Source organism: Podarcis filfolensis (assembly GCF_964270895.1).
Source record: "Podarcis filfolensis genome assembly, chromosome: 3".
Lineage (NCBI taxonomy): Eukaryota > Metazoa > Chordata > Lepidosauria > Squamata > Lacertidae > Podarcis > Podarcis filfolensis.
The window spans coordinates 119,039,857-119,161,752 of NC_139606.1; the positions used below are offsets into that span (position 1 = coordinate 119,039,857).

Genomic DNA, 121,896 nt, shown 5'->3' on the forward strand with positions numbered 1-121,896 from the left:
TTATATTTAGGATTTAGAGCCGGTTCTTTTTCCAAAAGCTCTGGAGGGAGGGGAGTGGCGAATAAGAGCACCCCCCGTTTCTGACATTCTCACGACGACCCTGAAAAGTGGGTCACTAGGACACAGCGAACAGCGAGCCACTTAGCCCCGGAAAAGAAAGGAAAATCTCTATTATGCACCATGGTAACCCAAATCTCGCTCCAAGGAGAGCTGAACTTGGGGACCCCCGGCGAGTTATGCAAATTGCAGTTGCATAGCTTTGATTTGCGGCAATCAGAAATAATAAAGCATCCATTCTTTCTTTATTTAATTAATCAATTCAGCGCCCTCTTCCAGAAGCTGGCCCTCGGGGAGCTGTGCAAAACAATGAAATGTTTGCAGAGTTTCTGCATCCACAGGGGAGGGAAGCAGACTCTGGAAACAGTCTCCCTGGAAGAAAATCAAGGTGGTGAGATGGGGTGGGGGGGACCAGCCTGGCCCCCTCCATCAGCCAGAGGAAAAGAAACCACTTCAGGGACCCTGTGGCACTCACTGCCTCTCAAGCTGGCCTACCACACAGGGCTGTTTTGGGGATTCAGAGAGAACCATCTCTGAATTCCTCGGAGGAAAAGAGGGCAGATATCAATCAATCAATCAATCAATCAATCAATCAATCTTTATTACAGTCCAGAGACCCAACAAATCGTTACAAAGCAGTGCTCAATTCAGACAGCCTACCTCCAGGTTAAACAAGCATTTTGTTCAGACTTAAAGATAGGGATCATTGGTTCTTGCAACCACCGATAAAAACTTCGCTACTGCTAATGTTCTAGCGTTTCTCCGGTCTTCCAATAGGAACCTGACATAGTGAGCCTCTGATTTCCCTGGGAAAGGTACCAGCAAGGGTAATATCAGTTCAACCCTGGCTTGCTCATATTCCGCACAGTGCAGCAAAATATGTTTTAAGCACTCGAGCAAAGTCTGTCCTGGTAGGCAACTCCTCTCAACCTGCCATCCAACACTGCAGAAGGAAGGACGTTTAGTCTGGCTTTGGAGAATAACCTTCCATAATTTGGTACTGTCAGGTTTTTAATGTAAGGTGTTAACTTAAAGACAGGGCAGATAGCAATGCAATAAACAAACAAATAAATAATGCACCGGTGACATGTTGCAGAATATATCTGCACATCCAGGCTGGAGAGGCCTTTTGTGTATGTAAGATTTATATATGCAACCCAAGGTGAACTTTTCCATCCATTTGCCATTTGCAAAGCACCCCGTTTGACGGTGCCACAGAGTGTCACCTCCCAGAGTCACGCTTGTGCCTTTGTTCCCAGAAGCGCTTTTCATGATTCTGCACTCGGGGCGGCCCCCGGTGCCCTTACCCAGCTAAATGGAAGAACTCACCATGTAGGGAACACTCCCACCCCCGACTCCTTTCTTGTCTTCCCCTGGCAAGGGCACAGCTGCCACCTGCCCTCCTGGTGTTTAATGCACTCAGCATCCTGGTCCCTTGAATGGCTCCATGCAGCTGTGCTGACCCAAGGGCAAAGAAGCAGGTCCGATGCTGGCCAAAGTTGAGCAGCAAAGGAAAGTCTGCAGAAAGGGCTAAAAATGTCCGAGTTTTGTTTTCAGAATGAAAATGGTCAGCCCTGGCAATGTGGCACAAGTGTTATTGCTGTCCTGTGTGAGTGTCTGGAGGCGGTTGGAGGATGGGTGGCGGCTAACAGATTGAGGTTGAATCCTGACAAGACAGAAGTACTGTTTTGGGGGGACAGGAGGCAGGCAGGTGTGGAGGACTCCCTGATCCTGAATGGGGTAACTGTCATTCTGGACCCACAGCTGTCCATGGAGGCGCAGGTTAATTCTGTATCCAGGGCAGCTGTCTACCAACTCCACCTGGTATGCAGGCTGAGACCCTACCTGCCCGCGGACTGTCTCGCCAGAGTGGTGCATGCTCTGGTTATCTCCCGCTTGGACTACTGCAATGCGCTCTACATGGGGCTACCTTTGAAGGTGACCCGGAAACTACAACTAATCCAGAACGCGGCAGCTAGACTGGTGACTGGGAGTGGCTGCCAAGACCACATAACACTGGTCTTGAAAGACCTACATTGGCTCCCAGTATGTTTCTGAGCACAATTCAAAGTGTTGGTGCTGACCTTTAAAGCCCTAAACAGCCTCAAAGGCCCAGTATACCTGAAGGAGCATCTCCACCCCCATCATTCTGCCCAGACACTGAGGTCCAGCACCGAGGGCCTTCTGGCCCTCACTGCGAGAAGTGAGATTACACGGAACCAGGCAGAGAGCCTTCTCAGTAGTTGCACCCGCCCTGTGGAGCGCCCTCCTATCAGATGTCAAGGAGATAAAGAACTACACAACTTTTAGAAGACATCAGAAGGCAGCCCTGTATAGAGAAGTTTCTAATGTTTTATCGTATTTTTAATATTTTATTGGGAGCCACCCAAAGTGGCTGGGGAGGGTCACCTTCAAAGGTAGCTCTCGCCTGTGGCACTTAGAAGCTGCCGGCAGGCGACAGCAGCCACACCCTGGGAAATGGCTTCGACTGGCTGGCTACACCAGGTGAGGGGAGCTTACAGGTCTCAAACGCTAGATAAATTAGGGACTTCCCCTGCACAGGTAGGTTCTGGAGGATTGAGCAGACGAGACCAAGAGGGGTCCAACAGTCAAGAAGGCTATTTCTCCACAAGCTGAGAGGCAAGTGGAGCGTGTCCAACTGGGAAGGTTGGAGAAGAAAAACTCTGATCCTAAATCTTTGGGTTAAGGAGAAGACCCTGCACAAATCCGGAGTGGAGTCCCTAAGGCAGTTGGTTGGCTCCATGTTCACCTCCTTCCCGCAACTCCTGCAGTCCAGCTGGGGCCAAACCTGTTGTTCTCCTTTCCTTTGGGTCACATCAGCCAGGCTGAGGGTCTTGCCATCCAGGCAGCCCAGGACCTCCATGCACACTGGTCAGGCTTGCGCCCCGGTGAGGGCATTTTGTTTTTGTTGTTATTGTTGTTTTTCGATGCAAAATTACAGCGTAAAATACAAATAATATAAAATATTAAACAGAAAACCAATACAAAGAAAAAGAAGAAAAGAAAAACATCAACTATAACAAAACATAACCATACATACATTTTGACTCCCTTCCATCCTTTAGCAACTTCAAGTTTTAAATTTTTCTTTTACATTTTTGGGGGCCCCTGAAGGCTTTTAAATAGTTGCGGTTGTTGCATTGAAGAGGGTTGGACTAGATGGCCTTTGGGGGCCGCTTCCAACTCAAAAGCTTTACGATTCCACGTGCAATTCAGATTTTCCACGTCACTTTACGTACGTTTCTCACTGAGCTGTGTTCGTCATTCTACCGATGGCACTTCGGGGATATTTGTGTGTTTAAATGCAAAGGTTCAGAAACGCTGCGTTTAAAAATACCAGCCGCTCACTGCTCAACGAACAAAGGGGGGTTAATTCTTAGAGGGACACACAGGAAGGCGCATTCTGCCCCGGACACTGTGAGGTGAGCCGACTTCATTAAAGAGATAATTCAGTCAACACCTGTGGTCTTGAGATAAGGGCTCAGCGCACATCCTCAGCCGTTTCCCAGGGACCGATCAGTCACTTCCTCCGACAAAAAAACCGATTCCTCTCTGGGATGGAGCATCAATTTGGATGCACTGAACGTTCCCCAGTTATCTGGGCTGTTCTAAGGGATTCGTACGACCCTGATGTACATTTGTACTTTGATTAGCAGGAGCGAATTTGCATTTCCTTCCCTTCCTGCAATGGAACCATCAGCCGACAGGGAAATAGGACCAAACATCAGTTCAGCGAGGTTTAAGGCACCTGTGCAAATAAAGGTTTATAGCAGCTTCCCTGAGCTGTTTTAGACAAGAAAATGACTGAGGTTTGGTGGTGGAACATCTGCTGTGCACCAGGTTCAATTCCTGTACTGTTGTTGTTGTTTAGTCATTTAGTCGTGTCTGACTCTTCGTGACCCCCTGGACCAGAGCACGCCAGGCACTCCTGTCTTCCATTGCCTCCCGCAGTTTGGTCAAACTTATGTTCGTAGTCTCAGTTTCAGGACTCTCTGCAGAGTCCCATGGACTGCAAGAAGATCAAACCTCTCCATTCTGAAGGAAATCAGCCCTAAGTGCTCACTGGAAGGACAGATCCTGAAGCTGAGGCTCCAATCCTTTGGCCACCTCATGAGAAGAGAAGACTCCCTGGAAAAGACCCTGATGTTGGGAAAGATGGAGGGCACAAGGAGAAGGGGACGACAGAGGACGAGATGGTGGGACAGTGTTCTCGAAGCTACCAGCATGAGTTTGACCAAACTGCGGGAGGCAGTGGAAGACAGGAGTGCCTGGCGTGCTCTGCTCCATGGGGTCACGAAGAGTCGGACACGACTAAGTAACTAAACAACAACAACATTTTCTTATAACACAGCCCTATGTAGGGCGTGTTGCAGTAATTCAAGTGGAGTGCAACCAAAGCATGGGGGGCTGTGACCAAATCAGGCATCTCAAGGAACGGGCGCACATGGTGCACTGGCTTTCACTGTGCAAATGTACTCCCAGCCAGCAGAGAGACCTGGGCATTCATTTCATGCTCAGGGGCAATTCCAGGAGCATGCACAAACGGGAGAACCTGTGCCATTATATCACGAAGACGCCACAGTCTCTGCTGACCTTCGCTGCAAGGAAACGGAACCTGAGTAAGCGCCAATTTCACCACTTGGGGACAGGGGTGGTGTGGGAAGCTGCTTGGGCAGGATGGGACCATCGTTCCTGCCGACTGCAAGCAGAGGGTGGAGGTGGTTTGAGCGTCACAAATCACAACCTCAGCAAGTATCCTTGGGGAGAAGAGTCCTTCTCTTGGAGAAAAGTTCCTCGGTTATCGATTTGTTGTTGTGGGGGAAGCAGAAGGAAGGAGTGACCTTTCGAGTGACCCCCGCATCTCGGCTTAGCAGTTCCAAATGGCGCCTGATGCTTAGCTTTTAATGTACAAGTGATAAGAGGGGAATGGCAGATTGACCATGGAAGGAGATAATAATGAATTAAGAACAGAATACAGTCAAACGCCGGTTCTCAAACAGCCGGCTCTGTTTTCGAACGTTTTTCGGAACCTGAATGTCCAGCGCGGCTTCCGTTTTGAGTTTCCCTATTGAATTGAGGCTCCCGCTTTCAGTTTTCGAATGTTTCGGAAGTCGGATGGTCTTCCGGAACGGATTATGTTCGAAAACCGAGGTTTCACTGCATAACGAAATTACGAACAGAAGGCGAGCCTGCAGGATCAGGCCAGTGGCCCACCTGGCTCAACATCCCATTCCCAGCAGCCGACCAGATGCCCAGCTGGGAAACCTGCAAGCAGGACTTGAACACAAGAGCATCTCTGCGCTCCTGTTGTTTCCATCAACTGATCTTCAGAAGCATTGATGGCTTTGACCAGGGGTCCCCAAACTAAGGCCCGCGGGCCGGATGAGGCCTAAAGGACTCGTTTATCCGGCCCATGCGACCCCCGCTGCCCGCTGCCCACTCTTACCAGCGCTGTGCTGTGAGGCTGTCCACTTCCGGGTTGGAGGAGCACTGGAAACAACTTGTGCACATGCACAAGCGTTATTTGCACATGCGCAAGCGTTGTTTCTGGTGCACATCCGGGTTGGAGGAGGCCCGTGCACATGCGCACAAGCTATTTCCGGTGCTTCTCCGACCCGGAAGTGCATCGGAAATAGCGTGTGCGCAAGCGTATGGGCACGTGCTCCCCTGCCCTATGACCCGCCGCGCGATCGGCCCTGAAGACACCGGCCCGAGGTGCAGGAAGTTTGCTGACCCCTGGCTTTGACAGTAGAGGCAGAGCAGAGCCATCGTGGCTGGTAGCCTTTGATAGAGCCACTTCAGCCCCGCATGATTGGGGGGTTCCCTGCTGCGTCACTGTCCAGGCGACCAATCCAGTCGGTTTGGAGGTGTGGCCTGCCTGATTTAAGCAGGACGCAGCTAGGAGCTCTCCCCTTTCTGTGCTTCCAGCTGTTCTGGTTTTCCCACCCTCTCGCTCTTTAGGTTTTCATCTCTCTTGACCTTGCTATGGACCTTGGTTAGTCACCGTTGAGGGGCCTGGTAGGAACTTTTCCACTTGGCAACTTTGTAAGGTTTGGCGGTTAGGCATTGGAATATTGCTGGAGAAGAGAGGAGGGGAGGTAGTGTCATCACCTGCCCCACACATTGAAGGGTATTCCGTTAAAGGATTCTGGGGGGCGTGGCCCTGTCTGAAGCCTGGGGAGGTGAGGGCCTAAGGCACACCCCCTATTGGTGACCCTGGGGGAGCTCCTAGTTGATGTGCATCAGCAGGACTCCCCCTACTGGTGGTTAACCCTTCCCGGACTCCCTGCAGACAGGCAGGAGTCAGATATAGTCGGTTAGGTCCAATGCCTAAGGCTAAGCCAATACCACTCACAATCTGTAACCAGGTAGGTAGCCATGTTGGTCTGCCATAGTCGAAACAAACAAACAAAAAATTCCTTCCAGTAGCACCTTAAGGTAAAGGGACCCCTGACCATTAGGTCCAGTCGTGGCCGACTCTGGGGTTGCGGCGCTCATCTCGCTTTATTGGCAGAGGGAGCCGGCGTACAGCTTCCGGGTCATGTGGCCAGCATGACTAAGTTGCTTCTGACGAACCAGAGCAGCGCACAAAAATGCTGTTTACCTTCCCGCTGGAGCGGTACCTATTTATCTACTTGCACTTTGCCGTGCTTTCGAACTGCTAGGTTGGCAGGAGCAGGGACCGAGCAACGGGAGCTCACCCTGTCGTGGGGATTCGAACTGCCGACCTTCTGATTGGCAAGTCCTAGGCTCTGTGGTTTAACCCACAGTGCCACCCGCGTCCCATCCAGTAGCACCAGCATGCACACGAACGCTCATACCAATAATAAACTTAGTTGGTCTCTAATGTGCTACTGGAAGGAATTTTTTAAAATCTGTAACCAATGAAGTTGTGGCCTTTTTTAGCCCATTAACCTAAAATACTGGTGTCAAGTGTCTTTATTCAACTTCAGGGGGTGTGGGGTGGGGTTGGGACCTTGCCACACAACTACTTTATTTACCTAAATGCACTTCCGAATTGTCCTCGGAGTCTATGGGCTGGGGGTTCAGGGGCAAGACATTTGTGTGCAGGGCTATGATGAACTCCTGTATTTTAAAACTGACCATTACTGGGGAGAAATAACCTTACTTTCTTGTTACATCATCAATGATTTCCTCTCCCTTGTCTTTTCCGAAATAGAAAGGCCCTAAACTGCACATCTTTTCCTAACAGCACAGCTCCAACTTCTTGATTCTTGGACCTGCCTTGTTATTTCTTAAAAAGATTTCCAACTCTGCACTGCCCTTCTGAGGAAGGCATTATTAGCCCTGTGTGCAGCATCTTAAATGTGGATTTATGATTTATTGTCAATTCCCCTTCTACACCTCCCTGCAGGGGTGAAGATTTTCACTGCCCTTCTCACATAAGAGCTGCAGAACATGGTGGATGTGAGCAGGGTGCTATTTAGTGTCACGCTCTAGAGCGGACCTGGGTGGACTCTCAAGTCTGCAGGACTCACAGTTGTCTCTGAAAATTTTTATGCATCACTTGGGAAGACAGGTGAACTAACATCAGTGTACTGGAAGAAGCAAAGATCACCAGTGTCAAAGCAATGATTCTTCAACATCAGCTTCGTTGGACTGGTCATGTTGTGTGGATGCCTAATTATCATCTCCCAAAGAAACTACTCTATTCCGAACTTGAGTTTGACCAAACTGTGGGAGGCAGTGGAAGACAGGAGTGCCTGGCGTGGTCCATGGGGCCACGAGGAGTCGGACACAATTAAACGACTAAACAACAACAACAATTTTCCATATTGTGTGTGTCCTAATGGAAAAGCTCTTGCATACTCTTTGAATTATGGAATAAAGTCTAACTGGGATTTTGGCGCTTGAACCCCACCAGGGAATTCCCCCCCCACAAAGCCCCTTTGTTTTAGATCTCAGCTGCCCTGCTTGCTTTCAAAATTGCCCAGAAGGTTGGTTTGGGCAAGTGCTGGCTTGTCTGAGGCTTTTTCATTCTCAGCTCTGCGAGGCAACCCAGAGAGAAACCCGGCAGAAAACACCTCTTTCTGAAGCATTTTGTGAAACCTGGCAGGTGGCGCTTGCAATGGTCCAGACAGGCCTCCTTTTTTCTTGCTTCTGTGGGGGCCTGATGTGCGCGGACTGATCCCTGCTGCTGTTTTCAAGAGCTGGGTACCATTGGGCCAGTAGGAGCTCACGCTAATTTTCTCCTTTCTACACGTCATGGTTGCTTATAATGTGGCAGAACCGAGGCAGGTCCTGCTGTTTACTGACACCAGAACAAATGACTGGCCTGATAGGAGAAAGGAAACAGCAAGCAGGTGTGTGTGTGTGTGTGTTCATGGCAATCCCTCAGCGGCGGCACGGTCAAGAGAATTTGACAAGCATCTTGGAAGTCACCTGTTTAAAATTGTTGTGCTGGTTTGCAGGATGCTTTAAAGACCACAAGGAACGAATTCTAGACATGCAAGGAAAAACTGCCAAGTGCAAGCTGTCAAATTTGAAGGTTAGATGAGTGGTTCTCGAAGGGCGCAGCATGCCACACAGGTGGGTCAGGAGAGGATGGCAAGTGTGACGGGGAGACAAGGACAGTCGAAGAAACATCTAAACATTTCAGTGCGGTATAGTCTAGTCTAGTCTAAAGATCAGAAAAGAGAAAGGCTTCTTTGTGCTGATGAGTTGAGTTTGTCTCAAATTAGACCTAATTCAAATGAGATTGCCTGGCAAAAGCAAGCTCACACCTCTCAATGTGTTTGCATACCTGCTTAAGGTACATGTGTAAGAGGCTCGTTTCTAATGATATTTTGGGAGGGATTACGTAGCTGCATTGTTTCATGCTCTCTGGGTGCCCCATGAGCATATTATAAAGCAGTTGTGCTGTGTGTTAGAAATCAAGTGCTGCAGTGCACTGTTTTTGTTTCCCAACGTATTTCTTATCAATGAAACATTCGGTGTGGAGCGAGCAGATTCTCATTCTGAAAGTGTTGGGCAGAGGAAAAAGCCTGAGAACCACTAGATCAGATCAAGCCTTGCCTTTCCCAGAACGAGAGACCTCTTTCCCTTGGTGCGATTGAGACCTGGCAGGGACCCCAAGAGAAAAAATGGGAAGTGATTCCCCCCCCCCAAATGCTCCCAACCAACCACTTTACCACTTTTCTGGAAAGTCTGACTGCGTTTTTGGGATGAGGATGATCGCCGAAGAATGGATGCTTCTGAATTCTGGTGCTGGAGAAGACTCTTGAGAGTCCCATGGACTGCAAGAAGATCAAACTGATCCATTCTGAAGGAAATCAGCCCTGAGTGCTCACTGGAAGGACAGATCCTGAAGCTGAGGCTCCAAGACTTTGGCCACCTCATGAGAAGAGAAGACTCCCTGGAAAAGACCCTGATGTTGGGAAAGATGGAGGGCACAAGGAGAAGGGGACGACAGAGGACGAGGTGGTGGGACAGTGTTCTCGAAGGTACCAGCATGAGTTTGACTAAACTGTGGGAGGCAGTGGAAGACAGGAGTGGCTGGTGTGCTCTGGTCCAGGGGGTCACGAAGAGACGGACACGACTAAACGACTAAACAACAACAAAGCTATTAATAACCACCACACTCCCTGCAGTTGAAGGAACACTTCAGTGGAGTTGCATTCACAGAAAACCTGGGACACAACCCAAAATTAATATTTATATCATGGGTGGAGAACCTGGGGCCCACAAGTGGCCCAGCCCAGGCTCCAACGTGGCCTGAAAAGGCTATCTATGGCCACCAGCCGCAGTGGCTACACTCTGCCTCCACTGTCAGAGGCAATATGCTTCTGAAAGCCACTTGCTGGGAACCACAAGTGGAAAGAGTGGCTGTGGCCCTCAGAACCTGCTTGCAGGCTTTGCTTGGGGGCTCCTGGTTGGCCACTGATAGGAAGAGATGGTGACCTAGATGGGACAATGGCGTGATCTAGCAGGGCGCATCTCATGCTCTTTCTTTTGTGTTTGTGCTGAGGACAACTGCATTGTTTCCATGTGCTTGATTCCATCAAGGTAGAGCGAGAGGCAGAGAGAGCCACCTCTGACCCCCCCCTCAAATGAGATGTCATGCTCCATTGCCCTGGCGGCCCGAAACAGCAACCTTGACATTTTGCGTTGAAGGAAGGGGACCGTTTCCCCGCCGCTGCTTCCTCCTCCAAGTCAAACAGGTCGAGGCCTCCGCATTTGTTACTGCTCAGACAAAGCCCTTTCCTTTCTCTATGAGGCAGCTATGGGGAGTTAGGGGGGCAGAAGGAGGGGGCTCACCCCCAAAGAAAGGGGGCGGTGCAGGCAGAGGCAAAGATGCAATGCGTGACCAGGGATTAGTCTTTAAGAGAGAAGGCAATAATTGGAGGGACCCGGCGGCCACTAAAAGCATTATCTACCCCACGACCCTTTCGAGAACAGGGCTCGGTTGCGAGGCACTTTGATAAACAAGTATTGTGCGGGTTCAAGTTTGACTCGGATCAAATCAGACCTTTGAGCTGTCCGTTGTCTCCCTCCAATTGGAAAGATCTCCCCCGATGCCCCATGCACAGAGAGACAAGGCTTTCTCTAGCGTTGCCAGCTGGAACGGGAGCAGGACATTTTTCCGTGCAAGCCAGATGCTGGACATGAGAACATAAAATGACTCCACCAGGTCAGGCCAACGGTCCCTCTCGTCCAGCATGCTGTTCTCACGGTGGCTAACCAGATGCATGAGGGGAACCAGGACACAGGACCTGAGCACAAGAGCATCTCTCCTCTCCTGTGACTTCCAGCAACTTCCCCTCCTGTGGATTCCTCACTCACCTGCCCAGATGCCTTGGTTCCAACCAAGCTGTGCTGTCAGTGGAGGCAGTTCAGAGGAGGGCCTAGGACCCTGGTACCTACACAACCGCCTCTCCCGATATGCCCCGAGGAGGACCTTAAGGTCCACAAATAGCAACACCCTAGAGGTCCCGGGCCCTAAGGAAGTCAGATTAGCCTCAACCAGAGGCAGGGCCTTTTCAACACTGGCCCCAACTTGGTGGAATGCTCTGTCTCATGAGACCAGGGCCCTGCAGGATCTGATTTCTTTCCGCAGGGCCTGTAAGACAGAGTTGTTCCGCCTGGCCTTTGGCTTGGAATCAACTTGGTCCACTTCCCCTCTTTCCTTTCTCCTTCTGTGATGGAACTCCTATTTGGGGACTTCCCTGGCTTTTTTCTGGCCCACGTAGAACCAGTCTGGATAGTTAGCCTTGGTGAAGACTTGACGTTTTCATCCCCCAAAAGTTTTTGATTTGCATTTCTACTGAAATGAGGCTGCATTTTAATGTTGTATTTTAATGTTGTTTTTAAGTTGTATTTTAATCAATTGTTTTTATACCTGGTGATAGCCGCCCTGAGCCCGGTCTTGTCTGGGGAGGGCGGGTTATAAATAAAACTCCTTCTTTTTCTTCTTAGTTCATGAAGCTTTAACAGATGTTGCAAAAGGCCCTTTAACACAGAGGCACAGCATCTTGTGAAACGCCCCCCCCCCCAGCGAAAGTAGGAGAACGCACACCCGTTTTTGCCTCGTGCACAGAGACTGGTGTGAAATCCCCAACTCCCAGTTTGTAAAGACACAGCCAAACAACAAAAAACAAACGCACACCTAGGTATTTATTAGCAGGAGCGCTGCAGAGAGCAGATCTTTCACAAGCTGGCTCTCCAATCTCCATCTTTGGTGGCGTCTATGAATGCAAACCACAGAGAAGCCTTAGCGTCAACCCAAGAGGGGAGAGACCTGCTGCACTACAACTCCCACCAGCCGTAATTGATGGGAGTTTGAGCCCAACAAAATCTGGAGTGGCCCTGCCTCTGCTCTAAGTGCACGAGGACAAAGCAGTCCTGCTCTTTTGCAAGCATGAAAAAATATATAGCTTACATCATCCAGGAGAGGCTATTGCATTTGGATCTAGGATCCCCTCCTCTTTGGTGTCCCTGCCCCCTGGGGGAGGGGGGACATTTGTAAAATGATGCTGACTCTCCTCTGATGGAAGAGGCTGCAGATATTGACACCATGACGGACATTGGCACTGTTTGCATATTTTCTGCACTGTGGGATTCCGGAAGCAGTACATGTTACAATTGCTGCCTCTTTCTCTCCTTGCGGAAGAACGAGGCAAAGATGCGCCACTGACAAGCGTGTTGGAACAAAAGAAGGCAAACTGCTAAAACCGGGCAGAATCCTCGAAAAAAAAAAACCCAGAGTGGTCTTAAGCTCCCACAATGCAGAGAGGGCAGCTGAGTGAGGGTTGCTCACAACCTGGAATTGGACAAGAGGCAGGGTTGAAAGCCAATCAGATGCAAACAGCTTCAAGAGAGCAAGGTGCACGCAAGCAAAATTATCCTCTTAAGTGCTCCCTGGCAGAGGAAAAAAAAAATGGCGAATGTACGCACTCTTCAGCCCAAGGCAAGTTGATAAAAGATCTCCACCTCAAGGTCCTAGTCCTCTTGAAGGCCCCTGCTGATAATAGCAGGTGTTCATGTATGAAAACCAATACAAAGCATAGAATTGTTTTAAAAAGGGTGATTGTTCATTAGAAATAGGGGGGAAACCATCCCGTTGTAAAATGGGACACCACTGAGTGCAAAAAGGCAGGTTTCAAATTGCAGGCGGCTGTGCTCCCAGAGACTAGGCTTTTGCAGCAGGAGGTTGCCATTTCCCTTCTGCCTGGAGGCCTCAAGAGGACCGAGGTTCAAAGACACGACCTTGAATGCTCCCAGCTCCGCCCGTCTCTCTCAGTCCAGCCTTTTCACCATGTAGGGCCCTTCCAGTTCGTAGCCGATCTTCCTGTAGTAGTCCCTGGTGCCCACACCTGTAAGCAAAAGTGGGGAAATGGGTCAGTGCAAGGAGACTGTGCAAGAAAAGATGCTCCATGGAGGGTATCCGTCATGGACTGGTTGGACGCAGAGGAACGGTGGGAGGAGCTGGTTGGGGAAGCACCAAGGGAAGAAGGATCAGAGCCCGGGGAGTGGTGGTGGGACAGTGATGAGCGGTCAGAGGGAGAAGAGGGAGGAGACTGGGAAAGGAGACGTCGGAAGCAGAAGGGGTTACTGTTAGTTTCTGTTTGCCACTGTGCAGCTGCTTAAAGTCACAAGACTCTGTTTACATTCCAGAGACATTCCATACTGTTGGAAGACTCTATTGGGATTTCAGCTCCGTTCGTCCGTTCTGATAAGGCTCATCTTCCTCCGAGCCCTCCCAGCAGAGCATTAAAACAACACAACAGCGGAAGGATGAGATAGGTACGGGCTACACACCATGCTTTATTACTAAGCTATGCAGAGAGCAAAGAAATATACATCCTCTCTCTATGAGAACAGAGAGCAACTGAACAAATAAAGCAAAGGAACAAAGGAAACCAGAAACCAGTAACGTCACATCCCGTCTTCCTTTCCCGTGAGACTCCAACAGTATCTGGACTCTGGAATGTAAACACAGTCCTGTGACTGCAAGCAGCTGCACAGTGAGGAAACAGAAACTAACAGTCTCACGGGTGATGGATGTGACGTACTGGTTTCCTGTCCCTTTGTTGTTCAGTTGCTCCCTGCCTTTCACAGAGAGAGGATGTGTTTTCTGTCTGCGTAGTAAGAAATAAAGCATAGCGATGAGCCATAAATCTCATCACTTCCGCATGTTGCTTTGATTCTCTGCTGAATGGGGGATGTGCCTGGAGCCTTATCAAAGGCTCAGGTCGTTAATTATCGTCGGAGGGCAATTCCGAAGGACTCGGCCGGAGAAGGATGAGCTTTATCAGCTCGGTCGAATGAAGATTCCGACAGTAACAGGGCTTAGTGAGCTGGGAGAGTCGGTGGCAGAGAGAAGTTTGCCACGGCTAAAATGGCCGCTGTTTCTTTAATGCTTAAAAAGCTGGGCCAGCATGAGTCAGCGGCCTGCACTGGGTTGTATATATAGAGTGAGAAATGTTACGTTTGTTGTTGGGTTGGTTGGTTGGTTAGTTAGTGAAAGCTGGTAATGTTGGTGTGTACAGTTGGTCAGTCGCTTTTGCACAAAAACTTTTAAGAATAAAAGCAGAAAGTACTCTGCAAGGATATTCTTGTGGACTCTTTTATGCCAACAAGGGTCTGTGGACCAGGCTGAGGAGACAAAGGGAGGTCAGAACCCTTTCCTTTTTTTTTTTTTTTTACAAACACTGACAAAGTTCAGAATCAGAGGCAGAAGAAGAAGAAGTAGGAGAGCAGGCAGACCAAGGGGCAGAGATGAGTCAGGCGGGGAAAGAGTCACGGGGATCTCCCCCTCCTGCCGCAACAAGCTCCCTTGCACCCATCTCCCAGTGCCAGAAGAGGCATGAAAAGGGCAGAGGAGGGGTTGGCTTCATGCAGGCACAGTCTCCTCTTGCTTGGAAAAAGCCCTGGAGAGGAGGAGACTTAGACGGCTGTGGGGAGGAGGGGACATTCAGTCTCGGCAACTGACTTCAGGGAGCAAGACCCACAGGGAATGAGCTGCTGTGCTCATTAGGTCTGAACCTTAGCCGAGTCTACGGAGATGGTGTTTTTGCCAATAATCAGGTAATTCCAACTTTGAACTGTGTGGTGTACTAACAGGCATGCTCTGTGACAGTATCCCAACTTGCATATAGGGTGTCTCAAGAGATGCTCCACAGAGACCAGGCAGAGGCAAACTCGGCCCTCCAGATGTTTTGGGACTACAACTCCCATCATCCATAACTAACAAGACCAGTGGTCAGGGATGATGGGAATTGTAGTACCAAAACATCTGGAGGGCCGAGTTTCTTATGCCTGATAGAGACCATCCCAACTTACTTGAGATTATTTCCTCAAGCTGAAGATAAGTCAGTTTGGAATCAGCACGGCATCTGGCCCATCTGACCTCTTCCGTTGCTGCTCCCAATATGCAAATCCAACTTAGTAATGTCTACTGCATAGCAGGGGGTTGGATTAGATGACCCACGGGGTCCCTTGCAACGATTCTACGGTACTCCAGTCTTCCCTAGCCTGCTGCCTTCCAGCTGTTTCGGACCACAACGGTGCTGGCTGCGGCTGACGGGAGTTGTAGTGCCAAACAGCTGGAAGGCGCCAAGTGGGGGTGCATGCAGCTCTACTCTGACTGGCAAAGGCACTCCCCAGATCTGCCCTGCCCCCCAAGATCTTTTAAAACTGGGAACTGAACCTGTGGCTTTCTGTGCCTAGAAGAATGCACCCTACCACAGTTCAGGCTTCCATATGCAAAAACACCCACCCGCCTTCCGTTTGCAAGAAAAGGTGCCCTCTTTTTTAACTGCAAAACATTCGAATGCACATTCCAGGCTTCCACTGAGGCTAGGGGAAATGAAATGAACCGGGCGGTGGGAGAGGGAGAGACTTGAACCCGGATTCACCTCTCGTTTTTTGAACAAAAGCGAAGGAGTGGTAAATCTGTGGAAGGAACCCAGATCATTACGGAGGACTGAAGAGGCTCGGTCGCAGTCCCGAGCGCCGGCTGGCCTCTCCGGAGCCCGCACAGCTCATCCTTTATCTCCACTCCAGAAGCACTTCTGCGTTCGGAGGCCACAATTAATTTCCCCCCCACCCACTCCTTGCGTGGGAAGGGGATTTGCAAAACACAATTGTTTCCCACAAAGCCTCCTTCCCTCCCTCCTATTCCTCTCCTCTGCTCCTTAATCAGATCCTGCCGCGCTCAAATCTTGGCTAAGCCCCGCTTGCGAGGAACGGCGGCTCTCCGTTAGCGTCCAGCGGAGAGGCAGAACCATTACAGGATAAACAACAGCTGCACCCCCCCCTGCCGGGCTGAAAGCAGCACAGAGGCTTCCAGGACCCCTCGCGGGAAGTTTGTTCGAGAGCTTTATCCCGGTGGAGGCTGATCGGTCAGGGCAGAGAGGGCGCTGCCTCGCCAAACTCGGCCCAGCTTCAGCCAGCCCCGAACTTCCATCTTAGTTACAAACCCAAGGCGTGGCAACGAACGCTCAGCTTCCTCCCTCTTAGGCCACATTCGCAACACCCATTACAGCAAATGGCATTCCCACTAAAGAATTCTAAGAACATAAGAAGGACCAGGCCCACAGCAGGCAGGATACGACCTCATGGCCAACTCTCCCCCTCCTGTGGTTTTCATCCTGGCTAGCAGCCACCCATAGTCTCCTCCTCCTCCGTGAATCTGTCTAATCCTCTTCTAAAGTCATCCAAGTTGGTGGCCATCACTGCCTCCTCCATAGTTTACTGTATTTTTCGCTCTATAAGACGCACCCGACCGTAAGACGCACCTAGTTTTTAGAGGAGGAAAACAAGAAACAAGAAAGCAACGCAAAGCCTGTTGAGCGAAGAGGCAGGAGCACTCCCGCTGCACTCAAGAGGCTTTGCGTGGCTATCCCCAAAGCCAGAAGAGCAGCGTGGTGTAGTGGTTAAGAGCGGTAGACTCGTAATCTGGGGAACCGGGTTTGCTTCCCCGCTCCTCCACATGCAGCTGCTGGGTGACCTTGGGCCAGTCACACTTCTCTGAAGTCTCTCAGCCCCACTCACCTCACAGAGTGTTTGTCGTGGGGGAGGAAGGGAAAGGAGAATGTGAGCCGCTTTGAGACTCCCTAGGGTAGTGATAAAGCGGGATATCAAATCCAAATCCAAACTCTCGCTGTTAGGGCTTCTGGCTTAGCCGCGCAGCCTGCATTCGCCCCATAAGACGCACACACACATTTCCCCTTACTTTTTAGGAGGGAAAAAGTGCATCTTATAGAGCTAAAAATACAGTACCTACAGCTTCGACTGGCTGGCTAAACCAGGTGCACGCAGCCGATGGATCTCAAGCCCTTGGTGAGCTGAGGGCTTCCCCTGTGTGTAAAGACAGGCTCCGCCAGGTTGAGTGGATGAGACCGAGAGTGGGTCAAGAAGGTGGTTTCTGCGCCTGCACTGTACAGGGAAGCGAGGGGCAGGTTGGGCGTGTCCACCTGGAAAGGGAGCCCATCTAGGGAAAAGAAAACTCTGGGGTTAGCTTCCAGTGCCTTACGGCAGTGAGAAAGGCTTCAGGAGTAAACCCTGATGAACAACCTGTACCCACTGCCTTGAGGGATATATTTGGGCGGAGAAAAGGCTAAGGAGTAAACCCAATAAACACATGAGACGTAACCGGCTGTGTTCTTAGATAAATAAGATATACTATTCATAGTATCAAATGGTAAATTTCAACAGAAGTAACTTGTAAAGGGACCCCTGACCATTAGGTCCAGTTGTGGCTGATTCCGGGGTTGCGGCGCTCATCTCGCTTTATTGGCCGAGGGAGCCGGCATACAGCTTCCGGGTTATGTGGCCAGCATGACTAAGCCGCTTCTGGCGAACCAGAGCAGCGCACGGAAACGCCGTTTACCTTCCCGCCAGAGTGGTACCTATTTATCTACTTGCACTTTGACGTGCTTTTGACTGCTAGGTTGGCAGGAGCAGGGACCGAGCAACGGGAGCTCACCCCGTCGCAGGGATTTGAACCACCGACCTTCTGACCGGCAAGCCCAAGTGGCTCAGTGGTTTAGACCACAGCGCCACCCGCGTCCCTTAATTAAATCCATAGGTAAAGGTAAAGGGACCGCTGACCATTAGGTCCAGTTGCGAACGACTCTGGGGTTGCGGCGCTCATCTCGCTTTACTGGCCGAGGGAGCCGGCATACAGCTTCCAGGTCATGTGGCCAGCATGACTAAGCCGCTTCTGGCGAACCAGAGCAGCGCACGGAAACGGCGTTTACCTTCCCGCCAGAGTGGTACCTATTTATGTACTTGCACTTTGACGTGCTTTTGACTGCTAGGTTGGCAGGAGCAGGGACCGAGCAACGGGAGCTCACCCCGTCGCGGGGATTCGAACCGCCGACCTTCTGATCGGCAAGTCCTAGGCTCTGTGGTTTAACCCACAGCACCACCCGCGTCCCTATACTATGAATAGTGTATCTTATTTATCTAAGAACACAGCCGGTTACATCTCATGTGTTTATTGAGTATGCTTTACGTGACCATAGGTTTGTTTGTTGTTGCTAAGGAGTAAACCCTACACAAATCTGGAGTGCAGTCCTTAAGGCGGTTGGATGGCACCTTGTATGCCTCTTTCTGACAACTCCTGCTGCCAAGCTGGTGTCCAATGTATTGCTCTGCTTTCCTTTGGACCACACCAGTGCGGCTGGGGGTGTGATGGACTATATGGAACTGGCGGAAATGACTGGCAGAATCCGAGACCAGGGAGAAGAATCGGTGGAAGAAGACTGGAAAAAGTTTAAAGACTATTTACAGAAATACCGTAAAATCAATGAATGTTAGAAAAATGTTGGAATGAAGTTATATGGCTTTAGTAGAAATGTTATAAGGAACTAAGTACAAATAGATTATTAATGTATTAAAGGGAAAAAATAAGGTTAGAACATGTTAAGATAAATTATAGGACAGAAAACAGAGGAAGATGGAAAGGAATTGCTGAAACAGTTAATTGAAGTGGAACACAAAAAAGGGAGGTGTGAGGAGGTCGTTGAAACAAGTGAATGAAAGATAAGATATTGAAATTATTGGATGTGTTTTAAATTGTTTTTGTTTTGTTTTGTTAATTCAATGTTTTAGTGTTAGTGTTATGTAGTGTCTTTGTTTTTGTATTGTATTGTATTGTTTTGTTTAATTCTTTTTCTTTCTTTTGTAGTCTTTAAACTGTTAATAAATATTATTATTTTTTAAAAAAAAGAGGCTGAGGGTGAGTGGGCTGTACAGTGGTACCTCAGGTTACATACGCTTCAGGTTACAGACTCCGCTAACCCAGAAATAATGCTTCAGGTTAAGAACTTTGCTTCAGGATGAGAACAGAACCTGAGGTACCACTGTATTCTCTTCTGGGCAGCCCAGGACCTCCGCACAAAATTCCCAGGCTTCTGTGAAGTACTTCCTATTACCCATGCTGGATCTTCCAAAACTCAACTTCATCGGGGAGCTGTAGTTCATTAAGAGTTTTTAGCAGATACGCGCCCCCCCCCCACCATTCTCTTCCCAGAGCTACGATTCCTAGACATGTTGAGCAATCTATCTCTTTTCCCAGGGAGCTCTGGGCACTGTAGCTCTGGAAGAAGAATAGGCTGCAAGTTCCTCATTTGTATCATATGCCCCGAAATCCATTCCTTGGGATTTTTACGCAGGGAGGAGACCGGGCATTGCAATGTTGACCACTGGACTGCACTCCAGTCGGTCAGGCTGCCTCTGGGAAGTGCAGCCGCCAAAATTTCGGGATCCCTGCTGGGTCACGACAAACCCTCCAAGCAAACCGTCGCTCCTGGGAAGGCTCAAGCTATGCCTGCCTTGAGTTTTGTTCATGCCTTGCTCATCCAAGGTCTCAGAATCTTGCGGTTCAGCAAAATGCAGACTTAGCTGAGAGTTAGGTATATTCGCCTCTCTGAGTGACGCACATAAGAGCATCAGGCAAAAAGTGGCGGTCAATGAAAAGGGCATCCTATTACCCTTTTCTGCGTCTTTGCTGCCGCAATTCTCTCTCTCTCTCTTAAAATAATTTTTATTGGGATTTTATTTACAACATAACACAAACCCCCCCCCCAATACACAAATCCACCCTCATTAAACATGAACATAACATACAGTGAGCATAACATACAACAATACAAACAACCAAATAAAAGACTTCTTTTATTCTGTATCTGGTCTCCTTACTTACTTCTTATAAACTGTTTCCTTTATGAATAATTATTAAGCTTTTTCTAATTATAACAAAGTCTTCTGCAGACGTTAATCGAAACAAGTCCAGGTATGTATTTTAGGGCACTGTTTTGTGAAGTATTCTGTGCATTTCCCCCATGCTTTTTGAAACTCTTGTCTAGTGTGATCTCTAATTGCCTCTGTTAATCTAGCCAGTTCAATATACTCTATCTTGCCATTCCTTTTTTGTTGGCACAGTTTCTTTTTTCCAGTTTTTAGCAATTAGGATCCTTGCCACTCCTGTGGAATTCTCATTCAATATGTGGAAGAGGATGCTTTTAATAGAATCATGGAACTGTGGGGTCGAAAGAGATCCCAAGCATCATTTAAGTCTAACCTTCTGCAATGCGGGGACCTCAGCTTCTGCGAGGGGGAATCTTACCATATCCCCATCACTGCAGAGTGTTTTCTTACCCCACAGGAGAGGACAGAAAAGGGCCAAGGGCTACCACCACCGGCATATGCACACTGCAGCCACCACATTGGGAACTTATTCTCTATCACGTCAGCATACAAAGTGCTGTGCACAATGAGCAACTCATCTTACCCTAACAACCCCACTGAGGTTTAGGGTTGTTAGGCAGTGAGAAGCTCAGGGTCCACCCAGAGAACTGTGTGGAACAATCATAATCATCTGAAGATGGTTTGCCCAAGGTCTAAGCACACAGCCCCGCTGAGATTTTAAATAATATGCAGGGTTCACTACCAGAATCCAAGAGGAGAGCGCAAAATATGGTCTGAAGCTCAGCATCAAAACAACTAAGATCATGGCCACTGGGCCTCCTGGCAAAAAGAAGGGGAAGAAATGGAGGCAGTGAGAGATTTTACTTTCTTGGGCTCCATGATCACTGCAGATGGTGACAGCAGACACAAAATTAAAAGACGCCTGTTCCTTGGGAGAAAGGCGATGGCAAACCTAGACAGCATCCTAAAAAGCAGAGACATCACCTTGCCGAGAAAGGTCCGTATAGTTAAAGCTATGGTTTTCCCAGTAGTGATGTATGGAAGTGAGAGCTGGACCATAAAGAAGGCTGATCGCCGAAGAATGGATGCTTTTGAATTCTGGTCCTGGAGGAGACTCTTGAGAGTCCCATGGACTGCAAGAAGATCCAACCGATCCATTCTGAAGGAAATCAGCCCTGAGTGCTCACTGGAAGGACAGATCCTGAAACTGAGGCTCCAGTACTTTGGCCACCTCATGAGAAGAGAAGACTCCCTGCGAGGGGGAATGCTACCATATCCCCATCACTGCAGAGTGTTTTCTTACCCCACAGGAGAGGACAGAACAGGTGCAAGGGCTACCACCACCGGCACATGCACACTGCAGCCACCACACTGGGAACTTATTCTCTATCATGTCAGCATACAAAGTGCTGTGCGCACTGGGCAACTCATCTTACCATAACACCCCCGCTGAGGTTTAGGGTTGTTTGGCAGCGAGAAGCTCAGGGTCCACCCAGAGAACTGTGTGGAACAATCACAACCATCTGAAGATGGTTCGCCCAAGGTCTAAGCACGCAGCCCCACTGAGATTTTAAATAATATGCAGGGTTCACTACCAGAATCCAACAGTTTATTTATCTTCCATTACAGTGGTACCTTGGGTTAAGTACATAATTCGTTCCAGAGGTCTGTTCTTAACCTGAAACTGTTCTTAACCTGAAGCACCACTTTAACAAATGGGACCTCCTGCTGCTGCCATGCTGCCGGAGCACGATTTCTGTTCTCATCCTGAAGCAAAGTTTTTTACCTGAAGCACTATTTCTGGGTTAGCGGAGTCTGTAACCTGAAGCGTATGTAACCCGAGGTACCACTGTATGCCTCATATTTCCAAGGTTTTTCCCAGAGGTTAAAATCTATATTGTGTCCTATATCCGTATAGTTATATAGGTCCGTATAGTTAAAGCTATGGTTTTCCCAGTAGTGGTGTATGGAAGCGAGAGCTGGACCACAGAAAAGGCTGATCGCTGAAGAATTGATGCTTTTGAATTCTGGTAGTAGCCTGGGTAGTAGCCATCGATAGCCCTCTCCTCTTCCATGAATTTGCCCAATCCTCTTTTATTTTATTTTTTAAATGCTTTTTATTGACTTTTCTTCAACATAAACAAAACAAAATAAATACACTAAAGTTCTACAATCATATGTCCACTTATTTTCTCAATGTTCTATCGAGCACAGTCTTCCCTCCATTCAGCAAGCAGGCTTTCATATTAATCTTCATTTTTTGCAGGTTCTTGATAGCATCCTATTCACATCGTAAGATTTATTTTAATCCTACTACAGTCTTTAAACTTCTACAGGTATTACTTATACACTCCACAAATTTACTCCACTCTCTTCTGAACTTTGTTTCCTCTTGGTTACGGATCCTGGGGGTCAGTTTTGCTAATTCCACATATTCAACCATTTTTGCCTGCCACTCCTCTAATGTTGGCAATTCCTGAGTTTTCCATTTTTGGGCTACTAAGATTCTGGTGGCAGTCGCAGCACACATGAATAATCTCTGGTCTGCTTTCCTTATTTCATCTCCTATCAATCCCAGCAAAAAAGCTTTTTTGGGGAAAGTGTATTTGAACAGTTTTTTCAATTCATTGTAAATCATATCCCTTTTTTTTTTCATTTTCTCACATGTCCACAAATGTGAAGGTGTTTCATGGCTAAAGTAAGTGTGATTAAAAAAAAATGGTTAGAAATTATGGTATGTAAACTGCTAAATATGAGGTAAAATGAAAATCAGATAGGGGGGGACTTGGGGAAGCCCACCTAACAATGTTTAGAAAAAATAAGGATAAGATAAGAATCTGTATTGTTTGTTTTTCTGTTTGTGTTGTTTATTTGTGTTATAAAATGAATAAAAAAAATTTTTTTGGGGGGGGAAACCCAAAACCATGTCACACGCATGCGCGGATGCGGCGAATCGCAAGCCACGCATGCGCAGATGCGGGTTGAGTTCTGCTCTGGATGTGAACGGAGCTCCGGAACGGATCCCGTTTGCATCCAGAGGTACCACTGTATATGGAAAAACTTTCTGACAGTAAGGTATGTTTGACTGAGGAAGGTTTTTAATAATAATAATAATAATAATAATAATAATAATAATAATAATTTATTTTTTGTACCCCGCCATCTGGCTGGGTTTCCCCAGCCACTCTGGGCGGCTTCCACAAAGACCAAAAATACACTAAGATGTCACACATTAAAAACTTCCCTGAACAGGGCTGCCTTAAGATGTCTTCTGAATGTCAGGTAGTAGTTTTTCTCTTTGACATCTGGTGGCAGGGCGTTCCACAGGGCGGGTGCCACTACCGAGAAGGCCCTCTGCCTGGTTCCCTGTAGCTTTGCTTCTCGCAATGAGGGAACCGCCAGAAGGCCCTCGGAGCTGGTCCTCAGCGTCCGGGCAGAATGATGGGGGTGGAGACGATCCTTCTGGGCTGAGCCGTTTTAAAGCAGAGCTTGGATTGCCATCTGTCATGGATGCTTTAGCTGCAATTCCTGTGTTGCAGGGGGTGGACTGGATGACCCATGGGGTCCCTTCCAACTCTACAGTTCTATGATTCTAGCCTCCCTTATCCTCCTCTTCCTTTTTTCCCTACTGCAGCAGCAACTCCCACCCCCCAACCGATGCAGCTGGGGTGAGGCGGAGCGGCTGCGGAGTCATTAATGAAATATCGCTGTCTCTCTAGGAGACCAATGAGATGTAATCGCTCCATCTGGAGCTCTGTGGTGGCTCCGAGATTGTTTCCAATGGTACAAAAGGAAACCTAATGGATGCGTCCGGAGCGGTGCTGATGGCAGCCCCCCCACCCCCACCAAAATAAAACAAAAAGCCTAAGTGAGATGGAATTAGCCTGCAGATGGGCAGAGCGCCCAGCCTCCCCGACGCCCAAATATTAATGTCAGGATGCTGATCGTTAAGCTCCCTTTTAATGAAGTAGAAAATTCGAGCGTAAACTGTTTGCCATTTCAAAATCCATACCATACGTTTCCATCGTTAGCTCTTCCTTCTTACAGAGGGAGTTTATTTCTATTTATTTGCCTTTTATTTATTGCATTTCTAGTCCACTTCAAGGGACGCAGGTGGCGCTGTGGGTTAAAGCACAGAGCCTAGGACTTGCCAATCAGAAGGTCGACGGTTCAAATCCCCACGACGGGGTGAGCTCCCATTGCTTGGCCCTGCTCCTGCCAACCTAGCAGTTCGAAAGCACGTCAAAGTGCAAGTAGATAAATAGGTACCGCTCCGGCGGGAAGGTAAACAGTGTTTCCGTGCACTGCTCTGGTTCGCCAGAAGCGGCTTAGTCATGTTGGCCACATGACCCAGAAGCTGTACGCCGGCTCCCTCAGCTAATAAAGCGAGATGAGCGCCACAACCCCAGAGTCAGCCACGACTGGACCTAATGGACTGGACCCTTTACCTTTAGTCCACTTCAAAGAGGCTCAAGATGGCGAATATCAGGGTCTCCCAAACTTGGGTCTCCTGCTGTTTTCGGACTACAAGTCCCATCATCCCTGACCACTGGTCCTGCTAGCTAGGGATGATGGGAGTTGTAGTCCGAAAACATCAGGGGAGCCAAGTTTGGGAAAGCCTAGAGCAGCCTTTCTCAACCAGTGGGTCCCCAGATGTTGTTGAACTACAACTCCCATCACCCCTTGCTAAGCAAGGCCAGAGCTCAGGGATGATGGAAGCTGTAGTCCAACAACATCTGGGGACCCACAGGTTGAGAACTGCTGGCCTAGAGTATATGGTCCTCCCCCCGCCCCCATTTAATCCCCACACCAGTGAGGTAGGCCAGGTTAAGAGAGGCAGTGACTGGCCCAAGCTCACCCAGTGAGCCGTGCAGGGATTTGAACCCATGTCTCCCCAGGCACTAGCCTAACACTCTAACCACTACACCATACTGCAGGTCTACGAGAGGAAAAGGGGTGTGATAGCAGGACATCTGCTCCGCCTGCAGAAGACCCCAGGTTTGATCCCCCATTTTAAAACTAAATTTTTCTTATACACGACGTCTGCAGCCAAGAATCCTGGTGGCTAAGTATTGGAAAGGGAATCAGTTACCCACTAGGGGAGAATGGTTATGCAAGCTTTCAGAATATTCAGAATTAGCCAGATTGACAGATATAATAAGAAAAGCCCAAAAGCGAAGTGAAAAAGGAATGGGAGTGCCTAAATGAATACCTTAAAAGCCAAGGTTCGAGGACAGAAATCTGGCTGAGTCTGGAATAACCTTGTGAAGTCAAAGGATAAGAAAGAGGGATTTATATCTAGATGCTAGGATAGAGATGACAAGGAAAACAGGAAGACACAATGAGATGTAAAGGCGGTGCTGTGGGATTGGTGGAAGTCAATGTTTGTTTTTCTTTTTAGTGTTTATATTATTAATTTGCAAGATTTGGAATTTTTTTGTATGCTTGTTTTTGTGTTTTGTGTTTTGTTATTTTTTGTTGTTGTTGTGTGAAGAATACTAATAAAATTAATAATTTTAAAATAATAATAATAATAATAATAATAATAATAATAATAATAATAATCTGTCAAGCAGAGGAGGCCCTGGAAAGCCAGTACTGGGAAGAAGGGACAGTGAGGAGTGAGGCAACTGCAGGTGTGCTTTGTCATTCCATGGGGAGTCACAGGGACGGATTCAGCAGGAAGGAAGCCTCGCAGTTCGTCAACCCTGATAGACAGCAATGTCTCTCCAGGGTTTCAGGCAACGCTCCTTTACACAATGCATAGTTGAACTATGGAACTCCCTCCCACAGGAGCCCGTGCTGGATGGCTTTAAAAAGAGGACTGGAAGTTAAGGCTATCAATGGCTCCGAGCCACAGTGGCTATGCTCCACTTTCATGGCCATTGTCGGCGATGCTTCTGAATCCCAGTTGCTAGAAAGCACAGGAGGGGAGGGTTGCTCTTGGATTCGAATCCTGCTCACAGGTTCACCAGAGGCCTGTGGTTGGCCGCCGTGAGAACAGCATGCTGGACTAGATGGGCTCCCATTGGCCGGATCCAGCAGGGGTCTTTGCATGTTCTTATGAGGCATAAGAGACATCACCTTTGACAAAAATCCATATGGTTAAAGCTATGGTTTTCCCAGTAGTGATGTATGGAAGTGAGAGCTGGACCATAAACAAGCTGATCGCCGAAGAATTGATGCTTTTGAATTCTGGGGCTGGAGGAGACTCTTGAGAGTCCCATGGACTGCAAGAAGATCAAACCTCTCCATTCTTAAGGAAATCAGCCCTGAGTGCTCACTGGAAGGACAGATCCTGAAGCTGAGGCTCCAGTACTTTGGCCACCTCATGAGAAGAGAAGACTCCCTGGAAAAGACCCTGATGTTGGGAAAGATGGAGGGCACAAGGAGAAGGGGACGACAGAGGACGAGATAGTGGGACAGTGTTCTCGAAGCTACCAGCATGAGTTTGACCAAACTGCGGGAGGCAGTGGAAGACAGGAGGGCCTGGTGTGCTCTGGCCCAGGGGGTCACAAAGAGTCAGAAATGACTAAACAACAATATGAGGCATACAGTGGTACCTCGGGTTACATACACTTCAGGTTACATACGCTTCAGGTTACAGACTCCGCTAACCCACAAATATTACCTCGGGTTAAGAACTTTGCTTCAGGATGAGAACAGAAATTGTGCTCCAGCGGTGCGGCAGCAGTGGGAGGCCCCGTTAGCTAAAGTGGTGCTTCAGGTTAAGAACAGTTTCAGGTTAAGAACAGACCTCCGGAACGAATTAAGTACTTAACCTGAGGTACCACTGTATTTCTTCCAACAGAGAGGTTGTGTGTGTGCAGCATGGCTCTCTCTGTCCCCCGCCCCCCAAAACAAACACAGAACCATAGAATTGCCATGCTGGAAGAGGCTGCAAGGGTCATCCAGTCCAACCCCTTGCCCTGCGTGGGGCTCAAACCCACAACCCTTGAGATTAAGAGGCTCATGCTCGGCCGACCGAGCTACAGATATTCCGAGGTTCAATGGCAGGAAGGAGAGCTGAGTCCTCAGTCTTGCCGCAGCTCAATTTCCCCCTTTTGTTTCTCAAAGGAGCTGGCCAACGAAGGGACAGCCGGCTCGGACGTCATCGCTTCCCGGAGTCCTCCCCTCCTTCCCAGACCCGGCGGCTGCAGTGCCCACTCAGGCATTCAGCATTTCTGGCCTGTGTCCATGTTAATTTTCTACTTGACGGCACACAAATCGAAATCTGGTCTGGGGGAAAGCTGATCAGCCCCGCTACGTGGTAATTAATTCGCGGCACAGAAGCGCAACGCTGGCAAGGCGGGCCCCCCTCCCCCTGCCCCAACGCTGCCCCACAGGAGAGGTGGGACGTCATTGAAATGACGGCGAGCGGGGGGGGGGGGAGAAGGATATTTTTATCTCCCTTCCCCACCACCACCGGCTCACGCACAGACCCAACATAAAATAGGAAGGCATTAAACATCTTTGAAATGACTAAGGAGCATGTTGCAAACATTGCTGGACCGAAGTCTCTGATCAGAGAGTGATGGCATGCACAAAGCAATTTTTTTTCAATGGGGAAGGGGGAGAGATAGGGGGCAAAGGGCAGTCCTGGTCTGTGCCTGGCCGCTCCTTTGGGTCGTCCTTTCAGCTGGGGAGTCCTAGGGGCTGGGGAGTTGCAGAAGAAGCCTGTGGGAGTCAGGGGGCAAAGATCTAGAGCAGCATTAGGCAAGGGGGGCCAGGATTAGACAACTCCAGGGTGGAAAGGGCCATCAATGGCTATTAGCCAGAATGGGAGGGGAAGCTGGGGATCATCCACCTGGGAGAAGGAAAACTCAGGACATCTTCAGGAGAGGAAAAGGCTAAGGAGTAAACCTTACACAAATCCGGAATGGAGTCCATAAGGGGGTTGGATGGCGCCTTGTACGCTCCTTCCGGCAGCCAAGCTGGTGCCAACCTTCTTGTTCTGCTTTCCTATGGACCACATCAGCCAGGCTGAGAGGAGGGTCATTTGGGAAGCCCAGGACCTCCAGGCACACTGCCCAGGCTTGCAGGAGGTCAGTCTGCTGCTGCTAACGCAGTTGTATGACTTCACCCCTGGAGGTGCGCTCCATTGTCTATCAAGACATACAAATACCCACAACAACAACATGCAGAATGGCTGTGCTTTGGCTCCATGGCAGGAGGTAGAAGAAGAAGAAGAGGAGTTTGGATTTGATATCCCGCCATTCACTCCCTTTAAGGAGTCTCAAAGCGGCTCAAATTCTCCTTCCCCTTCCTTCCCCACAACAAACACTCTGTGAGGTGAGTGGGGCTGAGAGACTTCGGAGAAGTGTGACTGGCCCAAGGTCACCCAGCAGCTGCATGTGGAGGAGCGGAGACGCGAACCCGGTTCACCAGATTACGAGACAACCGCTCTTAACCACTACACCACACTGGCACTAGAAATGCTTCTGAATACCAGCGGCTGGAAACCACAGAAGGGGAGGCACTCGACACAGGTTGGGGGGAAACATTCGGAGCCGGCAAGTTACCCCAAAGGTTTGCCCCCGCCCTCGTTTTAGATCGAACTTCCTACTCACAGAGATTTCTCCTCTGGGTTTCCATCCAAGCATTCTCTTCCCTGCTATAAAAGCACAATTTCTATAGCCTCCTTAATCTCCTCTTTTTTGGAGAATGCCTAGGAAAGGGGAGATGGAGATGTGTTGGTGGGATAGCTTTGTCTTAGGGCAGAGGTGGGATTAGAGGGTCTCTTCAAGCGATGCTAAACGTCACAGCGCCGCCCCCCCTCCAGCCAACCGAAGCAGCTTCGGCAAAAGAATGCAGCTTTTAACAAGCACTCAAGGGGGAAAGCCAGCCCCCTTTCCAGCCCAGCACTAAGTGCTAAGTGCCCCCTCTCTCCTCCCACAAGATCCACCAATTCGGCAAATCAGAACGATCACCGGCTGAGAGAGAGAGAACTTCCATCGCCTGATGTGTGGCTAAGTTAAGAACTTAAAAGACTTCACGGGGGTCTCTATCACAAAGCCAGCCCACGCAGGTGTCACGCTGGTTCAATATGGGCTCTTAAGCTCTCAAGAGCTTCCTCTTATTTGCTTCTTTTATGGAGCAAATGAGATACAATTACGAAGGATAACCAGTTCTTCGGCATCTCTGAAAGAAGTTGAAAAGAAAAACACAAGTTTCCAAAGAAGGGCACTTAGGGAAGAAGGTCTACGAAGTCCAAATGGGAGGAAAAAAATTGGTGGGGAAAGATTTACTCCGTCGTCAGCTCTGTTCACAGACAGCTAGTCCAAATGGGCAATGGAGATCCCTCAGCTCGCATCGCATCTCATCCTTCTCCAACCCGGTGCCCTCCAGGAGTTTTGGAGACCCACCATCCTTGTCTCAGGCTCATGAGAGTGGTAGTCCAAAACATCTGGAGGTCCCCAAGTTGGGGAAGGTTGACCTATAAGCACAAAAGAAGAGCCTGCTGTTTCAGGCCAATGTCCCACCTAGTCTAGCATCCTGTTTTCACAGTGGCCAAAGAGATGCCCCTTGTGGGAAACCCAGAAGCAGGACCCAAGAACAAGAGCCTTTTCTCCCTGCCTAAGCTTTCCAGCAACTGTCATGTTCTTGTGTTCTTAACATCTGAGTCCCGATGCGTAAAATACAATGATCTGCGGTCCCTCCAACAGTCCCTGCAGATTACCACCCATCCAGCCGACAAATTATATAGCTGACAATTTGCATTGTTTGCAGCTCACGCCAAGGAATCCAACAGGCAAAGCAAACTCTCTGCAGGGGAGACCAGCGCCATGCTCCTGGCCAAGCAGATTTGGCTGTTTTTCAAAGGCAGGGTACAGATGAAGGCTCCATTCCTCTCTGTATATGCATATGTCTATGTATGAATGGAGACTTCCGCTCCTGCTGGCCGGTGAGGGAGGCCACGATAATTTCGCTGCTGCCTTGTGAATGCTCAGAAAGGCGGTTTGGAGAAAGGAAGGAAAGAAAAGAAAATGTCCCATGCAACCCACCCGCCTCCTGAAATTAACAAAGCCAGATAATCTCCGCCAGCGCAACCCTGCCTGTATTTTTATTTATGATAAAACCCCACGGAGGAAGTTGAGCGTTTTAGATTGCATTTCCCAGGTAACAGCTGGAGAGCCTCTATTCTTTGAAGGCTCTTTGACCAACTCTCTTTCCCTTTTCGTTCTTAGAGCCCAGTTCTGAATCCTGATCGCTTCGGGGAGGAAGAGACACGCAAACGTCTGGTTGGGAATATTGTGCTGGCTCAAAGAAGCAGGCAGCTAAAGAAGCCCGCTCAACGCAGAGCTCACACTGCGGCTGCATCTCCCCGCTCCCCGACTGGGGAAGAGCAACGTTCCCCTTTTAACATTTCCCCCTGATGCATGCTCAGGTTGGCGATATTAGCATTAGAACGAGACCCTTGCCATGCCTATAACCTCACAAGGAGAGAATGGTTACCCAATTTACTCCCGGTTCATTCAGATACAGTCTCAAATTGGCGTCAGCGGAGAAACGAGCCCTTTCGCTTAACAGCTCCTCTCTGCTTTCTGTCACGGTCTGCTTTTTAGCCAAACGGAGCGTTCTCATCCCCAATAGAACTCATCGAGCGCAGTGGCCGGGTTAGGAGGGAGGGAGACTCCCTGCTCATTTCATTTTCAACAAGAGTCACCCCGCAAGTCTAAAACTCATGGGAAGGATCAGAACACGCCTTTGAGGAAAGTTTCAGGCAACCTCTGGTCGGGATTCTCCGACAGGGGTCAGCAAACTTTTGCAGCAGGGGGCCGGTCCACTGTCCCTCAGACCTTGTGGGGGGCCGGACTATATTTTGAAGGGAAAACAATGAACGAATTCCTATGCCCCACAAATAACCCAGAGATGCATTTTAAATAAAAGGACACATTCTACTTCCGGGTTTGTTGTGTTCACAAGCCGAAAAGACGCAAAATGAACCTAATGCAACACGAGGTATGACTGTAAGATGTTTTCTGTTCCCTGAGAATTGTGTTTGGCAGGGAGGGTATTAAGTTCTAGGAGTCTCTTCCTATGGCCAAACTTGGCCCTCCAGCTGCTTTGGGACCACAATTCCCATCATCCCTGACCACTGGTCCTGTTAGTTAGGGATGATGGGAGTTGTAGTCCCCAAAACAGCTGGAGGGCCAAATTTGGCGATCATTGCTGTAGAGGGAAAGGGTACATATTCCAGACACAGGCTAAGTGCCTCAGAGAGAGCTAATCTGCACATGTAAAAGGTAAAGGGACCCCTGACCAGTAGGTCCAGTCGCGGACAACTCTGGGGTTGCGGCACTCATCTTGGTTTATTGGCCAAGGGAGCCGGCGTACAGCTTCCGGGTCATGTGGCCAGCATGACTAAGCCGCTTCTGGTGAACCAGAGCAGTGCACGGAAACGCCGTTTACCTTCCCGCCAGAGTGGTGCCTATTTACCTACTTGCACTTTGACGTGCTTTTGAACTGCTAGGTTGGCAGGAGCAGGGACCGAGCAACGGGAGCTCACCCCGTCACAGGGATTCAAACCGCCGACCTTCTTATCAGCAAGCCCTAGGCTCTGTGGTTTAGACCACAGCGCTGCCAGGGTAGACTTGCCTAAACAGGAATGTATATAGCAGGTGCCGGAAAGTACAGGTTAATGACTGATTTGTGCACACCCAATTGGCGTTTGACTGCGCATGTGTGCATTGCAGTGACCCGGAAGTGGCCGGAAAAGGGTTCAGAGGAGGTTATGCCTGGTATAAGCCAGGCTTCCTCAACCTCGGCCCTCCAGATGTTTTTGGCCTACAACTCCCATGATCCCTCGCTAGCAGGACCAGTGGTCAGGGATGCTGGGAATTGTAGTCTCAAAAACATCTGGAGGGCTGAGGTTGAGGAAGCCTGGTATAAGCAGTCTTGGAGAACCCAAAAGTTTACATGAGTAGGAGAAAGTCTTTGGAAAACCTGAGGGTGGGCAAGGGAACCATATGGGAGGGAGAAGGAATGGATTGTGTTGCAAGGGGGCAGCGTTGAGCCAGGGCGCGACACCTCGCACAATTTTGCTGCAGCTGCCCCCCCTGCTCTTAAAAGTGGGAGGCAAATTTGCCCGACGTACCTGAAATGACGGTGATCTTCCACGACCCGTGCTCTTCCTTCGCGATTCTCTCCGCCTCCTCCATCAGCAGCATCCCAAATCCCTAGAGAAGAGGAAGGAAGACAAGCGAGTTTGTCTTCGAGATTACAAGGAACTTGTAATTTAGGGATTAGCAGGGAGTTTGTTTAAAAAAACTCTTGCTGGTGGAATGGGGGGGCGGAGGTCACAGAAGTACTTGCGGGCGTGAAAAAAGGCAGTGTGACAGCAGAGATGAATCTTAAAAAAACACTCCAAACGTTTCTCCTTTGTTTCTCGAGTAATCTAGAGGTGGCTTTGCTGAGACACTCCAGCTTGCAGTGCAGGGAACTGATGGATGCACAAATTTGAGTTTGGATTTAAAAAATAAATATAAACAAGGGTTGGGTAAGCTTCAAAGGGCCAGGCCCCCCAGCCCCCCGAACCCTTCCCAGGCCACTCCCTTCCCTGCCCTTAAACTCCCATATTGCTCCTCGCTTGTCTGGATGGGGTACAGAGAAAGGTGTGTGCAGAAACCAGCTTGCTGCACAGACATAACATTAGCACCTGTGGCTCCGCCCACTTTTACCTCTGGCTCCACCCACCTCTGACATGTGGCCCTTGGGGGGTTGGCCAGAAGGAAATATGGCTCTCAGGTTAGAAAAACGTTCCCTGCCCAGCTTCAACCGAGGCAGCTTCGCCCGTGGTCCAAATTTTAACCCGTTTTCAGACTATTAACTTTTTGAAAGTCTTAGGTCATTATTAACAATTCTCGTTGATAATTTTATTGTATGATCCTCTTTTTTTTGTTTTGTTTTGCAAACTGCTTTGAGGTTTCTCCCCCTTTCTCCGTCAAGTCTTGCAAAATAAAAATAAAATAAATAAAATGGCACCCCGAGCCGTAAACCTTGTTCTCAGGAGTGTCTGGCGTTTGCAAACTACAGCCTGGGGTGTTTGCACAATTTGGCCAGCTTGCTTAAAATCTGGAGGCACCCGGCTCCTGTTGCCTTTGCCGCTGCACACACACACACACACCCCTACAAAAACTGGCAGTGGGAATCGGCCCAGGAAATCCTGCAAGCCGCAGAGGGGGGACGATTTGCAATGTCTGGCTTTGCTGTGCCCACAAGGCCAGTCGGAGAGGGTTTCTGAAGGGGGTGCAATCCTGCGTCAAACAAAAAAGGACCCATCTGCAAGGAACAAGAGCGTTATTCTCGCACAACAGAGATATCTCTTATGCTAAACATAACGTTCCCTAGCATACCGTTTTGGGGAAGAAGTGAGTGTGTGTTTATTTGTGTGGGGATTATTCATTTTTAGGGTACTGATGGCTGCCCCCCTATAAACATTCCTGCAGCCCACATTTGTGCGTCACGCGCCCGAGTCTCCATTTCCAATCTATTTCAATTTGTTAGCGCTGGGCTCCAGTCAATTGATTTTCCTCCCCCTTCCACCTTCCACGTGCGTCAACCATTTTTCCGCTCCCGGCTTTTGAAATTTCGCTTTCAGGAGGTAAGCATTCATTTTCTGCTCTCTCTCTCTCTCTCTCTCTCTCTCTTTTCTCCTCCATGCCACCCCCCCAACCCGCAAATTCCATTTTACCACTTCTGCCTTGTTGCCCGGGGTCATTACTATCAAACAGAAGTTGCATCCTAATGCACATGCAGCCGACGGAGAACGCTTAATTTAAAACAAAACAATTTTTTTTTTAAAAAAAAACCACACACGAAGACAATAGCGAAATTAAAACATCAGCCCTGGAGGATTCAGGTGGAAAGGAAACAAGGACCATTCTTCTACTATACCATCTAAAATTATGATTATGGTTATTGTATTTATTTATATCTTGCCTTCCCCGCCTCAGACGCAAGGCAGCTTGCATAAATTAAAACAACGCAGATAAAATGCAGAAAGCACAGAAAAGATTGCAGTCAAAAAAGCAATTGAACTCTAATGGAGTTAAAATAATATAACCCCCCCCCATTTTTTTTTATTATTATTAAAATACAGATAATAAAAACACGGCAGCACTATTAAGAGACCTTCCCTTAACAATACTGTCAGTTCCCAAAGGCCTGTTGAAATAACACCGTCTTCACCTGCCCATTTCAAGTGCAAAAAAGAGGCAGCCAGTCTAGCTTCTCTAAGAAGGGTGTTCCAAAGTTCCTTGGAAGGAGCCACCACAGAGAAGGCCCTCTCCCGCATCGCAGCCAAGCAGACCTGTAAGGGGGGTGGGGTGGGACTGGGAAAAAACAATGCTGTCCAGGGTTGTAAAGACTGCGGAGAGAATAACTGGGTGCACTCTTCCCACCTTGGATCAAATCTATGCTTCCAGGTGCCATAAGAAAGCTGCAGAGATAGCGCAGGATAGTGTGCACCCCGGAAATGATCTCTTTCAGCTTCTGCCTTCTGGAAGAAGGTCCAGGGTTATAAAGACTAGGACTAGCCTCCTGAGAAACAGTTTATATCCAAATGCAATTTTGGTTTTAAACTCAGTGTAAGGTAGTTTCTATGGGAGTATATTGTATTTAATTATGGGGTATCAGAGTTTTTAGGGGGTCAATCAGGCTGGGATAGCTAGCTTGTTGGTTTCTGAATGTCTGATGTAGATTTTCAATTTCACTGTTCTATATAGGACAATGACAATAAAGATTATTGTATTGTATTGTATCTCCATATAAGGCAGGAAGTGACACGTCTGAAACCCTGGAAGAGTCACTGCTGCCAGTCGGGGGTTGACAATACTGAGTTTGATGGACCGAAGGGCTGGCTCGGTCTAAGGCAGCTTCTGGCTGCAGCTTTTTGACCCAGATGAAGTTTCTGAGCCCTTTTAAAACCCAGTGTAAGGAGTCTGTATGGGAATATATTGTATTTAAAAATGGGGTATCAGAGTTTTTAGGAGGCTAACCAGGTTGGGATAGTTGGGATAGCAGGCTTGTTGGTTTTGAATGTCTTATGTAGAATTCCCCCCCCCCCCAATTTCATTGTTCTGTATGGGACAATGGCAATAAAGATTATTGTATCGTATCGTATTGTGTCATATCGTAAGGTTCCCCTCCCTCAAAGCCTGGGCAGGTTCATATGGAAGAATATGGATACAATCATAGAACTGTGGAGTTTGAAGGGGACCCGAGGGCCATCTAGTCCAACCCCCTGCTATGCCGGAATCACAGCCTGGCCCTAAAAGCCCAAAACCTGGCCACTGAGGGTCATATTCAAGCAGTAGCTGTGCTTTGGGATGTTAATTGTGGCATATTAACTCATCTGTGGTCCGTATCTGTGTTTTAACAATTTTTGAAATATTGTTTTCATTCTATTGGTGTTTGATTCCTTTTTAAACAATTTTATATGAATTTTACCTGGCAGTGTAAACCGCCTTGAGTCCCCACTGCGGAAAAGGCAGGATATAATGAATATAACAATGATTTTTATCGCTAACATGCTTTCCACCCTGGGCTCCTTTGGGAGGGAGGGCAGGATGTAAATGAATGAATAAATGAATATCCAACCCTCTCAGGAGCCTAGGAGATACCCGGGGCCACGTCTCAGAGGACAATCTGAGGAAAAGGCTGATTCCTTATGCGGCGCTGTGACTCCTAGCCAGCACTTCAAACTGTGCCTTGTGGGTTATGTTTATTTGTGGGGTTAATGTTCTCTGGGTCCCCCCTGCTGCCAATGAGGCAGAGATTGACCCCAGATGATGATGAAGATAAGAATAAGAATAAGAATAAGAATTTGCTATTTGTACCTCACCCATCTGGCTGGGTTTCCCAGCCACTCTGGGCGGCTTCCAACAAAGATTAAAAATACATTAAAATGTCACACATTAAAAACGTCCCTGAACAGGGCTGCCTTCAGATGTCTTCTGAATGTCAGGTAGTTGTTTATCTCTTTGACATCTGATGGGAGGACGTTCCACAGGGCAAGTGCCACCACCGAGAAGGCCCTCTGCCTGGTTCCCCGTAACTTCGCTTCTAGCAATGAGGGAACCGCCAGAAGGCCCTCGGTGCTGGACCTCAGTGTCCGGGCTGAACGATGGGGGTGGAGACGCTCCTTCAGGTATACTGGGCCAAGGCCGTTTAGAGCTTTAAAGGTCAACACTAGCACTTTGAATTGTGCCCGGAAACATACTGAGAGCCAATGTAGGTCTTTCAAGACCGGTGTTATGTGGTCTCGGGGGCCGCCCCCAGTCACCAGTCTAGCTGCCCTTGGGTGCTGTGGTGCCCCATCTCTGGAATATCCACCCAATACATTCACTTGGGTTTTTCCTGGCCTTCGCACGCGCCCAGATCTTGGCTCCAATGTAGTTTCTGCCGTTGAATTTTTTATCTGCCCTGTTTTTAAATTGCTTTATTTCTCTGTTCGCACATGTCCTTTCTTCTTTGAAAAACAGTAAGATTTTTATCGCCCGCTGCTCTCAAGGGCTGAAAATGTTGTTAAAAGGAATTTGGTGTAAAATAAATAAGTGGAAGCTAGTGAGACCTGAACCCTGAAAAAGGCCAATTAACTACATAGCTGCCGTGCCGCCATTTCTGAATATTCTTCCAAGACGTATAATGCATTGCGCAAGAACATAAGGAGAGCCTTTAGCTGGATCAGGCCTATGGCCCATCTGGCCCAGCATCCTGTTCTCACAATGGCCACCCAGCTGCACATGGGAATACTGCAAGCAGGATTCGAACACAAGAGCAGCTCTCTCCCCTCCTGTGGTTTCCAGCAATTAGCATACTGAAACACTGCTGCTTCAGGGACCTGAAGTCGAGTTTGTCAAAGCCTCTATGACACACTAGGCAACAGATATTTGTTGTTTAGTCATTTAGTTGTGTCCGCCTCTTCGTGACCCCCTGGACCAGAGCACGCCAGGCCCTCCTGTCTTCCACTGCCTCCCGCAGTTTGGTCAAACTCATGCTGGTAGCTTCGAGAACACTGTCCCACCATCTTGTCCTCTGTCGTCCCCTTCTCCTTGTGCCCTCCATCTTTCCCAACATCAGGGTCTTTTCCAGGGAGTCTTCTCTTCTCATGAGGTGGCCAAAGTCTTGGAGCCTCAGCTTCAGGATCTGTCCTTCCAGTGAGCACTCAGGGCTGATTTCCTTCAGAATGGAGAGGTTTGATCTTCTTGCAGTCCATGGGACTCTCAAGAGTCTCCTCCAGCACCAGAATTCAAAAGCATCAATTCTTCGGTGATCAGCCTTCTTTATGGTCCAGCTCTCTCTTCCATACATCACTACTGGGAAAACCATAGCTTTAACTATACGGACCTATATAACTATACAGATATAGGACACAATATAGATTTTAACCTCTGGGAAAAACCTTGGAAAAGCGATTTGAAGTTCACAGCATGTTATTCCTTGAAGGAAAACTACTTGAAAATGATTCACAGGTGGTATTTAACTCCGAGTAGGCTTGCCAAAATGTACAAGACTGAATCAGGTAAGCACTGGAGATGCAAAGAGGCGGAGGGAAAGTTCTTTCATATGTGGTGGACTTGTAAAAGGGTAAAAGAGTATTGGGAAACGATCCCTAATGAATTGAAAAAATGTTTAAAAATACTCCCCCCCCAAGCCCTTTCTGTTGGGGATAATTCAGACTGAAATTCCCAGGTGTCAAAAAAGGTTATTTAAGTATGCTACTACTGCAGCCCGTGTTCTGTTAGCCCCAAAGTGGAAAACGAGCGAGAAGAATGGCAACTTAAGCCGACAGAATATGCACAGCTTGCAGACTTAACGTAGACAAAAAAGAACATACGTTTAGAGAAGATTGGGAAACGTTTTTTGAATATACAGTGGTACCTCGGTTTACAAACTTAATCCGTTCCAGAAGTCCGTTCTTAAACCAAAACCATTTTTAAACCGAGGCGCGCTTTCCCTAATGAGGTCTCCCGCCGGCAGTGCCCTTCCACTGTTCGGATTCCGTTCTTAGACGGAGGTAAAGTTCTCAAACCAAGACACCATTTCCGGTTTTGCGGAGTTTGTAAACCAAAATTGTTCTTAAACTGGACTGTTCTTAAACCGAGGTACCACTGTATGGGAAATAACTGTGGTACACCTGAAAAGCTTGGCAGCATTAAGCTAAATTCAACAGTGTTAATATGTTTTGATGGATGCAATAAGGCACGGGTGGCCAACTCCCAAGGGACTGCGATCTACTCACAAAGTTAAAAACTGGCAGTGATTGACCCCTTTTTGGGGGGTTCGGGTCCAAGTTGTTGAGTTTTTCCAGGGAGGAGGTAAAATGTTGAGCTTTTTTAAGGGGAGCCACAGTTGTTCAGCTGCTTTGGGGGGGAGCCAGTGATCTACCAGTGATCTACAGCAGATGTCCGGTGATCTACTGGTAGATCACAATCTACCTGTTGGACTTGCCTGCAATAAGGGAATACTGAATGGTTTGTTTTTTGTAAAATATGCAGGGATTTATGATACGCAAAATGAACCATGGAAAGGGAAGAAGAGAAGTCACTGATATTTTGAGGATGTTGAAATGAGCACTGTATTTTAAATTGTAAACAGAAAATTAATAAAAATATTATATATATAGGCAGGCTTCAGGTACCTGATGCTGGAATTTCAAGGGGTCACGGCTGCTGACGGGGACCACGCTCCCGTAGACGTGGAGCTCTCGGACGATGGAGACGCCCCCCTTCAGCTCCGCCCGGAACGTCTCCTCTGAGCACTTCCGCAAGCGCAGAAGGCCGATCAGTATGTCCTGCTCAGGGTCCTCATAGGATAGGAAGGTCTCCCAGCCGCCGTTGGCCACATAGTCTCTCCGGATCAGTTCAACCTGTTCGAAAGAGAGGAAGAGGAGGAGAAAGGCCTGAGAAGCTGACTAAAAAAATTAAAAAATTGAGATGGCAACCACGGGGGTGATCATAATTGCGCAGCCCACGAAGGAGCCCAAAGTCAATTTCACGGCCATGCAGGCAATTGTCTGCGTGGGGCTTTGAGCAGAGCGTTTATGTGTGTGTGTGTGTGTGTGTGTTTGTGTGAAATCGCTTCACGTTTGTCTGCCTCGCTGCAGATGGATTTTCAGCAGCATCAGATAAGAGCTGAAGGTGAGATTATTGTATTTTCACACAAGGGAAGCTGGTGTTGGAACTTTAAATGAGAAAGCATTTGTGGAAATCACACACCCAGGCTTCCCAAAGACCCTTGGCAGGCCAGGCGTACAAGGAAGAACGTCCTGAACATTGCCAACATTAAGAGAGAGAGAGAAGAAAAAAGCAACAACAGAAGGGTCCAGACCATAAGACCCTTCATGGCCTGCCAGGATCACTTATGCTCGATCAATACTGCACAACACTGTACCCTCCAGATGTTTTGACTGATTGATCTGAATTTATTTCACCTGTTTCTATGCCACTGTCCACTCAGACGAATCCCAAAGCAGCTTACTGTATTTTAATATTTTGTTGGAAGCTGCCCAGAGTGTCTGGGGAAGCCCAGCCAGATGGGCGGGGTATAAATAATAAATTATTATTACTATTACAATCAATGATCAGCAGCAGTATAATGAGACATCCCAAGTACAGCCTAAATCATGGGTTGGCAAACTAAGGCCCGGGGGCCAGATCCGGCCCAACTGCCTTCTGGATCCGGCCTGCAGACGGTCCGGGAATCGCTGTGTGGATCGGTGTGGGGATTCTGTTCGTTTGGGCTGCGCAATTTTTTTCCTGCGCCGTTCCATCCCCCCCCCCCACTGTGGCGGCATCTCCTTCCTCTCTCCTCCCGGCAGCGGCGTAGCGTGGGTTGTCAGCACCCGGGGCAAGGCAAGTAATTTGCGCCCCCTAACCCGGGGCAAGGCAAGTAATTTGCGCCCCCTAACCCCTAACCTGCCGCCACTGCCAGCTTCTTCTTGCTGCTGCCTGGGCTGGGGTATTTACGGTAAGGTAGCCACGGCGGCGGCGGTGGGTCCGTCTCAGGTGATCTGAGGCGAGTTGCCGTTGGCGCTGGCGCCCAAAAGACGCCGCTTGCCCGGAGGAGGAGGAGGGCAGAGAGGCAAGGAAAATGCAACATGGCCCAGCAGCTGCAGCAGCATTGGCAGCGGCGGGGCTGTGAGGAGGGGCTGCCTGGCCGCCCTCCGCGGCCCTGACGCGCGGGGACCGCGGCGAGCGCTGAGAGCCACTGCCTGCCGGACGCCTTCAGCCCGGACGCGCGCACAGCTCGTCGGTTCCGCGAGACATGGGGCTCTGCTACAGCCTGCGCCCGAGGCTCTTTGGCGACTCCGGAGGCGGCGAGCGCGCCCCCCCAGATGTTGCGCCCGGTGCGGCCGGCCCCCCCTGCACCCCCCACGCTACGCCACTGCCTCCCGGCTTCTCCCCGCCCTGCCTAGAGGAGGAAGGGGGCTGGGCTTTGTTGAGCCCCTCTCCAGATGTCAAGTCCCGCAGGGCCCCGGTCTCTTGTGACAGAGCATTCCACCAGATCGGGGCCACGACCGAAAAAGCCCTGGCTCTGGTTGAGGCCAGCCTAACCTCTTATATCACTGCTCCAGGCTAAACACACCCAACTCCCTCAACTGTTCCTCACAAGGCTTGGTTTCCAGACCCTTGATCCAGTTGGTCTCCACTCTTTGCACAGTTTCCAGCTTGTCAAGGCCTTTCTTAAACTGTGGCACAGTCTGACCGCCTCCTTCGGTAACCCTCATAGAACTCTAGCCCAATGGTTGCCATTAATTTGACTCTGAATTGATTTTAGAATGAATTGATTTTAGAATGTATTTCAATTAAATGATTATGATTTTATGTAAACTGTGTTATTTTTACTGTTGTTAGCCGCTCTGAGCCCGGCTTCGGCTGGGGAGGACGGGATATAAATAAATTATTGTTATTATTATTATTATTATTATTATTAGTCATCTACTAATATCTGGAAGGGACGCGGGTAGCGCTGTGGGTTAAACCACAGAGCCTTGGGCTTGCCAATCAGAAGGTTGGTCGTTCGAATCCCCGCGATAGGGTGACCTCCCATTGCTCGGTCCCTGCTCCTGCCAACCTAGCAGTTCGAAAGCACGTCAAAGTGCAAGTAGATCAATAGGTACTGCTCTGGCGGGAGGGTAAATGGCGTTTCCGTGCGCTGCTCTGGTTCGCCAGAAGCGGCTTAGTCATGCTGGCCACATGACCCGGAAGCTGTATGCCGGCTCCCTCAGCCAATAAAGCGAGATGAGCGCCGCAACCCCAGAGTCAGCCACGACTGGACCTAATGGTCAGGGGTCCCTTTACCTTTACCTAATATTTGAAGGGCTGTCATGTGGAAGATGGCACAAACTTGATTTTTCCTGCTCCAGGGGTAGGTCCTGAACCAATGGATTGAAATGACAAGAAAGAAGAACATGACTAAACGTTTGGAAGGCCTTTCTGGTGGTAGGAGCTGTTTGGTGGTGGGGACGCACTTTCCCAGGAGGCGGGGGACTCTCCTGCATTGGCAGTTTTTAAGCAGAGGTTGGATGGTCCATCTATCAGGGAGACTTTAGCTGCGATTCCTCCATTGCAGGGGGTTGGACTAGATGACCCTTGGGGTCCCCTCCAACTCTACAATTTTATGATTCTTCCTCTCTTGGTCTCCCTGTCTCAGTGTTCACAAAAAATAATTTTGATGTGGTTTTATGAAAAATCACACATATACACACACATGGAGCGAGGCCCGCTGAGAAGGAACAAGTCTTACCTGATAAGGTCTCACTCTGTGATGAATCTCTTGAATTCCGACCTCTCTCGTCCTCACATCGCGACACTAGGTGGGGGGAAAGGAGAGAGGCAGGTGGCAATTATGCAAGGGAGAGACAGACAGGATAAGGGACACTGCCTTCCCCATAATCACCCCCAGAGTTAAAACGAAGTTGGGATAGAGTTCTTCACCCGATCATTTCAAACGGGGAGGCTTCAAAATAAAAATGCTCACCAATCCGTCCCTAATGAATCTCTGGGAAAAACAAAAGCCCAATCCATGGCGTTTTAAGATGCAAAAAAGGACACACTGATTGGCATCGGTTTCACTAAGCAAATATGCATCTCAGGAGGAAATGTGCCATTTGATGTAAAGCGCCAAGGCACAGAATGAGGTGCTAACTCTCACTGTGTTCCATGCTGGAGAGATATGGAATTGGAAGGGGGAGTAGTAATATAATGTTCTGCAGAGAAACTCTTGAGCAAGTTCCTTCAGAATGCAGGAGGAGGCTATTAATGACAATTTCTAGGCGCAGAAATCTGATGTGAGTACAGTGGTACCTCGGGTTAAGGTTACAGACTCCGCTAACCCAGAAATAGTACCTCGGGTTAAGAACTTTGCTTCAGGATGAGAACAGAAATTGTGCTCCGGCGGTGCGTCAGCAGCAGGAGGCTCCATTAGCTAAAGTGGTGCTTCAGGTTAAGAACAGTTTCAGGTTAAGTACGGACCTCCGGAACAAATTAAGTACTTAACACGAGGTACCACTGTAATAGGGAGGACATCAAAAGAGTCTCCTATCTAGAACACCTTGACCTTGACCTATCAGGCAAGGCAAACCACCTGTCCGTGGTACCTTGACCTGTGACACCTTCAAACTATTATAGATAGGCATGGACAACTCTCACCAGCCCAAACTACTGGCCATACAGCCTGGCGCTGATGGCAGTTTGTGTCCGAAAACATCTGGAAGGCCACATGCTAGCCATCCTGCCCTAAAAGATAAAGTTCACAGCTTGGGAATGCTCTTAGTTCTGGCTTTTCAGGTGATAGATCTGGGCCACAAACCACCAGCTTATCCTGGTGACACGAGCTGTGACCCTTCTGGGAGAGAGGAAGCCTGGCCACTTGTAACCTGCAGGTTTGCAGAACTTGATTCAGGTAGGCAAGAAAGAAAGATTCCACCTAAACATTAGGAAGAACTTCCTGACAGTAAGAGCTGTTCGACAGTGGAATTTGCTGCCAAGGAGTGTGGTGGAGTCTCCTTCTTTGGAGGTCTTTAAGCAGAGGCTTGACAACCATATGTCAGGAGTGCTCTGATGGTGTTTCCTGCTTGGCAGGGGGTTGGACTCGATGGCCCTTGTGGTCTCTTCCAACTCTATGATTCTAGGCAACCGTGTTGGTCTGATGCAGTCGAAATATATATATATCTATATGCAGTCGATATATATATATAGATAGATAGATATAGATATAGATATAGAAAAATTGTCCAGTAGCACGTTAAAGGTAAAGGGACCCCGACCATTAGGTCTAGTTGTGACCGACTCTGGGGTTGCGCCGCTCATCTTGCTTTATTGGCCGAGGGAGCGGGCGTACAGCTTCCAGGTCATGTGGCCAGCATGACTAAGCCGCTTCTGGTGAACCAGAGCAGTGCACGGAAACACTGTTTATCTTCCCGCCGGAGCGGTGCCTATTTATCTACTTGCACTTTGACGTGCTTTCGAACTGCTAGGTTGGCGGGAGCTGGGACCGAACAACAGGAGCTCACCCCGTCGCGGGGATTCGAACCGCCGACCTTCTGATCGGCAAGCCCTAGGCTCTGTGGTTTAACCCACAGCGCCACCCTTAGCACCTTAGAGTATCTTAGTAGCACCTTAGAGACCAATTAAGTTTGTTCTTGGTATAAGCTTTCGTGTGCATGCACACTTCTTCAGATACCTTGAATGCAGAACTTGAATAAGACCGCTGCAGTGCTCTGTATGTTGAGCTGCCCTTGAAGACTGCCTAGAAGAGTCTGGTGGTCCAGAACTTCACTGCAAGAGACTTGATTGGGACTGGTCCAAAGGGTCATAACATATCGGGCCAGTTCCTAACAACCTACGTGGGCTACCTGAAGGTCTGGAGCAGGTCAAAGGGTTGGTTTAACCCAGCATCGCCTGTCCCCACATGGCTCAGGTACTGCTGTCTCTTGGTCACCACCCATCTCACCCCACGGGAAGGATTGGCTGTTGAACTTGGAGAGCCACGCACCGGGCAAGCCTTTTATCCTTCCAGCGCCAGGCAAAAAAACCTTTTTCCTATTTATCCGAATTTGTTATCTGCTTTTTTGTTTATGGCCGCTGCCATTTTCAGCTGCGCCATTATAATCTGATGACGCTCTTGTTGTTTTGTTTCTAATTGCAAGCCATTCCGAGAGCTTGACTGTGAGCCGGTGGGCAGGATATTAATCTTCATACGTACATAAATGAATGAGGAAGCGGGAGAAAATGTCTTTGCCTCCAGAAAAGCAGATGGAGTGAAACCAGTGTGCGGACGGGAGCTGTGATCTAAGAGGGTCTTCCCCAACCGGGTGCCCTCCGGAGGTTTTGGACTACAATTCCCTTCAGCCCCAGCCACCGGAGCTGTGTCAGGGCCCCAGGGCAGACTCTGCGATTAAGATCTCCTCTGCACTCACACACCAGTTCTGCGTTCTTGATCTGGAAGCTGCAGCGAGCGCAGAATGCTGCAGCGCAATTGCTGATGGGAGCAAGGCATTGTCAGCATACAACGCCTGTGCTCAGAGGTTTGCGCCGGCTGCCGATTTGCTACTGGGCCAGGTTTGAGGTGTTACTATGAGTATGCAAAGCCCATAGCAACTTGAGACCAGATCACCTGCGAAATCCTCTTGCCCCACATGCACCCATTCAAACCCTTCATTTATCTGCAGAACTGACGCGGTTACAGGTACCACGCAAGACCCGTTCTGCGTTTGCAACAACTTGATCTTTTAGTGTGGCAGCACCTACACTTGGGAACTCCCTGCCACTTGAAACCTAGGCAGGCGCCTTCAGTGTACTCTTCTCGGTGCCTGCAAAAAACATCCTCGTCTAGACAAGCCTGCCCAAATGTTTTAGAAAGCTGGTGCGAGTTGTATTCTGCTCTTAGGTAAAGGGACCCCTGACCATTAGGTCCAGTCGTGGCCGACTCTGGGGTTGCGGCGCTCATCTCGCTTTACTGGCCGAGGGAGCCGGCGTACAGCTTCTGGGTCATGTGGCCAGCAGGACTAAGCCGCTTCTGGTGAACCAGAGCAGCGCACGGAAACGCCGTTTACCTTCCCGCCAGAGCGGTACCTATTGATCTACTTGCACTTTGACGTGGTTTCGAACTGCTAGGTTGGCGGGAGCAGGGACTGAGCAACGGAAGCTCACCCAGTTGCGGGGGTTCGAAGCACCGACCTTCTGATCGGCAAGCCCTAGGCTCTGTGGTTTAACCCACAGCGCCTCCCGTGTCCCGTATTCTGCTTTTAGTCTACTGTTATTTTAAATTCTCAAAGTATCTTTAACTGTTATTTTTCCTTAATGACAATTTTATTGTTTCATTTTTTTCTATATTGCTTTGAGGTTTTTTTGTTTTGTTTTTAATAATTGAGTTTTGTATAAATTTTAAGAAATGAACAGGCGTGCATGTCTGGATTTGGTCCGTAGAGACTTATCTTCCAATCGTAAGAGCAACGAGCCATCAGGTGCCCCGGCTGAGTTTGAGGAGGGAGGGAAAGATGGTGTAGCGCCCAAAAGACCATGCAAAATTTGGACATGTTTCCCTGCCCCCTGTCCACAAGCTCTTCTTGGGTGGGGGGCTGCGGCTTGCGGCCCTACTCTCGTGCCATTCCTGGGAACAAAGCAGACTTTACGTGGGAGTCAGTTCATCTCTGGAACCGTCAGAAAGGAGAAATCAGAGAAGCTCGATTGGAACATCACATTTTACCTCCGTCCCCAGGTCTTTCATCCTGGCCAGAGCGAGTTCCCTCAAGTTACCGTGCTCTACTCCAGAGCTGACGAGGGGCATCGGAATATCTCTGAAAGCAAGACATTAAGTAAAGGATTACAAACAGGGATATGTCCACAAATCATTGACACGTTTTCCACTGGCAATGGAAGTATGCCAATGAATAATAATAATAATAATAATAATAATAATTTATTTATATCCTGCCCTCCCAGCTGAAGCCGGGCTCAGAGCGGCTAACAACAATAAAAGTAACACAGCATTCTAAAATCAATTCATTCTAAAATCAATTCAAAATCAAATTCATGGCAACCATTGGGCTAGAGTTCTATGAGGATCACCAAAGGAGGGAGTCAGGCTGTGCCCTAGCCAAAGGCCAGGTGAAACAGCTCTGTCTTGCAGGCCCTGCGGAAAGATGTCAAGTCCCGCAGGGCCCTAGTCTCTTGGGACAGGGTGTTCCACCAAGTCAGGGCCACAGCCGAAAAAGCCCTGGCTCTGGTTGAGGCCAGCCTAACCTCCCTGTGGCCCGGGATCTCCAAGATGTTTTTGTTTGAAGACCGTAAGGTCCTCTGTAGGACATACCAGGAGAGGCGGTCCTGTAGGTACGAGGGTCCCAGGCCATATAGGGCTTTAAAGGGGCTGAGCAATACAAGTGGTTTGAGGGCATTTGGGTTACACTTGGGTCCCGCTTGCAAGCCCCCCTTTGAGCCATCTGGTTGACCACTGGGCCTGACGGACTCTAGGCTCCATCAACAGAAGTACAGTGTCAGGATCAAGGGAAATAGTCCCGCTCTATTCTGCCTTGGCCAGACCCCACCTGGAATCCCGTGTCCAGCTCTGGGCGTTGCAATTTAAGGAGGATATTAACAAGCTGCAAAGTGTTCAGAGGAGGGCGACCAAGAGGATCAAAGAATCTGGAAACCAAGCCTTATGAGGAACGGTTGAGAGAGTTGGGTGCGTTTAGCCTGGAAAAGGGGAGGCTGAGAGGGGATATGAGAGCCAGCTTCAAATATCTCAAGGGCTGGAAGAGGGAGCAAGCTTGTTTTCTTCTGCTCTGGAGGGTGGGACTCGAACCAGTGGATTCAAGTAACAAGAATGGAGATTCTAACTAAATCTTAGGACGAACTTTGTGACTGTCAGAGCTGTCTGACAGTGGAACGGAATCCCTTGGAAAGTTTCTCATCCACTGGAGGTTCGTAAACAGGTGCCATCTGTCAGGATTGCAGGGGGTGGACTGGATGACCCTCAGGGTCCCTTCCAACTCTACAATTCTGTGCTTCTATGATTTCCCCAAGTCTCCATCCTTCCACCTGAGCCACTGCACAAGTGACTCTCACAGCGGCAAATAATTGTAAAAAGATCCGGGGGAAGTCAGTTGTTAAAGGCCAACGACTTCCTAAGCTTGCCGGGGTCTCCTTCAACTTGTTGCATGCTTCGTTCCGTCCCAAGGACGAATCATCTACGGTATTTATCACTCCATAAGACACACTTCTTTCTTCCTAAAAAGTAAGGAGAAATGTCTGTGCGTCTTATGGAGCGAATGTGTGGTCCCTGGAGCCAAATTGCCCAGGGGCAAAAAGCAGATCATGCTCTTTTTTAAAAAGCGGAAAATGGGTGTTGAAACAAAGCCACTGATTGTTTGCCGATCGGGGAGAGAGATAAGGGACGCTAGAGATAAAGGAGGCTGTCTGGGAGGGGGGAGATAAAGACAGCAAACTTGCAAAGGGGGGAAACAGGAAGACTAAAGCAATAAGGAGAGAAATTAGAAGAAAGGGAGGAGCAAAAAACTGCTCCAGCTAAGGAAAAGACACTAAGGCAAACAAGAGGGAAGGGGGTGTTGAAAGGAAACAGAAAAGAGATAAGGGATGCTAGCGGTGGCTGCCTGGGAGGGGGGAGGTAATGGATCTTCAGGATTTTTGCATTGGGTCACCCCAAATTCACCATCAGATCACATGTCTGTGGCTACAGCATGAACCACAAATACACCCACTGTTTCATTCAGAATATATTCATTCAGAATATTTTAAATACGGTAATTCAGGCTTCCTCAACCTCAGCCCTCCAGATGTTTTGAGACTACAATTCCCATCATCCCTGACCACTGGTCCTGCTAGCTAGGGATCATGGGAGTTGTAGGCCAAAAACATTTGGAGGGCCGAGGTTGAGGAAGCCTGAACTAATTCCTATGTTCTCTCTCGATACAGCATTGGCTTGGGGTAAGTCGATTTTATTTCTGATTCACACCAGACTCCGTGGAAGAAAGGTACAGATCTATGGCGCTCTAGAATCAAGACGGACACAGACAAACCTCCCACTTGTTATCCAAACCTGTGGACGTTCTCTTTTCTTCCTACTTGTAAAGCTCTCTTAAGTGGATCATTGTGAAGCAAGGCGCTCCCGAGCGAGGCAAGACGTCCTGATGCATTTTAGAAACTCTTCTCCGTGACAAAAACACTGGCTGCACATTACGGTCTGGGGGACAGCGTGACAACTGGCAAACGGACCCTCTACAAAAGGACATTCAGCAGAGACTGATGGAGAAGTTGAGGGAAGCAGCCAGTCGCCGACAAATCGTTAGCTTAATCGCTTTGGGGCAGCGGTGAGTGATAATTTAGGCCTCACAAACGTCGTAAGTCTGGAAGAAGAGAACATTTGAGGCTGCCGGGGGTGGGCGGTGGGGGCGGGACTCAGCACCACTTCAGGCTGCTCACAAGGAATCAGGCCCAGCAGTCCAGAACCTCATCCAGAACCCTCTTTCCCACTCCCTGTGAAGTATCGGGTCAGGTTTAAGGTGCTGGTTTTGACCTTTAAAGCCCTTTGTGGCTTAGGGCCCTTGTATTTATGGGACCGCCTCTCCTGGTATGCCCCGGAGAGGACCTTAAGGTCCATGAACAACCATAGTTTAGAGGTCCCAGGTCGTAAAGAAGTCAGATTATCCTCCGCCAGGGCCAGGGCCTTCTCAGTGATGGCTCCTACCTGGTGGAACGCTCTGTCCCATGAGACCAGGGCCCTGCAGGATTTAATTTCCTTCTGCAGGGCCTGTAAGACAGAGCTATTCCGCCTGGCTTTCAATTTGAACTTAGTCTGATCTTTTATCCCCCTTCTTTCCTCCCCCCTCCCCTTTTTATGAAGATTACCCGCTCTGGGATCCCACAGCTAATTCTCTCCTGACTTCCTCGCTGGCCCAAATAGGACTAATTTAGCCAGCTAGCCGTGGTGATACTTTGGCCACCTCATGAGAAGAGAAGACTCCCTGGAAAAGACCCTGATGTTGGGAAAGATGGAGGGCACAAGGAGAAGGGGACGACAGAGGATGAGATGGTGGGACATATATAATCTTCTGTCACATACCCTTCTTACTCACATATTCCCCCGCCCCCCACAAAAAAACCCTATGAAGTTCCCTTAGTAACCCTGTAACCCTTCGTCTGTTGTCTTTGTCCATGGAGTTTTCTTGGTTTTCAAGGTCCGTATAGTTAAAGCTCTGGTTTTCCCTGTAGTGATGTATGGAAGTGAGAGCTGGACCATAAAGAAGGCTGATCGCCAAAGAATGGATGCTTTTGAATTATGGTGTTGGAGGAGATTCTTGAGAGTCCCATGGACTGCAAGAAGATCAAACCTATCCATTCTGAGGGAAATCAGCCCTGAGTGCTCACTGGAAGGACAGATCCTGAAGCTGAGGCTCCAATACTTTGGCCACCTCATAAGAGAAGACTCCCTGGAAAAGACCCTGATGTTGGGAAAGATGGAGGGCGCAAGGAGAAGGGTATGACAGAGGACGAGATGGTGGGACAGTGTTCTCGAAGCTACCAGCATGAGTTTGACCAAACTGCGGGAGACAGTGGAAGACAGGAGTGCCTAGGGTGCTCTGGTCCAGGGGGTCACAAAGAGTCGGACACGACTAAACGACTAAACAACAACAACCCTTTGTCACAGAAGAGAATTGATTTTTTTGTGTCACCCTTTTCTGAACCTTTTCCGACTCTGCAGCATCCTTTCCGAGGCGACTCAGGTGGAACTGTTAACAGTATTCCAAACGTGGTCACACCGTGATTTGTATAACGGCATGCCGGTATTGGCAGTTTTGTTTCCAATTCCTTTCCTAATGATCCCTGACATGCAATTCACCTTCTTTGCAGAGATGCCGCACACCGGGTCGACATCTCCATCGAGTTCTGCGCCACGGCCCCAAAGGCTCGCTCCAGGTCTTCTACCGCCGGCTCAGACCCCGTGAACGTAATATGTGAAATTAAGATTTCACTTGAAGTTGCATTTGCTGTTTTACTGCCCATTCGCTCCATACAGATGGGTGCTTTCGGAGCTCCTTGCAAGCCTTTTAATTTCAACCGTGCTGAACGATGTAATGTTGTTGGCAGGCTTGGCTACTCTCCTGCTCACCCCTGACTCCAGGCCATTTGTGGAAAAGGTAAAAAGCACAGGTCCCAATGACAACGCCAGCCTGGAGTTGCTGGCAGAGCTCCACAATTTGCGGGTCTGTCTGTTCAGGATCGCCGAAGAATTGATGCTTTTGAATTATGGTGCTGGAGGAGACTCTTGAGAGTCCCATGGACTGCAAGAAGATCAAACCTCTCCATTCTGAAGGAAATCAGCCCTGAGTGCTCACTGGAAGGACAGATCCTGAAGCTGAGGCTCCAAGACTTTGGCCACCTCATGAGAAGAGAAGGCTCCCTGGAAAAGACCCTGATGTTGGGAAAGATGGAGGGCACAAGGAGAAGGGGACGACAGAGGACGAGATGGTTGGATAGTGTTCTCGAAGCTACCAGCATGAGTTTGACCAAACTGCGGGAAGCAGTGGAAAATAGGAGTGCCTGGCGTGCTCTGGTCCAGGGGGTCACGAAGAGTCAAGACACGACTAAATGACTAAACAACAACAACACCAACACCCTGCTTTCTCCTGTATCAACTCCGCCGCCCACCCAAACCACAATAACTACCCTCTCCCTCGCTAATTTATTCAGCCCGTTTCCGAGAGTAAATACAACATCATCAAGCCGTTAACAGGTCTCCGAACAGAAGCAATTAGAGGCAATCATTGTTTCTCTGCTCAGCCTAAAATAGGAGACACCGGAGGGGAACGCGATCTCTCCGTCGTCTAGGCACGTCAGGAGCGAGGCTGTCGGAGGAGAACCCTGCTTCGTCCCAATTACCAGAGACTTCCAGAGGGTCCAGAGGCGGCTGGGTGAGTCGCAATGAGGAAGCCAGCAAGAGCTCTCTGCCTCCTTGGAAGGAATATATTGCGATATCCAGTCGGGCACATCTTGCCATTTTTGGAACAGCAACACAGGGCACTAGGGTACCCAAGGACATGGCAGTAGGATCACCTGCCCTGTGCTGACAGCACAGAGGGATGGAAATTTGGGCAGTTTTGCAGGCATGACTCAAGACAGAGGAAAACCTGTTCTCCCCACATCCAATTGAGCTAAAGGCGAATGTTTCAAGATGCTCTTTGGGAGTCCTGTCTCCCTGCAAGGTCATGTGAAGCTTAGAACGCGACAAGTTAAGATGCTGAACTGGTCATTATATATCTATTTTATTAGTTCATTGCTTGTATATCCCACCCTTTTCCTCCAAGCAGCTCAAGGGGGTGTATATGGTTCTCCTCACTTAATCCCCACAACAACCTTGTGAGGTAGTCTTAGGCCGAGGTGCAGTGCGACCGGCCAAGGAGCTTCATGGCCAAGTGGAGTGTGCTGGGCCCAGGGTTAACCTGAGCAAAGCGGTCCAGATCCGGTCCCGAATCCAAGGGTTCCGTGAGGAGTCAGTCCAACAGGGCCAAGGCAGAACACGAGGCAGGAAACCAGGCAAGGACAGGTACAGGATCTCAGGCAGGATCTAGCATACAGCAATGTTGCTCTTGCAACCTGGGGCGGGGTCCGACAGCCTTTTATCTCTGTCAGGGTAATGGCCGGTCCTGATCCCCTGGCGACTCACCTCCCTGTTTTGCCCAAAGGCGAGCACTCCTCCTGCGAGTACTCAGGTCTCTCCTTCTCTCAGACCTCAGTCTCTGAAGCTCAGTAGATATCGGTGGGTTACTAGACCCAGAGGCCACCTCAGCCTCTCCTGACCCAACTGGCAGTGGAGCAGCTGTAAGTGACGGCTCAGCTGAAGGCAACGAGGTCATCCCTGCATCTGGAGCCAGGGCAGGCTCAGGCCCCTGACTTGGCCCAGCTGGTGCTTGTTGCAGGGGAACCTGTGCAGACTGGGACTCTTCAGGATCAGGCCTCAGACTTGGTTCAGATGATGCCTGAGGCAAAGGATCTGGTGCAGATTGAGACTTCTCTGGCTCAGAGTCCGAGCCCGAGTCCCAGGCCATCACATAGAGGATACCGTGGACAGTTCTGGTTGCTGCATCTCACAGAGGGTATTGTAGAGTTGGAAAAGGTTCAGAAACAGCAACCAAACTGATCAAAGGGAGGGAGCAGCTCCCCTATGCAGAAAGCGTTTGAGACGTTTTAGTTTAGGGAGTAACAACAAGAACAACAACAACAATCAATTTATTTATACCCCGTCCATTTGGCTGGGTTTCCGCAGCCACTAAGGCGGCTTCCAACAAAAGATTAAAAATCTTAAAGATTACAAACCCAAAAGCCTCAGCTTTTTGTAGCTGGAGTCAGTCAAGGCCCGCCCTTCCAAGCCGGGCGGAAAAAATTCTACAGGGCAGGGAGTAGGAAATCTAGGACTTTTCTTCTATAAATTTCCTTCTGTTAAGAGCCAAGCCTGTTTAGGGAAGTTTTTAATATTTAATGCTGTATTGTTTTTAACACTCGATTAGGAGCCGCCCAGAGTGTCTGGGGAAACTCAGCCAGATGGGCGGGGTATAAATAATAATTATTATTATTATTATTATTATTATTATTATTATTATTATTATTATTATACATTAAAACATCAGTCATTAAAAACTTCCCTAAACAGGGCTGTCTTCTAAACGTCAGATAGCTGTTTATTTCTTTGACATCTGCTGGGAGGGTGTTCCACAGGGTGGGCGCCACCACCGAGAAGGCCCTCTGCCTGATGAGCAAGCAGTGACATGACAGATGTTTTAAAAATTATGTGTGGCATGGAAAAAGGCAGACAGAGAAAAGCTGTTCTCCCTCTCTCCTAAGACTAGAACTCGTAGACATCCAGTGAAGCTGAATGTCCGGAAAGAGAAGAGGAAGAATTTATTTGCTCAACATTCAGTCGGACTGTGGAACTCCCTCTGGCTGGAGGCGGTAACAGCCACCAACCTGGATGGCTTTAAAAGAGGATTGGACATATTCATGGAGGTTGTCGATGGCCACTAAGCCATGATGTCTATGTTCTGCCTCTAAGATGGAGACAGCATTGCTTCTGGAAACCCCAGGAAGGGAGAGTTGCTTTTGGCCTCAAATCCTGCTTGCTGGTTTCCCATAATGGGCATATGGTTGACCATTGTGAGAAGAGGATGTTGGACTAGATGGGCCATTGGTCTGATCCTGCAGGGTCTCCTTAGGCAATAATAATAATAATAATAATAATAATAATAATAATAATAATAATAATTTATTTATACCCCGCCCATATGGCTAGGCTTCCCCAGCCACTCTGGGCAGCTTCCAACAAAATATTAAAATACAGTAATGCATCAAACATTAAAAGCCTCCCTAAACAGGGCTGCCTTCAGATGTCTTCTAAAAGTTTGGTAGTTGTTGTTCTCCTTGACATCTGGTGGGAGGGCGTTCCACAGGGCGGGAGCCACCACCAAGAAGGCCCTTTGCCTGGTTCCCTGTAACTTGGCTTCTCGCAGTGAGGGAACTGCCAGAAGGCCCTCAGCGCTGGACCTCAGTGTCCGGGCAGAACGATGGGGGTGGAGACGCTCCTTCAGGTTTATGGAAGCTCTTCTCTTTATCCCCTAGCCTGGGCGTCACACTTTGTCTCAAGTGTAGAGGCCAAGCTTGGAGAATCATACCTGTTCAGACTTGCACAGTGCTGTCCTAAAAACGGTTTACTTTGATTCTGGTCACCTGATGGGCAAAGATGAATTACTTGGTAATGACATCCCTTTCTTTTGATTAACTGCCACCCTCAAGTAGGCCAGCTGTTATTAGAAACGTTTGGCTGTGACAATTACAAATTGGATATTCTTCCCTCGCTGGGTAGAAACGGGTCGGTGATAAATGCGGGGTTTAATATTGTGCAATGTTATCGGCCGGCCACTGGCGCCTTGGCTAAAGTAGGACAACGAATTGCTTTTCTGGCTAATGAAAGTTGTTATCTGTTAAAAGGTGGGTGGGATATGAGAAGATATGAGAACGCCACAGGTGCATTTGGGACATTACGCAAGAAGATAATAATAGCCTGGTGGATCGGGCCAAAGGCCTATCAAGTCCACCATCCTGTTCTCACTGTTGCCAGGCAGATGCCCTAAAGGGAAGCCCGCATGCAGGTGCTGGTTTTGACCTTTAAAGCCTTATATGGCCTAGGACCAACGTACCTACAGGACCGCCTCTCCTGGTATGTCCCACGGAGGACCTTAAGGTCCACAAATGACGACGTTTTGGAGGTCCCAAGTTGCAAGGTGGTTAGATTGGTCTCAACTAGGGCCAGGGCCTTTTTAGCACTGGCCCCGACTTGGTGGAATGCTCTGTCACAAGAGACCAGGGCCCTGCAAGACTTGGCATCTTTTCGCAGGGCCTGCAAGACAGAGCTGTTCCGTCTGGCCTTTGGTTTGGACTCAGTCTGACCCTTATGTTTCCCTCCCCTTATGGTTTTGATCTATGGGCTACTTTTAAAACGAGGCTGCATTTTAAACTGCATTTTAACCTGTATTTTAAACTGGTTTCCCTCCTCCTATTATGTTTTTATTGTAATTTTACTGGTGTTAGCCGCTCTGAGCCTGGCTCTGGCCAGGGAAAGCGGGGTATAAATAAATTATTGTTGTTGTTGTTATTATTAGACACAAGATCAACTCTCCCAAAAAAACAAATGTACTGAAACCTCAAACACTCAGTTTCATTGGATGGCCATAAGTTCAACAGTTATGAAAGAAGGGGCGGCGGCTTTGTATGCACATGTTTAGTAAAAGGTAAAGGGATGCGGGTGGCGCTGTGGGTTAAACCACAGAGCCTAGGACTTGCCGATCAGAAGGTCAGCGGTTCGAATCCCTGCGACGGGTGAGCTCCCGTTGCTCGGTCCCTGCTCCTGCCGAGTTAGCAATTCAAAAGCACATCAAAGTGCAAGTAGATAAGTAGGTACCACTCCGGAGGGAAGGTAAACGGCATTTCCGTGCGCTGCTCTGGTTCGCCAGAAGCGGCTTAGTCATGCTGGCCACATGACCCGGAAGCTGTACGCCGGCTCCCTCGGCCAATAAAGCGAGATGAGCACCGCAACCCCAGAGTCGTCCACGACTGGACCTAATGGTCAGGGGTCCCTTTACCTTTACTAAAGGACCCCTGGACGGTTAAGTCCAGTCCAGGAGTACTATGGGATTGCGGCGCTCATCTCGCTTAAGGCCAAGGGAGCTGGTGTTTGTCCACAGACAGCTTTCTGGGTCATGTGGCCAGCAGGACTAAACCGCTTCTGGAGCAACGGGACACCAATGGCAGAAACCAGAGCGCACGGAAACGCTGTTTACCTTCCCGCTGCCGCAGTACCTATTTATCTACTTGCACTGGTGTGCTTTTGAACTGCTAGGTTGGCAGGAGCTGGGACAGAGCAACGGGAGCTCACTCTGTTGCGAGGATTCGAACCGCAGACCTTCCGATCAGCAAGCCCAAGAGGCTCAGTGGTTTAGACCATGTCCCTTCCCCAAAGTGGTAAGCAACAAGCTACCCCCTCTGCCTGCCTAGAGCCCCTCCTTTTAATGACGCTGTGTGTGTGTAATTGTGAGCACATCCCCCACATCTTGTTGTAATACCTTTTCTTGGGTCCATATAATCGAAAAGGTGAATTACGGCAACACTGCCACTTTTTATCACCTCTCCCTAGTTTGGCTCCCCAGTGGGGAAGCACCTGCCCAAGAGTCAAGAGGTCACGATCTACGGTGATTCACCAAGTGGCAACGGAGTCTAGGAGCAGCACATTACTGAATCATCAAACAGCATCTGCAATTACCATGTGATTAGCCTGGCCTGTGAGCGCACCCTGAATCACATGAAATAGCTCCACGTTCCTAATGAGAATTAGAAGTGGATGAACACACAGCAGGCTGGGCTGAGCCAAGCAGGCAAACGAGGATTGTCAAGAGAATGGAAGGAAGTGAGTTGGCTGGGGGGGGGGGCAGAAGAACAGCCTGCTGGGCCAGGCCAAAAAAGGCTTATCTCATCCAGCATCCTACTCTCACAATGGCCAACCAGATGCCCCAAAGGCAGGACCCAAGTCTGTGGTTTCCAGCAACTGGGATTCAGCAACTGCTGGAGGCATCTGATGGGAGGGCGTTCCACAGGGCAGGTGCCGCTACCGAGAAGGCCCTCTGCCTGGTTCCCTGTAATCTCACTTCTCGCAGGGAGGGAACTGCCAGAAGGCCCTTGGCGCTGGACCTCAGTGTCCGGGCAGAACGATGGGAGTGGAGACGCTCCTTCAAGTATACTGGGCCGAGGCCATTTAGGGCTTTCTAGGTCAGCACCAACACTTTGAATTGTGCTCGGAAACGTACTGGGAGCCAGTGTAGGTCTTTCAAGACCGGTGTTATACGGTCTCGGCGGCCACTCCCAGTGACCAGTCTAGCTGCCGCATTCTGGATTAGTTGTAGTTTCTGGGTAACCTTTTCCAACTCTAAAATACCCTTTTTGAAGTTTGGTGACTGGAACTGTGCAGAGTATTCAAAACATGGCCATGCCATAGATTTGTATAAGGGCATTACGACTGGGGGGATGGGGACATACAGGAGCGACTCCAGTGATTCTGAACTTCAAACCTTCAGAAAGTTTTTGTTTCACAGTAAGGGGCACTAGTGATTTTAAAAAAAGCAAAAGGAGGCCGGTACTCACTATGAGGTTGTTACAGTAAGGGCCACACTTAACACTGGGGGCGGGAGGTGCCAGTACTGCATACCCTTGAGTGCCCCCCCCCCCCCGAAAGCACGGAGTAGCACAATCCGACTGCAAGCAACTTTACCTCTGCACACGGTATACTCGCGTCCACGGCGGCACGAGAGCCAGTATCCTCGCCACCAAATCCACGAGGGTGCTCGGAGGGTAGCTCTTGTATCTCCCCGTCTTCCAGAGCTCGTACAAGCCGGTGCCACGGATCACGAGGGTCGGGTAGAGCTTCATGCCATCGGGGCGAAAGGCGGGATTCTCGAAAAACTCCTGTGGGGCGGGGAAAAAGGAGAGACACGAGATCAGAATGCAAAAGGTGCACGATGGCGCTTGAGTTCAGCAGCTCTTGTTTGCACGCAGGGATATAACTGAGGCTGAAAGCTCAGGGCGGCTAACACCAGTATAATTACAATAAAAACATAATAGGGGGGAAAAACAATTTAAAATACGGGTTAAAATACAATTTAAAATGCAGCCTCATTTTAATAGTAGCCCATAAATCAAAACCGTAAGGGGAGGGAAAGTGAGACTGAGTCCAAGCCAAAGGCCAGGCGGAACAGCTCTGTCTTGCAGGCCCTGCAGAAAGATGTCAAGTCGCGCAGGGCCCTTGTCTCTTGTGACAGAATGCTCCACCAAGTCGGGGCCAGTACTGAAAAGGCCCTGGCCCTAGTTGAGACCAATCTAACCACCTTGCGACTTGGGACCTCCAAAGTGTTGTTATTTGTGGACCTTAAGGTCCTCCGCGCAGCATACCAGGAGAGGTGGTCCTGTAGGTACGAGGGTCCTAGGCTGCTGCTGGATCAGCCCAGTGGCCCACCTAGTCCAGCATCCTGTTCTCACAGTGGCTGACCAGATGCCCCAAAGGAAAAAACCCTCAATCAGGATTCGAACCCAACTCTCTCCCTTCCTGTGGTTTCCAGCAACGAGTGTTCAGAAGGGTTGCTGCCTCTGACTGTGGAGGCAGAGCAGGACATCCTGGCTAGCAGCCACCGATAGCCCTCTGCAAATTTGTCTAACCCTCTTTTAGAGCCACCACTGTGTCCTGCGGCAGGGAGTTCCACAGCTGAAATAGGCGCTTCGTGAAGAAGTACTTTCTGTTTTCCTTTTATCCACCTTCCCCAACCCTGTGTACCTTGCAGATGTCTTGGGCTGCAGCTCACCTCAGCCCCAGCCAGCCCAGCATCGGGGCGGCGAAGGCTGCTCTAGGTCAAGCATTACAGCAGCACTTGGAGAGGGGTGGCAATTGCCTTTGTTTGCCGAGACGGCAGGCCTCCAACAACAGAGCGCGACTTTCCGCCGCAGAACAAAAACCAAAGCCATCAAGGGCTGCCTGCTGCTCAAAACGCCGCAGCTCTGGCGGAGTCTGAAGTGGGGCAGGGTGCACGCCTGCTTTATTCCAGCGGGCAACCGCTGCTCTACGAATTGCAAAACAACAAAATGTCAATTAAAAACCCAGCAGCGCACGTTGTCAGTGCAGCAGTCAGCCACGCCAGCCACGACACGCATTTTATAGGAACAATAATTGATTTCGCCAGCAGAAGTGTGCCTCAGAAAAGGGAGAAGGGGGAGACATGCCTTGCTGTTATTAACACTAATGGCGCTGACAGGTTCCCATTCATTCACGCCCTTGTAAACCTGCGGGCTGGCATAAATAATCGGGAGGTGATTGGTATAAATTAGTCATTTCGGTGCCAGGAAACTGCTGCTTTTTCATCAAGGTAGAAGGGGCAGTTACTCAGCTGTGTAACAGCTGCCTCTCCTCTCCTGAAAATCAGTGGCCTGGCAAACAGGTAGATTATCTCGCCTTAGCGGGAGAAACATCCTCGGAATTGGTTATCTGTGCCAGAGGTACTGGAGAAAGGAGAGGCGCCCTATACCTATACCTGAAGGAGCGTCTCCACCCCCATCGTTCTGCCTGGACGCTGAGGTCCAGCGCCGAGGGCCTTCTGGCAGTTCTGTCATTGCAAGAAGCAAAGCTACAGGGAACCAGGCAGAGGGCCTTGTCGGTGGTGGCGCTCGCCCTGTGGAACGCCCACCCACCAGATGTCAAAGAGATAAACAACTACCTGACATTCAGAAGACATCTTAAGGCAGCCCTGTTCGGGGAAGTTTTTAATGTGTGACATCTTAGTGTATTTTTGGTCTTTGTGGAAGCCGCCCAGAGTGGCTGGGGAAACCCAGCCAGATGGGTGGGGTACAAATAAATTATTATTATTATTATTATTATTATTACTACTACTACTACTACCATGGCAGTCAAGTTGACAATGAATTCAGGAAAAAGTGACACCATCCAGAATAGTGTTTTATGGTAGAGCTCCTGCTGTCCACCCACATCATTGCGTGAGATGAGACAGGCTGGAGCAAGAGGCAGGACCTTTTTAGTGGTGGCGCCTACATTGTGGAAGAGATCTGCAAGGCTACATTTTGTTGTCATTTGGGCTGCTGAATGTTGCCAGAGGCGACAAGGGGCCTAGCAACGGGCGCAACTCTTACCTGTGCCAAGCAGGCTGCATCTGAGGCACAACGAAAGCCAGACATTTACACCAACAGATGCACACAGACCCTCTAGTTCAAGGACATGCACTCAAAGAAGGTCATGGGCATGATCCCAAAGGCCAGAGAGAGGGGAACCAGGGGCCACCTTCTCGTTGCACAGGTTACCCACAACAGACAGGAGATCAATTTTGCGTTCCTAATCCAGGGGAAAAGCGATGGCAAACCTAGACAGCATCTTAAAAAGCAGAGACATCACCTTGCCAACAAAGGTCCGTATAGTAAAAGCTATGGTTTTCCCAGTAGTGATGTATGGAAGTGAAAGCTGGACCATAAAGAAGGCTGATTGCCGAAGAATTGATGCTTTTGAATTCTGGTGCTGGAGGAGACTGTTGAGAGTCCCATGGACTGCAAGAAGATCAAAGCTATCCATTCTTAAGGAAATCAGCCCTGAGTGCTCACTGGAAGGACAGATCCTGAAGCTGAGGCTCCAAGACTTTGGCCACCTCATGAGAAGAGAAGACTCCCTGGAAAAGACCCTGATGTTGGGAAAGATGGAGGGCAGAAGGAGAAGGGGGCGACAGAGGACGAGATGGTGGGACAGTGTTCTCAAAGCTACCAGCATGAGTTTGACCAAACTGGGGGAGGCAGTGGAAGACAGGAGGGCCTGGCGGGCTCTGGTCCAGGGGGTCATGAAGAGTCGGACATGACTAAACGACTAAACAACAACAAATCCAGGAGTGCACAGAGCAGATTTAAACTCTGCAGTACTGACTTCCTTGTTCACTCCTGCATTCTTAGGAGGGTAATGAATAGCAGCAGCTAAGATTAACACTTCAAAGCCATGACTGCTTTTGCCGATTGTCTCCAAACCTGCAGGGCATAAAACAGTCCCTTGGCTGTTGACACATACAAATGCAATAATTTCTCTCGCTTTCCTATGAGGCTCCAGAATTAAAAAGTCTACAGGGGATTAGATTTTCTCTCTCCCCTCCCCATCCCACCCCCAAATCATACAAACGGTCGCTCTCTTTGTGCCGATCTGGACTGTGTGATGAACCCTGAAGATTAGCATAAGAACTGTTGGGAAAGAGGGGGACAAACATGTTTCAAGAGTGCCGTAATCATCTGCCCAGCACGTGCGAACAACACAGAGCCTATTGCCACAAAACAACTCCCAAGTCTGGGTGTGAAAGAATATAAGCTACCGGGAGCAGCAAGGATCACGGTTTCAGGAGCAAAACACCCCACACCAAAGGGATTGCTTATACTAGCACAACAAATACAAAATGTAGAAAGAGGGAGTGTGCAGAACGGCTCTCACCAACCCAGAGCCCTTCAGATGTTTTGGACAAAACTCCCACCAACTGGAGGACACCGGTTACTTAAGAGACCGCCTTGTCCCTTATCGGAGATCTGCACTGGTTGCCAATTTGCGATCAGGCTAAGTTCAAGGTGTTACTGTTAGTATATAAAGCCCTTAACAACTTGGGTTCACCTACGAGATCACCTTCGGTAAAAGGACCGCTGGATGGTTAGGTCCAGTCAAAGGAGACTATAGGGTTGCGGGTGCTCATCTCGCTTTCAGGCCGAGGGAGCCGGAGTTTGTCCACAGACAGCTTTCCAGGTCCTGTGGCCAGCAGGACTAAACTGCTTCTGGCGCAACAGGACACCGTGACAGAAGCCAGAGTGCACGGAAACACCGTGTCCCTTAATGCTACAGCGGTACCTATTTATCTACTTGTGCTGGCATGCTTTCGAACTGGTAAGTTGGCAGGAGCTGGGACAGAGCAGCGGGAGCTCACTCCGTCACAGGGATTCGAACTGCTGACCTTCCGATCGGCAAGCCCAAGAGGCTCAGTGGTTTAGACCACAGTGCCACCGGTATCCCAACTCAGGATCGCTTTACCCCACAAATGCTCACTCGACTGCTCTGATCCGTAGAACTGGCACAGCTACAGGTGCCAAGCAATTCCCATTCTGAAGTTGTAAGAACTTGTTTAGTGTGGCAGCACCCAACCTTCGGAACTCCCCGCCTATTGATCACAAGCAGGCGCCTTCACTACATTCTTTTTGGTGCCTGCTAAAAACATTAGGCAAGCCTACCCAGATGCTTAGAAAAGTTGATGTGAATTTCAGCCTGTTTCAGTATTCAGTATTCAGCCTGCTTCAGTATTCTTTTTGCATGCTGTTTTAATTTTCGTTGTAGCATTTTGTAAACTGCTTTGAGGTTTGTTGGTTTTTGTTTGTTTCTTTACAATCAAGCGGTGCATTAGTCTCTACAGCCACAGCAGGCGTTGTAATCTTCCAATAGTTCGACTTCACCCACAAAGGCACAGCCCTCCATTGTCCCCCGAGACAGACGGATGCCAAAAACAATTTAGGCATTTGTTCCCCATAAATTTCAATCCTTGGTGAGGTCTACATTGAAAGAATACATGACTGAATTTGGATTGGTTGATGTTTGGCGCATATCACATTGTAGAAAAGGTGGCTATATATATATATAAATAATCAGTTCATCACAACTGTTTGAGAATAGAATATGAATAGAATATTTTCTGGCCCCTTCTCCATTATTACAGCATGTTACAACACGTCAAATTGGTACAATTGCTATTTCAGATCATGCACTATCTTGCTAGGCAGTTATCTGATAAGGTAAAAACCTCTGGCATGTGGTGTTTAAATATCTCACTCTTGGATGATGAGAATTTTAGAGCACAGGTGGGTGCTGACCTTCAGGGATTATTCTTATTGCTAATGTGAGCTGATGTTGCTTTTCTTTTTCCTTTCGGTTATATTTGCAAAGAATACATACGCATGCACCAAGGACAACATTTTGCAATAGCAGCAAACAGAAGGGACATTCTGTGCCACCAGTTTTAGCATGCAAAAAATGAAATTGGGGGTCTAGAATAGGTTTGCCATACGTCCGGAAAATTCTGGACATGTACGGAAATCGGATGCTTAAAGTGGTGGCCAGGGGGGATTTTAAGAGATGTCCGGAATTTCCCACACGTATGGCAACCTAGGGCTTTTTTTTGGGTTTTCTGTTTTTGTGTGTTCGTCACTAGACTTTCTGTCCTGCTTTGGCCACCGTCGGCTTCCTTTTCATCCCTGTCCTCTGCCTCCTGCCACTGGCACCTCCTGCCATATTGCAGCCCACAGGCATGGGTGAGGCAAAGCTCTCGGCGGAGGGGGTCTGTGCCAGGCATGGACCACCTCCCTTCTTTGGGTACCCCCCTCTCTGGGCTCCAAGGGAGGTGGCGAGGGGGTTGTCTCCCCTCCTTGAGGGCCTCTTCGGTCCTTCTCTCCTGGAGGTCTCTGGGTCTCCCCCTCACCTTCGCACCCCTGCAGGCCTCTGGCGTCACTGCTGCGGCAGGGCCTTTGAGCTCCGTCTCTTAAATGTGGGGTGGGGGTTGCCACCTCAGGCTGAGCGCGGAGATCTGCTGAGGCTGGGGCTGTATTCTGAACATCATCTTCACCATCATCTTATTTGTACGCCGCCTTTCCACAGTTAAAACGATGCTCAAGGACGCTTGTTGTTGTTGTTTAGTCGTTTAGTCTAGTCTAGGATGGCAATGACAAACCTAGACAGCATCTTAAAAAGCAGAGACATCACCTTGCCAACAAAGGTCCGTATAGTAAAAGCTATGGTTTTCCCAGTAGTGATGTATGGAAGTGAGAGCTGGACCATAAAGAAGGCTGATTGCCGAAGAATGGATGCTTTTGAATTATGGTGCTGTAGGAGGCTCTTGAGAGTCCCATGGACTGCAAGAAGATCAAACCTCTCCATTCTGAAGGAAATCAGCCCTGAGTGCTCACTGGAAGGACAGATCGTGAAGCTGAGGCTCCAAGACTTTGGCCATTCATGAGAAGAGAAGACTCCCTGGGAAAGACCCTGATGTTGGGAAAGATGGAGGGCACAAGGAGACGGGGATGACAGAGGACGAGATGGTGGGACAGTGTTCTCGAAGCTACCAGCATGAGTTTGATCAAACTGCGGGAGGCAGTGGAAGACAGGAGGGCCTGGCGTGTTCTGGTCCAGGGGGTCACGAAGAGTCGGACACGACTAAATGACTAAACAACAACAACAACAACAAGGAAGGTTGTGGGACTAGAAGGGCATTTGGCCAGTAGAGCAGAATGTGCCTGAACGTCTCATACTGGCTCAAACTGGCCAACGAACCCCTCAGGCCTCTGGTGCTTCTGCTGCAGCAGGGATGGGGAACCTCAAGCCAGGAGCCAGATGTAGTCCTCGCTGGCCCCCAGGATCCTCCACAGGCCCCACCCCCTCAATGATCCTGCCTGGCACCATGTTCTTGCCCTGGCTGTGGGGTGTGTCTGCTGTGGTTTGCCTAGGATGGAGGAGAGGGAGTGTGCGTAGAAACTAGCCTCCTGCACAAAGGTAAGATTTACATTTGTTGCCCTGTCTACCTCTGCCTCTGGCCCTGCCCACTGCTGGCGTGTGGCCCCCAGAAAGCTGCGCAAAAGGGAATCAGGCCCTCGGGCTGAGAAATGTCACCCATCCCTGTGCTGTAGATGTGGATTTAAAAACTTGAAATAAAAGGGAAGGAAGGAAGGTGCTTTCTCTCCATCCTTGCATGAACAAGGCAACTTGATCCCGAGTCATTTTTAAACCGGCGCCGCGAAATCTCCCGTCCCTCGAAAACCCTTTTTTTGGCAGGCAGCAGCGACTGTGTGCCAAATCCGTCCTGCGACTTCCCCGCAGGCACATTATCAAGGTCAGGCCAGAAGGTGCTGAGGTGATCAGGCCTCTGAAAATGCTTTCTAGAGCTCTGTTCAACGCTCCCTAAGTGCCTGAAATAATCGCTTTCAATTGCAGACAAATTGCAGTCAGCTGAACTATGGACAACTTAATGGCTGATCTCTCTGTCTCTCTCTCTCTCACACACGCACACCTTCTCCTTTTGATAAATAAGCGTCTTGGCAGCAGGCACTAAATATTTTTAGACTGTTTTCCTAGATCTCGGTGCTCGTGTGTTGCTCACACTGTACAGCCCCAAGCACAATGTGTGTGCATGAGCTATGGACTGTGTGATGAAGGCTTATCCCCTCTCCCCAAACACCAAAACTTCCTGGCCATTCTATGAATAATTGACAAACTTCTGTTGCTGCTTGCTTCTTTCTTTCTTTCTTTCTTTCTTTCTTTCTTTCTTTCTTTCTTTCTTTGCAACTCAAAATCAACAAAACTCCCCAACCCTCACCCTTCCAGCAAGGACTGCTTATGAATCACGAATCCATAGTTCACAGGGCAACTTAGAGGTCTGAGCGATGAACATTTGCAGCCCTCGCCTCCATTCTGCCTATGGATTAATTGTTTCTGTTGCATCCCTGACATTTCAAACATGTTAAATAACTGCAAGAGGAAAAGTCAACAGTGTTCGTTTAATTGTGGCCCTCTCACCTGTGAACCCAACTGCAAATGGCCAAATTCCAATATAATGTTGATTCCCAAGCTGGAAGCCTCGTACTCTCACAGGCCATCACTCACCCAGAGCATCCTCATGCATGAGCAGTTCTTGTGTCTCTGGAGAGAGGCAACGGTGCCTGCAAATCATATTGCCCTAACCTTGCCACAATAGCTGATATTCTTTTTCTAGCTGCATCCTAGACTTTGTTGTTGTTTAGTAGTGTCTGACTCTTTGTGACCCCCTGGACCAGAGCACACCAGGCACTCCTGTCTTCCACTGCCTCCCGCAGCTTGGTCAAACTCATGCTGGTAGCTTCAAGAACACCATCCAACCATCTCATCCTCTGTCATCCCCTTCTCCTTGTGCCCTCCATCTTTCCCAGCATCAGGGTCTTTTCCAGGGAGTCCTCTCTTCTCATGAGGTGGCCAAAGTATTGGAGCCTCAGTTTAAGGATCTGTCCTTCCAGTGAGCACTCAGGGCTGATTTCCTTCAGAAAGGAGAGGTTCCTTCAGATCTTCTTGCAGTCCATGGAACTCTCAAGAGTCTCCTCCAGCACCAGAATTCAATATTAAAAAATATTGAATATTTAATGTTGAAAGCCACCCAGAGTGGCAGGGGAATCCCAGCCAGATGGGTGGGATAATGATGATAATAATAATAATAATAATAATAATAATAATAATAATAATAATAATAATAGTTTAACCGTCTGCTGTGTGAAGAAGGACTTTTTTTAATCTGTCTTCAATCCTCCAACATTCATCTTTGTTGGACATCCATCAGTTCTGGTGGTCCACCCCCTTACTTAAAGGTTTAGGTTGGCCTTTGCTAACATGGTGTCCTTCAGGTGCTGCTGGACTCCCACTCAGTCGCAGCCAGCATGGCCAATGGTTAGGGAGCGGCAGTCCAAAACAAGGGGAGGGGGCCTCGGGTTGGCAATGGCTGGCCGAGGCAATTCGCTTTGACGGGCCAGCAGGGGAGTTTATAAAACGATCAGATTAATAGCTGGCATAAATCAAGTGCTCGGCAGGATTAATGAGGTTTTTAACAGAGCCTGCACCTCAAGACCGCATCAGGCAATAAAAAGGCGCACTTGTGAGTTGTCGTCACAGATGAAAAATGAGGCGACCCAGGGGGTAGACGGATGGAGGGAGGGAGGGGGTGGGGGCGGGGATGATCCATGAATCACACTTGTTGTTCGGAACAGAACTGAGAGGAGAGATGAACGCAGGAAAAGATGTACTCGGGATTCCCCCCTTTTGCTGCATTCCGGTGTCAGGCGCCTCCCGAAGCCCTTTTCATGCAGACAGGCCTATGCAGCTGTTTACTCTTCTTCCATCATTTTAACGATCGTTCTGTTTTGTTTTTACGGGTGTCTTGCCATATGTACCCTACATTTCTGAGATCTTCATTGTTAGAGATTAGACGGATTATAAATCTTCTAATAATAGAATTGGCTGTATTATTATTACACTGCCTGGGTATTTTATGTGAGTTGGTGGCATATATATTGTTGTTGGCGTACAGCTTCCGGGTCATGTGGCCAGCATGACTAAGCCGCTTCTGGCAAACCAGAGCAGCGCACGGAAACGGCATTTACCATCCCGCCGGAGTGGTACCTATTTATCTACTTGCACTTTGACGTGCTTTCGAACTGCTAGGTTGGCAGGAGCAGGGACCAAGCAATGGGAGCTCACCCCGTCGCGGGGATTCAAACCGCCAAGCTTCTGATCGGCAAGTTTAACCCACAGCGCCACCTGCATCTCTCCTTCCATTTGTTGTTGTTGTTTAGTCATTTAGTCGTGTCCGCCTCTTCGTGAACCCCTGGACCAGAGCACACCAGGCACTCCTGTCTTCCACTGCCTCCCGCAGTTTGGTCAAACTCATGCTGGTAGCTTCGAGAACACTGTCCCACCATCTCCTCCTCTGTCGTCCCCTTCTCCTTGTGCCCTCCATCTTCCCCAACATCAGGGTCATTTCCAGGGAGTCTTCTCTTCTCATGAGGTGGCCAAAGTACTGGAGCCTCAGCTTCAGGACCTGTCCTTCCAGTGAGTACTCAGGGCTGATTTCCTTCAGAATGGAGAGGTTTGATCTTCTTGCAGTCCATGGGACTCTCAAGAGTCTCCTCCAGCACCATAATTCAAAAGCATCCATTCTTCAGCCTTCTTTATGGTCCAGCTCTCACTTCCATACATCACTACTGGGAAACCATAGCTTTAACGGCATATATATACTTTGATTGAATTTAAAAAAATAAATTCTGGGGCATGGGGAAGACTGGCTTCCAGCAACTGGCATTCAGAAGCATTGCTGCCTTCAACTGTGAAACGGTTTATGTTAACGCCTAAGAGGTCCAAGTACATCAGGCTGGAGGAATAAGCTGCCTCCAGCGCAGTGGAAAACTCCAGCTTCTAGAAAAACAACAACACACAACTTCTAACACTGTCAGGAAAGCAGCATTTCCCCTCTGCTCAGGGTAACTGTTGACGTTGCTGCATTCTCGATCTCGCATCCTTCAAGCGGTGCACAAAGAACCAAAACCCCCGGACATGGCTATTGATCTGCTTGGCAATTCCAGGGAGAGAGATTACCAAGGTGCTCCGTCTTCAGATTCTCATTATCGCAGAGATAGATGATGAACTAAATGAAGCCTCACACAAGACAGGAAGCATTCAGGCAGCCGGTGCTATTATTGGAAGATTTATAATCCGTCTAATCTATTTAACAATGAAGATCTCGGAAGCAATGGGACCTCTCCGCCGATTCTCAGCAAGGACCGTTAACTGAAAGACCACCAGTCCCTGTCATAGCATATATAGCATCACTCAGATCAGGGATGGAGAACCAGAGATGCAACAGGTGATGTTCGACTGTAACTCCTATCATCTCTGGGCATTGCTCATGAAGGCTGTGGATGATAGGAGCTGGGAGTTCAACAGCAGCTGGGCAGCCACAGATGTTCCATCTCCCCAGCTTAGATTACCTGGGGAAATATTACTTGCAGTCGTGCACCCTACGGAGCATTGCCCCTGGCATTCTGGAATGCCCTTCCCTCTGCCATATGGGAAGCATAATAATAATAAAATTTTATTTATATCCCGCCCTCCCCAGCCGAAGCCGGGCTCAGAGCGGCTAACAACAGTAAAATAACACAACATTCTAAAATCATTTCATTATTAAATCAGTTCAAATCAAATTAATGGCAACCATCGGGCTAGAGTTCTGTGAGGATTGCCAAAGGAGGGGGTCCAGCTGTTCCGCTTGGCCTTTGGTTTGGACTCAGTCTGACCCTTATGTTTCCCTCCCCTTTTGGTTTTGATCTATGGGCTACTTTTAAAATGAGGCTGCATTTTAAATTGCATTTCAACCTGTATTTTAAATTGGTTTTTCCCCCCTCCCCTATTATGTTTTTACTGTAATTTTACTGGTGTTAGCCGCCCTGAGCCCGGCTCTGGCCAGGGAGGGCGGGGTATAAATAAAATTTATTATTATTATTACAAGTTAGTCAGGTTCCCGATAGAGAAGGGAATCTGGGAGTTCATGGGGAAGAGACCTTGGTTACCCTTTCAGCCCTTCAACCTTGACTCTGAACTGTGTCTTCCCCCAACCCCGAGAAAGGACCATAACAAGAGGCCAACGGAACAGCAGCCAAAACGAGTTCAAACAGAAGCAACCTGTGCCCTTGAGCCACTCTTACCACAAACTGGTCGATGTCCCTCTCGAGTCCCATGTTGGGCAGGTCTGGCATCATGTGGGCCACCACTTTGAACCCGGCGTCTTTGGCTAGATGGAATGATTCGCACACAGCCTTCACCGTATGGCCCCTGGGGGAGGGGGAAGAGAGGAGGAAATGAGGGTTAGAAATGTGGATGCACACACAGAAGCAAGCATCTCATAAGAACATAAAAAGAGCCCGCTGGATCAGGCCAATGGCCCATCTAGTCCAGCATCCTGTTCTCACAGTGGCCATCCATTTTTATTTCATTTTTTTCTTCCATAGTGGTAATTTTTCTTCAATGACAATGTTTATTTTTTTGGCCATTAAAAAATGTCACTTGACAAAACCTTTAAAAAGCAAAACCGGACAACTAAATTTCTTAGCACAGTTAAAAAACAACAACTTTCCCCCCAAAATAGTTATTCTCTCATTTCTCCATCTTCTTCTTCCACACCCCTAATATAAAGGACATTATTGCTTATTTAACTTATATGCAAAATTCATCATGCAAAAGGCTGGGCTGGATGAATCCCAAGCCGGAATTAAGATCGCCGGAAGAAATATCAACAACCTCAGATATGCAGATGACACAACCTTGATGGCAGAAAGTGAGGAGGAATTAAAGAACCTTTTAATGAGGGTGAAAGAGGAGAGCACAAAATATGGTCTGAAGCTCAACATAAAAAAAAATAAGATCATGGCCACTGGTCCCATCACCTCCTGGCAAAAAGAAGGGGAAGAAATGGAGGTAGTGAGAGATTTTACTTTCTTAGGCTCCATGATCACTGCAGATGGTGCCAGCAGTCACGAAATTAAAAGATGCCTGATTCTTGGGAGAAATGCAGTGACAAACCTAGACAGTATCTTAAAAAACAGAGACATCACCTTGTCAACAAAGGTCCGTGTAGTTAAAGCTATGGTTTTCCCAGTAGTGATGTATGGAAGTGAGAGCTGGACCATAAAGAAGGCTGATCGCCGAAGAATGGATGCTTTTGAATTATGGTGCTGGAGGAGACTCTTGAGAGTCCCATGGACTGCAAGAAGATCAAACCTCTCCATTCTTAAGGAAATCAGCCCTGAGTGCTCACTGGAAGGACAGATCCTGAAGCTGAGGCTCCAAGACTTTGGCCACCTCATGAGAAGAGAAGACTCCCTGGAAAAGACCCTGATGTTGGGAAAGATGGAGGGCACAAGGAGAAGGGGACGACAGAGGACGAGATGGTGGGACAGTATTCTCGAAGCTACCAGCATGAGTTTGACCAAACTGCGGGAGGCAGTGGAAGACAAGAGTGCCTGGCGTGCTCTGGTCCAGGAGGGTCACAAAGAGTCGGACACGACTAAACAACAACGACACGGGTCAGGTGTCCAGATAATGCACCGTCAATATATTATTCTGCATTTGCAAGCTGCATGTTCATGTAGCCATTGACGGAGACGAGGTAGCCTTTGTATTCCACCCCCCACTTCAGCTTCACCATCACTGGCGTCCCAGTCAGCCCGCTTTGGACTGAGAGGCAGACTCACAGCAACCAGACCAACCTAAGGGTGGTTGCGGCAGCAAAAAAATTACTGGCGGGCAGCACATGTGCCCGCCAAAGCTCTAAAAAGAAAAAGCCACACAGTGGCCATTCAGATGCCTGTGGGAAACCAGTAAGCAGGAGCACATGAGCAACTCTTCCCTCCTGTAGTTTCCAACAACTGGGATACAGAAGCATCGCTTTTCTTTTTGGGGCTGATCCAGCAAAGACTCTTCTTAATCTTCTTACGCACTATAACCAAGTCTTAAGCCCTAGGCACCACATAAATGAAGCCACAGGTTCCGCTCCCGCCTCCAACAGTTTTCTCCTCTATGTATTTTTAAAGATTTGTTGGCATCTTGGGAGCAGGGACCTGGCTTCTCATTCTCCACCCCCCCCCAATTCATATCTATATAAAGCCATGAACAGAAGCAGAACACTCTAACCAAAACTGAACAGCTGGGACTTGTATTTTGCACCATTTGAAAGCAAACAAACAGATCCGAACCCTAAAGGCTTTCATTTTAAAATGCCTTGGCAGGCTTTGCAGAATGAATAGAAAGGCTGTCTCCCATTCACATTGTTACAATTCCCACCTACCCCAAATTCTGTGGGATAGCCAGCCTCATAGAACCAATGTGCTTAAGCCTAATTAACGCATGAAGGAGTGAATTACCATAGATGGGGTGAGCTCCTGTTGCTCGGTCCCTGCTCCTGCCAACCTAGCAGTTCGAAAGCACGTCAAACAAAGTGCAAGTAGATAAATAGGTACCACTCCAGCGGGAAGGTAAACGGCATTTCCATGCACTGCTCTGGTTTGCCAGAAGCGGCTTAGTCATGCTGGCCACATGACCTGGAAGCTGTACAGCAGCTCCCTCGGCCAATAAAGCGAGATGAGCGCCACAACCCCAGATTCATCCGCGACTGGACCTAATGGTCAGGGGTCCCTTACCTTTTACTAAGTTGCTCTTCTAGACTTAGCTATCTCCACTTCCCCTCACCTTGCGGGGACTGTTCTCTCTCAGTCTACCTGACAAGCTCACCATGTGAGGAGGCCTGAGGTGGCTGCTCCAGTTTAGACCGCATGGCTCTCACAAGCCACTCTTGAATTCCCATACAAACAATTTAGAAACTTTGGAACTAAACCAAGTTTTACTTCCTGTGCAATTTTTTTGAATGATGCGTGGAAAAGCACATGAATCTGACATTTGGAGAGTTCGTAAGTAAACCAATTTTAACTTACCAAATATGTGTTCTTTTTCTGTGCTAGGAGAAACTTTTAGAACGCACTTTAAAGGACATAAGATGGGGAAAGATGAAAGGCACAAGGAGAAGGGGACGACAGAGGACGAGATGGCTGGATAGTGTTCTCGAAGCTACCAGCATGAGTTTGACCAAACTGCGGGAGGCAGTGGAAGACAGGAGTGCCTGGCGTGCTCTGGTCCAGGGGGTCACGAAGAGTCGGACACGACTAAACGACTAAACAACAACAACAACAAATCCTATATTTCTGTACGCCACTTAAGAGGCCAAGCGGGGGGCGGGGGGGCTTGCTGTCAGGTGAGCCATCCACACTGCCCGGCTTGCACCCTGGGGAGGTCACTTCAGTGCTGCTAATGCAGCAAAAACAATGTGGGAGGCAGCAGTCATGAGATACAGGTCTCTGCAGCCACAGCAGGTGATGCGATTGAGGCACTCTCCATTGTCTCTTGAGCCAGACGGAGGCCAACAACAACATCTTTCCGCCTGGAGTTGTTTGCTCCCCATATTCTGAACCTTCCAGAGGGCAATGATTGTGATGCAAGAGGGTTTTTAAAAATAAAAATAGGAAACTGCCTTACGGTAGATGTTCCACCACTGAGCTATTACCCTTCCCTACTGTATTATTACAATACACAAGCAATTCATGGGACAATGCAGCGCTTGGAAATGGCTGTGCCTTCCTGAGCAAAGTTCTCTGCTCACTCGTTGGTGCCTGCAGCCTCAGGGGCGTTTAAAAAAGGAAAGGGGAAGGCGTTCAAATGGAAACACTCACAAAATGGGTAAGTGCACAACTTGTTAAGTAAACAAAGGCAGGAACAGAGGCTTTTCAAGAAACGCCTTTTTCGCAACGGCAGAGGTGCCAGAAGCCTGGCCATCAAAGGCACAGAAGTGAGACGCAAACATCTTGCTCCCTTGCCCTTCGCAGCTGCAGATCCTGCACAAGGCTTCTGTTTCTTTGGACAGACTTAGCAGCAATTTGGCGCAGGCGGGACAGTGTGAATTGGCTGCCACTGACCCCACCTGTCCTGAGAGCGACTTTCTGTGGTGGTGGTGGGAGACAAAGCTGGATACGGGGTGGGCAGCAATGAAGAAAAATCTTAGCAGTAATGACGGGTGCCAGAATAGCAGGGAAATAAAAAGGATGTGAGCTCGCTTGCTCCTTACCCTTCTGAGCTGAGGCTTCTTCTCTCTAATTATTAACACTCATTTGCTGCTGATTTGGTATAGGTGACATGTGTGAATTAGCCCAAAGGGGCAGGCCAAGAAGATTCTACCCACCCTGAGGGTGTGTTCGGGGATGCGGGGATGGGGAGAGAGAAGCCAGGCACGCTGCAGGCAGGGGGCTGCCCAGTGATGGTCAGTGGGGCGGACCACAAGGGGTAGGGGTCAGCGACTGCAGTCATATGAAAGAGGCAGATAGATAAAGGCCCGGGTACAAGATGGGGAACTGGAAATAATAATAATAATAATAATAATAATAATAATAATAATAATAAAAATTATACCCCACCCACCCATCTGGCTGGGTTTCCACAGCCACTCTGGGTGGCTTCCAACAAAGATTAAAAATACATTAAAATGTCACACATTAAAAACTTCCCTGGAAGGTGATAGACTATATGGGACTGGCCGAGATGACTGGCAGAATCCGCGACCAAGGAAAAGAGACGGTGGAAGAAGATTGGAAGAAATTTAAAGTTTATCTTAAGAATTGTTGTAAAATTAATGAGTGCTAAAATGTCATGGGTAATGTAAAACAGAATTGCAGCGATAAATAATTGGGTAAGAGAAAAAGGATTAAAGAAAGTGAATTATAAGTAATTGAAATTAGGGGTTGCTGGAAAGGTTTAAAACAGGGATGCAGAAAAGGGAGGTATGGGGAAGTCGTTGAAACAAGGTTTAAGGAAAAGAGGTTATGAAATTATACGTGTTTTTATGTTTGTTTGTTTATGTATTGTCATTTGTATTGTGTTTTAATATATGTTGGAAAATTAATAAAAATTTATATTAAAAAAAAAAAACTTCCCTGAACAGGGCTGCCTTCAGATGTCTTCTAAATGTCAGGTAGTTGTTGTTCTCTTTGACATTTGGTGGGAGGGTGTTCCACAGGGCGGGCGCCACCACCGAGAAGGCCCTCTGCCTGGTTCCCTGTAGCTTTGCTTCTCGCAATGAGGGAACTGCCAGAAGGCCCTCGGCGCTGGACCTCATGTTGCCGCCCTCCAGACGTCTTGCAGATGCAGTCACAAAGAATAATGATCACAGGATCCAGGTCAGTTCATATGGGGAGAAGCAGTCTTTGGGGTATTGCGGTACCGTTTAAGGCTTTATAGGTTAAAAAAAAAGCACTTTGAATTGGGCCTGGAAATTAAATGGCAGCTGGTGCAGTTGTGGCATCATTGTGTCGTATGCTTGAACTGTCTTGTCCTGTGAGCAACCTGGTCGTTGAATTCTGTACCAGCTGAAGTTTCCTAGCTGTCTTCAGAGGCAGCCCCACGTATAATGTGAAGCAGTAATCTAACCTTGAGGTTTTTATTATTGGAGAGAGCTAGAGCTGGACCAAAAAGAAGGCTGATCGCCGAAGAATTGATGCTTTTGAATTCTGGTGCTGGAGGAGACTCTTGAGAGCCCCATGGACTGCAAGAAGATCAAACCTCTCCATTCTGAAGGAAATCAGCCCTGAGTGCTCACTGGAAGGACAGATCCTGAAGCTGAGGCTCCAAGACTTTGGCCACCTCATGAGAAGAGAAGACTCCCTGGAAAAGACCCTGATGCTGGGAAAGATGGAGGGCACAAGGAGAAGGGGATGACAGAGGACGAGATGGTGGGACATTGTTCTCGAAGCTACCAGCATGAGTTTGACCAAACTGCGGGAGGCAGTGGAAGACAGGAGTGCCTGGCGTGCTCTGGTCCAGGGGGTCAGGAAGAGGCGGACATGACTAAACAACAACAACACGGGTCAGGAGAGACTTCTACCTGCTGTCAACAACTTGGGGGGCTTATCAAAGCTGTCCCGGTCCACCTTCCCCAAGTTCTCCCTTAAGACGTTCTCTTTAGCTCTGTATATTCTTCCCGCTTCCATTTTATGCCTTGCCATTTCTCAATATTTCCACGCTTAACTGGTTTTTCAAAGGTGCTGCATTTTATATGCCTGAATTATGACGAAGTTGTTACTCGGCAATCTTGTGTAGGCAGAAAAGGCACGGCAGCTTCATAAATAAAAATACGCTCTTCAGTGGAAATATCCAAACTAAAGCTTGTGTGATTTATCAGCTGGGAGTGTCAGGCTAGGACCTGGGAGGGAGACCAGGGTCCGAATCCCCACTCAGTCACAAAGCAACCTAGGATTAAGGTTGCTGTCCCTCAGGTCAACATACCTCACAGGATAATGTGGGAGTAAAATGGGGAGGAAGGGAACCATGTTGAGCTCTTTGGAGGAAAATGGGGCATATAAATGCAATAAATAAACAAAACAAAATCCATAAACTCACTTAAATTTACATAAAGAAAAGTTATTCTCCTTTTGAAGGGGGTTGTCCCATCAGGACAAGAAGAGTGTGAATCTAAACACCCCACTGGTTGAGGGAACCAGTGGCAGGGGGGTATCTCTTGGGCTTTCCTGGGGAGGAAGAGGAGAAACTCAGAGAGGAAGGCAGCTTGAGGGGAGAGTTAGGGGACTAACAGCACAACTGAGAGCTGGCGTGTCAGTCACTGTGTGAATAATAATAATAATAATAATAATAATAATAATAATAATAATAATTTATTTGTACCCTGCCCATCTGGCTGGGTTTCCCCAGCCACTCTGGGCGGCTTCCACAGAGACCAAAAATACACTAAAATGTCACACATTAAAAACTTCCCTGACCAGGGCTGCCTTAAGATGTCTTCTGAATGTCAGGTAGTTGTTTATCTCTTTGACATCTGATGGGAGGGCGTTCCACAGGGCGGGCGCCACCACCGAGAAGGCCCTCTGCCTGGTTCCCTGTAACTTGGCTTCTCGCAGTGAGGGAACCACCAGAAGGCCCTCGGCGCTGGACCTCAGCATCCGGGCAGAATGATGGGGGTGGAGACGCTCCTTCAGGTATTATGAAGGCCTTTCATAAGCCCCCCACCCCACCCCAGATGGACACGTGTGGGTGATGGGGCTTGTTCCATTCCGTGCTGTTGGGAATTAATTCCTTTGTCCTTCTCACTGTAATACTGCTCCATTGACAGAATCTAACTCAACTGAGTTCCCCGAAACCATAATGACTATGATCTGCCTCCACAATTAGAAGCCGCGATGCTCCAGAACACCAGTTACTGGAAGCTGCAGAAGACTCGTGGTCATAGACCAGGGGTCAGCAAAACCTTTTCAGCAGGGGGCCAGTCCACTGTCCCTCAGACCTTGTGGGGGGGCCGGACTATATTTTGAGGAAAAAGAAGAAGAATGAATTCCTATGCCTCACAAATAACTCAGAGGTGCATTTTAAATAAAAGCACACATTCAACTCATGTGAAAACACCAGGCAGGCCCCACAAATAACCCAGAGATGCATTTTAAATAAAAGGGCACATTCTACTCATGTAAAAACACGCTGATTCCCGGACCGTCCGTGGGCTGGATTTAGAAGCCCCCGGCTTCCAGGATCCAGCCCCCGGCCAGGCTTTAGTTTGCCTACCCATGGCACAGACACACCTTTCCTCCTCCAAGAATTTGCCCAATACTCTATGTTGGTGGCCATCAGTGCCACCTTTGGGAGCGAGTTCCAGAATTTACCTGTGTGCATCTTTACGCGTCCTGCATGTCCTGTCCTGGCAAATGCGTCTGAGCAGGGATGGGGGCAGGGGGCAGCCTGGGGCCGGAAAGAGATGCCTGGAGGGCCGCACCTGATCCCTGGGGCTGAGGTTCTCCACCCCTGCCTCATAGCTTGTGGCACACGATGTGGGCCAGTTCCGTCACTAGGGGTGAGCTCCTTGTTCAGTGCTCCCTTTGGCCCACTGATGGCCGCTCAATCAGCTTTTCTAGCAAGGAGTCCTTTCTTTCCCCATCAACAGGCTATTATCCAAGAGGAGGGAGTGTTTCCACTTCATCAAACACACTTTATCTCTTTCTTGGACTCTGAGAAGGTGAACAAATCCGCTTCCGTTTTTCTGAACTGCATCTTCCCGGAATACAAAGGACGCGGCGGACAAATGCCAATTCCACCCTCCGTGGCGTGGCAGAACTAATCTTGTCCGTTGCCATTCCGCGGAGAGTTTTAGCCCAGGAATTTGGTCAATGTGCAGCAAAAAAAAATCAAGCTACCTTATCGTTAATTAATTCAGTATTATTATGACTAACGCCTTCCTGTGTACGTTTTATAATCCTTACTTCCTTTACTTTTTGGAGCTCTGTGGTGGAAAAAAGCTTCAGAAAAGGGCAGCCAAAATCACCATGTGGCTGGACCAGCTCCTGTTATGAGGAAAGGTTGCAATATTTGGGTTTTTCAGGTTAGAGAGATATCTGGAAGGCTGTCACATGGAAGCTTGTATCCTGCTGTTCCAAAGGGCAGGACCCGAAGCAATGGCTTCAAGTTACAAGAAAGGAGATTCTGACTAAACTTTAAAAAGAACTTTCTATAGATGGTACCTATCACCGGTTAAATTTGCAAAAACGAAAAGAAAGAGTGTTGGAGATGTGAAACAGAAGGTACGTTTTATCATACGTGGTGGGATTGTAAAAAGGTAAAAGCCTATTGGGAAATGATATACAGTGGTGCCTCGCAAGACGAAATTAATTCGTTCCGCAAGTTTTTTCTTCTTGAGAGTTTTTCGTCTTGCGAAGCACGGTTTCCCATAGGAATGCATTGAAAATCAATTAATGCGTTCCTATGGAGACCGCTTGCCAGGCTGGCGGTGCGGAGAAGGGCTTTTCTCCCCACCGCAAGCCTTCAGGACAGGTCCGGGAACAGAGGGGAAGGCGCGCAGCGCTTCTCCTCTGTTCCCGGGGCTTGCGGTGGGAGGAGGGTTTTTCCTCCCCACCGCCAACATTCAGAACAGCATTCTGAATGTTGGCGGTGGGAAGGAAAACCCTCCTCCCACCGCAAGTCTTCAGGACAGCCATCCGAAGGCTGGCGCGGGGAGAAGGTCTCTCCGCCCCACCGCCAGCCTTCGGAGGAGGTCCGAGGACAGTGGGGATGACGCGCTGCTTCCCCGCTGTCCTGGAGATTTCCCTATGGGCTTTCGTCTTGCGAAGGAAGCCCATAGGGAAATTCGTTTTGCGAAGCGCCTCCAAAACGGAAAAACCCTTTCGTCTAGCGGGTTTTTCGTCTTGTGAGGCGTTCGTCTTGCGGGGCACCACTGTACAATGAATTGAAGAAAATGTTGAAAATAACTTTTGTAAAAAAACCCAGAAGCCTTTTTGCTAGGTATTTTAGGCCAAGACATACCAAAAGAAATGAGGACTTTATTTATGTATGCCACTACAGCAGCAATAATGTTGATTGCACAAAATTGGAAGACTGGAGAAATGCCAACTAAAGAACAATGGCAAGAGAAGTTGATGAACTATGCAGAATTGGCAAAAATGACCGACAGACAAAGAGAAAAAGACAAGAGAGACTTTGAAAAAGAATGGGAACCATTTATATTATATTTGCAGAAACAAAGAAAGTCAATAGACTTGATGGCAGGATTTAAATAAACATTCACATTACAAGTATTAGAAAATGTTTAGAAAATAGTGAAATAGGATGGTGTATTCACTTTTATTTTTATGTTTTTAGGCTTGGTGTTATGCCATTAACAACTTTTTCTGTTAGGAGATAGCAAAGTGGGTGAAAAGAGAAACAAACCAGAAGTGGAAGTTGGGAGAAGCCCTGGAGGGGAGGGAGGAATACCGTATTTTTCCCTCTATAACACGCAGATTTTTTCTCCTAAAAAGGAAGGGGAAATGTCTGTGCGTGTTATTGAGCGAATGTGTGGTCCCTGGAGCCAAATGGCAAAAAAAATCAGGCAAAAATCAAATCGCGCGTCTCGGAGAAGGGAAACCTGAAAAGAGGAAGTGGCTGCTTTCCTGCATTCTGCCTCAGGGTCTTACTGCCCACCCTCCTCTGTTTCCTTGCTGTGTTTGCTCAAACGGAACAAAGAGCAGGGAAAGCCCCTCCCCTCCAGGCAAGCAGAGGGGAAAGCAGAGTGTCGTCTCTGTGCTCCGGTGCTGCTGAAAACATGCAGGAGGGAGAGAGAGAGAGAGAGAGAGAGAGAGAGAGAGAGAGAGAGCGCGCGCGCTGGCTGGCTTGGGTGGGTAGGTGAGGGAAAACTTTTGCCTTCCTTTCCTCCCTCCCGTTATACCCCTCTCCTGCATTCTTAGCCAGCTGCTTCTCTGCACACCCCTCTCGTGCTCCTTGTCCATTCTGTATTTTTCCTTCCTTCCCCACTTAAAATGTGGTTAAAAAGCATGGATCCACATGGATCCTCAGGATCTTTGCATTGGGTCACCCCAAATTCACCATCAGATCACATAGCATGTCCATGGCTACAGCCTGCCCCCCCCCAAATCACGCACCCACTGTTGCCTGGGGCTGCAATGGTGCAAAAATGTGGTTACAAAACATGGATCCTCAGGATCTTTGCATTGGGTCACCCCAAATTCACCATCAGAGCACATAGCATGTCCATGGCTACAGCCTGCCCCCCCCAAAATCACACACCCACTGTTGCCTGGGGCTGCAATGGTGCAAAAACGTGGTTACAAAGCATGGATCCACAGGGATTCTCAGGATTTTTGCATTGGGTCACCCCAAATTCACCATCAGATCACATGTCTGTGGCCACAGCATGAAGCACAAAAATGATACATCCACTGTTTCATTCAGAATGTTTTTTCCCTTGTTTTCCTCCTCTAAAAACGATGTGCGTGTTATGGTCAGGTGCGTGTTATCGAGCGAAAAATACGGTATATAGTAAATGTTAAGAATTTGAGATGTATGTAATGAATGAAAAATAAAAATAAAGAACTTTCCGAGGGTAACAGCTGTGGACTCTCCTTCATTGGAAGTTCCCAAGCAGAGCTTGGATGGCCATCTGTCAGGGATTCTTTAGCTGTGATTCCTGCATTGATGGGGGTTGGACTGGATGACCCTTGGGACCCCTTCCAATTCTATGATTTTATGTGGGATCACTGGTGCAGCCATGTGTAGCATTTGCTGTGCCTTTGAACTGTGTTCTACCTGGGTATCACACTAATGTGAGTATTAAAAAGCTTTTGGTAGACCCTGCTACCCGATCTCAAGTTCAGCGAGAAGGAGCAAGGATGTCTCCTTTGAAAGCTCCCTCTCCTTACCTGTTGGTGTCTCTGGCCACATCCTCATAGACACTCTGCACGCCAATCTCCAGCCTTGTGCAGCCGTATGACAACATATCGCTCAAGTGCCGTTTCAGGCAGTAATCCGGCCGGGTTTCTATAGTTATGCCAATGCACTTTGTAAGGCTTCGCTCAGAGTATCTGCGGATTAGAGACAGGGGTTGGGGTTGGGAAGGGATGCAGAAGAGAGAAATATAAGTCAGGTCTCTGCTACATTATGCCTAGGAGGTTAATATTACGGTCCAAAAAACAAAGAGCCCCCAAACAGGAGACGTGTCACAACTGGCAAGGCTGGCGCTCCTTGTAGCAGTTGGGTTCGCAGCATATGGTTGGCAAATTGTGTTTACGACAATTGTGACGGATCTGCGTTCAGAACCGCCTGATTACAATACAAATCCCCCATCATCTTGGCGCCCTGTAAGCAGACAGCTTTCGCTGACGGACAGGCTGGCAGCCGATCTCACCAGCAGATGGCTGTGGCTTCGGAGAACGTTTTGAAATTCGATCTCATGGAAAGGCTGTGGAGAGGGAGGGTATCTTCTTGGGCGTTTTTCTTTTTGAAAAAGATGCCCCTACGTTTGCCGAGGCTGCTTCGTACATCCTGTTCCGCAGAAGAATTAAACGTACGCAGGTCTATTTTTTCATTTTGGACGTACAAACCAAGATACTGACAGTTAGTGCAAAGGCTTCCACCTGCACAGTGAGACTTCCCCATCCTCTCCATGCCCTGCTACCTGCCCCCCACATCCCGCAATCTGCTCCAGAGGGTTGGAGAAAGAACAGATTTTGTGGAAGAGGTTCAGCAGAAGGGGCCCTCTTGGCAGTTCCGATGTGCTCAGAAGTTCAGGGTGCCGATGGTCAGGAGAGGGCATTCTCTGTCTTTTGGGTTTCTGGGGGTTTTCCTGTTGTTATTCTGTCTCTCACAGCTACAATAAACCTACCATTAAAAGTATGGACTGGTCATTTCTTCGTCAGAGGGCAAACGGGCAAATTTAGCCGGGAACAAATACTTTCCCCCCTCACTGTACCTGACACCATCACTCTACAGCTTTTGGTGAATCCTGAAGACACAGCTCTTTACCCTGGCCTTTATCACCTGACATGTATTATGATGAGATACGATAATCTTTACTGTCATTGTCCCATGCAGAACAACGAAGTTGAAAAATCTACATCAAACATTCACAAACCAACAAGCCTCCTATCCCAGCCTGGTTAGCCCCTAAAAACTCTGATACCCCATAATTGAATACAATATACTCACACAGAGACTACCTTACACTGTGTTTAAAACCAAAATCGCATTTAGATAGAAACTGTTTCTCAGGCGGCTAGTCCTAGTCTTTATAACCCTGTACCTTCTTCCAGAAGGCAGAAGCTGAAAGAGATCATTTCCGGGGTGTGCACAATCCTGCGCTATCTCTGCAGCTTTCTTATGACACCTGGAAGCATAGATTTGATCCAAGGTGGGAAGAGCGCACCCAATTATTCTCTCCGCAGTCTTTACAACCTTGGACAGCATTGTTTTTCCCTTGATAATGTTAGAACCAACCCTGTTTTTGTGCCTGGAAGTGAAGAGGCAAACGGGGCTCATCAACCTGGGAAGGCAGCCCATCTAGGAGAAGGAAAACTCTTTCCTAAACCTCTGCTGCCTTGCGGGATATCTTTAGGGGAAGGAAAGGCTCAGGAGTGAACCCAACACGAATCCAGGGTCGAGTCCCTAAGGCGGTTGGATGGCGCCTTGTACGCCTCCTTCTGGCAACTCCTGCAGCCAAACTGGTGCCAAATGTCTTGCTCTGCTTTCCTTTGGAACGCAGCAGAGAGGCCGAGAGGGGGAAAGCCCAGGACCTCCACTTTGGTGCTGCTATTGCAACAACAAGCAGCAAGAACTGTGCATGCACACGAAAACTCATACCAATAACAAACTTGGTTGGTCACTAAGGTGCTACTGGAAGGAATTTTTTTATTTCGTTTCGACTATGGAAGACCAACACAGTTACCTACCTGTAAATAATAATAATAATAATAATAATAATAATAATAATAATAATAATAATAATTTTTATTTATACCCCACTCTCCCCAGCCAGAGCCAGGCTCAGGGCGGCTAACACCAGTAAAAATTACAGTAGAAACATAATGGCGGGGGACGGACCAAAAAACCCAATTTAAAATACAGGTTCAAATGCTATTTAAAATGCAGCCTCATTTTAAAAAGTAGCTCATAGATCACATAAAGGGAGGGAAACATAAGGGTCAGAATGAGTCCAAACCAAAGGCCAGGCGGAACAGCTCTGTCTTGCAGGCCCTGCGGAAAGAAATCAGATCCTGCAGGGCCCTGGTCTCATGAGACAGAGCGTTCCACCAGGCCGGGGCCAGTGTTGAAAAGGCCCTGGTTGAGGCTAATCTGACTTCCTTCGGGCCCGGGGCCTCTAGAGTGTTGCTATTTATGGACCTTAAGTTCTCCGCGGGGCATACCAGGAGAGGCGGTCCCGCAACCACACAGTTGTTTTAAACTGTTTTAATGCTGTGTTTTGAATCATTGTAACCTACCCAGGGACTTTAGGGTGAAGGGCGGGTAATGACAACCCCCACCGGGTGCCATCCAGGTGTTTTGGACTACAACTTCCATCAGCATCACACAGCCTTACCGGCCAGGGCCGCTGAGAATTGTCGCCCAAAAGGGCTGGAACATACCAGGATGGTTTGTCATTATATGTGCAAACTGAACTATTAAGAACATGCAACCACTTCGCAAGCATTTTGGGAATCTGACCCACGTATGGTTTAGCTCACTGTAAATCATTTTTAAAATTGCAACCCAGGGAACACCGATATTCCTCATAAACTTGCCAGGATTACCTCCATGAGAACAATCAGTAATAGGTGTGCTCTACAGACATCTCTTTTTAAGGGAGAGGCACAAAGCCCATCATTTTGCACTGGCTTTGGGGGAACAGGGCTGCTCTTATCAGACTCGTTATTTTGCTATTTCAGCCGAGTGAGTTCATATTGTACTCTTACGCTTTTAATTGGTTTTTATATTGCCTTCTATAAGTTTCGAAGTCTGCCTCCAGCTGTGTAGGAGGAAAAGTGGAGTCACATGCATGAGAGCCATAGGAGAGGGTCCTTCCTTGCACCCCAAACCCTGCTCCGGTGCTGCCAGGTGAATCTTCATTTGAATAGAAAGCTCCAAGTGCTACAAATCCCCATGAAACCCCACTGCAGAAGATTGTGTGCTGCTTGGCCGCCTGGAAAGGAATCCGCTGCTGGGATCTAGTAGAAGCAAATGCTAAGATCCTGCTGGAATGTCTTTTCTAAATGCACAGTTTTCTATGTTTGAAAGATAACAATGCATAACTTGCATCCTAGTAGCCCCTGGGTACTGAATACGCAGTCTTCCTCTTTGGCTACCCATCCAACTCTGCAGATCCCAAAATCATCTTAAAGGTAAAGGGACCCCTGACAATTAAGCCCAGTCGCAAACGACTCTGGGGTTGTGGTGCTCATCTCGCTTTACAGGCTGAGGGAACCGGCGTCTGTCCACAGACAGCTTTTCCGGGTCATGTGGCCAGCATGACTAAGCAGCTTCTGGCGAAACCAGAGCAGTGCATGGAAACACCGTTTACCTTCTCGCTGGAGTGGTACCTATTTATTTACAGTCATACCTCGGGTTGAAGTAGCTTTGGGTTGAGTGTTTTCGGGTTGCACTCTGTGGCAACCCAGAAGTAACAGAACACGTTACTTCTGGGTTTCGCTGCTTGTGCATGCGCAGGTTGCGTTCACTTCAGGATGTGAATGGGGCTCTGGAACCGATCTCGTTCGCATCCAGAGGTACCACTGTACTTGCACTTTTGGGCGTGCTTTCGAACTCCTAGGTTGGCAGGAGCTGGGACCAAGCAACGGGAGCACACCCCGCCACAGGAATTCGAACCACCAACCTTCTGATTGGCAAGCCCTAGGCTCTGTGGTTTAGACCACAGCGCCACCTGCGTCTCTTTACCAGGTGTCTTCAGACTTCTCTGCATTTTCTCTTTTCATATGCCTCTTTCTCAGCGGCTCCAAGGAACAAGAAGCCAACAGACCAGCCATCTATACCTGGGTCACTCATTTTTCCCAGCTCAGCCTCCCGGCCACCTTTGAAACTAGGAAGCTCAATTCTTGCTCAGTCTCCGTATCCAAGGGGTACACAGCCCAGAAGTACCGGGCTAGAACTCAGGATCCACTTCAGATCGAGGACTGTACTTTCGAAGAACTAAAACCTCCTTCCAGAATTTTGCAAACATCCTGCATCCCCCAGAACAGGCCTCCCCCTACAGCAATTGGCTGAGGTCGTGAGGCCTAAGGCAGCGGTTCTCAACCTGTGGATCCCCAGATGTTGTTGGACTACAACTCCCATCATCCCTGAGCTCTGACCTTGCTAGCTAGGGGTGATGGGAGTTGAGGTCCAACAACATCTGGGGGAACCGCAGGTCGAGAAAGACTGGCCCAAGGGGTAGCAGCAGGCAGGTAGCCAATGGATGCTGAATAGTATTTTTTGCTGCAGGGATCACCAACATTTTTAAGGCCCTGGGCACATTTGTTGAGAGAATGCAAAGCCTCCTCCGGTCACTTTTGATCCCCTCCCGTAGATCGCTACTCCCAAGAGTGAAAAGGATGAACACACATACTTCACGTTTCCAAGGGATCTGGGTAAATGTCAGAGAGTTGGAAGAGGAAGTGGGGAAGAGTATTGCTCTTCCAACTTCAGCTCTGTGTACTTTTTCCAAGGGAGAGAAAGGTAACCAGCTCAAGACCAAGGGCTCAGAGACTTCATGGATGTTTGGAGAGGTAGGATGGCCACCTGTCAGGGCATCTTTAGCTGTGATTCCTGCACTGCAGGGGGTTGGACTAGATGATCTTTGGGGGGTCCCTTCCAACTATGATTCTATTCAACACTCCAGAGAGCCCCATCCCATCCTCTCTCTTTTTCGCGGCCACTGCCACCCCCTGCCTACTCTCTTTCCTCCACGAGATCCAAAACACAGGCTTTCAGCTTCAGCCAAGTCCAGCCTTGCAAGACAGAAGCAGGTTCCAGATGTCTTTCTGTTTTCAGCGAATGAATGATTGAACGCTAACCTTCAACCGATGACTAATACACAGTGCGTGCACACACCCCAACTAGGCGGCTGGAGGCAAAGGGTAATGTTATTGGATTCGAGTCTAATCATATTACTTTGAAGTTGTAGGAGAGGTACTTTAGGAGGAAGAACACAATTAAGGGCTCCAAAACGACACAAAATGTTTTTTATATATATATTATTATTCATGCATTAATCATAATACCACTTTCAGGCATCCATCTACTCACCGCTGAAACACTGCATTGCAGTAACTGGTTTGTTGGAATAATGCTATGCAGCAGGTTACAGCTGGAAGAAATTAACTTAGCAGGACTGCACTGGTGGATATCACGGCTGGGCTGCCCCTATCCTAAATAAACTGTTGCGTACCTCTGACGCTTTCCTAGACTTCGACTTCAGCTAGATCTATTTTTGAGGGGCACGTTTGGACTGGTATCCCACTCTATCCCTTTAATAATAATAATAATAATAATAATAATAATAATAATAATAATAATATCTTTATTGTCATTGCCCCCTCTCGGGGACAACGAAATTACTTGACTGCTCCATAAAAACACTAATTAAAACAATACAGTATAGTACAGCAAGGAAGATTAGATGACTTTCAAAGTCCAGGCTTCCCATTCAGGGCCGAGATCGCTCTGGAGAAGAAGCTGTTCTTAAGACGGCTCGTTCTTGTCTTCATCGTCCTGTATCTCCGTCCCGACGGCAGGAGCTCGAAGAGACAGTGGCCAGGATGCGATGGATCTTTTACTATGTCCAGTGCCTTCCTATGGCACCTTGTGGCATAAATCTGCTCTAAGGTGGAGAGTGGGCAGCCAACAATGCTCTCTGCTGCCTTAACAACTCTGCACAACCCCATCCTGTCCTGGGTAGTACAGCTTCCGTACCACACACATAAGCCATAAGTGAGCACGCTCTCAATGGCACAGTGATAGAAGGCAAGCAGCAGTTGACTCCAGACAGGAAATTGGAGAGTCAGTATGGTGTACTATGACCTGAAAGACCATGGTTTTGGGTTTTCCCCCAACCCTCCAGAGCAGATTTGGGGATAGTGTGGGCAGAGGGAGGAGAGGAATTCCTGTTGCACCGGTGGGAATCCTTGTGGTGACTTCTGCCAGCGCAGTGGGTTGGCTGAATGCAGCCCAAGGAGTTTGATCACTCCCACCGCTCAGGCAGTGACTGTGAACAAGCGTGAGACAAAATGTGGCCACTGAACAGCTCCCACAGTGAGCACGTTCCCAGCAAAGTTTCCAAAGGTTCTTCCAGGGAGTAGTATCCTGACATCCTAAAGCTGTGTTCTTCAACTCTGGGTTCCCAGGTGGTGTGTCGGACTACAACCCCATCGCCCACAACCAATGAGACAGGATGATGAGAAAAAACAAAAAAAAAAATTCCTTCCAGTAGCACCTTAAAGACCAACTAAGTTAGTTCTTGGTATGAGCTTTCGTGTGCATGCACACTTCTTCAGATACACTGAAGCAGAAGTTGCCAGATCCTTCTATATAGTGAGAAGGTGGGGAGGGGTATTACTCAGAAGGGTGGTGGGAATGGGTGATTGGAAGATAGCTGTGATGAGCAAGTGATGCTTCTATACAAGATCTCAAAGTAGCTGTATTACTACAAAGGAATTTCAGAAATAGACTGGAAAGCGAAGCTGCTGAATTGCAACTCATTACCAAACTTAAAACCATGGAGAGACCTGGTCTGAACAAAGACATTGGATTCTTATCTCATTATACATGACAAAGCCATTTTTCACCTTCTCACCCCTTGCTTTTTCCTGTAAGACCTATTGCAGTCGTTAAGAGTCGTCAACAGGCTCATCACAGCTATCTGCCAATCACCCATTCCCACCACCCTTCTGAGTAATACCCCTCCCCACCTTCTCACTATATAGAAGGATCTGGCAACTTCTGTTTCAGTGTATCTGAAGAAGTGTGCATGCACACGAAAGCTCATACCAAGAACTAACTTAGTTGGTCTTTAAGGTGCTACTAGAAGGGAAAAAAAATTTTTGTTTTGTTTTGACTATGGCAGACCAACACGGCTACCTATCTGTAGTAGGATGATGAGAGTTATAGTCCAACAACATCTGGGGACTCTCAAGTTGAGGAATAGGCTTCCTTCACCTGCTGCCCTCCAGACAATGTGGACTACAACTCCCATCGTCCACAGCCAGATTAGCCAATGAGACAGGATGATGGGAGTTGTAGTCCCAACAACATCTGGGGACCTAAGGTTGAAGAACAGTGTCCTACATTACTTCACGCAGTTGAGTACCAGCACTTGATATGTAAGGACGCGGGTGGCGCTGTGGGTTAAACCACAGAGCCTAGGACTTGCTGATCAGAGGGTCGGCAGTTCGAATCCCCGCAATGACAGGGTGAGCTCCCGTTGCTCGGTCCTTGCTCCTGCCAACCTAGCAGTTCGAAAGCACGTCAAAGTGCAAGTAGATAAATAGGTACCGCTCCAGCGGGAAGGTAAACGGCGTTTCCGTGCGGTGCTCTGGTTTGCCAGAAGCGGCTTAGTCAGGCTGGCCACATGATCCGGAAGCTGTACGCCAGCTCCTTCGGCCAATAAAGCGAGATGAGCGTCGCAACCCCCGAGTCGGCCACGACTGGACCTTGAGTTTGGATTTGATATCCCGCTTTATCACTACCCGAAGGAGTCTCAAAGCGGCTAACATTCTCCTTTCCCTTCCTCCCCCACAACAAACACTCTGTGAGGTGAGTGGGGCTGAGAGACTTCAGAGAAGTGTGACTGGCCCAAGGTCACCCAGCAGCTCCATGTGGAGGAGCAGGGACGCGAACCCCGTTCACCAGATTACGAGTCCACTGCTCTTAACCACTACACCACACTGGACCTAATGGTCAGGGTTCCCTTTACCCTTTACCTCTACCTACTCAATATGTAGCATGGCTGGCCAAGCCAGGGCAGTGGGATTCTGTGGTAATGCCACTGCCCGGGGCTGGAACACAAGGACCCATAGCAACCAAGCGCCCCGCAGGACCCTGAAGGCTAACAAATGTATTGCCGTGTAAGCATCTGTCAGGCGACTTAGGCTGAATGTAGTATATTTACGGTGATGCATGCCTCTGCTGAACCGGCCCCCTCCTCTCCCTTTGGCAGCTTTGTCTGCATCTCAGGGTGTTCTTGTGAAGATAAAGAAATCGAAAAGATCTTCCCGGTGCTGAAAGGAGCTGCCAAAGCAATGAATACAGAAAGCCGCTCTTAAGGTTAGCTGGTTAATGACTGAATTGGACAAAGGAGGGACGGCTGACAGAATAGCTGAACTCCCTTTTGTCATGCAGGCAATCGACAGAGAAGTAAAAGAAAGGATTCTGGTGGGCTTCCCAAAGCCATAAGGCACCAGCATTATTGGAGTCCAAGGGCACACTTCCCAGGCAGGCATAAATGTTTAAGGTACCATGCAAAGCAGGACTGGAGAGGAGTTGTGGCCTGGAGAGCCCTGGAAGGGCTGAGCCACTCCATCCCCTCGAGCATTTTGATTGCCACTTTTTGAACCTTCCCCAACCATGCAACACCCTTTCTGAGAGGCACAGAAGATGATTCTGGCTCCCTAAAAGCAGCCATTTCCAAACCCCGAGGCAGCTGCAGCACAACAGAAAAGCCCCCGTTATTGACTGAAGCTATCGTTTGGCTGATCTCGGCAAAAGAACTCTGCAATCGCCATCTGTTTCAGGATTAGCAGAACCAGCCTGCTTGGCTGAAATGTCACACTGTACCTAATGCCCAGTGACACAAATGTGCTGCTCAGTGACAAAGACCCAAGACAAGGTGTGCACTGAAAATGCAGCAGCTAAGCGGAGAGGGAGAATTCCCACTCCTACCTTGATCCCCGTGAGTCACGGTAAGTGGAGCTAACACAACAGCTGGGAAGGTCGTTCTCTTGCAGAAGCGCAGCAAGGATGTTGCTGCTTAAGCTCCTGCCCTATGTACCGGGTCTGAGTGCTGTCACGGTGCTTAATAATCCTATAATATATCTGAAGGGCCCATAGGTTTATCACAGTTAGGCTTAGAACAGTGGCGTCCAAACTTTTTTCAAAGAGGGTCAGATTTGATGAAGTGAACATGCATGAGGGCCGACCAAGGTTGTTGACCTTTTTTTAGGACTGAAGCTGTTGACCTTCTTTTCGGATTTCCCCCCAGGAAATAAACTACCACAGGGGCCGGATTACATCAACCGGTGGGCTGGATTAAGCCCCCCGGGCCAGACTTTAGACGTGCCTGGTTTAGAACAATGTCCTTATTCCCAAGGGTCATCAAGTCTGCAATACAGAAATCACAGCTGAAGCATCCCTGACGGACGGCCACCCAACCTCTGCTTACAAACCGCCAAGGAAAGAGAACCCACCACCTCCCATAGTAGCCCATTCCACTGTCAAACACTTCTTACAGCTGTCTTGTCATCTCCACACCTTCCAGCATGTCAATATCCTTCTTAAATTGTGGTGCCCAGAACTGGACACAGGACTCCAGGTGTGGTCTGACCATGGCAGAACAGAGTGGGACCATTGCTTCCCTTACTGTGGACACTCAACTTCTGTTGATGCAGCCTAGAATTGCGTTAGCTTTGTTTTCAGTGCCTGGAGCTCTGAAGCAGGGCTGGAGCCAGGGGTCTTCACAGCCTGTTGGAACTATCCATGGTCTGGTAGATCTGTGTCTGACCCAAGCTTGTCTGTCTGTCTGCCCCCCTCCTAACCCCTTCTCTGTGGAGGTGGCTCCAGAGCACTCTGCCATCCTCTCTGGCTACAGACTGCCAGCTTAAGTGCCACCTGCTGCTGCTGGCTGCCATCCATCCACCCACCCACTCACTCATGTCACAGCCAGGCTTCAGAGGACCTCGTCTAGCACCCGCAGGTCAAAACAGGATCCGATTATATGCACCTGCCCATTAGCATCCTCAGCTACCTCTTCACTAGCAATTACCGTATTTTTCGCCCTATAGGACGCACCGTCCCATAAGGCGCACCTAGTTTTTTGGGGGGAAATAAAGGGGGGGAAATTATTCCCCCCCCAGGCGCGGGGCTGGGGCGGGGGAGGCCCGAGCTTCCCCTGACCCCAGCCCCCAAACAGGCAGCTCTCTGCAAGCCGTGGGAGCCCAGCGCTGGCTCCCGCTGCTTGCTGAGAGGTCCGCGAAGCCTGGACGCGCTGATCTCAGCGCCCGCAGGCTTCGGCATGCAGGCAACTCTCCGCAAGCAGCGGGAGCGCTCCCGCTGCTTGCGGAGAGGTCCGCGAAGCCTGGAGAGCAAGAGGGGTCGGTGCCCACCGACCCCTCTCGCTCTCAAGGCTTCAGCGAAAGCCTGCATTCGCCCCATAGGACGCACACACATTTCCCCTTCATTTTTGGAGGGGAAAAAGTGCGTCCTATAGGGCGAAAAATACGGTAAACAAAACTACTCAAGTCACGTTGCAGATGCAACTTCAGGACTTGGCAGGTCTTGCCAAGCAAGACCTTTGTGAGTTTGGCATTAAGTAAAATCAACGCTTGTGCTGACAAGGTAAAACAGGTACCCCTGTGTCCTCCGTCATCCATCTCCAGGCCCAGACTGCCTTACTAAAATCAAGATGATGATGATGATGATAATGATAATAATAATAATTTATTTATACCCCGCCCATCTGGCTGGGTTTCCCCAGCCACTCTGGGCGGCTTCCAACAAAACACTAAAATACAATAACCTATTAAACATTAAAAGCTTCCGTAAACAGGGCTGCATTCAGATGTCTTCTAAAAGTTTGGTAGTTATTTTTCTCTTTGACATCTGGTAGGAGGGCGTTCCTTGTAACTTGGCTTCTCGCAGCGAGGGAACCGCCAGAAGGCCCTCGGCGCTGGACCTCAGTGTCCGGGCAGAATGACCGGGACGCTCCGGGGACGAGGTGGGGACGCTCCATCAGGTATACTGGACCAAGGACGTTTAGGGCTTTAAAGATACACTATGTCCACAGCCTCTCCCTGATCCACCAAACTTGTAACTCCACCCAAAAAAGAAATGTGATTTGTCTGGCATGACTTGTTTTTGAGAAACCTATGCTGGGTCCTTTTCTAAGCGCTTGCAGAGCAATTGTTTATCTGTTGTAGGACTTTTCCTGGTATCAGTGTCAAGCTGACCAGTCACTAGCTACCTGGGTCTTCTCCCCCCCCCTTTTGACAACATTTGCCCACCTCCAGTCTGCAGGAACCTCACCTGTTCTCCAAGAATCCTCCAAGATTATAGACAGAGGCTCTGAGATTACATCCAGAGGCTCCTTTAGTAAACCTGGATGCACCTCACCAGGCCCTGGAGATTTGAACTCATTTAAAAGTAATTAGGTTTTCCATCACTACCTCTTTCCCTATCTTGGGCTGCAGCTCCCTCCTTATACCACGTTATCACCAGGTTGGGCATCACTTTCCTTTTGGGTAAAGACAGAGGCAAAGTACTGTATTTTTTGCCCTATAGGGCGCACTGGCCCATAGGGCGCACCTAGGTTTTTTTGGGGGGAAATAAATAAATAAAAATTTATTCCCCCCCCCCCAGCCGCGGGGCTGGGGCGGGGGAAGCCCGAGCTTCCCCCATCCCCAGCCCCCAGAACAGGCTGCTATCCGCAAGCCTTGGGAGCCCGACGGGAACTCCCGCCGGGCTCGCAAGGCTTGCGGACATCTGCCCGAAGCCCGAGGTGCGCTCCGGAGCGCGCCCCGTGCTTCGGGCTGCAGCTCGCAAGGCTTGCGGATAGCTTCCTGAAGCCTGGAGAGCCTGCATTTGCCCCATAGGACGCACACACATTTCCCCTTCATTTTTGGAGGGGGAAAAGTGTGTCCTATAGGGCAAAAAATACGGTAGGTGTTGAGCAGTTCCACCTTCTCTCTGTCACCCAATAGTATTTATCCATCTTCTCCATGCAGAGGACCTACCACTTGCTTGTTCTTCCTCTCGCTTCTTGCTTCAAGCAGAGCCAAATAAACTTAAAAAATATTTGTAACCCCTCTCACAAGCCTGAGCTCATTCTGAGCTTTTGCCTGCCTGATCATCTCCCTGCAAATATAACACCACCCAGTTACATGTTTTTTGGAGTTAAGAACTGGAATCATTGCCAATTTATTCAGGGTTTCATCCCAGTAATAAGTGTAACCAAGAAAGGACTCTGCTTTTCCTCTCAAGTGGCTTTGACCAGCCAAGACAGGCAGATGCAAGAGCCGCTAAGAATAATTTCTTCACAGCTGCCGCAGCAGAGTCTTTTAAAATGATCTGTGCTACAATCAGCTGCCTTTGGCACGGGACTACATGTTCTTAGCACAGTGCAAAAACAGGCTTGATCACATTCCACGAGTACCTCCCACCTGGCAATCCCCTGCAGATGTCGGAAGTTTAACCTGCTGCCTGCATGATGGGGGCTGGCATGGATAACGTGAGGTGGGTGTGAAGTAAGAAGATAAGCAGGGCCCTGCAGGGGCCAGATCAGGCCAAACAGAGCCTAGCATCCCCTTTCACACAGTGGCCAGCCCGATGCCCTAATGGCTTAAAAAGAAAATGAGACCAATTCATGGAAGGTAGTCATCACCTTGCCAACAACGGTCCGTATAGTTAAAGCTATGGTTTTCCCAGTAGTGATGTATGGAAGTGAGAGCCGGACCATAGAGAAGGCTGATCGCTGAAGAATTGATGCTTCTGAATTCTGGTGCTGGAGGAGACTCTTGAGAGTCCCATGGACTGCAAGAAGATCAAACCGATCCATTCTGAAGGAAATCAGCCCTGAGTGCTCACTGGAAGGACAGATCCTGAAGCTGAGGCTCCAAGACTTTGGCCACCTCATGAGAAGAGAAGACTCCCTGGAAAAGACCCTGATGTTGGGAAAGATGGAGGGCACAAGGAGAAGGGGACGACAGAGGACCAGATGGTGGGACAGTGTTCTCGAAGCGACCAGCATGAGTTTGACCAAACTGCGGGAGGCAGTGGAAGACAGGAGTGCCTGGCCTGCTCTGGTCCAGGGGGTCACAAAGAGGCGGACACGACTAAATGACTAAACAATAACAAGTCATGATGGCTCTGCTCTGTCTCCACTGTCAGAGGCAGCAATGCTTCTGAATACTAGTTGCTGGAAGTGACAGGGGGAGAAAGTGTTCTTGTTCTCACGTCCTGCTTGTGGACTTCCCATTTGGATATCAGGTTGGCCACTGTGATAACAGGATGCTGGTTTAGATGGGCCATTGGCCTGATCCAGCAGGCTCTTCTTATATGACTAGCCCAGGGCTTGAGAGCAGCCCTTTGGGGCCACAGGCAGAGGACTGGCTCCCCAAGATCATTGCGTCCAGGGGGCCTCCTGCATCAGAGGCACGTGTTCCATTGCTGACCAATGGTGCCTCCTTGCATCACTTGGGAAGACAGGCGAACTAATGCCAGTGTACTGGAAGAAACAAAGTTCACTAGTGTTGAAGCAATGATTCTTCAACATCAACTTCGTTGGACTGGTCATGTTGTTCAGATGCCTGAAGATTCTTCCAAAGCAACTATTCTATTCCTAACTTTAAAATGGAAAGCGTAATGCTGGTGGTCAGCAAAAGAGGTTTAAAGACTGTCTCAAGGCAAATCTAAAAAAATGTAGTATAAACACTGACAACTGGGAAACGCTGGCCTGCGAGAGTGCTGCAATTGGAGAACGGCCTTTACCAAAGGCGTCATGGGCTTTGAAGACACTCGAACTCAGGACGCAAGGGAGAAATGTGCTAAGAGGAAGGCATGCTTGGCAAATCCACACTGTGATCAGCTCCTGCCCGGAAACCAATGTCCCCACTGTGGAAGGACGTGTGGATCCAGAATTGGCCTCCACAGTCACTTACGGACTCATTGTTAAAACCGTGTTTATGGAAGACAATGTTACTCGGCTACGAGGGATCATCAAAGTAGAAGAAGCCTCCTTGCATATCAGATGCCAAGAGAGATCACATGGCATAGCCACTGGCTTTTTCACAGCCCATTCCTTAGCGGTCATAATAAGCGCCTGCAGGATCAGGCCAGTAGCCATCTAGTTCAGCAACCTCTTCTCACAATGGCCAACCAGATGCCCATTGTTGAAAACCCACAAGCAGGATTTGAGCACAAGAGCACTCGCCCCTGCAGTGGTTTTCCAGAAACTGGCATTCAGTAGGATTACTGCATCCAACTGTATGGAGACAGAGCACAGCCATCCAAGTTGGTGCCCATCAGTGGCTCCTGTGGGAGGGAGTTCCACAGTTTAACCACACTCTGTGCGAAGGAGGACTTTATTTTCTCTGTCCTGAGTTTTCCAACAGTCAACTTAAGAACTCCGTCTAGCTGCTGTTGCAAACAACATACTGGACCATGATTCAATTCACACCTCAATTCTTACACCTTTTCTTGAAAGTTTACATTTTAAAATGCTCATAATGGGTTTGAGAACTCGCAAGGCAAAGGATGTAGTACACTGATAGAAATGTAAATGTGTGCCTAAAATCATGGGGAAAGGCAATTCAATCCAACACACCTCTGTTGAAAGGTAAGAGAATTGCTTTTGCTCCATCAAAATGTCAAGAGCAAACCCAGGCGCTGAATGGTCAGAGGTCAACCCTCCATTTCAGCATCACCTCTACTGGTGACTCACACCTTCCCTATTTTTGTTTCGCCAGCTGCACATGAACAAATGTTTACCAGGTGCAAATATTTGCAGTGAGCTGTTCCAATGCAGAACAGACAACAATGAAGAGACCAATTTTGACAAGCGGACTTTTATTCTTGCATGGGGGTGGGGCTGTAGTTCAGTGGTTAGAGCATCGGCACGGCATGCGGGAGGTGCCAGGCTCAATCCCTGATGGTCTCTTCAGGTAGGGCTAGGGCGAGATGCCTGCCTGACACCCTGGAGAACTTCTGTCTGTCAGTGTTAACCAGGGATGGGGAGCCTGCGGGTCACACGTCCCCTGCCAACATCGTCAAAGGCCAGGAACAGGAGTCCAGCAACACCTGGAGGGCCACAGATTCTCAGCGCCAGAGCATCTACTTTGCAGGAAGTCAGTCCCAAGTTCAATCCACAATGGCGTCTTTTGGTAGGGCTGGGGGAGACCCCTGCCTGAAATCCTGGAGAACCATCACCAGTCATTGTAGACTGTTGCAGGAATTTATGTATAGGGTGGGGGGGGTTGCCCCTCCAGCAGATATCATGCACATGCAGCCCCCCTACCAAAACCAGCACAATCACTTTTGTGACTTCTATGACTTGTCCCCACAAAACACTTTATCACAGTTTCTTCCTATCTATTCAAAGGGCCTCTGCTGCACAATACCAAATGTAAGAATTCACTGATAAATGTATCTATGTACTGGCTCACTGGGAAAACTTCAGAAATTCATATAGACATGTGAGCTCAGCTACTCAGCAGCCCCCCTGCCTGAGTGATAATTCCTGGCATCCTGATACCTGAGTGCCAGACAGGCAGCCATTCCAGACCAAGATGAAGACAAAAGGGTGTGATGAACTTGGCTGGGAAACAGGGAAATGTAAATATCTCTTTTGTTACACTTGATGGATGTTTGGTGGGGGGCAAGGGGATCCATGGAGCAGGGTCCAGGATGCTCAGATTACTGCCACCAGACCTCCCCTTTCATGATGTAACCATGATGTAGTTTGGGGGGTGTAACATGGGGATTTTGTTGTTGTTTAGTCGTTTAGTCGTGTCCGACTCTTCGTGACCCCATGGACCAGAGCACGCCAGGCACTTCTGTCTACCACTGCCTCCCGCAGTTTGGTCAGACTCATGTTTGTAGCTTCGAAGACACTATCCAACCATCTCGTCCTCTGTCGTACCCTTCTTCTTGTGCCCTCCATCTTTCCCAACATCAGGGACTTTTCCAGGGAGTCTTCTCTTCTCATGAGGTGGCCAAAGTATTGGAGCCTCAGCTTCACGATCTGTCCTTCCAGTGAGCACTCAGGGCTGATTTCCTTAAGAATGGATAGGTTTGATCTTCTTGCAGTCCATGGGACTCTCAAGAGTCTCCTCCAGCACCATAATTCAAAAGCATCAATTCTTCGACGATCAGCCTTCTTTATGGTCCAGCTCTCACTTCCATACATCACTACTGGGAAAACCATAGCTTTTACTATACGGACCTTTGTTGGCAAGGTGATGTCTCTACTTTTTAAGATGCTGTCTAGGTTGGACATTGCTTTCCTCCCAAGAAGCAGGCGTCTCTTAATTTCGTGGCTGCTGTCACCATCTGCAGTGATCATGGAGCCCAAGAAAGTAAAATCTCTCACTGCCTCCATTTCTTCTCCTTCTATTTGCCAGGAGGTGATGGGACCAGTGGCCATGATCTTCGTTTTTTGGATGTTGAGCTTCAGACCATATTTTGCGCTCTCCTCTTTTACCCTCAATAAAAGGTTCTTTAATTCCTCCTCACTTCCTGCCATCAAGGTTGTGTCATCTGCATATCTGAGGTTGTTGATATTTCTTCCAGCAATCTTAATTCCGGCTAGGGATTCATCCAGCCCAGCCTTTCGCATGATGAATTCTGCATATAAGTTAAATAACCAGGGAGACAATATACAGCCTTGTCGTACTCCTTTCCCAACATGGGGATTAGCAGCTAATAAAAGTTTGGGTTCTCTTTCGTTTGGGGCTTCCATCTTGTTCCACCTTGTGGCCGGTGGGAGTCCTGTTGCGACGGTCTTCAATAAAGACCAAGCCTCCTGGGTGGTGTTTTGCTCTGGTATTCTTGGCTGGTGTCCTTGTTTTCTGTCCGAGGGAGCCCTCAGATTTCTCTGTTAACAAGACAACACTGAGCTAAAAAGACCAATGGATCCTAGAGCCTGCTGGATCAGGCCAATGGTCCATTTACTGTAATGCAGTATGCTGTTCTCAAACTGGCCAACCATATGCCTGTGGGAAACCAAGGAGCAGCACGAGAGCACAAGAGACCTCCCCCCTCTTCTGATTTACAGCAATTGGGTTTCAGAAGCATTTCTGCTTCCGGCTGTGGAGACAGAGAACAGCCCTTGTGACTAGCAGTCATCGCTAGACCTCTCCTCCTCCATGAATTTGTCTACTCTTTTAAAGTCAACCAAGTTGGTGGCCATCCCTGCCTCCTGAGGGAGAATTCCCTGGTTTGACTACGTCTCTATATTTCATAGATGGAGAGGAGAGTCTGAGCATAACTGCATCCATTAAGGACTCAGAGGCAGTTACCTTGATACCAACACTGGATGAGCCATATCTATATGTATAAAGGAATCTCAGCTTCTTTGGGTCTTAACATGCCTTTGCCGAAGTTCTCGATTAAGCCACTCCCGTCGTCTTCTCAAGAACTGAACTGCATCCATTAACAGCAGCTCTCTTATTGTTCAAAACATGATTTATTGTTAAACACAACAAAAAGAAATCCACAAAGGGGAGAGACAAATCAATAGCTTTTAATCTTGCTGGCAGTCAGTTCATCCTCTTTCAACTTACTCCTAAGTCATCCCACTGAAGATGGTGGCAATTCAGAACTAGAAATGAGTTCCTCCAGGATGACAGGTTGCTTACAATCAGAATTCACCAACCTGGTGCCCTCCAGATGTTCTGGACTACAATGCCCATCAGCTGCTTCCAGTGCATTACGAACCCACCTTTTCCACAGAAGGAGCCCAAGGTGGCATACTTGGTTCTCCCCCTCCTCATTTAATCCCACAACAACCCTTCAAGGCAGGTGAGGTTGAGAGGTCCAAGGTCACCCAGCGAAGTTCATAGTTCAATGGGGATTTGATCCCTGCACTCACCCAGGTCCTAGTCCAACACTCCAACCCAGGCAGACCAACCTTTCATACTCAGTGTGCTGCAAGAGGACTTTGACACGGAACCTGAAGGACACAGTGCGAGGCCAAAATATGATGCCACACCATGTGCTGTCTTCCCAAAGCCAGGCAAGCGAGGTGCAGGGTTTGGGGAAGGAGGCACGGGGCTCTGATAGGAGGATGGGGGTCCCTAGGATAAGGTCACCAGATTTTTTCCAATGAATCCGGGGACACTTTAAAAAATAAATGCTACACGTTCGGGACACTGATGCTGCAGCGATGGCGGTGGCAGAGGGGCGGTCGCCGCCTTGACCTCAACAGCCACGTTTCCCCTTCCTCCGAGGCTTCTATCTCCTTTCTCCATGAGCCTGGGCAGCCCCTGAGTTGTTGGTTCTTTGGTGGTGGTGGTGGGGAAGCGGTGCACGACGGGTCAGGCATGGAAGGAGGACTGAGCGGCGGCAGTGAGGCTTGGGCAGCGTGATGCCTCCCTTCCCATCAGCGCAGCCCCAATCCCATTCCTACCTGCGTGCCAGCAGGAGCGGGCGGGGATCCCTCAGCTGGGAAGGGAGGCTTCCCGTTGCCTAACTGAGAGATCCCTGCCCCCTCCTGCTTGCACGCAAGCTCAGATAGGCAGCCCGAAGCCTCCCTTTACAGCTGAGAGATCCCCACCCCGCCCTGCTTGCACGCAAGTAGGAGTTGGGAGGCTGCTCCGATAGGCAGCGTGAAGCCTCCCTTCACAGCTGAGTTGCTGGGGTCAGGGAAGGTGGAGGCAGCTCGGAAGCTGCATCTTGGAGCCCCTGCACCACCATACTATGGGGACTTCCCAGCAGCTCCTGAAGCCAGCCAGAGCCAACTGCTCCGGGCTGCTGAGACTGCCACTGCTGCGTTTCCCGGGGACATTAGATGAAATCCAGGGATGGAATTTGTCCGGGGACTTATTAGCAAATCCGGGGACTGTCTCCGGGAAACGGGGACGTCTGGTAACCCTACCCTAGAACCCTGTCAGAACCCAGCACCTGATTTACACAGTTTTGAGAAGGCAGCAAGAAGACTTGGGGGAGATGTCAAAGGTTGCCGATGGCCACCAAAAATGGTTTCAAGGGCCACACGCGGCCCTTTGGCCATGTACTGGACCACCGTGATCTTACCAATGCAGTGCACTGGCTCTCTTTGGTTGAGAGGACATCTCCCCTCCTCCTGCATGGCTATGATTCTTATTCTGATATTGGCTGCTTTGTATTTTCATTTTACAATTTCAGTTGTAATATTTTTGTAGCCCGCCCTAGGGACATTTGGTGAAAAGGTGGGGTGATAAAACCAAACAGCAAATAAGGAATGTTAGAAGGATGCTGGAATGAAGTTATGTGGTTTTAGCAGCAATGTTATAAAGGAGTATGTAAAAATGGGTTGTCAACAGGTGAGAATGTAAAGTCACAACATATTAAGATAAATGATTAAGATAAAAACAAAGATGGAAAGGATTTGCTGAATTAACTAATTGAACTAGAATACAAAAAAGGGAGGTGTGAGGAAGTCAAGGAAACAAGTAAATGAAAGATAAGCTATGGAAAAATTGATTTGTTTTTAATCTTTTATTTTTCAGTTTTTTGTAATTTTTTGTTTTACTATTTTTTCCCCCTATGTTTGTAATTTCTTGAAATGTTAATAAATATTATTTTTTAAAAAACAACAACCAAACAGCAAATAAACAAGCATGAACTGGGGTAATCCTGAAGACAGAATATCGATCTGGGAACTCAGAGACAAGACACAGACACACATCTTTGAAGTGCAACCGTGGAAGAGCTTCCCCAATCTAAATATGGTGGTGGGGGGAGTGCATTCTCGCCAAGTTATCAAGAGTTCAGGAAATACTAAGATATAAAATAACACCCTGCATCTCCTTAAAAAATAAGAAATTGCTTGGGAGATACTGGATCTTGTGACAATATTACAATGCAGCAACAGCATCTCATTTCCATTTAAGACCTATAATAAAACGAAAGCGGCGGAACTAGCAGAATGAATATTGTTTCAAGATGCCGTCAGCACAGCAGTTGCGTCACGGGAACAGCGATGCAAGAAGCGGCACGGAAAAGGCAGTCCAAGAGAGACAGTGTGGCGCAGTGGTTGGACCTGGGCGACCAAGGTTCAAATCCCCCTTACTCAGCCATAAAGCTCCCTGGGTGACCTTGGGCCAGTTATTCTCTCGACCTGACCTACCTCACAGGGCTGTTGTGAGGATGGGAAATGGGGGGGGGGAGAACTGCGTGCCCCACCTTGAGCTCCTTTGAAGGTGGGATATAAGTGCAATAAATAAAGTACAAGAAGACTGTAGGTAGAACAGAATCACAGAACTGTCGAGTTGGAAGGGACCCCCAGAGATCATCTAGCCCAACCCCCTGGAACCCTTGGAATCACAGCCAAAGGGTCCCTAACTGATGGTCATCCAACCTCTGTTTAAAAGCCTTCAAGGAAGCAGGGTCCACCTTACCAAGCCTCTGAATTACAGAAGCGGGGGGGGGGACACATATATATGTTGGACACCGTAGAACTAAGCTTTCGACAAGCGAGTCCTCTAGCCAGGGGTCAGCAAACTTTTTCAGCAGGGGGCCGGTCCACTGTCCCTCAGACCTTGTGGGGGGCCGTATATTTTTTTGGGGGGGATGAATGAATTCCTATGCCCCACAAGTAACCCAGAGATGCATTTTAAATAAAAGGACACATTCTACTCATGTAAAAACACCAGGCAGGCCCCACAAATAACCCGGAGATGCATTTTAAATAAAAGCACACATTCTACTCATGTAAAAACACCAGTCAGGCCCCACAAATAACCCAGAGATGCATTTTAAATAAAAGGACACATTCTACTCATGTAAAAACACGCTGATTCCCGGACCGTCTGCGGGCCGGATTGAGAAGGCGACTGGGCCGGATCCGGCCCCCGGGCCTTAGTTTGCCTATCCATGCTCTAGCCTCTTTCCCATCGGCAAAATAAGCCCAGCACAGCTGAAAGATTTGCCCTCCATCTTCCAATTCATTTGGAAGCCTCTTAAGCCTCTTTGAACAGCACCTGATTGGAACGCAGCTTTATCTTTTCTCCCTTTCCCTTGCCAAAAGTTGCCGGCAACTGCACAGCAAGTTCAACTTCACTTTGCTCCGTTTTTGCAGAGGGTGAGTCACACAACGGGATCAGAGTCTCCTCCCCTCGCCAGAAATGAGTCAGAGGGGGAAAGCAAGATAAAGAGAATTTGCACCTCGGATTTAAGCCCCTCTCTGGGCTCAAACATCTCCCTCCCCCCAACCTTCACAATTCCCCAGCGGAATTTTGCATTCCTATGCCTACAGGTGAAAGCCTTTCTCCAGAAGAATGAAGGGGGGGGGGGGAGCCGACAGCAGAATAATGGCTCTTCTGCCATACAGACAGCTGTCTTCCCACGAAGGGCTGCTCTGTGCCTTATCGCCAAGTCCCCCCCCCCTTCTTGTTTGATAGAGATCCAGGAAATGTTCTGAAATCCCCTTAATGCCTTGTGTTCTCAAGAGATAAAATTAAAACTTCGTTCATCAGCAGTGACAGGCGCTCTTGACAAAAGGAAAATCCCTTGCGGTTGGGTGAGCGGATCCTGCAACACCCCCCCCAACCCCTGCCAGCTCCCCCAGGTATCGATGTTGCCTGAGAGAAAGAGCTCCTGCTGGAACTTTCCACTGGCTCTGGCTACCTGCTACCTTGTCAGAAAGTCCACAAAGCAGCAAGATCACTCTGCGAGCGCAGGAACCCATTCCAGAGAAGAAACATGGCAGCCAGGAGATTCTGTATCTCCACAAAGAGATTAACAACAGTTTGGCAGCCTGCGAATGGTGACAAATGAAGTCCCCACAACCCCCCACACACATACTGACCAGGGTGTGGGGCTGGGCAGGATTTACAAGGGGCAGGGACCTGCTTTCACACTCTCCACCAACTGGGTGCTTTTAAATTTATTTTACAAACAATAAAGTGCTTCCCAGCCTGAAGCCATCGAAGCAGTGTTGAATAGGGGTCACCTGGCTTAAACCCAGCTCCATCACTGTGATCATCGGCAGCAGCATTGTTTGTCATTCCCTGAATTGGCGAGGCTCATTCAACAACAACAAGAAACTGAGCCTTCAGTGCCATCGGCCCAGTCCTGTGGAACTCCCTGCCACTAGAGATTCTGCAGGCACCTTCCGCTCCAACTTTTAAAAGCTTAAGCTTTTTTTTCCCACCAGGCCTACGCAGGCAATTAGGGGTACGGTCTCCCACAATGGTTGAGTGATGCCTGTTTTTAACCTTTTTGTGGTTTTTATCGCACGGCCTTTGTGTTTTATTGCTTTGTGTGTTTCTTAGGACATAGAGGTAAAGGTAAAGGGACCCCTGACCATTAGGTCCAGTCATCGCCGACTCTGGGGTTGCGGTGCTCATCTCGCTTTACTGGCCGAGGGAGCCGGCGTACAGCTTCCGGGTCATGTGGCCAGCATGACTAAGCCGCTTCTGGTGAACCAGAGCCGCGCACGGAAACGCCGTTTACCTTCCCGCCGGAACGGTACCTATTTATCTACTTGCACTTTGACATGCTTTCGAACTGCTAGGTTGCCATGAGCAGGGAGCAAGCAACGGGAGCTCACCTCGTTGCAGGGACTCAAACCGCCGACCTTCTGATTGGCAAGTCCTAGGCTCTGTGGTTTAACCCACAGCGCCACCCGCATCCCTTTTTTATTTTATCTTAAGACATAGCGGTACATAAATATTTGTTTATAACTGAATAAATAAAATCAGTAAGACAAAGCAGAAGCGAAACACCAAAAGTACAACGTGAGCTCCTCTGAAGCTGTAATGGCATGAGGTGATTGACAGGTGAACAACCTTACCCACCTGCCAAACTGCCTGTTGGGCAGTGGAGGTGGGGTGGATCCAGGCTACTGAGTCCAAATTCCTGGGCTAGAGAGAAAGCCAGGGTCATTTTTATTTGAGGCTGTATCCAGCATTAATCATTGCACAGACCCACTGAAATTAATAGGCACGTTCCACTTGATCAGCCATCCCAGGCTGGATCCTGATTCTCCTTACCCTTCTGAGGGCCAAGCGTGACAGATGGGTAGGGCCACCCTCCTGTCAATCATCACACGTCACAGTGACATCTTCCAGGAGCTGTTTTCCCCCATGCGGTGCTTTGCAGCCCCAACAATCAGCTGGGGCTTCAAAGCACTGTGCAGCATTCTATGCCAGCTCCAGCTTTGGCAGATGCCACCAATCAAGTGGTCAGCAGCACCCACAACCATGTTTTTGGAGCAGGCCAGCCGCACCTGTACTTTCCCCACACTCAATGTGATGTCAGGTGTAGGGCAGGTGGATGTGGCTTGGCCAAAATGGCCTCATGGGCTGAACTGAGAGGCCTGGTGCAGCCAATTAGGGCCAGAGGGTGCCTGTGAATTACCGTATTTTTTGCTGTATAAGACTCCCTTTTTCCCTCCTAAAAAGTAAGGGGAAATGTGTGTGCGTCTTATGGAGCGAATGCAGGCTGCACAGCTATCCCAGAAGCCAGAACAGCAAGAAGGATTGCTGCTTTCACTGCATAGTCTTGCTGTTCTGGCTTCTGAGATTCAGAATATTTTTTTTTCTTGTTTTCCTCCTCCAAAAACTAAGTGGTCTGGTGGTCTTATAGAGCGAAAAATACGGTAGGCCTGTGAATGGGAGAGCCCAGTCTACAACATGTCAGTTCAGTGCAGCACCACACAGCCAGTGGCATGGGCTACTCACCAGACAATACTTTTGCTGCATGCTTGCAGACGCTGAAATGACTAATGGGGGGTGCGGGGGTGCCATCTCACTCCTGAACAGCAGCGTAATATGAGGAGGCGCCTCAAGCAAGCAACATCAGTGAATTGAACGGGAAAATATGTAAAGGGATATTTTAAGTATCTGCTGCCCTCCAGAGGAAAAGCCCTATCAAAAACTTAGGCTGAACACTGTGCCTGATTTTTCTTGATCTTTACCGTTGCGCAGAAAGATCTGTGGCTATGGAAGCCTGGCTGGTTCAGTGAGTAGACAGTTGGGCTCATTTCAATGGGTCTACTCTTAAGTAGGACTAATGCTGGATGCAACCCAGAGCTTTAACGATACTGTCAGGTCTGCCCAAGGTCCCAGCTCACAAAGGACCAACGCTGCTTCTTGGTTAAGTACAAAAGTCTTTATTGAAGTTCAGTTTCACTTCCAGAGCCGCAGCGCGCAGCTCTACGTCTCAACTGTTAGACCGCTGATGCTCCGTCTGTGTTTCCTCCCCCCTGACACCAATTTAAGATTCTAGCCTTACTCCACCTCTTCCTTAGTTCCTTCCGCCTCTGGTTCCGCCTGGCCGTTGGGGTCTCGCCCTTTCTAGCCTCTTCTGATGCTGAGTCCCCTGAGCCTTCCCCCTCCCTCCGGCGGGCTTTAGGAGCTGGTTCCCCATCCGGGTCTCCTGCTGTTCCCCGCGCCTGTACATTTGAACTTGGCACGCGCGCCCAGCCGGTAACTTTCCTCCTGACCGTTTCACTGCTGCTGCTGTCACTGCTTCCCCCTCTGGGGGGGGGGGCTAGCTACAACTGACCTCCCCTCCGTTGGAGGCATGGTCAGACCTGACTCACTCTCTCTCCCCGCTGGAGGAGACGCTGGCCCTGACACATGTGACTCTTCCCCCCCACTACGCTCTGGTGGGGAAACTGGTCCCGATCCCCCACTGCTGCTTTGGGGTTCCCCTCTGTCTCCTTGTTTCTGGTGCGTCCCCCCTGGGACCCCCCTTGCCCTGACCATAGGCGCCCCCTTCTGGGAATCTTCTGATTCGCTGGAGAAGCTCATGGAATCTCTCGGGCCACTGTCATACTCCCCTACGCTGCCCTCGGATTCTTCCCCTTCACTCTCCATTTCCTCTCTCCCCAGTGCTCCTGCTCCTGAGTCCCTGACAGATACACTTCTCAAACGCTTCTTCCACATGTGCCCAAATCCCACCCCTGCACAACTATCAGAGAGGCATGGTCCTCTGTACCAGGTAACCCCAACTTCCACTATCCAATAAGCTTCCGAAAAATCATCTCAGAGAAAAACCAATTCAGTACTGGAAGGTTCAATCTTTGCCAATGAACCTTTTTGGCCAGCCTTCACCAGCCTAGTGAAATTGAAACACTTTGTTGTCACTTGTACAACTTGTATACAGTGAGATTACACCAGCACCCCACACTCAGCTCTCTTAGTCTTAATTCCCCTCGTTTACTGACGCACACCCACCAAACCTGAAAGTCAGTTGCCCAGTTGTTATCTTTTCATTCAGCAGCCTAACAGCCCAGGATAGAAGCTGTTCTTTACCCTGTTGGTGCGACTAATCCTGCCTCTATATCTTTTGCCCGAGGGCAGGAGATCAAGAAAGTGCCGGCCAGGGTGTGAATCATCCCTGAGAATTTTCCTCACTCTCCTGAGGCAATGTTCTTCCACTATTTCATCCAGCGGATTCACGGGACAGCCCATAATATCCTGTGCTGTATTCACTACCCTCTGCAGGCACTTCCTATCAGATGCTGTCAAACCAGCGTACCACACTGTGATGCATTATGAAAGGACACTTTCTATTGTTAACCGATAGAAGGAGATCATCAAATGTTGATTGACATCGTTCTTCCGCAATACTCTGAGAAGATGGAGTCTCTGTTGGGCTTTCTAAACCACCTGGGTTACATTTATTTTCCAAGTAAGGTCTTCACTGAGATAAACTCCTAGGAATTTAAAGGAAGAGACTCTCTCCACACAGCCCTCCCCGATGTACAGCGGGGCTAGTTCTCCTCTCTTCCTCCGAAAGTCCAACACCATCTCCTTTGTCTTGCTGATATAAAGGTGCAACGTGTTCCCTAGGCACCATGTAGATATTTTTTGGACCTCCCCTCTATACGCTGATTAGTCTCCACCTGTTATTAAACCCACTGTGGTGGTGTCATCAGCAAACTTAATAATTGCAGTAGATGTGTCAGATAATACACAATCGTATACTGAATACAGGTAAGGACTTAGCAGGGACGCGGGTGGCGCTGTGGGTTAAACCACAGAGCCTAGGACTTGCCTATCAGAAGGTCGGCGGTTCAAATCCCCGTGACGGGGTGAGCTCCCGTTGCTTGGTCCCTGCTCCTGCCAACCTAGCAGTTCGAAAGCACATCAAAGTGCAAGTAGATAAATACCTTCCGGCGGGAAGGTAAACGGCGTTTCCGTGTGCTGCTCTGGTTCGCTAGAAGTGGCTTAGTCATGCTGGCCACATGACCCGGAAGCTGTATGCCGTCTCCCTCGGCCAATAAAGCGAGATGAGCGCCGCAACCCCAGAGTCGGCCACGACTGGACCTAATGGTCAGGGGTCCCTTTACCTTTTTAAGGACTTAGCACACATTCAGTGCTTAGTGTTCTCCAGATGTTCTGGCCAGGGCTGAAGGGAGTTGGAAGCCCAGCCCTGAAACATCGGAAGGACACCAGGCTGACAAAGGCTGCCGTACGCAGTTCCTTACGCTGCGTAGCTTCCCGATGCAAGAAAACCAAGCCAACCACACAAAAAACGAGAACAGCCATTCAGAGCCTGCAACCGAGGGGGCACCTTACCTGACAGCCTCTGCCACATTGTTGGAGGTGTGGCCCGATAAAGCGTCGTGCAAGTTGCGGATAAAATAATCCCGGTATTCTTCGGGAAGTGCCATGAACGTCCCTCCCATCACAATGAACTCCACTTTGTCCACACTGTGACCCAACTGCTTCAGCTGCAAAAAGTAAGATGAACATGTGAGACAGGTGCCTTGGGGAGATGCAGAAGCTAAAATAATAATTTTTATTTATTATTTCTGCCTTGCCCATCTGTCTAGGTTGCCCCGGCCACTCTGGGCAACTCCTGGAGGGAAAAACGATCGTTGGGCATCCAGGTCTCTCCATTTGGCTCCCGAGGCCATTTTGGCCAAGACACAACCTATTGCTGACATCATATACGACAGGTATGGGGCAAATAAAAACCTGGCTCTGCTGAAAGGGTGTTTTTGCAGGGACCACCATTCATGAGGGGTGCCTGAAAAGCACTTCACAGGATATGATACGATAATCTTTGTTGTCATTGTCCCATACAGAACAACGAAATTGAAAAAATCTACATCAGACATTCAAAAACCGACAAGCCTGCTATCCCAGCTATCCCAGCCTGGTTGACCCCCTAAAAACTCTGATACCCCATAATTAAATACAATATACTCCCATAGAGACTACCTTAAAGGTAAAGGGACCCCTGACCATTAAGTCCAGTCGTGGCCGACTCTGGGGTTGCTGCGCTCATCTCGCTTTATTGGCCGAGGGAGCCGGTGTACAGCTTCCGGGTCATGTGGCCAGCATGACTACCTTACACTGCGTTTAAAACCAAAATCGCATTTGGATAGAAACTGTTTCTCAGGCGGCTAGTCCTAGTCTTTATAACCCTGTACCTTCTTCCAGAAGGCAGAAGCTGAAAGAGATCATTTCTGGGGTGTGCACTATCCTGGGCTATCTCTGCAGCTTTCTTATGGCACCTGGAAGCGTAGATTTGATCCAAGGTGGGAAGAGGGCACCCAATTATTCTCCCGGCAGTCTTTACAACCTTGGACAGCATTGTTTTTCCCCTGACCGTGCAGCTCCCAAACCACACACACAGTTAATACACTCTCAACAGTACAGTGGTAAAATGCCATCAACTGGTCCTTTGAGAGATTATTTTTCCGGAGGATTCTCAGAAAATATAACCTCTGCTGTGCTCTCTTCATCAGGTCTTTACTGTTTTCTCCCCAGGTTAGCTCATCTCTCAACTCCATTCCCAGAAATTGAAACTCTTTGAAAGGGGCTTGACAAGACCCGGCAATCAGGACAACCCTGGAAGGTGCTGGACTCTCCTTCAATGGAAGTTTTTAAACAGAGGTTGGATGGCCATCTGTCAGGGATTCCTTAGCTGCAATTCCTGAAGCTAAGATAACCATTGGGTTCCCTTCCCACTCTACAATTCTGTCATTCTTGCTAAGTCCCTTGCAAAGCACAATCGTATGTTTTGCCAAGCGCTTGGCAAAACCCCTGCAAGAAAGAGAAGCCACCTGTCAAATGGATTGACAGGTGTGGCCGGCTCCATCCACATGTCAAACTTAGCCTGCAAGGGAGATCTAGCTGCATAGAGAAGAAAACAAAAGGCTGACAAGGGAATCCCAAGATCCACCAGAAGAGTCTGGCTCCTTCACACATTCCAGTCTCCTTGTTTCACGCTAGTGAGTTGTTGTTTTTTTAATAGAGGGTTCCTTTTTCGTATGCTGCTTTGAACAACATCTCTAAGAGCAGCCTCACCATGCGAGAACGTTAAGGAATCACTGTGAGTATCCCGTTATTGGCACAATGTGCATTTTTTATAGTACAAAACATTTATGTCCTTTTTCTGAAGCAGTGTTTGCTCTAGCTCTGATTTTTTTATAAGCAGGTTGATGCAGTGGCTAGGAGCCCCTTTTATCGGCTCCATTTGCCAAAAAGTCTCCCTCGCTTCTTGGGTCAGATAGGAACTTGTAACAGAAAGCCATGCTCTTCTAAGTCTTCCAGCTTGACTTTTACTATGGCCTCAACCTGGGGCTGCTCTTGTGGTGGCCGTGTCCCAGGGTGAAAGACTTCTGGGAAAAGATTTATAATGAACTGAAAAAAATGTTGAAATATACATTTATTAAGAAACCAAAAGCCTTTCTACTTGGAATAATAGGATTGGAATTGCCCAAGAAAGGTGTCAGATTGTTTTGTATGCCACAACTGCTGCTAGAATTTTACTAGCCAAAAACTGGAAATTACAAGAAGTACCAACAGTGGAGGAATGGCAGATGAAGATGATGGACTTTTTGGAGCTAGCCGACCTGACCGGAAGAGTCCGCGACCAGAAGGAGGAGGAGTATCAAGAGGAGTGGAAGAAATGTAAAGGCTATTTAGTTAAATATGCTAAGATAACTTAAATAGAAAGACTTGTGAGTAACAGATTGGCCTAGGATTTAAATATGTGAAATTGTATAATATCATGGATAGAAGTCAAAATGAAAAGAAAGAGTTAATTGAATAAGTAAATTTTATATGAAAATAGTGTTGGTACTATTTTATATGAAAATAGTGTTGGTACTATAAAATAGTGTTGGTTGCTGCTACAATGAGCGACAGTGCTACCTCGGGTTAAGTACTTAATTTGTTCCAGAGGTGCGTCCTTAACCCGAAACTGTTCTTAACCTGAAGCACCACTTTAGTTAATGGGGCCTCCCACTGCTGCTGCGCCGCCGGAGCATGATTTCTGTTCTCATCCTGAAGCAAAGTTCTTAACCCGAGGTACTATTTCTGGGTTAGCGGAGTCTGTAACCTGAAGCGTCTGTAACCCGAGGTAGCACTGTATATGGAAACTCAGCCAGAGGGATTTGAGGAAGTCACTTAACAATGACAACAAAAGTGGGATTATAGCAGTTAAGATTAATGTTTTTCTGTTTGTTTGTTTGTTTGTTTGTTTGTTTTTTCCGCAGGGCCTGCAAGACAGAACTGTTCCACCAGGCCTTTGGTCAGGGCACAGCCTGACTCCCTCCTTTGGCAATCTTCACAGAACTTTAGCCTAATGTTTTCCTTCCAGTAGCACCTTAAAGACCAACTAAGTTAGTTCTTGGTATGAGCTTTCGTGTGCATGCACACTTCTTCAGATACACTGAAACAGAAGTTGCCAGATCCTTCTATATAGTGAGAAGGTGGGGAGGGGTATTACTCAGGAGGGTGGTGGGAATGGGTGATTGGCAGATAGCTGTGATGAGCCTGTTGACGACTCTTAACGACTGCAATAGGTCTTACAGGAAAAAGCAAGGGGTGAGAAGGTGAAAAATGGCTTTGTCATGTATAATGAGATAAGAATCCAAGGTCTTTGTTCAGACCAGGTCTCTCCATGGTTTTAAGTTTGGTAATGAGTTGCAATTCAGCAGCTTCTCTTTCCAGTCTATTTCTGAAATTCCTTTGTAGTAATACAGCTACTTTGAGATCTTGTATAGAATGTCCTGGGAGATTGAAAGCTCATACCAAGAACTAACTTAGTTGGTCTTTAAGGTGCTACTGGAAGGAAAAAATTTTTTTTGTTTTGACTATGGCAGACCAACACGGCTACCTATGTGTATTTAGCCTAATGGTTGCCATCAATTTGAGTTGAACTAATTTTAATGAAATGATTTTAGAATGTTGTATTATTTTACTGTTGTTAGCCGCCCTGAGCCTGGCTTCGGTTGGGGAGGGCGGGATATAAATAAAAAAATTTATTATTATTATTTTGATACTGTAATCAATCAATAAATCAATAAAAACTTTTTGAAAAAACAACAACCTGGGGCTGCTCTCGAAGACAACTCAGAAGCTTCAGTGACCGGAAAACTGATCCCGCCATGTGGATGTGGGGCACCATGATCACAGTCAGCCAATTTATTCCAACTGCACTGAATGCCAATGTGCTTGCAGGTTCAGTTCAAGGCGCCGATGCTTTGCTATAAACACCTTCAGGACAGTCACATATCTCAACCACCACCTACCCTTACACTAAAGCTAGCATTACGGGAGGCAATATTCCAGCTCCAAGTCTCAAATTCACCCAAAGAAAGAAGCAGAGCTTCCCCAGTGCTGTGGAATGACCTCTGTCCCCCCAAGGTGCAAATGTTCCTCTCTCTACTAGCCTCCCTGGGGCTTCGGGGTAACAGAGGTACAAAACTTGTCCCATGCACTAACTTGGATGCTCAAAAGGTGGCTAACAAAAAGCTTTAAAGAAACAAATAGATATCGTTTTTTGAAAAGAAAACAGAATTATGGCAAACGAAGTTAGTAGAAGTAACACTTGTAGTTTAATGGTGAATTTTGGATATAATGGAGATGTAAAAGATTTGGATTCTTATAAAAGATGCAGGAGGAAATGACTAACAATAGGATCCACAAAGGGGAGGAGAGAAGTCCAGGAGATTCTTTGGAATCTCGTTTTTATGTTGTATATTGGATATGTGAGTGTAGAACGCTAATTTGGAAAACCAAATAAATATTTTTTTTAAAAAATTATGGCAAACGAGAGCATGACCGTCTTTATGATCAAGCAGATATTGACACATTCTTTCCATCCTAGCAAGTATTTACCTGCTCAACGCGGTGCCTGGTCTGGAGATACGGGTCGTACCTGGCGCGGATGGCTCTCATGGAAGTTGGCTGCCGGAAGCAAGGAAAGGTGCATTATTTTGATTTAATTGTAGTCTGCTTTTGCAACAACGGCTGAGCTCAAGAAAGCTCACAATAACCACACAACAGCATTAAAAAACAAACATTGCAATCGCTAGATTATCAAATGTAGCAGCATGTTAATAGAGCAAACAACAACAAATTCATCAAAACGATTCAATAAAGTCAGAAGAATTCAAAGTTATTTAAAAAGCATTCATCAATACGATAAGCCCACAAGTTACGTACATTCAGCTTTGCATGCATAGCATAAAAATAAAATGTCAAGGGTCAGAAAGGGAGCAGGTTTCTGGGGGAAATGACTTTGGCAATCCTAGCCACCATTGAACCCATTGAGTTCTGACTGCAAGATTTTGGCTTTAGGTGCAATCACCAGAATGTAACCCCCGGCGTAAGCAGCAGGCTGCCAGTTAGAAAGGCCTGCTCCTTAAACTCTCAACGCCGCCATGACACCGTAATGTATTTGTATAATCAAGGGCTTAAAAAGAGTAGACAGTGACTTAATTTCAAAGCAGCGAATTGAGGCCATGCTCCCATCAGAGTCCCCGACTCATGGTGACCATCCCAATACGATTTTGGCTTTCATCATAAGCAAGTCTCCACCTAGTGGCCAATCTATTTATCAATTTATATACAAGTTTAACAATTTTACCTAGAAACAGGGCAAGGTCCATATTTAAAAGCCTATGCCATAATGCATTTTCTAGGTCTTTAGATACTCTGAGGAGAGACGCGGGTGGCGCTCCTGCCCACTTAGCAGTTCGAAAGCACGTCAAAGTGCAAGTAGATAAATAGGTACCGCTCTGGCGGGAAGGTAAACGGCGTTTCCATGTGCCAGAAGCGGCTTAGTCATGCCGGCCACATGACCCGGAAGCTGTACGCTGGTTCCCTCGGCCAGTAAAGCGAGATGAGCGCCGCAACCCCAGAGTCACCCACGACTGGACCTAACGGTCAGGGGTCCCTTTGCCTTACCTTTACCTAGATAATCTGAGACCCTTCATGCTTTTGCTGCAACAGATAAACAAGGCTACCCCTTTATAATTTAAGCCCATATTTGATGAAATTTAGTTTGGGGGAGGCAGGGTGTGAGAGAGAAAATTTCTGACATCACGCCCAGCACTGAGTAAACATACATTCCCTGAAAAAGGGCCCACAGACTCTTTAAAGCAGTACCTCGTATCCTGTGTAAGACTGTGTTGAATACTCAAAGTCAGAATCGGGACCCCCTGGACAGTACCTGCATGTTCAAGAGAAAAACAGAGTCACGCAGAGACAGACAGTTTAAGCTAGCCTTCCCCCACCTTGGTGCTCTCCAAATATCTGGGCGATGTGTCTCATACTCGCCGACCACAAAACCCTCTGATGGCTGGGGCTTGATGGGAACCAGCAACATCCAGAGAGCACCCAGGGTTGGCGGGGGGGGGGGGGCTGGTTTAAAGCTGGTGTGTTCTTCCACAATCTGGAGGCAGCAGAAGATTCTGCCCATTTGTAGGGCCCAAAAGCAGTGAGGGAAAACCCTCAAGGTGGACATCCCCCACTGAAAGCCATGTTCAAATATATAAAAGGATGTCACATAGAGGAGGGAGAAAGGTTGTTTTCTGCTGCTCCAGAGAAGCGGACACGGAGCAATGGATCCAAACTACAAGAAAGAAGATTCCACCTAAACATTAGGAAGAACTTCCTGACAGTAAGAGCTGTTCGACGGTGGAATTTGCTGCCAAGGAGTGTGGTGGAGTCTCCTTCTTTGGAGGTCTTTAAGCAGAGGCTTGACAACCATATGTCAGGAGTGCTCTGATGGTGTTTCCTGCTTGGCAGGGGGTTGGACTCGATGGCCCTTGTGGTCTCTTCCAACTCTATGATTCTATGATTCTATGAAAGGTGCTTGTGTTACCTATTTGCATTATTACATTTATATCTCACCTTTCCTCCGAGATGGGGTACCTAGTTCTCCCACTTTTCACATTTAATCCCCACAACAACCCTGTGAGGAAGATTAGGCTGAGAAGAAGCGACTGGCCTTAGGTCACTCAGTGAACTTCATGGCAGAGTGGGGATTCGAACCCCCGTCTCCTAGATCCTAGCCAGACGCTCTGAAGCCACTAAGCGAGCGTTGACCGGACAACCCTAGTTAGTCTTGGATGAAACCTCCAGTTAATTACTGTGCGTTATTGTACAACTGGCTGGGGTCAGGGACTATTTAAATACAGTGGTACCTCGGCTTCCATACGCTTCAGGTTACATATGCTTCAGGTTACAGACTCCACTAACCCAGGAATAGTACCTCGGGTTAAGAACTTTGCTTCAGGATGAGAACAGAAACCGTGCTCTGGCGGCGCGGCAGCGGGAGGCCCCATTAGCTAAAGTGGTGCTTCAGGTTAAGAACAGTTTCAGGTTAAGAACGGACCTCCAGATTGAATTAAGTTCTTAACCCGAGGTACCACTGTATCTTTCTCTTTGAAGTGATGAGTACAGATCTTTCCTTAAACAGTTAGTTATTCATGAAGATTTACTCCCCCCCCCCCCCACTTTTAAGCAAGGGAGATGAGCAGTAGACCAGAAGGTTATTTAGCTGCGATTGCTGCACTGAAAGGGGTTGGACTGGATGATCCTTTGGGTCCCTTCCAATGCTACTGTTCTGTGATTCTATGACAGGCATAGGCAAACTCTGCCCTCCAGATGTTTTGGGACTACAACTCCCATCATCCCTAGCTAACAGGACCAGTGGTCAGGGATGGTGGGAGTTGTAGTCCCAAAACATCTGGAGGGTCGAGTTTGCCTATGCCTGTTCTATGACATATACCTCGTCTGTGGGAGTCAGCGGGAATCACAAGCAGAAAGCACTGCTTATTGCACTTAGATCCTACTTGAGCACTTCACATTGGTGGATTTGGTTGGTCATTGTGAAAACATGATGCTGGACTAGATGGGTCCCTATGGGCCTGATCCAGTTCAGGGTTCTTCTTAGGTTCTTACATTTCGATTGTCTACAACCCAAGCCGCTGACATTTCTGAATATTCCAAGGCTCTACTTACACACAAATGTTTCCTGTGAAGTTAATGTGTGGACATCTGTGCGGCTTACACATCACTGCCACAACAGCAATCTGAAAAAAAGGAGAGAAGCATTGCAGAGAAGTTATCACAGTTCCCTTGAGAAGAAAATAACACAATCATTACATTTAAAGGAACGGAAAGATGTATGTACTGCCCAGTGCAGAATACCCTATACCAAAATGAGAATCCAACTGAGTCATTTTTAGGAACATGGGAAGCTGCCTATGAGAAGATAGGCAATGAAGGTGCTGGACGAGTCTCCTTGGGGGAGAGCATGCCACACATGGGGAGGCATGGCAGAAAAGGTCCGTTCCCATGTTGCCACCCTCTGGACCTCTCATGGTGGAGGCACATGAAGAAGGCCCTCAGATAGAGATAGATAAAACTTTATTCGCATTAGCCAATGGCCATAGCAACAGTAAAACATCACAGTATACGCAGAAAAGGAAATTTGATATAAGAGCACAATTTAAAGTCCTGAATCAGAAGTCAGTTAGTGGCCCTCATTCTGATTGCCCCTGCTATGAACCTAGCAACCTTTGCTGTTATCTGCTCATTTTGATCTGACAGAAGAAAGGCCATTGTGGCAGTGGCTGAGCGCCCTGGGATGGTTAGTACGAGTGGGGTGATGATCTCGTTCCTCAGGGCTTTGTAGAGAGTACAAGACAGGAGGACGTGTGCTGCCATTTCCGTGCTACCATCTCTACAGGGGCAAAGACGTTTCTCAGGTGGGATCTTTTGGAATCAACCCTCAAGTACCGCAGATGGCAAAACATCCAGTCTTGCAAGTGTAAAAGCACGTTTGTATTTTGGGATAATAAGTTTGCACAGATATGGGGCCAGAGAATCAAAATGGAGAGGTGGAAAATGAACATACCATGGGCAGAATTTCCTTATAGGAGGCCCTCAGATGATGATCACAGGGTCTGGGTTGGTTGTTGTGAAGACCTCTCCTTATTGATGGTATAAACTTGAGGCACCTGGGTTCACACCCCACAACTAGACCACTAGACCACAACACGGGGGATAATCAACGTGGCCTCCAGATGTTTTGGACTACAATTCCCATCATCCCCGACCACTGACCACACTAGCTGAGGCTGATGGACACTGCAGTCTAAAACACCAGGAAGCCCCCTTATCAAACAACGAACAGGCCTACCCCACTAGCAGTGCGGATGGGCTTCGCCTTCAGCTTGGGAACCAGCACTCTGCGATACTGGGGAGGCACCGCAGCAATGATGTCCACGAGGCGCGGCTGTGCCGAAAGCCCATACTTTGCAGCTGTCTTGGTCTTTATCCTTGAAAATAAAAGAGTGTGATTTAGTGAGGTACTATACAGGGAGGATAAAGGGCATGCACAAACGGCAGAGGGCAGAGAAGAGCAGGAGACCGGCAGCAAGAATATTACTGGCACCAAAAAGGAAGCAAGAAGAACTACTGATGAAAGAAGAATGGTGGATGAAACTGACGGACTATGCAGAATTAGATAAACTAACAGGTAGGATTCGAAACCTGCGGGACCAGAAATTCTCAGAAGACTGGAGCAAATTTACGGACTATTTGAAAAGCAACTGTGATGAACAAATTACGCTAGTAAGTTTGCAAGAAGTTTTGTATTATTTGAAATATTGCAAAAAAGATAATGAGGAGAATTATTAGTTAAGGACAATTAAAGGTAATAGGAAATTAAAAAATGCATAGTAAGGGAGAAAGAATGGAAAATCATCAGAGGTGTTGACGGAAGTCCTAAAATGTTGTATAAGATGAGAAGTTATGTTGTATGAATGTTAGAATTAATATGTTAAAAAACCAATAAAAACGTATTTAAAAAAGGAGAAGAGCAGGAGATGGTGGCTGGCCGGCTGGCCAAACTTACTTGTTCAAGTTGACATCTTTGCCCTGGTCGTGAGCTTCAATGAGCTGCTTGATGACGTCTGAGATGGTCATCATCATCAGCTCTGCCCGGCTGAGGTCTCCTGAAACAATCAATCAATCAATCAATAAAAATAAAGTAATAATAATAATAATAATTTATTATTTGTACCCCGCCCATCTGGCTGGGTTTCCCCAGCCACTCTGGGCGGCTTCCACAAACACCAAAAATACACTAAGATGTCACACATTAAAAACTTCCCTGAACAGGGCTGCCTTAAGATGTCTTCTGAATGTCAGGTAGTTGTTTATCTCTTTGACATCTGATGGGAGGGCGTTTCACAGGGCGGGTGCCACCACCAAGAAGGCCCTCTGCCTGGTTCCCTGTAGCTTTGCTTCTCGCTATGAGGGAACCGCCAGAAGGCCCTCGGCACTGGACCTCAGCATCCGGGCAGAACGATGGGGGTGGAGACGCTCTTTCAGGTATACTGGGCCGAGGCCATTGCAACAAGAAGCAAAAGGCTGCCGGTTGCTGCATTCGCACTCGGGTCCTGCCTGGGAGCTTCCCAAAACAGGCACCAGCACTTTGATCTCTGCCCATAAACAGACCCATAGCCGGCGGAGCGGAGCCCCCTTCTCCACAGCAGCATCACAAGGGGCTGGACTAGATGACCGTCTGGGTCCCTTCCAGCTCTCCTCTTCTGTCATATATAGATCTATGAATCCTGCTCCCTATAACCAGCCCGGGGGTCAGTAACCTCTTTGGGGCTGCCTGGTGTTTCTGCTTTTCAGAGGCAGCCCCAAGCCTAACCGGAAAAGGGCACAGCGAAGGCGCCCACCCACTTATCATGAGGCAGGGAGTCCCATCCCAAATGCCTTTAGGGAGGTATTCTTATATGCAACGGCTGCAGCTCGGACTTTGGTGGCAAAGGGGCGGGAGGAAAAAGACGTCCCAACAATAACGGACTGGCATAACGAGCTACAAGAATTTGCTGAAATGGCAACTCAAAGCAACAATTTATGGAAAAGTGGGATAGCTATAAGACATATGTTCAAAAATACAGCAAAGGTTCACTGTCTATGCTAGCATTCAATTGACGTTGGAGAGAGACTGAGCTGAGAAATAAGACCAAGGGTACATTATTGATATAGGAATGTATTAGATAAAATATAAAGAAATGCACAATAATGAGAGTACATTGATTTGTAAAAAAAGGAATATACAAAGGGACAGACAGGAAGTGTTGGTACATATATGATTTTGGAATGGAATAGATTTTTGTCCTTGTTTTTTTTTTCCTTTTAGTATATAAACTTTGCATACGTGTTGAAAATTATGGTATAATAAGCCTTGTGATGTAATATGATAACGTGTACCGGTGTAACATAAGAACTTTAATAAATAAATAAAATTCAATAAATAAATAAATATCATGAGGCAGGGAGTCCCGCAGTTCTCCCCCAAGCTGCACTTGAAGGATTCCTATACATGTTGAAAATTATAGTATAATAAGCCTTGCGATGTAATATGATAACGTTTACCAACGTAACATAAGAACTTTAATAAATAAAATTCAATAAATAATAATATCATGAGGCAGGGAGTCCCGAAGTTCTCCCCCAAGCGGCACCTGAAGGATTTCTATACATGTTGAAAATTATAGTATAATAAGCCTTGCGATGTAATATGATAACGTTTACCAATGTAACATAAGAACTTTAATAAATAGAGCTTCTCTGAGATTTGGTGTCCAATACAAAGGACTATCAAAAAAACCGGCAGAGAGGAATTGAGAGAGAATTAAGAGCCTCGGACGTGAGGTCACCAGGCTGACAGCAGATAGACTGATGGACATTTGTTGGGGTTCGAAACCGGGAAAGGCGGGGAGTGGGGCTTTGGGAATCCAAAGGGTGTACAATTATACTTTGTTTCTTTGTATTTTGTTTTGCTACTTGTACAAAAATGGGGAATTCGTGGAAGGGAATTGGGGTCGACCTTAGAAAAAAGATATTAAGAATAAGCACTGATGCATAAAGACTGAGGTTTATGTTAAAATTGGTTAACTAAAATGAATTAAATATAATAAGGTAAAATTTGGGGATAAGAACTTGCTGAACTAAAAATTGAACTGGAATACAAGAAGGGGAGGTGTGGGGAAGTCAGGGAAATATGTTATTGAAAGTAAGGAATGTAAATTCTATGTGAGTTTTTTTTTTTAATTTTTCTTTTGTTTTTTTCTCTATTTTTTGAAAACTCCAATAAATATCTTAAAAAAAAGAAAGAAAGGAAGAACTTTAATAAATAAAATTCAATAAATAATAATATCATGAGGCAGGGAGTCCCGCAGTTCTCCCCCAAGCTGCACCTGAAGGATTTCTATACATGTTGAAAATTATAGTATAATAAGCCTTGCGATGTAATATGATAACGTTTACCAATGGAACATAAGAACTTTAATAAATAAAATTCAATAAATAATAATATCATGAGGCAGGGAGTCCCGCAGTTCTCCTCCAAGCTGCACCTGAAGGATTTCTTTTTTTATATATATATAAATTTTTATTAATTTTCCAACATATATTAAGACACAATACAACTGACAATACATAAACAAACATACATATAAACACATATAATTTCATAACCTCTTTTTCTTAAACCTTATTTCAACGACTTCCCCATACCTCCCTTTTCTGCATCCCTGTTTTAAACTTTCCCAGCAACCCCTAATTTCAATTACTTATAATTCACTTTCTTTAATCCTTTTTCTCTTACCCAATTATTTGTCACTGCAATTCTGTTTTACATTACCCATGACATTTTAGCACTCATCTGAAGGATTTCTATACATGTTGAAAATTATAGTATAATAAGCCTTGCGATGTAATATGATAACGTTTACCAACGTAACATAAGAACTTTAATAAATAAAATTCAATAAATAATAATATCATGAGGCAGGGAGTCCCGCAGTTCTCCTCCAAGCTGCACCTGAAGGATTTCTATACATGTTGAAAATTATAGTATAATAAGCCTTGCGATGTAATATGATAACGTTTACCAATGGAACATAAGAGCTTTAATAAATAAAATTCAATAAATAATAATATCATGAGGCAGGGAGTCCCGCAGTTCTCTTCTCTCTCCCCCCCCCCCAGCAGCACCTGAAGGATTTTTGCCTGATCCTAGAACTGTTGGGGGGCGTCGAGGAGGGAGACCTGCTGCCTCTTTCATGAGGCCCCCCCCCCACTGAACTAAGGGGGGGCCTCAGAGAAGCCCCAAAATCCCCATAGAAAGTGGGGGTGAGAGGAGAACCCGGCCCCTCCCCGTCAACACGTGACCTCCCCCCCCCCCCGGACTGCCAACCGCCTTTACCTTTCTTCTTCTGCCTCATGGCGACGCTGCCCCCCTCACGGCTCCCCACAAGCTGTCTCTCCGGCTGGCCGTCAAGCGCCCTCCGTCTTCACGACGCCGTCGCGAAAGGAGAAGGGCGGAAGGAGGAGAGGCACCGACGGGCAACCGCCCGCCTCGCTGCCGTAAAGCGGTCCGCGCACGCGTACGCCGGCCTTGCCTTGCCGAGCTTTTGAGCCAATCCGGCATTGGCTCCGCCTCCCAGGGAGAGGGATTGGTCGAGAGCGTTCCATCCCGGCCCTTTTGATCGGACTTTAGCTCCGCCTCCCGGCCAAAGGGATTGGTCGAGAGCGTTCCATCCCGGCCCTTTTGATCGCACTTTGGCTCCGCCTCCCAGCCAAAGGGATTGGTCGAGAGCGTTCCATCCCGGCCCTTTTGATCGGACTTTGGCTCCGCCTCCCAGCCAAAGGGATTGGTCGAGAGCGTTCCATCCCGGCTCCTTTGATCCGGCAACAATTTAAAACTGGATTTCAGCTGTCACAAACTCGCGCGCGTTCCTGAACATAGCTGTCAACTTTCCCCTTTTCTTGCGAGGAATCCTATTCGGAATAAGGGAATTTCCCTTCAAAAAAGGGAAACGTTGACAGCTATGATCCTGAAGACCATGTGGTGTCTTCAAGGCGAAGTTCCACATTCAACGTAGTGATTTAGAAGATTTCTTTTAAACGCCCCTATGCGTATAACACCCACACGCCGGGATTAGCATTCCCTAATAGAACACTTAATTTACAGGCTCCTGCTTAAGATTCTGTTCCTCTTAAAAATATATATAATAATATAGATCATCATTATATGTGTGCAAAAGGGCTGCAGAATAGGAAAGAGGATCATGCATGGAAATGGGGAAAGGGAGAGTTGAGAAAAGTGAGGAGGGGGAGATAATAAGGTTGAAGGTGAACATCGGGGTACAAAGGGGGTTGCAAAAAAGGAGGGAGTAGGAGGCGTAGGAATGGGGGTGAAGATGAAAGCAGGGGCACGAAAGAGCCTAAAGAATAGCTGAGGATTGTGGCTTTGTAATTGGTTGGGAGGTGGAAATGTGCTTATTAGTTGCAGTGTATGGAAGGAGGGTGGACTGCAAGAAGATCAGACCAATCCATTCTGAAGGAAATCAGCCCTGAGTGCTCACTGGAAGGACAGATCCTGAAGCTGAGGCTCCAAGACTTTGGCCACCTCATGAGAAGAGAAGACTCCCTGGAAAAGACCCTGATGTTGGGGAAGATGGAGGGCACAAGGAGAAGGGGACGACAGAGGACGAGATGGTGGGACAGTGTTCTCAAAGCTACCAGCATGAGTTTGACCAAATTGCGGGAGGCAGTGGAGGACAGAAGTGCCTGGCGTGCTCTGGTCCATGGGGGTCATGAAGAGTCGGACATGACTAAACGACTAAACAACAACAACAAATTGAAGGAGGGACACGGGTGGCACTGTGGGTTAAACCACAGAGCCTAGGATTTGCTGATCAGAAGGTCGGCAGTTCAAATCCCCGTGATGGGGTGAGCTCCCGTTGCTCAGTCCCTGCTCCTGCCCACCTAGCAGTTTGAAAGCACGTCAAAGTGCAAGTAGATAAATAGGTACCGCTCCGGCGGGAAGGTAAACGGCGTTTCCGTGTGCTGCTCTGGTTTGCCAGAAGCAGCTTAGTCATGCTGGCCACATGACCCGGAAGCTGTATGTCGGCTCCTTCAGCCAATAAAGCGAGATGAGCGCCGCAACCCCAGAGTCGGCCACGACTGGACCTAATGGTCAGGGGTCCCTTTACCTTTACCTATGGAAGGAGGAAGATACAGGTTTCTAAGGGGGGGGGGAGAGACATGGGCATGAAGGTAAAAATGGGTGCAGAGCAGGCTTGCGGAACAGAAGTGGCTGCACAAATGGAGTTGGGAAAGTGAAAAGCAAGCTTAGCAGCTCCAAGCAGGGCTTTTTTTCCCAGCAGGAACTCTCTGAAACTGAATTCCGGGCACCTCTTAGGTGGGTGCCATCACCAATACAGTGGTACCTCAGGTTACAGACACTTCAGGTTACAGACTCTGCAAACCCAGAAATAGTACCTCAGGTTAAGAACTTTGCTTCAGGATAAGAACAGAAATTGCACAGCGAAGGCAGTGGGAGGCCCCATGAGCTAAAGTGGTGCTTCATGTTAGGAACAGTTTCAGGTTAAGAATGGACCTTCGGAATGAATAATGTACTTAACCGAGGTACCACTGTATAAGATAACAAGAGAGATGAAGGAGCATCTCCACCCCCATCATTCTGCCTGGACACTGAGATCCAGCGTTGAGGGCCTTCTGGTGGTTCCCTCGCTGCAAGAAGCCAAGTTACATGGAACCAGGCAGAGGGCCTTCTTGGTGGTGGCACCCGCCCTGTGGAACACCCTCCCACCAGATGTCAAAGAGATAAACAACTACCTGACATCTAGAAGACATTTGAAGGCAGCCCTGTTTAGGGAAGTTTTCAATGTGTGATATTTTAATGTATTTTTAATCTTTGTTGGAAGCTGCCCAGAGTCGCTGGGGAAACCCAGCCAGATGGGCAGGGTACAAATAAAAAATTATGATGATGATGATGATGATGATGATGATGGCAAGTTGCTGCAATTCTTTTTCTAGAAAAATAGCACTGGATGGGGTGGGAAGGGGAAGGTCTGGGGGTGTTGAGGCTGAGGGTTGGGGTTGAGTCACACCCCCTAGTTTCTGCATAAAAGCAGTTAATTTAGCTTTAGCTATTCCTGTTTCAGTCAAAGCAGCCAGAAGTTTGGATGCATTTTTCTTTTCCTATCAGAGCATTTCCAAAGGAGAGGCTTGGAGGATTTGCGAAGGCATCGGAGGAATGCGCAAGAGGGATGTCTGGACTCGTTGGGTCTGGCAGTTCCAGGTGGGATTTGTAGCAGGATTATGCTGCAGTTTAAGGCCTTAAGGGATTTACGGGGTGGGGGTACTCATGCAGAATGAAGCCAGGGGAGAGAAAGCAAAATAAACAACAAGTGCTTGGTGGGTGGGAGCAAGAAATACAAGAGCAGCAAATGGGGGGGGGGGGGGCGGAAATCCAGGGTTGTTTTTTTGGCAGACCACTGAAGGATAAACTCAGGCGAGTTCTTGG

General features: G+C 48.3%; 1 protein-coding gene across 1 annotated transcript; it reads right to left on the reverse strand.

Moving 5' to 3' along the window:
* Positions 1 to 11,700: 11,700 nt before the first annotated feature.
* On the reverse strand, positions 11,701 to 118,943 carry ELP3 (elongator acetyltransferase complex subunit 3). Its single transcript, XM_083605256.1, has 15 exons — positions 118,768 to 118,943; positions 115,396 to 115,495; positions 114,679 to 114,817; positions 113,496 to 113,566; positions 111,636 to 111,699; positions 110,364 to 110,432; positions 105,804 to 105,958; positions 79,245 to 79,406; positions 68,142 to 68,268; positions 56,587 to 56,780; positions 45,469 to 45,559; positions 41,506 to 41,571; positions 38,399 to 38,626; positions 31,853 to 31,934; positions 11,701 to 12,911 (listed from the first exon to the last, which is right to left on the reverse strand). Exons 1-15 carry the CDS (start codon positions 118,784 to 118,786, stop codon positions 12,835 to 12,837), a joined length of 1,644 nt encoding a protein of 547 aa, XP_083461382.1. The 5' UTR covers positions 118,787 to 118,943; the 3' UTR covers positions 11,701 to 12,834.
* Positions 118,944 to 121,896: the final 2,953 nt, after the last annotated feature.

What these genes read in the sequence shown, in the direction of transcription:
- ELP3 (XM_083605256.1), bottom strand. An exon ending in GGGACATCGACCAGTTTGTG is followed by an intron (nt 56,781 to 68,141) that starts GTAAGAGTGGCT and finishes CCCGCCCCACAG; the next exon opens with GAGTTTTTCGAGAATCCCGC. An exon ending in ACAGAGTGAGACCTTATCAG is followed by an intron (nt 38,627 to 41,505) that starts GTAAGACTTGTT and finishes TCTTTCGAACAG; the next exon opens with GTTGAACTGATCCGGAGAGA.